Here is a 144,179-nt window from a genome sequence, read left to right on the forward strand (position 1 = left end):
GAGCAGACAGATCCAAAGGCCATGTGTGTAATTTAACATGAAGTTCAAATATGTTGCTAAAATTTGTTGATATTCATATTCTAGATATGTAATAATATTCATTGCATCTTAGCACTTTGTTCTGAGGGTAACAAGAAAATAAAATTAGAAACAGCAAATATTGCAGAGACTCATTAGAATAACTTAAAAGTTGATACTTTACAATTGGTGGTTGATAAATATATTACTGTCTAGAGTCACTAACTTGTTTATTCACTCTGTATGGAACTGCAATACCTCCACAATTTGATCATTAGATATGTCTGTGTTTTTAAGAAACATTTGTAAACCACTATTTTAGTCTTTAGGACTGAATATGTCTCATGTGTTACAGGACAGGACTACGAATTTGATGTTTGCCTGCCTCTGAACTAACTGGCAAGAATAGTCAATGTCTTTTCTACGGTTTATCATCCTATAGGTCATCACAGGTGGAAGTGTGTGTGTGTGTGTGTGTGTGTGCGTGCGTGCGTGCGTGCACGTGTGCATGTGTAAAGCTTAGAACTTTAAAAGTAGAACTTTAGAAGCCCTATATCTATATATATTTATCTTCAAAAAGAGACATAGAAATGGACCTAGGAATCAGTTTGGAGAGAGGAAATGCTCCTCTTAAAATGTTGCTGAATGTTCAGAAAAGGCATGCCAATAAACTTTTTACTGGAATTTCCTCCAGTGAAAGAAGAAGATTCAAAGTACCTTGAAGCTATTCGCTAATCTTATGACTTTAGTTTTAATCATTCTTTGGCCTATTTCGTGTTCTGCTTTACTGATTTGAGTGGCAGTTGGAAAGTCATGGTGGAGATATCAATGGGGACTGCAAGCAGTGCAAGCTGGAACAATTAGAGATTTCATTTGCTCTGCTTCCAACCGAATTTCCCAGGACCAAATTATTACTGGACCATTATCCCTCTATTGCTTTCCTTCCCTCCCTCTCTCCCTCCCTTCCTCCCTCCCTCCCTCCCTCCCTCCTTCCTTCCTTCCTTCCTTCCTTCCTTCCTTCTTTCCTTTCTCTCCTTTCTGTCCTTTCTCTCCTTTCTTTCCTTTCTTTCTCTTTTTCTTCCTTTCTTTCCTTTCTTTTTCTTTCTCTCTCTCTCTCATTTATTCTCTTTTTTCTCCTTCTTATGATTCAGAAAAGGCATGTCTATAGGTCTGAGACTTACACCATTCTAAAACAAATGACTGGTCTTACTGACCATATTTTCTCTGGACATACAGGTTGCCTCGATGTTTTTTGTTGTTTTTGTTTTGTTTTGTTTTTGTTTTTAGCATAAATTCTGAATCTTTGTCCCTCTTGGAGAGTACTGAAGAAGGAGTTCATGATCCTCCAAAGTCCAATATCGATTAGATTTATCCCACTCCTTGCACTTGAATCTAATCACTGTAGTACATACAATTTATTATAACTTTTTGCTTGTTTTGCCTGAAAGTCTATTTTATGTCCATTATATGAAAATACATCTATAGTAATCCCATTATTACAAGGATGGACATAACCACTTCCATTTAAGGATGAGGAAACTGATATGCTAAAAAATTAAATGACTTGATCAGAAACATTCACTCAGTTAATAATTTACAGACACAGTCCTATAATCAAAGTTTTTAGGCTCCTAATTCAGTGTTCTTTCTACTGCACAAAACTTCCTCAGTGAACTATCCTGCTGTGGGAAATCCCATACCTCAGTTTCTCAGTAAGCTTAGGGGCCATAGTTTTAAAAGTCTCAAAATGAATATACACACACACACACATATATGCAAATAATGCTTGGAAAAAAGTTGAAGGTGGAGATGAGATGGTAAGAATGCAGCAATTGTGTAAACCAGTTGTTCTTAATGTAGAAATTCAATTTTATGTTTTTAAATGAACTGACTTTCTAAGAGGTGACTGAGCTATAAGATACCCTATATAATGATTTCTGTTGTGGTCTCCAATGCCAAAGAAACAGCAGAATAGGGAACAGTGCAGGAACTTAAACTCATGGGTTTTGACCCTTTCCCATTCAAATAAATCTTTGGGAAACACAAAATTGAGTCATGGGTGCAGACATTTGCAATGAAGAGTTTCAGTGAGAAAAGCTGAGGCAATTTACTGAGACATTCCCAACTAAGATAATTTTGCTGAGACACAGAACATTGATTCTCCAAAATGAGGAAGTTATGATGGACAGCTCATATTCAACTTATCAGATATTCTTTTGGGGGAATTTGTGAAATAGAGAGATCTTCAATTTCCTAATGAATGGAGAGTTGTTTAATATTATTAAAATAGTAGTAATAAAAGCCAAAGTAAAAAACCTCAATCAAATTTTAATTTCCAAAAAATATCAAGTTGCAGCTTTTGGTATAGACCTGAGTGTCTATGGGAATGTATATTTTTTTGCCTATATCAGAGACTTTATAATTTTTTTTTTTGGTCACATTCTATTCATGGACTTCTGAATGTATAAAAAATATTTCATTGGTCGTTAAAGACAAACTTCCACTTCAAAATGGATGGCATTTATGTTCTTGAGACAATTTAATGTCTTCAAATATTTCATTTTCTTACATGTTTTCCATAACTAGAGCTTACCAATTTATTCTCATGTTTATTCAACTTTTTGCATCTATTTATAGTTTTTCCTGTTTCTTAAAATTGTGAACTCATGGAGGAGACTTTTTATATCATTTTCAACATAACCTAGAATGCCTGACACATCATAGAAACTCAATGTGTATTTTCTTGAATAAATGGGCATTTCAAAATACCAATCAAAGTACCAATCAGGAAGTTGGTATATCATTTAAGTAAGTTATTTTGGAATATATGAAAGCTATTGAATATGGTTTCACTCTTGGAAAAACATTTGTGTATAAATATATCCATTGAAATATTTGTGATTGAAAAAGAAAGTCTATGAATCTAAAATACAGAAAAATACGTAAGTATAGTAGACCCTTTAAAACTTCATTGTCTTCTATCATTGCAAGCAAGGTTCAAAAAATGGTGGCATAGAAAACAGCTTAAAATATAACACCTGGTGGGAAAAGACAGGTTGTGCAGATTTATATGTAGTAGGATTCAAAGACAAGAACTGATAAAGACCTTCTCAGGTTAAAAAGAACTGCACACCATATCACTCTCAATTTTCCAATCCTGTTTTTATAGCAGTTACCAGTATCTAACTTTATATCATATATTTATTTATATGTTTATTTCTGCACTAATAAAATATAAACTCCAAGAAGGCAGGAAATGTGTCTATTTTGTTATTATTTCTTTCCCCAGCTCTAGTAAAAATTCTGAAAAAATACACTTATTCAATGAATATTCATTAAATAATATATAAAGAGAAATTCAATTAAAAGGATAGGCACCAAATAAAGAAAACTGTTCCTTCAGTATTGAGCTTATATCTAATCTCTGCTTATTTTCGCATTCTTTTGGAGGTTTCTCCCAGTTTTTTTTTTTTTTTTAAGACGGAGTTTTGGTCTTGCTGCCCAGACTGGAGTGCAATGGTGCGATCTCAGCTCACTGCAGGTTCAAACGAATTACCTGCCTCTCAGCCTCCCGAGTAGCTGGGATTACAGGCATGCACCACCACACCCGGCTAACCCAATTTTTTAATAAACAATTTTTTATGGTAGACATTTAATCTAATTAAAATACTGGACCATGGACATAATATAGAATTGAACCTTTAGATTTATTTAATTTTGTAAAGAAAAAATAAGTGTCTAGTTTATAGAACCCACACAATCATATGGCAAGAAAAATAAGACTTAGAAGAGACCATTGTTTCCAGAAGTAGAGTGATTTCACTATGCATCAAATTATCAAATTATGTTATTTCATTTTGGTTTGTAAAATGTGCTTATTTTTATCATCCTCGATTTTTAAGGTGTATAATAATATATAATAATTTAACAATAAATCAGAGATTGTAACCAATACCAACTTACTTCATTCATTTATAAAATAGTTATGAATAAGAAATCATTAAAACTTGTCTTTTCTAAACAAACACATTTAGAAACTAAGAAAACAACACCAGTAGAAAAAAGAATCTACTAAGAAAAGGGCTCATAACCACTAAAATAACACCTGTTAAATAAGAGCTTAAGCAGGGGAGAACACAGAAAGAAAATTATTGTCTGAATTAAAGTAAGCAATAAAGACTTAAAGATAACTTAAAGGAAGCAGTATGTATTCTTCAGGAAATGTCATAGATTTCTATCATGTATTCTTTTTGCAATGTTTATAGAGGCAGAATTGTATTATACACAAGATTACATTATCGGAAAATAAAGTTTCTGGTATTCTTTCACAAGACAAGGCCCCGAGACTGTGAGTTCATGTACACCATCCATTTATTGCTACCTCTGAATGGCTATTTGAGGGGTATAAACATCCACAATGTCTTCTATTCTGCAGTGTCAAATTTTAACATATATGTTGGTGACTGGGAGCAGTGGCTCAGGCCTGTAATCCTAGCACTTTGGGAGGCCAAGGCGGGTGGCTTGCCTGAGGTCAGGAGTTCGAGACCAGTCTGACTAACATGGTGAAATCCCATCTCTATTAAAAATACAAAGAAAAAAAATAGTGTAGCTGGCGCCTGTAATCCCTGCTACTCGGGAGGCTGAGGCAGGAGAATCGCTTGAACCAGGGAGGCGGAGGTTGCAGTGAGCTAAGATTGTGCCACTGCACACTAGCCTGGGCAACAGAGCCAGACTCTGTCTCAAAAAAATAAAAAAATAAGGAAAAAGAAATGTGTTGGTAATTCCATGTTTCTACTTCCCTATCAGATTGGAAGACTAAATTCTTTACAACTATGTGGAAAGGAAAATAAAAGAATTATATATAAAGAAAAAAGAATTGGTTCACATTAACAAAACTCTAATCAGGAAATTTCCAGGACTTGTATGTAAATGCTCCAAAAGTAAAGTGTATTCCTGCACTTGAACTTGCAAACCTAACACACATCTTTCCAGGAATAACTTTCAGTGGCTGAAACACCTTATGTTTAGGCTGTTCTATTCATTTATGTAGCCCACTACCAACACCCCCAAACACACACACACACACACACACACACACACAGTGCATCTCTTCCCTATAGGACTGACAAAAATTCTAGCTTTTGGGGGGAAGAAATCCCTCCATAAATATGCCAGGATGCATTTTTTTGTTGATGTATTATTATTATTATTATTATTATTATCTTTTTTTGGGACAGAATCTCTCTGTCACCCAGGCTGGAGTGCAGTGGCGCCACCACAGCTCACTGTGGCATTGACCTCCAGGCTCAAGAGATCTCACCTCAGCCTCCTGGGTAGCTGGGACTACGGGACTACAAACATGTACCATCATGCCTGGTGAATTTTTTTTTTTTTCTGAGATTGTGTTCCACTATGTTCCCAGGCTTGAAGTTTTATTTTTTAAGCATCACAGCTCAACATTCTCAAATGAATCCTCTATGGTTATCTCCAACAGTTTCCTCCTTTTCTGCTCTCACTGGCCAAAGGTCAAGTGTTTCTTGCAGAAATTTTTGAAATATAAGAATTATTCAGGAAAGTTTCTTCAGAGATGCCCTGAAATACTTTGAAGTAAAATTTTAAAGATGAAAAAAATAACTACCATTGCTATTTTTTCCAATTTTTTGTTTCATTTTGCCATTTTATCAGCAAAATCATACACTACACAATTCCGCAAAAACGTCATACTGCAAGCAGTTTCTTCCTCTTCTTTAACAGTACTAGTTTTGAAAATCTAGGAGCCATTTATTTCCTTATACATTTTTTATTGAAAACAATTTGTTTCATCCTTTATTCTTTGTGTTTTCCTCCCTTTCCCAACCTACCATATTTTATGTATTTTTTAGAAATCTCTTTTGCAAAGAAACATGACATCCACTAGGTTAAAATAGTATATGGATTTGATCCACAATATAAAGTTACAAAAGCAAGTGTCATTATTATTTCTCATCCCTTTTTTATCCAGTGAGAAAATATTCTTGTAATGTTGATCAGATAATGGGATCAATACCCAAAATCAATTGATTCATGGTGAAGTAAAATAAAAAGTAAAGAATTACCTGCAGGCAAAGATTAGTAACCAAGATACACTGCAACACAGCCTCAAGTTCACAGGCTAATACAGACGCCCGGGACACACGACAAGTTGACAGGATTTGTCCGTGAGCTGCCACAGAGGTGATCGGGCCGTAGCAGGGAAAGCATAATGATCTTCCCTGCAGATGAAAGAGCAGAAATGCATGTCATCACATCCAATTGTCACTGACCTCTTGGTAGAGCAAATATTTATTTTGCTATCATCTGAGCACAAGTGGCGGTCAGAAGGGTAGAGATCTTAGGCATTGCTTTAGAAAAGCTCATAGAACCAGAGAGGACTGTCTCCATATCATTACACTTTAAAACTACATAGGACATCACACAGCAAAACTCTGGAAAGTGTTCCATATTTCCTTTTATGAATAATGTTATAGTGTCGCATGCCCATAATCATTTGTGGTGTAATATTTTGGGAAGAAGCAATGTTTATAATATTAATATTTGTAAATTATCTAGTTGAATTTTTTTAAAAAACATAATTTCAATGGGGCAGTGAGTTCAATTCAAGGCAAAAAAGAATAGCTAGAATATTAAAACTATTATTTTTTAATACAAGGAACGTCCAGAGAAACTTTGTAATTGTTATCTCAAGAAAAGAGCTTAAAAATGAATTGGATTCACATATCTATTTGTTACTCCCTTTCTGTAAAATAAGATACATTCCAGCTGTAGCTTAGAATATTTACTAAATTAATATTTTTAAAATTCCAATAATTTAATTATAATCTAGTTTTTAATGGTCATGATAAGTATATGCTTCATAGACAATGAAATTATTATCATAGTAACACTGTCCTTTGCACTAAAGCAACACAGGCTTATTCTTCCTATGTCTCTTTCCATTTGGTCAGTGCTTGATTGTTCAGAAAACCAGGTTTCACTGATGGCAGAACATGAGTGGCCTTCAGTGTATGACACCAAATTATCTTATCTGCTCCTAACACATAAAAGCAACTTTGTTTTCTTCCATTTCTTCACATTGCTATGCTTGTTGTTTCAGGGTGAAGACAAATGCCAGATGACAGATAAGACCTTCAGAGTTAGTTCAGATTCTAAGACCGAGATTAGTATTTGGAGCTTACCTATTTGGTACTGCAAATGTTCTCTAATAGGCAATTATGATGGATATAGTTGTGTTGATATATAGACCCATATGTACAAAGGACAGGAGGCATAGATGATTTTTACCCACGACTGTCCCACAAACAACTTAAAGCTGCAGCAGATGAAGGAAAAGTAAATGCCTTGATCATATACATTCCATTGTAACTATGTTGCCTCAAGTTCCCTAGCTTCAAATCTGGGAACCAGGAGAAAGTGTTCAGCTGTTCCATAGATGCTTAAGAAAACAGCTGAACTCAGCTGTCACGCACATGAATAGAAAAGCAAATTTTCAGGTAATCCATTCTCAATCATTCCATATTGAAAGGTTAAAACTCTACAGAAGCATGATTTCAAAACAGTGAAAAGCAACAGCAACTTTGATTTTATTTTTATAAAAGTGATAGAAATTAAATGCATACAGATATTATGAGCCTCTGAGTAATCTAATAGGATGAACATAACTCGACTGAAGTAAATTCAGCATTCATCCCAGCTGCTGCCACAGAGAAATGGCTCCAAATGATGCCATCATGATGGTTTCAACCATCTCCTCTATCATTATTTCCAATATAACTTTTTGATTCTAACATATTATTCATACTGAAAGAGAACTGAAAGAAATGGAGTCTATGTCATTTTTTTTTTTTTTTTTTACTTTTGTTTTGTTTGGTTTTCTCACGATACTCAGGTAATCCAACAAATTTGACTATGTAGTGTATTTCTGGAAAATCACTATTTTCCAGTTGACTTTGATTTTTAAATTAGAGATTTGAACTCATAAACATTTATCTCCAAAAGTAGGGTAAAACCACACCTAAGAATACAATGTCTCTGAAAAAGGAACGATGTCAGATTTTACTGTTCTTTAGTCCTTAGAAACTACCTATTATTTGCCATTTGAAATTGTTCCTAGGTGACAGAAGTGTTAAAAATTTATATGTGTTAGAACTCAGTTAGTTTTGAACAGCATCATGATGTAGACCAGTGTGTCAGAGAAAATATGGGGATGAATATATCACTGCTATAACTTGTCCAAATTCCCTGCCCAAGTAGCCACCTTTTTTTCTTTGAATCTGTTTAACACTTTCTCCATTAAGATTTTACACTATATGTCAGTTTGCTGTTGTTTAATTAATACAAGAAAATGTTGAGCAGACTTAACAGTAGTGTAGTCTTGGTTCAGCTCTCATTTTTATCATAAAGAAAAGAATCCATAAAATTACTAGTATTAAAATATCTAGCCTTGTTATAACATTTTTCTTGTCTGAGAAAAACAGAAACAGAGGGTGGGAGGATTTTTGTGATATAAAACTGTATATTTGAGAAGTGAATTAAGAGAGAGTGAGTGGATAATTTGAAGACACTTTGGCAGCCCATTATCCTGAATCACTTAATGAAGCCGTTTGTCAGAGAGTAGCAATGTAGCTCTCTATGATACACTGAAAAAAGCTTGTGGGGAAGAAGACGATGAGTTCCACCAGAAATCTCACCAGAAATTTCACCACTCACTGCTAAGGAAATTTCTTCTTCTATAAATGAAGGCTTCATAAAAATCATCATCAAAATTATTTCTATGTGAAAAGTCATGGGTCAAGCTAACCTCAAATTTAATTGTGGAGAAAACAATTAAAAAATTTCCAATATGTTTCAAACGCATTCTGTCATATGAAGACTCTAAGAGTAGGCACCCTGGAGGCAGAAACACTGAGACCCAAACCCAAGTCTTCCATGCATGTGTGGCGAGAACTGGCATGATAGCTCCGGGTCTCATTTTTAATCTGTTAAATGGAGATAGCAATATGTTCTCTCACACAAGTTGTAAAGGTTTACCACAGTGTCCATAAAGAGTTAACACATGTGTTCAAATACCCGGCGACTTTGTTAGGGGTGCTTATCATTATTGGTGCCGTAATTATTACGTTTTGCTCCTCCTTAAAATGCCTCTTTATTTATTGCATATACTTGTCTGCATTATTTAATCAACAGGAAGATAGCTGTTTCCTGAGAGCATATTACTTTGTTGATACAGAATCCACCTCACAGTATGCAATGGGGTAATGTAATTTAAACATAGCAACGAAAGAATGATGATACGTATCTATTATTGTCTGTAATAATAAGTGCATTTTGCCAACAGGTGGTTGGTAAAAGATTAGGGAATATATTTTTAATGGAATCAGAAATTATCTCCAAACTGAAAAAATCTAATTCAAATCGAATCACAAATCTATTATTTTTTCTAATTCTCACATAAATCATATGATACCATGATAAGTGCAGAGAAAATTACTTTGTATTTTGAGATTTATATTCTCAAAGCTTAATATAAAACACACTGAACACTAGCTTATATATCAAGTAATTGAAAAAATAAAAAAGAATCAAAATGCATTTAACAAATATAAATTAGTAAGCAGTTACCAATGTTACATAAGTGCACACACTGCTGTATATATAACCACAAAGTATTGTTTCTCTCAGAAAAGTAACTTGAAAGAACACTTAAACATCTCATGAATATCAGGATAAAATCTTGAAGAAACCTAGAGAAATTTCAGTGCTTTGTCTCTGCCAAGAGTTCACTTTATTTTCATTGTTATATAATATATTTTTAAGTATTAGAAAATTTTGAAGATGTTTTGGCTTTTATTGGCAGAGTACCGCTATTTATAATCCTTCCCTTTTTTCTGACATTCGTGATTAAGAAGCATAGCTAATACACTGACCTCCGCTTTATGATCGCTCTGCTTTGCATTTACAAATTTGTGTTTACAGATACGTATTGGATGTTCAGAAGTATTTAAAGGCATTTAAACTCTTTCAGAAACTTAATTAAAATGCTCCCAATTTAAGAAGCCCTATCACTTCCTCTTCATCATCGAAAATCATGTATGTGATATTAGCCATTCCCAAAGGACTTAATTTTCCTTCCTTTATTATTAAATATTCTTCATGAAAGGAAAAGCAGACCCAATTGACTTTTATAATGTCTACCCTCAGAATACTTTGAGTGCTTCAATCAGCAAAATGTGGAGGACCGAATACCAATTCTTACATATTTTGGCCTTTAAATTTTAGCTAACTGTAGCAGCTTCGTATTAAAACCCAAATTAGCCACACATCTTAGATACTGGTCCTTAATAAATAAATAATGAATTACCTAATGAATGACTGGAAAGATATTCCAAAAACAGCTTGGAGAAATTAGAGCTAATGTTTTTAAAAAATCAGTAATTCTTAGGAATAATTTACCTACTCTGGTTTACTGAATTAAAGGATAATAATTTCCAAATGGCCAACTTTTAACTAATAACCCAATTTGAATTTTCTTTATCTCAAATTTAAATATGAGTATACATATAGATATCAATATATAGATATATATTGATATTGCCTTGGTTTTTATATATGCTTTGCAAAGTCAATAAATATTCAGTAATTAGTAATTTTTGATGGTGCTCTTTCCTCTTCTTACATCAAATGAATTTCTAAAGTTAAAATTATTTATTCCAGATGAATGTGTCCAAAAATCCTAGAGAAATATAAGAAGGTATCTTATAATTGATTTTACCAAATTATTGACATATTTAATAAAACCTATCCATTTACACATATGTACATCAATTAGCCAATTAATCAAAATTCCAATACTGGTTTTTAAAAAGAACAAATAGAGCCTTATATCTCCTTCTAATATAATCCACTTATGAATTTAGAACATGTATTATTTAGAATGGACATTTTCCTCAATATGAAAATCTTTCTGTATAAATGACATGTCACATTCTATTACACAGACTTCAAATCAAACCATCATCCTTGACAACTAACTTATTATCAATATGTAAAGAGAAAAATTAAAAATTAGTCTTGTTATGAAAATTTGCATTTAGTTTTTTAAAGTGAAGTCTTCAAATTGGAAGTGCACAGATTTGCGTGATGGGGGGAAATGTGAAATGCTTTCATAGAGAAGAATCTGAAATGGGAGGGTAATTTTGGAAATCCATATGCAAAATTTGTCATGTATCTGCCAAAAATGATGCAATTAGAACATATGTTTCCCTTATATTAGCATTTGTTAAATGTGCAACTTGGTGTGCGTAAGTGTGTGTGCGCGTTGTGGGGGTTGTTACATATGTATCTTTTATGGAGTGACTCAGGAAATTGATAGAAAAACTTGGAAAAATATTTGAACACTCTAGTTTTTATGTCTAGGAAATAATGCAAACAGCTTTGAATTTATTTTAGCTGATTGCAGTGTTTTTCTAATTTAATAGTTTGGCTGAAAACTCACATTTACCATATTTTGAAGTAAATTTACATTTGGTGACGTAATTCGGAGGACTGATCAGAATACAGCAAGCTTTTCTGAATGAGTAATTAAATATAAAACCAGAGGTAAATGTGCACCCAATAAACCTAAGTACTGTGAGTTCTCTTTTGCTACACAAGGGTCTAGTGTGAGTGAATCAGCAATGTCAGTCTTTAGTGTCATTTTTGGATTATGTTTGGAAAACACCTATAAAAATTCTATCACAATTTTAAGAATTAAGAACAATCTCAGTGTATTTCATAGTTATATTTATATGCATATATATATAAATGTCTACAAGTGAGAAAATATGAAACACCTTTCATTTATGCTCAACGCAATGAGCCAATGCTCTTCTGTCAACCTGAAAGCATCAGGTTTTTTTTCCTATTAAAAACAATCTTGATGTTTTTAAGGAAATTTTATGGAGTGTGACATATGTGGTCATTTTTCAGTTTATGAGTAGTTTAAAATATTCTGGCAGATAAGTAAACATGTCTGTGCCGGAATGGCATGATCAGTTTTGATTTTTAAATACGGGCTTAATCAGTATATATTTATCCATTAAACAAATTAGCAAATCTGTAAGAAATGAGGGAGTAGTGATATGTCAGAGGAATCAGAGGAAAAGTGTTCCAAAGAGTGGGCACAGTAAATGCCAAGGGTTTGATATTAACCGTATACTTGGCGTGATTATGGGAGAGCGCCCAGAAGTCAGCTTGTTCAGAAGTCAGTGGGAGGTCGGGGGCAGCCGGTCATGTAGGGCCTTAGAGGCCAGTATATGGGATTGAGATTTTAATCTGGATGGAATGGGAAGTAACTTGGGGGAGTTTGAGCAGCTTTAGTGGATTAAACACTGAAATGATCTGACTATGACTCTTTAGAACTGCTCTTGTTTTGTGTCTACACAGACTTACGACTTCTCACATTTCTCTATTCACTGCTGTCTCAAGGGAGCTGCAACCATACACAGTAGGAGACTGGGGCATCTGCTACTGATCTGAAGCCCCCAGCCATGCATGCCGGACAGGACTCGGGCACTATGAGCTATTCTGTTTCTCAGCATAATCCTTGTTTCTCAATGGAGGCTGTCTAGTCCCCTTAAGACAGGCACTCACTGTCGTATGGGAAAGCTATGCCCTCAAGAGGAAGAACATTTGATCATGTGGGGTGAAAAACAACACATACATTTTAGGTATGAAGCACAGTGTGTCTGTGCCATTCACGTAACACTTGAGAGAGTGTGATTAACATAAGAATGTCTGAAAGTCTCCTTAGGGGCGGCACGAATAATAACTTTTTAAAAAATAAATTGAGAATCACTGTTCTTAGGGTTATTTTGGAAACCGGCAGGGTCATTTGGTTTTTGTAATCACCGGAGAGAGACTGCCGCCAACATTTAGTTGGTAGAGGCCAGGGAAGCTTGATGTGCTGCAGCACCTAGGGTTCTTCTAAATGTCCCGCTGAGAATTCATGCGAGGCAAAAATTGTGTCATTAACTGAACCTAGAAGCTAATTCCAGTTTTTTATAGTAATTCTTGCTATACAACTACCTTATGAAAAGAGAGATTATACTTTAGTTTGCACAGAAATCACATCACAGAGGAAAGTGTGGCTTTTGGTGTTGGACACAACAATACTACACACCTATATCGGTATCAGCCTCCATCTGTAGAGGTCATGTTCACAGTGATTTCACATGGAAGTCCAAACGTCTATTTCATTATGTCTTCAGTATAGAAAAGTCTAAGAATTATATGTTAAAATCGACATGATTTTAGTATAATTCACTTTCTTTTCATTTTTCAGTGAACATATTAGTATGTATATATTTCTGTATATTAAATTATGTGATAGTTTATTACATATGTATTTTATTTTGAGGGTAATAAAGAATGTAATATAAGGGTGTGCTGAGACCAAACCAGAAGAAGAATCACAGAACAGGGTAGACATCTCTTGATTCTTCAAATTGCAGAAATGATATGATTGAAGAAAAGTTTAAAATATCTTATTTTAGCACTATTAGGTGGCAATTTGACAATGAATAATTAATAATAATTAAAAACTAATAAAGAAGAATAAAAATATTTTCTAACTAACTGCTAGTAGCTAACTACATATGATTTTTAAAAATTTTCTTAAATGCTCATTCTGGACCAGGCTCTATTGCAAACAATTTATTTTTAATGTTTTTAGTTTTTCAGTAAACCCGGGAGTTTTTCTCATTTTATAGATGAATAATATGAGACACAGAGAGGTGAAGTAGCTTAGTGCAAAGGCACATTGTTAAAAGCAATAGGGCTGATATTTAACTAGCAAGTCTTCGGTCAAAGCTTTATTATTATTAATTGCCTGGCATGTGGCTTTTGTATTCTATAAATGTTTTTGGGGTTTTATTGCTTAGTTAGGTATACTATATCCCAGGCTTATCGGTTGCATAGCTTGTAGTTAATTGGTGTGATTGATGACCTGCTTATGTGCTTGGTTGCTTGTTTTGAATTTAAGGCGTAATTACTAATTTTTATTACTTGAATAAGTGAAGGTCTTTTATTTAATAGATTGTGTCTCATCCCTTCACTAAAGTTGTTCTTCTTGAACCTTGTTCCTCCAGTGTGCTGATTCTTTTTAGATGCTTTGCCAGAACTAGAGCATCCTGGAAAAGCTTTGTCCAATATGACAGATGCTGAAATGTTTACTGACTGGAAAAATGTATCGATCATTGCAGCAAGACAGTTAAGCCATGTGTCTGGCTTCTGAAGAGCAATTTTAGCTATAGTCTTAGATGTAGTCTACTTAATCATAGAAAACAGCATATATATGATTATTAAGTGTATATGAATATGCATATATATGTAAGACTTCCAAAATGCTTTTTAAAGTTTTATAAACTAGAAGTACTTTTACACACTAATTTGAATATATTGCTATTTCATTAGATAGCTATTTTAGTCTATTATTCAAAGAGTATATTTTTTACACTTTGGTATCCAGGGAATATTTTCAGTGAATGACAGATAGACTGAATATAGAGGGATTTTTAAATCTTAAATAAATTCCCTGGGCGCTTTGATTTGTTTTTCCTTAAGGAACAGTCTCGATAATTTTATTGTGAATGTATGCATGAGCTGTGTTTATGACAAATAATTTTAGAAGTTTTAAAAAGGCAAAGTTTTTAAATTTTAGAAAACCAAAGTCAACCTGTCAATCATCTATGTAACTCATTCTGTTTCCAGTAGTGGAATAAAACTAAATGGTTTACAATGGCCAAATATACACATAACTGCAAAGCAGATGAAACCTGTAGATTAAGTAAACTTTTGACTCATTTTACACTTGTACTCACTTAACATTTACAATGGATCTAAAATATGCCAGGCTCTGTATCCTTACTTTTCCTTCATATAATCTCATTTAAAATATGAAACAAGATAACTGTCATTACATAATGTAATTATGACTCCTTTTCCTAATAGAGCATCTGATACTGTTTTGAACTAGAAGATAACAATGGTGCTGAATTTTGACCAACACCTTTATTTTACAAATGGAGACTAAGGCACATACTTTTTTCTAAATGTTTTGCTAATTAAAATGTTTGTTTCATAATATAAAGAATTGTTCGCATGTAGTCCTTTTAGAGTAGTTTTCACTAATAACTCATACTTCCCAACATCACCCTAGTGTTAAAATTCAGGAAATTTTTCTTTGGAAATGAAAAAAGGTTAGTTATCATTAAGGCTTTCACTTACTATCGAAAACCTCAATATGTGTAACACAGGTGCCTTGTTTCTTTGTTCTCGCCATAGTACTCCAATTTTATTAAAAGTTGTTCTTTTAAACACCATACTGCTGTTCCTTGGTTTCACATTAAAGCCCCTGCATTCAGATCGAAATATTGTTTATTCCTCAAGTTAGTAACAAAAATACTTGAGAGCTTTTACATGAAATTATAGGGTTAATAAGATTGTTATGATTTTATATTCATTTTGCCAAAGAGGTATCTCAAAACAAACTTTGCAAATTCTTAGAGTTCATTCAGATGGTAATTCATCCCTTCTATGTCCTTAGAAACTGACACCAAAATATTATAGCATTTCCAATGCAAAGTTATGTGTAGACTTCAGCTTTAAATATGCTAATCATAGTATTATTTATAATATTGGAAAATCAGAAATAGACTATATAGCCATTGAGAGAGGTTTAGTTATATAAATTAGAACATAACACTAAGATAGTGTCTTAGCAGCAAATAAAGAGGTCTTTATGAAAGTTTTAAAAAATAATTTAGGTAACACTTATGCTGTCATGAAAAATGTAGGTGGAAAAAATTGTATTTAGTATAATATCCACTATAAAATGACAGAAATATATGTGTATCCATAGCATACAAATATTCAAAGTAAATACACATAGATATTGAGAGCAGTTAGAATTTTAAGAAATTTTTACTGTCTTCTTCATATCTTTCAACTTTCTACAATGGCCATAGTAAATGTTATACTTGAAAAACATTTAAATATTTTTCAGAAATTTCTACATATAAATTTCATTTCACTGGCACTCTCATTAGATGAGAAACTTGTCCTAAAATCTATTAAGACCTAGGATGCCAAGAATTCCGAGAGTACTGCTTTTAAAATCTAATAAAAGATACTGAAGTGTTCTTTCTTACTGTTTTAACTATCAAAAATTAAAAATGATAATCTACTAGACCCCATAAGTTCTTCTAGAAATAATTAATATAGGTAAAATTACAATTTGTGCCTCCATAAAGTTACATTCTGTGCATTTTATGTGTGTTACCCTAATGAAATACAATTTATGTATCAAAACATACATATTAGAAGATCATCAACTGAATGAACCGATTAGGATTATGATCCCAATTTTAAAACATTTTGTTTTGTTTTGACACTCACTGGTACCTGCCTATTTACATCCTTAAAGGCAATGACAGGTTGAATCTTCATCAAGAATAGGAAGTCCAATAATAGTTTAATTTACTCTATTAAGAAGAATCTATATTTAGATGATTAAATTATGTTCTCATCAACAATATAACAAATGCATATGGAATAAAATCACAATACTCATATATCTTCCTATACAGTCACTTCCATATTTTCAAAAATTGCTTATGTGAAAGAATACATGTATCTATATTTATATCTGTATCCATATCTCTGTATATACGTTATTGTTTTCCACTTGCCTATACATTGTTTATATATAAATATATATAATTCAGAATGCATATATAGTAATTATTGTACATTATTCTATTCGATTTTTTGAATTCAATTTACTTTATTCTTTTAAGGAGCCCTGTAGTAACAAGTAGATATTTTGAGGATGTTTAAGTGACTTACTAAAGTTTAGTTTATTTGTGCTTTCAGTCAAAATCGATTGATCTTACCACATTTTTAAGTGAATATGTGAGATCAAATGGTGAAAGCATTTGAACTGAACATCCATAGCTTCTTCTCACATACAAACTATTCTACTCTTTTCTGACCTGAAAATTTCTCTCATGTGCTGGTTTTTTTCAAAATCTGTTTTTTCTTTTATGCTAGATTCTATACCAAAGCAAGGGGCTTGTTGCCAACTAACTTCTTTTGATTTGCTTCATCAAATAGTCCTAGTCCTCTTCTTGTGATACTAAGTGAAAGCTAATTCTGCAGAGTCACCACTCATCGCCATGTTGTTTCTTTCCCCTGCAACATTCTGCAGCACTCAGTTTTGTACACACTGCAGGATTCAGTTTTTCTGTTCACTCAAGTTTCTATCATAAGCCTGGCCCCATCTTCACAGATGTTGTTCAGATGTTCAGGTTCCCTGCCTACCAAAATCGAAATCAAGTATCCATCCATCAAAGCTGACATGAGTATTTTTCCTTCTCTTTCTTATTGATTATAGAATATTTTATCACATACTTCTGTTACCTGTTATAAAGACATTCTCTTTATAATAATACTGCAGTGAAGCATAGCCCCCTTTATAGCAATCACTCCTTTCTTCTTAGCTCTCCTCCAGTTTCTGCCATTTGTGAAGAATGACTTAATAGGTCATTGGGACTGCCTCTTTCCTTACTGTGTCTGCTCCATAGAGATCTTCACCCATTCTCAAAAATGTTGATGATATTTCTCTTCTGAAGATTCCAGGATGTGTAATCAGAGGTAGAATCTGATGCACAAAGTTATTGAACAACTTTTCCAAGATCACTACCAGTAAAAAGTAAAATCTTGCTTCAAACTACACAGATTAATGTATAGTCTATTCTTTTAAGTACTGAATGTTGGCTATTTCTCAACCATGAAGAGTAGTAACCAGCATACAGTGGTGAAGAGCTTGGGCTCAAATTACCGAATACTCCTTTGAGTTATTGAAGAATGATATCCTCTTCAGTAGGTGATTGCTAAAATTAATATTCCCCCAACACTCATGTAACCCCCAAAGTACAAAAGCTATATTGTTCTACACCAGCATTTATCCATTTCTAATTTATTGCATCAAGTAGGCTCAGTGGCATTGAAAAGGCTTATTAGTTCTACGTATGACCAAATGATATACGGACAAGCATGGAAGGCAGGCCCAATGTGCCAGTGACTTGAGGATCCCTGGATAGAGAAGAAAGGTCTTGAATGATTTGTCATAGCTAGACACTGAAAGAGAAGAAAGAGACACAGTATATTTGCAAGAGTGGAGCGGATTATGTTTCAAAGGGAGACGAAGAGACTTCTCCAGCTTTGACTAAGTTAGGCCCAACGCTGACAGCTCTTCATGATTTGTGACCTTGGGCAATTCATTTAATTTCTTGAAGTCTCAATATTCTTGTTTGTAAAATGAGTAGTTTTGGCTAAGTGATTTCTAATGTTTCTTCCAGTTATTGCTTTTTAAATAATCCACAGTATTTTCTTAGGCTGTTCATTGTTTTATTTGATGATATACTATCCCTGCTTGTGAAAAAATGAAGTTTCTTTTATTGCCCCAGAAGAAAACCACAGGAAAATATTAGTTGGGTAATGTAATAGATCCCAGTGGCTGGGGTTTCACCTGAGACCTGTTACTTAGCCATGCTGCACAAGTGTATTTTTGCATTTGAAACCTAAAATATTGTTCATGCATTGTCTATTGTAGAATAATGCCACCCACATTTTGAATATTGATCTCCCTGAAGGTAAAAACCCATTCAAATAATCTAGTGTGTAAAGCCTATATGCAATTCGTATCATTCCTGCTTTAACATTTTTCTCCTTGGATGCTGTCAAGAGAATTTTATTACAGAAATAGATTCATCTGGCCTTGTAATTACTTGCCATACAACATTATCTTCAAAACTGGTACTTATTTCTTCCTAAAAGTAGCTTGTTCTGCAAGCTTTAATCTTCAAATAAAACACTAATACACAGCATGTTTTCTCGACTGAGAAGGTCTGGTTGTCCACCTTCTTTGGTGAAGCAATGAGGGACACATCAACGTTGTCCATTTCAGTTGCTGGCAGGCATGTGCCAGATGGTTTGAATGTCCATTCTGTGGTTGCTTCTCTGACACTTTCTCAGAGAATCCCTTCCTTGAATGAAAATGAGAGATGGACCATTTCCTTCAGCTCTACTTGATTCCCCCTTTCAAGAGGAATTCTGAACAAAAGAGATCTGGGCTTCTGGTCCACTGTTCTTGACTGCTTTACAATGATTTCTTCTTAAGCTAAGAGGTATCACATCCTTATATCTGGACATACCAATTGGGAAGTCTCAGTAATTTGGATACAGATTGAGGGAGAAATGATACTTGTAGATTTGTCTTTTGGGAGCTATAGTTTCATTTGACTATTGATTTCTTCTTATCATAACAACTTTGTTTGAACCCAGACTGAAGTACCAAAGTGAATATATTATAAAGTACACAAAAATAATTATGATAATTTTATAAAGTAATTTTTACTTGTGTCTAGTGGCTGTAACAATATATTTCAGTTTCTTTCATCTCCTAGTAACAAAATCAGCAATAAAATTCATACTATAAAAATGCATACCTTAAATTAGAGGGAATACTATATATGATTCACATAAATAAATATCTCTGCATGTTATACTGAAAATTTCAGATCTTTGAATTCCTAGGCTGAGCTATTGAGATAAAAGATAATGTTGGGATGGAGATGGGGAAGTGGGAGGTTTGTGGGAGTTGCTGACTGGCCAAAACACATATTATTTCTTACTTTATAATTGAATTAGGAGTCACCATCTGCTGAGCCTGGCATGCTTTGTACTATTTATTAGAGTACAAAATAAGTTCAACACTGATTTTTAAAAAATTGTAAAAATAATGTGTATAGAGTGGTTCAGTCTATGTTAGGACCCTAGGAATCTGTATTATGTTTTTGTTTGGGTTTTGTTTTTTGTTTTATTTGAGATGGAATCTCAGTCCATCACCCAGACTGGAGTGCAGTGGTATGATCCTAGCTCACTACAGCCTCCAGCTCTTGGGCTCATGGGATCCTCCTGCATCCGCCTCCTCGATAGCTGAGAGTACAGGCAGATGTCACCACACTTGGCTACATTTTAAAATACTTTTGGTAGAGACAGCGTCTTGCTATATTACCCAGACTGGGACTCAAGCAATCTTCTCATAGCCTCGCTTCCCAAAGTCCTGGGATGACAGGCATGAGCCACCATCCTCGGTCAGTATTTTTAACAACTCATTAAGAACTATGAGAACAGAAATTATAACAAACGGTCTCTCAGACCACAGTGCAATCAAACTAGAACTCAGGACTAAGAAACTCAATCAAAACCGCTCAACTACATGGAAACTGAACAACCTGCTCCTGAATGACTACTGGGTACATAACGAAATGAAGGCAGAAATAAAGATGTTCTTTGAAACCAATGAGAACAAAGATACAACATGCCAGAGTCTCTGGAACACATTTAAAGCAGTGTGTAGAGGGAAATTTATAGAACTAAATGCCCACAAGAGAAAGCTGGAAAGGTCTAAAATTGACACTCTAACATCACAATTAAAAGCACTGGAGAAGCAAGAGCAAACACATTCAAAAGCTAGCAGAAGGCAAGAAATAACTAAGATCAGAGCAGAACTGAAGGAGCTAGAGACACAAAAAACTCTCCAAAAAATCAATGAATCCAGGAGTTGGTTTTTTGAAAAAATCAACAAAATTGACAGCCGCTAGCAAGACTAATAAAGAAGAAAAGAGAGAAGAATCAAATAGATGCAATAAAAATGATAAAGGGGATATCACCACGGACCCCACAGAAATACAAACTACCATCAGAGAATACTATAAACACCTCTACGCAAATCAACTAGAAAATCTAGAAGAAATGGATAATTTCCTGGACACTTACACTCTCCCAAGACTAAACCAGGAAGAAGTTGAATCCTGAATAGACCAATAGCAGGCTCTGAAATTGAGGCAATAATTAATAGCCTACCCACCAAAAAAAGTCCAGGACCAGATGGATTCACAGCTGAATTCTACCAGAGGTACAAGGAGAAGCTGGTACCATTCCTTCTGAAACTATTCCAATCAATAGAAAAAGAGGGAATCCTCCCTAACTCATTTTATCAGGCCAACATCATCTTGATACCAAAGCTTGGCAGAGACACAACAAAAAAAGAGAATTTTAGACCAATATCCCTGATGAACATCCATGCAAAAATCCTCAATAAAATACTGGCAAACCGGATTCAGCAGCACATCAAAAGCTTATCCACCATGATCAAGTGGGCTTCATCCCTGGGATGCAAGGCTGGTTCAACATTCGCAAATCAATAAACGTAATCCAGCATATAACAGAACCAAAAGACAAGAACCACATGATTATCTCAATAGATGCAGAAAAGGCTTTTGACAAAATTCAACAGCCCTTCATGCTAAAAACTCTCAATAAATTCGGTATTGATGGAACGTACCTCAAAATAATAAGAGCTATTTATGACAAACCCACAGCCATGATATATACTGATGGGCAAAAACTGGAAAAATTCCCTTTGAAAACTGGCACAAGACAGGGATGCCTCTCTCACCACTCCTATTCAACATAGTGTTGGAAGTTCTGGCTAGGGCAATCAGGCAAGAAAGAAATCAAGGGTATCCAGTTAGGAAAAGAAGAAGTCAAATTGTCCCTGTTTGCAGATGACATGATTGTGTATTTAGAACCCCATTGGCTCAGACCAAAATCTCCTTAAGCTGATAAGCAACTTCAGCAAAGTCTCAGGATACAAAATTAATGTGCAAAAATCACAGACATTCTTATACACCAGTAACAGACAAGCAGAGAGCCAAATCATGAATGAACTTCCACTCACAATTGCTTCAAAGAGAATAAAATACTAGGAATCCACTTACAAGAGATGTAAGGACCTCTTCAAGGAGAACTACAAACCACTGCTCAGTGAAATCAAAGAGGACACTAACAAATGGAAGAACATACCATGCTCATGGATAGGAAGAATCAATATCGTGAAAATGGCCATACTGCCCAAGGTGATTTATAGATTCAATGCCATCCCCATCAAGCTACCAATGAGTTTCTTCACAGAATGGAAAAAACTGCTTTCAAGTTCATATGGAACCAAAAAAGAGCCCGCATTGCCAAGACAATCCTAAGTCATAAGAACAAAGCTGGAGGCATCACGCTACCTGACTTCAAACTATACTACAAGGCTACAGTGACCAAGACAGCATGGTACTGGTACCAAAACAGAGATATAGACCAATGGAACAGAACAGAGTCCTCAGAAATAATACCACACATCCACAGCCATCTGATCTTTGACAAACCTGAGAGAAACAAGAAATGGGGAAAGGATTCCCTATTTAATAAATGGTGCTGGGAAAAATGGCTAGCCATAAGTAGAAAGCTGAAACTGGATCCTTTCCTTACTCCTTATACGAAAATTAATTCAAGATGGATTAGAGACTTCAATGTTAGACCTAATACCATAAAAACCCTAGAAGAAAACCTGGGTAGTACCATTCAGGACATAGGCATGGGCAAGGACTTCATGTCTAAAACAGCAAAAGCAATGACAGCAAAAGCCAAAATTGACAAATGGGATCTAATTAAACTAAAGAGCTTTTGCACAGCAAAAGAAACTACCATCAGAGTGAACAGGCAACCTACAGAATGGGAGAAAATTTTTGCAATCTACTCATCTGACAAAGGGCTAATATCCAGAATCTACAAAGAACTCAAACAAATTTACAAGAAAAAAACAAACAACCCCATCAAAAAGTGGGCAAAGGATATGAACAGACATTTCTCAAAAGAAGACATGCATACAGCCAACAGACACATGAAAAAATGCTCATCATCACTCGCCATCAGAGAAATGCAAATCAAAACCACAATGAGATACCATCTCACACCAGTTAGAATGGCAATCATTAAAAAGTCAGGAAACAACAGGTGTGGAGAGGATGTGGAGAAATAGGAACACTTTTACACTGTTGGTAGGATTGTAAACTAGTTCAACCATTATGGAAAACAGTATGGCGATTCCTCAAGGATCTGGAACTAGATGTACCATATGACCCAGCCATCCCACTACTGGGTATATACCCAAAGGATTATAAATCATGCTGCTATAAAGACACATGCACACGCATGTTTATTGCGGCACTATTCACAATAGCAAAGACTTGGAATCAACCCAAATGTCCATCTGTGACAGACTGGATTAAGAAAATGTGGCACATATACACCATGGAATATTATGCAGCCATAAAAAAGGATGAGTTTGCATCCTTTTCAGGGACATGGATGCAGCTGGAAACCATCATTCTTAGCAAACTATCACAAGAACAGAAAACCAAACACCGCATGTTCTCACTCATAGGTGGGAACTGAACAATGAGATCACTTGGACTAGGGAAGGGGAACATCACACATCGGGGCCTATCATGGGGAAGGAGTAGGGGGGAGGGATTGCATTGGGAGTTATACCTGATATAAATGACGAATTGATGGGTGCTGATGGGTTGATGGGTGCAGCACACCAACATGGCACAAGTATATATATGTAACAAACCTTCACGTTATGCACATGTACCCTAGAACTTAAAGTATAATAAAAAAATAAAAATAAAAAGAACTATGCTAATTGTTAAAGCAGTGCTTTGGGGTATTCTTAAAACATTCTTCTTTCATCTCCATTCTTAAACATATCCTATTTTAGGTCTTCATAAGACAGCTGTTCAGTTACCATGCTCACATTCATTCCCTGTTCATGCCCAAACTAAAAATACTGCTTTGTGAGTAGGGTAAATATGTACTCAAAATTGGCTGCCAATTTTTACTACATTTTTCTCCTAAGTTTGATTTCCCACATTCCCAATCTCCTCTATCTCCTCAGGCCTCCACCACCTCCCTTCACCATTTTCCCTCTGCCTAGGTGTGTATCCATATAAGCCTCAGCCATCTACATATTGTTGAATGCAGATCACTTCTTTGTTTGCAACTTACTAAGACTGCTCAGCGTCGTTGGACACTGGTCCGTTCCCTAAAATGTGTTCATCTCTTGGCTTCCATGACATCACACCACACACACCTAGTTTTCTTCCTCCTTGTCAGCTATTCTTTAATATCTTTTTCATGTCTTCTTTTTTTTTTCCTGGTCTCTAAATGTTGGTGTGCCCCCTGAGCTGGAAGCTTGTTTTCTGTCCTCTGCAATCTTTCTGTAAATGAGCTCGTAGAATCACTTGCTAAGAAATGTCTTTGATATATATCCCTAACTCCCAATTTTATATTCCTAGTTCTGGATTTTTTTTTTTTTTTTTTTTTGCTTTTTGTTGTTGCTGTTGTTTCAGAGCCAGTATCCTATTTAATCTCAGTGGAATATAAAATAGGCATTTCAAGCACTACACAGACCATATAAAATATTTTATTTTCCCACTACTCCATCTCAATCTGTTCCTCCCCAACAGAGGAATGGAAGTATTCAGCACTTCCATTCCTCTGTTGGCTTAAGTTAAAAAAATATAGAATCTTTTTCTGGATATTTCTTATCTCTCCCATCAAACCTATCAGTAGATATTATTTGACTGTATGTCTAAAATAATTCTACATTAGTTCACCTCTTTACGTCATCATTATCATCATACTAACCCATACTTGTGCTCTTAGTATCATCCACTTCTCACACAGAAACCAAAATGATTCTTTAAAAACATAAATGAAATCACATCACTTCCCTACTTAAATTTGTCCCAAGCATCTTGTCTCACTCCGATGAAAATTCTGAACTCTTCCTTTGGCCATAGGACTCTTTCTAACCTGGACCACGCCTGTTTTCTTCAAACACAGCTTCCAGGACTGTTTCCAACAAACTAGTTACATATAAACTTATCTCAGGCTCTTTATATTTGATCTTTCCTCTATCCAGTGCATTATTCTCCAAAATTGGATCATGGATGGCTCCACTTAGATATTCAGAACTCACTGCCAAAGTTGCCTCTTCAAAGGGACCTATCCTAATGGCTGATACTGCCTCGTGTATTAGCAAAACTCTGTTTTGTTCTCTTTTTGAATCTTATTACAAATCATATTATTTATTTTATGTTTTCTTCTTGACGAATATTTTCTATTTCCCCTTTCCTCAATTCCATAATTGTAGGTCCCTTTCCCATAGTGAGAAGCTCGTTTCTCAACCATACTAACATATATTTATTTGTGCTACCCTGAAATGCATACAAAGAACCACTACTGACAACAAGAAACCCACCAAGTGAAGTTTAACATTTCTTTGCACTTCTTTTTGTTTATAGAAGCTACGCTGTGAAAGGTGTACAGTCAGAATTCTGTGCTCATATTACATAATTTTTTTCTTTATAGTTATATTATTCATTTTATGTGTAGTTAGGGTTGTTTGTTACTTAAATTCAATTTCAGAGTTATTTTTTATTCTATTTTATTGAGGGTTATTTTTAGTATGGAAAAGATTTACATCATACAAAAATCCAAAGTTATATTCAAAGAAATCTTGCTCCCATCCAAATTTTAGTGTACTTGAAATCATACTAAATATATAATTAATTTTATTATTAATTTAGCTAGTGACATACTTACATGTCATTCTATTGTTGGACCTTTATGAAGTTTCTTTTTTTCTCTCTCTTTAAAATTATGCTGGCATTAACAAATATGTTGTTTTTAATTTTTAAAAATGTATCTGGCCTTTGGTTCTAACTGTGGGACAAAATACATACCCATCATGCATGAGGTTTTTGGATTACCGTTGCTCTGTATCAGGCATCTGAAATTATAACTGCTATGTTGGGATTAGTCTAGATGGAGAAGAATCTTAATTATTCCACACAATATATTTTTTCTCTGTATATTCAGAGCATAAAACAGACTAGAAGCTTAAAACTCTGAACCTAGGTGCCTAGTTTTCTTTATATTACCTATGCATATGTATATCATTTAGCTCAGTCTAAAGTGGGCTTAATAGTGCCTGCCTCGTGGAGTTCACTGCAGGGCCAACTGTTCTTCTGACCAGAGTGATTTTTTTTTTCTGCAGTTCTAGTTCATTCATTATTTTTAAATTTTATTTGTTTTTACTTGAGAGATGATCGCTATTATACCATAGAATTATTTTATTGTGAGTGAAGATGTTCCAACAGACTGATTCTCCTCTCTCCCTGCCCCCCTCACACCCATCCCCAGAGGTGTTGATTATAGGAGGTGGGAGAGACAGAGAGATACTAAAACAATAGAATTCCCAGCTCTTTCTATGAGGATATCTCTATCCTTTTTTAATTACATGAAAAAACAAATTTTCTATTTGGGTGGTTGAATAAATGTTGACTGTTCCCTTTCATAGAACTTATATTCTAAGTTCACCTCAAGTATATGTCATGTGTTACATAGATAATTACAGCATAAGGAAGAAGGGTACAAGTATTATGGCAGTAATTATATTTTGTGAAAAGAGATAGAAGATCATAGTTTCACTATAAAAGATCAGTCAAAAGATGACATTGATGATAGTCTTTTAACAGCTTAACAAAGAAATTAGTTTGTGAGAATTCCATTCAGTTTAAGAACTATGCATCAGGCACCTCCAATGGGTCCGTTTCACATAGTGTATATAGCACTGTGAGAATTGCTGGGCATACAAATTTTAAAAGAACATAGCATTTATTTGCAAGGAGCTCAGGAGGCCATCCACATGAAAGGTCACATTGAATCGGATCTGGCAGCATCTCTCAAAGCCATTATCCTACTCTAATTTTTCCTGCACATGCAACCAGAATAATATTGCTATTGCAAAGTTTTAAACATTTGGTTCTTTTACTCTAATGGCTTTCCATTTTCTAGACAGAGTCTTTAACAACTATTTTTACTACCTTTCATTATACATTTTTTAAAATTTGAGTACTTATTATATATTGGTTTTCTATTTATTTACAAAATATATATATGTATCCTTGCACTGAAGAGTATGGTAATAGGTATAAAAAAGTAATTGGGAATTTAAAATCAATGATCAACATGAAATAAGCCCTTTTTAAAAAGATTTGCTAAATATGATGGCATTTTACTAACATTAGCTAATATTTCAAAAACATGCATATACAATATGTACTATATTTTAATATAGTATGTTATATATAAATATGCATATATGTTTATATATACACTAATTATGCATGCAAGTGAAGTCTTATTTTAAATATCAATCTTTACACAATCTTTTAAAAATTTTATGTAGCCATTTGTTTTTCATTTTTTAATGTTATTGACAAAGGGTTCAGTCTAGTACTAATAACAGTTACTGCTACAAATTTTTTGCTACTGTCATTTTCTGGTTTACTTATACTGGCATTATTTGTATTATCATGAATCTGTACTTTCTTTGTAAGAATCTTTTCATGCACATGTCCATTTTATGAGGTCTGATTTAGTTAAAACTAAATATGGTAATTCCAAATTCTCCTCCCTGGATGCCTCTAAACTATAATACTTCATAAAGTGCTGAAAGCAAATAGATGAAGGAGAAGCCCACTTGTCATCCCTTCTACATCTCAAAATTATGACGCTACCCCAGTGAGCTGTGCCTTCTCCCATATGACAAGTCACCATTCTGACATATGCCTGGCTAAGACGTAAATCAGTGTAATACATGAGAGTAAAGCTTAATTTTCTTATTTTTTTGATGCAAGATAGTAATAAGATAGGATTGTGTTTTCTTTTCAATGCCCCACTGCATCACCTTTCATATTCTGTAGAGTGTGGGTACTCCACTGCACTGAAGAATAAAGCCCACATCCTGCTTCTGGCTTCAGAATTCTCTGTGCCATAATTCTCATCCATTCATCTTAGTATAAGCAGCATTTATTTAGAAGTGTTGTTTCTTATCTCATAACCAGTGCACCAAGCTGCCCTGGGTATTTTGCCATCTGCTGGCTGGGCTGCCCTCTCTTGCATCTGCACTTTCATCCATGTTAGCCCTCTACTTGAATGCCCTGTCAGCTGCAATGTGAGAACAACAAGCATATCTCAGTAATCTTTCATTGCCTTGCATTTAGCACAATAACTGACCAAGAATACAAGTCTCATCGAAAATGAATTACATAGTGTTGCTTGACTTGACTTTATACGTTGATGGTAAAACCTCCATAATTTCAAATTTGCTATTCCTTCTTCCATTCATGAATAGAACAATCTCATTATTATTAGAATATCTATACATTGTATTTTCCTTCCTCTTCCCTGTTTTTAAATTCCCCAGGACATAGTCAGTGAGTGTGTACAAAAATAAAAATTATTTATATGAATACATTAGTAGGTGAATAAAACTCCCTAGAGTTCTATCTAACTGACGTTCTCAGTAAGGTGTTCTCCTCTCCTTTTTTTTTTAGTTTAAATCACATATTCTAATATACTATGTGTGTTTCTATTTAAAATGCACTCAGGTAGTTCATGTAAAAAACAATCTTGGATAAAATCTATTACTATAATATTGTGGCATCCAGGCATTTTGATACTGAGCTATTTTTCCTAGTATATTGAGGACTAATATAAAGAGGACTTTGTAATTTTACATTATTTTCCCAAAACTATCAAAAGCAAAATATTCACATTGGATTTAATATCTGGCCCTGTTCAGTGTTCTTTAAGAGAGAATAATTTAAATGTGTAGAGAGAATTTAAATTGTTCTTTGTAAATCTGTAATATAAAAGTTGACTTTTTATTATAGTCTATACCATTTGAAGATTTGTATTTCTTGAAACTATTGAGTTTTTCTGTTTCTTCCCAGATATGTTTTTTTTAATTAAATGTTTGTTTGCTACTTTATTTCCCCTGAGAGTGATTCTTCTAGTGAAGTCATTTTTGTTTATTCCATGTCTACCAGGTAGCAACTGATTCATGAAGACATAAAGAGCTTCTTTCTTTTGCAGAAGTCTAGCACTCAGCCTAGGGCTGTTAGCAAGAAGTTTTAAGGTCACAACTGATTATTGCATGAAAGTCTCAGGTTCCACATTTTTATCCAGCAAACTTTGTGTCGCCTTTAGGATTAGCTGGTCTTGTGGAAAGATAACACATAAAGGCATGAAGATATTTTGTGCAGTAGTGTAACATTACAATGATGATACTGAGTTATTTTTAAAAATCCTGTTTAGCAAGAGTTTATCTTCACCAACATACCACACTATACTCTTCAACTGCAGGCGCCATGGTCATAAACTTCTTGAATTTGCATTCCTAAAAAAAGCTATTTTCAAACATTTGTGATAACATTTGCACATAAGGAGACATAGGATTCAGGATTAGATATATACAGAAAGCTTCAAATAACTGGAGCCATCTAATATTGACATGGTGTGTATTAGTTTACAGTTTTTAAAATTCAACTTCATGTGTCAAAATTTAAGAAATACAAATAGTGAAATTCCTAAAGAATGAAAATTGTTCTCATTCATATTTGAGACAGATTTTTCTGAACATATGACCCCAGGCAAAAAAGCTTTTTCATGGTACCCTTAAATTCAGAAACTTTAAATTCAGCTAACTTTAACTTTCAGACATTATTGCAATTGGTGCAGTATCATCAAACTGAAAGTATTCTATCAGTGAAATTTCAGAGAACGGTTTTTTTCTGTCATCCTTCCTGTGTAAGAAAAGAAGAGAGGATGCATAACTTTCCTGTACGGGAGATTTCCTTAGTGATAACTGAGATTTATGTATTCTTTCCTTAAAGTAGAACTGTTTGAGATAAAGTATTCTTAGTTTAACAGATCCACAATGTTTACTCCCATGTAATTATGAGTATTACCAGAGATACTTTTAAAAACGTATGTGTGCTTATGTGTGTATATGTTTAACTTCCTATGACCTAAACATAGACAGGTTGTAATGCAACATCTAGGACTTATCATAATTTAACTTACTAAAAGGGATTAAACGAGTAAAAATTTAAAGGAAGCATTTGAAATTAAACTCAACTTTATTGTTTGAAAATAAAGCCTCGTCTACCTTATAATAAAATAATGTTAAAACATGTCTCTGTTCATTGCCTTACAGGAGTTTCTTGGGTTTATGTGCTTTCTTCCTTCTAATTTCTTAATTTTTCCAGTTCTTATGTAGTAACTCTTTACTCCATAATATATACATGTAGCAGGTAAATACCTATTTACATGTTGCTTTCATCAATGCTTATATTTGGTTTTATATATATCTTAGGTTTATTTTTACTATGTAATTTAAGACAAAAAATTGCAGAAAGCTATTTTGATCATTGTATTTTCTATTCAGATGGAGAATTCAAAAAGTAGAATTTTAAACTTACTAGATACAATGTGACAAAACTGAAGAATAACACATTCAAACTATTCATCAGTCATAGAATATAGTATCGACTTTAAGAAAAGCAAAATAATAAAAGTATAAGATATTTTCTTTAATTCTCAAATATTGTTAAACGTCAAGTTAACCCATCAATATTTTCTTCTGGGCATCAGATCATTGCTCAGAATACCTTGTTTTTAAATGGACAAGATATTTTGATACACTGCATATGTGATATACCCAGCCCATCTGTTAGGGAAAAAAAAAAAAAAGTGAAATTATCTCTAAACTAAACCAGTAGTTAAGTATCAAAATAAACAACTAACTAAATAAGTAAGGCATATGACACAAATTATTACTTTGGTGTATTATCTGATTTTTTTACAAAGGTTGATTACTGAGCATTTTTACTGTAAATCACCAAGAACTAAAGCTATTCACAGTTAAAAGGAAAGGTATCTGACCTGCCCAGACATCTAAGCTGGCAATTCATCTAATGAAACTTAACTAAAGAAAGAAAGGAAAATTACTGGTATGAAATTCAAGTGAGGCATGGGTTAACTGAATACACGAATTTTGCAAGGGATATGGAAACTGTCATGCTACTTTTTGGTAGATTAATAGTGAGTAAAAAATGTTACTTTCTGGGGAATGCTTAGCACAGGAAGTGAACAACAAAAAAATGTGCCTTCATTCCAGTTCCTAAAGAAAAGCAAAACTGAAAGGAACAAAGAGATGAGACTGACTGTCATGAGTGTGTTTGTAACATACCTTCCCTAAATTAAGAATCACAATAAAATTGTACCTCCAGGTCCATGTTTTACTTTGTTTTCAACTGTTCCAAGCCATTTATTATATCTCAATCAGAAAAAAATGTTGATCAAACAATTTATTTTGACAGTTTCAAACATGGTAAATCTTATGGAAAATTTTTTCTCACTTTACTATCAAACTTTCAGTATTAAAATAGTAATAATGATAATCAATAAAATAAAAGAATACTTACAGCTCCCTAGTGGAATAAAATCAGTACAAAATCTCTATGCAGCATTTCAGGTAGTCAAAAATAATGACATTTCATTGTATGGCATTGATCTTGCATACTTTAACTTTGATTTAAAAGGAAATCTTGGCAGGCAATTAACCTACATATAAAGATTTGTATAATAGGAAGCTCTCTTTGAATTGCTAATAGGTAACTCCATTTCTCCCCAGCAGCCCATTGAGAATGCCTCTTTTTCAATGGGAATCATATCTTCCGAAGTGTATTAGCATCAACTCTTTCAACTGTCCTTGGTGTCTACCTGAATCCTCCACAGAGCTGTTTCCCCTTTCTGTTTCTTAGGAGATGGATTCTGTGTAAGAGGAAAACAGCTAAGGTACCAAGGGCTTATGGAAAATACCCCCATCTGAATACGTGCCTCATACCTATGCTCCAAATCAACTAAAAGTTGATTACAAGGAATTGAGAATAGAGGATAAATACAGAAATCGGGTATTGCTTTCAGGAAATAGATAATATGTATGAAAAAACACGAGTTATTGGCCAAAAACTTCAGGATGTAAATTGAGACTGTAACAAGATTTAGTTCAATGCTCAAATGTCTAAGAGAAAATGTTACAAAAAGTACCATTATTAGGAATCATACCTTCAACTTAATTTTTAACAGCATCTAGCCTAGGGAACATTAGGTTCCGCGTTATAGCTAAAAGATTTATTCAATATTATCAGATTATTTCACCAGAAAAATATTTAAATTAATTAGCAGCATCTATTATAATGTAATAGTTGTCTTCAGCCCAGCATTCAAGACTCTTGAATATCTTGTCCTGTCACCTCTGTGAAAATTTATATTCCAAATGCTTTCCTACACAAATTCTATGTGTTAGCCAGATACACTCATTGATTTTTACTTCATTATAACTTTATCACTACTTCCACCTCTATTTCTTCTTGCTAGCTTTTAATTTTTTTATTTTTTATTTTTATTTATTTATTTATTTATTTTTATTATTATACTTTAAGTTCTAGGGTACATGTGCATAACGTGCAGGTTTGTTACATATGTATGCTTGTGCCATGTTAGTGTGCTGCACCCATCAACTCGTCAGCACCCATCAACTCATCATTTACATCAGGTATAACTCCCAATGTAATCCCTCCTTCCTCCTCCCTCCCCATGATAGTCCCCAGTGTGTGATGTTCCCCTTCCCGAGTCCAAGTGATGTCATTGTTCAGTTCCCACCTATGAGTGAGAACATGCGGTGTTTGGTTTTCTGTTCTTGCAATAGTTTGCTGAGAATGATAGTTTCCAGCTGCATCCATGTCCCTGAAAAGGACACGAACTCATCCTTTTTTATGGCTGCATAGGATTCCATGGTGTATGTGTGCCACATTTTCTTAATCCAGTCTGTCACAGATGGACATTTGGGTTGATTCCAAGTCTTTGCTATTGTGAATAGTGCCGCAATGAACATACATGTGCATGTGTCTTTATAGCAGCATGATTTATAATCCTTTGGGTATATACCCAGTAATGGGATGGCTGGGTCATATGGTACATCTAGTTCCAGATCCTTGAGGAATCGCCATACTGTTTTCCATAATGGTTGAACTAGTTTACAATCACACCAGCAGTGTAAAAGTGTTCCTATTTCTCCACATCCTCTCCAGCACCTGTTGTTTCCTGACTTTTTAATGATTGCCATTCTAACTGGTGTGAGATGGTATCTCATTGTGGTTTTGATTTGCATTTCTCTGATGGCCAGTGATGATGAGCATTTTTTCATGTGTCTGTTGGCTGTATGAATGTCTTCTTTTGAGAAATGTCTGTTCATATCCTTTGCCCACTTTTTGATGGGGTTGTTTATTTTTGTCTTGTAAATTTGTTTGAATTCTTTGTAGGTTCTGGATATTAGCCCTTTGTCAGATGAGTAGATTGCAAAAATTTTCTCCCATTCTGTAGGTTGCCTGTTCACTCTGATGGCAGTTTCTTTTGCTGTGGAGAAGCTCTTTAGTTTAACTAGATCCCATTTGTCAATTTTGGCTTTTGTTGCCGTTGCTTTTGGTGTTTTAGACATGAAGTCCTTGCCCATGCCTATGTCCTGAATGGTATTACCTAGGTTTTCTTCTAGGGTTTTTATGGTATTAGGTCTAATATTTCAGTCTCTAATCCATCTTGAATTAATTTTTGTATAAAGGATCCAGTTTCAGCTTTTTACTTATGGCTAGCCAATTTTCTCAGCACCATTTATTAAACAGGGAATCCTTTCCCCATTTCTCATTTTTCTCAGGTTAGTCAAAGATCAGATGGCTGTAGATGTGTGGTATTACTTCTGAGGACTCTGTTCTGTTCCGTTGGTCTATATCTCTGTTTTGGTACCAGTACCATGTTGTTTTGGTTACTGTAGCCTTGTAGTATAGTTTGAAGTCAGGTAGCGTGATGCCTCCAGCTTTGTTCTTTTGACTTAGGATTGTCTTGGCAATGCGGGCTCTTTTTTGGTTCCATATGAACTTTAAAGCAGTTTTTTTTCCAATTCTGTGAAGAAACTCATTGGTAGCTTGATGGGGATGGCATTGAATCTATAAATTACCTTGGGCAGTATGGCCATTTTCACGATATTGATTCTTCTTATCCATGAGCATGGTATGTTCTTCCATTTGTTAGTGTCCTCTTTTATTTCACTGAGCAGTGGTTTGTAGTTCTCCTTGAAGAGGTCCTTGACATCCCTTGTAAGTTGGATTCCTAGGTATTTTATTCTCTTTGAAGCAATTGTGAGTGGAAGTTCATTCATGATTTGGCTCTCTGTTTGTCTGTTACTGGTGTATAAGAATGCTTGTGATTTTTGCACATAAGATCAGAGCAGAACTGAAGGAGACAGAGACACAAGAAACCCTCCAAAAAATCATGAATCCAGGAGTTGATTTTTTGAAAAGATCAACAAAATTGATAGACTGCTAGCAAGAGTAATAAAGAAGAAAAGAGAGAAGAATCAAATAGATGCAATAAAAAATGATAAAGGGGATATCACCACCAACCCCACAGAAATACAAACTACCATCGGAGAATACTATAAACACCTCTACAGAAATAAACTAGAAAATCTAGAAGAAATGGATAATTTCCTGGACACTTACACTCTCCCAAGACTAAACCAGGAAGAAGTTGAATCCCTGAATAGACCAATAGCAGGCTCTGAAATTGAGGCAATAATTAATAGCCTACCCACCAAAAAAAGTCCAGGACCAGATGGATTCACAGCTGAATTCTACCAGAGGTACAAGGAGGAGCTGGTACCATTCCTTCTGAAACTATTCCAATCAATAGAAAAAGAGGGAATCCTCCCTAACTCATTTTATCAGGCCAACATCATCCTGATACCAAAGCCTGGCAGAGACACAACAAAAAAAAGAGAATTTTAGACCAATATCCCTGATGAACATTGATGCAAAAATCCTCAATAAAATACTGGCAAACTGAATCCAGCAGCACATCAAAAAGCTTATCCACCATAATCAAGTGGGCTTCATCCCTGGGATGCAAGGCTGGTTCAACATACGCAAATCAATAAACACAATCCAGCATAGAAACAGAACCAAAGACAAAAACCACATGATTATCTCAATAGATGCAGAAAAGGCCTTCGACAAAATTCAACAGCACTTCATGCTAAAAACTCTCAATAAATTCGGTATTGATGGAACGTATCTCAAAATAATAAGAGCTATTTATGACAAACCCACAGCCAATATCATACTGAATGGGCAAAACCTGGAAGCATTCCCTTTGAAAACTGGCACAAGACAGGGATGCCCTCTCTCACCACTCCTATTCAACATAGTGATGGAAGTTCTGGCTAGGGCAATCAGACAAGAGAAAGAAATCAAGGGTATTCAGTTAGGAAAAGAAGAAGTCAAATTGTCCCTGTTTGCAGATGACATGATTGTATATTTAGAAAACCCCATTGTCTCAGCCCAAAATATCCTTAAGCTGATAAGCAACTTCAGCAAAGTCTCAGGATACAAAATTAATGTGCTAGCTTTTTAAATTATAAGTTGTACAGTAGGTTTATAAAAATTAAGTGCACTTTTTAAAAATATATTCTTGATAAAGTTTATTTTTGAAAGTTTCAATTCATTGCTAACTTTTCAATGTTCAGGAAAAGAGAATGGAGTATAGCATCCTGATTGTGTCATTCAAAGTGCTACCTATTTCTCCAATGTAATATAAGATCTGTTTTGATGATCATGCTTTATCTTCATCCCTGATGAAAGATTCAATAATTTAGGTGTTAGGTGATAACCGTTAGACTAGACTGGTGGCAATAGAAATGGAGATTAAAGATATCTAAGTAAATATAAAAGACGGATTAAAGATTAGAAAATGATTGTGAAAAATTAGAAAATATGGTGGTAGGGATATAGGGAGCCAGAGTATTTGGAGAAAATATTAAGTTCCATTTCAAATATATTAAATTTGAAAAGATGTACCAAATTTTATCTGGGATATGTACTCTTGATAACATGCACATTGCTGTAATTATATATTTATACCTATATATATAGCATTTTACATATGAAACTATGAATTTTCTGTAGGAAAACTAATAAAGTTTCAAACATGATGTTGACTCTACAAATTTGCCTGAAGCCCTGTTATTGGACCCTGACCGTAATCTAAATGCAGTTCCAATACACTAGGCTAGAGTTTAGGTAAGACTTTAGGGCTAATAATGATGCTATAAAACAAAACTAACATAGGAAGTGGCAGCTCAATGCATGCGGAATAACTTGCCACAGTTTACAGGGATGGAAAAACAGTGATAGTGATAACTATTGCCAAGAATTATGCTACAGAAAACAGTTTTACTTTTAAATTAGGCAGCTATTTTTTGCATCATAAATTATACTAAAACTCATGGCTTATAATGAGCATTTCTCTTCTTTTTCTTTCTTTCTTTTTTTTTGAGGGGGGGGACAGAGTTTCACTCTGTCTCCAGGCTGGAGTGCAATGGCGTGGTCTCGGCTCACTGCAACCTCCAACTCCCGGATATAAGCGATTCTCCTGCTTCAGCCTCCCAAGTAGCTGGGATTACAGGCACCAGCCACCACGCCCAGATAATTTTAGTATTTTTAATAGAGACAGGGTTTCACCATGTTAGCCAGGATGATCTCGATCTCCTGACCTCGTAATCTGCCTGCCTCAGCCTCCCAAAGTGCTGGGATTACAGGGGTGAGCCACCGCGCCTGGCTGCATTTCTTACTTTATCAAAGTCTAGAGTCATCTTGCTCTCTCTACTGGTCTAGGCACATTTTGCCATGATTCAGCTGGGCTCACTCACATATCTGCAATCAAATGGAGTATGTGCTGAAAGCTGGCTAGTTTAGTAGCATCTCAGTCTCAGTTCCACATGATCTTGAGTGCTTCTCACTCAAGATAGCACAGTTCAATCTTGTTCTCATGGTAGAGGCAGGATTACAGGAGAGCAAGCATAAGGGTTCAAAGCTTCTTAAGGCTTTGACTCAGAACTGGCACAACGTCACTTCTGCCACCTTTTATTAGTCCCAGTGAGTCACAAGGCCAGCCTAGATTTAAGGGATGAGAAAATAGACTTCAGCTCTTGACGGAAGCAGTCACAGTCACATTGGATAGGACACAATGTAGGGAAGTCATTAATTTGGACCATCAATGGAATCAATCTACCATATTTTCAAATAATATAGTAGGTTACCATATTAATCTACCACATTAAATTAAAATTACCTGAGAAGAGGTTAGCAAAATGCAAACTAAAAGTGACCATAATCTTCATCAGGAATCTCAGCAGAGATTGTTCAAAATTGCAAGATTATAATAGGGATAGACATTATATAGCAAAGAATTTTGAGTTAATGGTAAAATATTAAAGCAATGGGTGCTGATGACTTGGTAGCTAGAAAGTTAGCAGGCTTGATCATTTTTCCCCATTTTATACATTTGCAAGTTGGGAGGAATAGACGAGGGAAAAAGAGGATATGCCAGCCACTTGGATAGAGAGATTAACCGTATAATCCTGGGAAATACAGAGTTCTATAAAGAAAAATGACAATCCTTTCCTATAATTGAAGGAAAAGAGTAAAGAGTAGGTGTAATAAAAGTAACATATTGAGTGACAAACCTGGAAGAGAAAGGAATTCCCTTTTATTCTCAATGAAAGTTGAAAGGAGATCCCATGATGTATGGAGTAATAGATGAGATTGAGAAATGGAGAAAATCAGAAAGGTTAGAATAATTATGTGAGGAATCTACAGGAGACAAATTAAAAGAAGCAGGAATACATTACAGTGCTAACCAGGATTTGTATTGGAACATATGGGCACAGTTTTTGTTGTAGTAAATGAATAATTAAATAAATAGTTACATAATACAGGGTTAAACATTAGCATGCATCAAAATCATCTTGAGGGCTTGCTAAAACCAAATTACAGAACTCACCCCTGGCACTCTGGTCTCAGTAGGTCTGCAATGGGGCTCAACATTTTATATTTCTATAAATATCCAAGTGAGGCTGAATTTTGTGGCCTAGTGGCAATACTTGAACAGCCACTGGCATAATATACAGTAAATGGCATTAATTCCTATGAAAGTATTAGATGTTTAATAAAAATGAATACAAACATAGCCTTATCTTACGATATTACCTTACAAGAAACACTATTATTTTCAGCCACATTATGAACAATTCTACAAGTGCGAATGACGATATAAGTCCAAAAGTGTAGCCTTAAGGTTTTTCAGATCACAAGGTAAATGGAAATTTTGTTTTAAGGGATATTAATGTGATACAATTGAAGTAGCTTTAGGTTTGGCACCTGTCATTAGGTATACTTATATCTTTTCATCCTGGTTCTGACCTGAAGGGACAATGTCTATCAGACATGATCAACTCATGGACATTATAAGAGCAATAGTGATCACACCCAAATTGAGAGTTACATTTAATCTTGTGCTGATGTTAAGTTTTCTAACATCCTCCTGGCTAAAGAAAGCCACATGACCAAGCCCAAAGAAGCAAGGAACTCCACTCTGCTGGCCATGGAAACGTGGCAAGAATGGAATACATGATTTCATCCCGAGAGCATGAAAATAACTACCGCAGTCAAGCCTTAATATCTTGTCTTGAAATACATTTTCACTCTTTTAAACCACACTTTCCTTATCTGTAAAGAGCTGACTTAGAGGTACATGTGTACTGTACATGTGTAATGTTCCACTAGCTAACCTTACCCTCCAAAAACTTAAATGATTTATGGAGAATCTATTATATTAATTCAGCTGATGTTGATCTGGTGTCTTCAGAGCACAGAGGGAAACATTTGTGACTCTCTGACCTCACCAACAGTTAGTGAAAGCACTATTAAACTCGCTTTGCAATGAGGAGTGTGAAGCTCCAGGGCGATTTGCTTGTTCAGGATTACACAGGAAGAGGCGAAGCTGAAACTGATGCTCAGCCTTTCCCTGTGCCATTGCTCTTTTGTTGTTTTATACACCAAAGTATCATGTTATATGATGTGAGAGATGCAAAAGTCTATTACCAATAGTTGTTTCTTGGAAAAGTTTACTTCTCTTCTAAGCATATAAGGTGTAAAGGCATGAAAATATAAAGCTTAATGTATGCAATTTAAAACTAGGAAAATAATAAAAGCGCTTCCCCAAAGGGGCCTATACTGAGTTTCAAGAAATAATATAATTCTACAGAGAAAAAGATTGGAAGAGCTAAATAAACTATTTTATTTATCCATGTTTGAGAATAAAATTTAGTAAACTCTTGCAAAAATACAAATCGTTTATCTATATGAAGCAGTCACGGATTCCACATCCTATCATATGAATTTATGGATAAGATGAACAAAGAATGACAGCCTGAGGGATTAAAGCACAGAAGCAGTAAGTTTTAACAGGGTGGGGGGAATGCTGAATAGAAAGTGCTGCCAGGAAGGCAAACGTGCTACAGGCACTGCAGCATGGGGCACAGGAAGACAGGCCCATGGAGGAGGCTGGTACCGTGGGAAAAGAGAGTTTCCCAGACTAGTTACTTCTGAATAGTTATTAGGCAAGCCCTGGTTAAGGCCTAAAGTGGACAGAGTAGAGAGAGAGAGAGAGAGAGAGGGTATGACAGTGAGAGATAGAGATTTAGTATGTGTTTTAAACAAATGCATAACTTAAAAGAACATCAAATATTTGCTTTCTCTGTAATAAAAATGCTGAGTATATATATTGGAGGATAAAAAGGGACAGTGGTGGGGGTAGAGGTTGGAGGGGTGTTGAGGGACTTGCATGAGCAAGAACATGAGGATTACCATTCCAATTAACCAGTGTTTTACCTTTGTCATGCCACTCTGCTCATCTGCTTAATTAAGATAGTCAAGTCCTTTGTGTACATATTTGAATTATCAAGTTGTAAACATTCAAAATATTCTTAAGTTTATCTTCTCTGATGTGCTAGCAAGACCATATCACCCATACATGAAATTAAGTGGACAATAAAGGGTGGCTGGAATGCACAGAACACAAGCAGTTAGGCTCTAGCTAGAGAGATATAGCAGGAGCAGTTCTTGGCGGTCCCTAATGACCACCTTTCTCCATTAGTGCAAACTCTGATGAATTACGAAGTGAAACTGCGGTCAAAATAACATATGACACTGTGTATAATGAAGAGGATAAACATAAATATTAGGCCAAAACTACATCGCATGAATTATTTAGAAAGAAAGTGGAAGGTAATATTTTAAAATAAAGAAGTTGCAATTCTACTAATGGAAAGTGGTTCTGAAATGGTTTTTCTGTTCGTTGCTCAGTTAGATCTCCAACTACTACTAAAAATCGTTTTGTATTCAAATAATTGTAGAAGTAGAACATTTAAATCCCCTTGCTGTTTCCTCAAAGATATTTGGCAGGATTGTATTATTTGTAAAATGTAATATTCTGTCAAGAAATTATTGGAGAAAAGCTGTTAAATTTTTAACTTATTCCAGAACACTTTAGGTGTCAGAATAATAAACTTTTTAATACTCTGGCAACAGATTAAATAACATCTTTAAATATGGCTTGACATGTATTTGAAAGAGTTGTGTGTCTTTTTTTCTTTTTTAATAAATTAGGGGGGCCACCATATAAAGATGAAAAGAATGTATTTTTAAAGGCCACAACTACAATAAACAGGTGTCACGTTTGTCAGTGGCTTGAAAACTTGCGTTCTTCACTTGGTTCACTTTTTAATTACTTTACTGTTTTAGAACTCTACTATATATTTGCTTAATTATCTAATTATGTATTTTTATTTTCCCCAAACAGTGCCGTGGTTGTGTGTATGCGTTTCTATTATTATATAAGTGAAAGTTGAAGTGGTAGGAGAAGAAACCTTACATCTCGTTCTTTTCTTGGTTTCCTTGGAGACCATCTCTTTATTCATTCCTTCCTATCATGTGCTCTCCTCAAAGATAAGTTTCAAAAGGACTATCAAACGCCTTTTTACTACCTTTAAAATACTACCTGTATTAGTCCGTCCTCATGCTGCTAATAAAGAGATACCCAAGACTGGGTAACTTATAAAGGAAAGAGGGTTACTTGACTACAGTTCTCCATGGCTGGGGAGGCCTCACCATCACGGTGGAGAGTGAATGAGGAGCAAAGGCACGTCTTACATGACGGCAGGCCCGAGAGTGCGTGAAGGGAAATAAAACCATAAAATATTCGGATACTTATTCACTATCACGAGAACAGCACAGGAAAGACCTGCTCCCATGATTCAATTACCTCACACCAGGTCCCTCCCACAACACATGGAAATTACGAGAGCTGCAATTCAAGACAAGATTTGGGTGGAGACACAGCCAAACCATGTCACTACCCATCATATATTTTCATTCTGACATGGAAGAGATGATTAAATTATGGAATTAGAATTATTCATAAAACATACAAGAAAGATCTTAAGGGACAAAGACTTGTGAAAACAAGCATTGTAGACGCCTAGTCCGAACGCTGGCCTCCGCCTGACCCTGCATTAGTAACTAGATGCGAGTAGATGCCTAGTCCGAACGCTGGCCTCCACCTGACCCTGCATTAGTAACTAGATGCGAGTAGTGTCATACAGTATGAAGAGGTTTGGGAAATAAGGCAATTTGTGTACTTTTTACATGATTTCCAGTGGATTGAATGGCTCAAAAATGAATTGTGTAAACTCAAAAATTAAGAGGTTTTAAAAATACTGTAAATAGTGCAGCAATATATTCAGATAGCACACTTTAGTTATTTAAACTTAGTCAGGTTACATGCATTGGAAATGATGTACAATGTAGATACTGACTATGACAGCAAGAAAAATCCTTCAGTCCTATAGATAACACCTGGCCTCTAACTTCTGGGCATGTCCATGGTACTCAGACCCAAACCTGGTCTAAGTTAATTGCTTAATGTCACGCAACTACGAAATGATAAAACTAGACTTTAAACTCAAGCCTTTTGTTGCCCAAAACAGGTTTAAGATCTAATTATATCATTTTCTGGTAGTGTGTATTAAGCAGTTAACTTCATTTCTCCCAGGTTTTGTTTCCTACTCTTCAAAATCTTAACATCGTTAATATAGTGAAGACTGAGTCCATCGCTATTCCATTGACCTGTCTGCAGATATTAGCTTTCTCATCTCCTCCAGGGATATTTCCAGTACACTTGACTAAGGTCCCCTTGGAAACTTCTTACCTGGCCATCATCTGAGATGCAATCTTGACTGGGGCCTTGAGAAGCATCGCATTTATCTGCAGGAAATAGAGTATGTAATTATCTTCAGGGCCACTGACTATTTCAACTCTGGGCATTAGAATTAACCAATAGATATTTTCCTTACTGGGCCCTTTGCTATTGCTCTGGAACTGGCATGGATGTCCACTCTTCTGTCTAATGAATAGTAAAAATTCCGTCATACATTAAGAATGATCAATTTCCATCCATCCCCTTGGGCTGCTGGTCATTTTTGGAGTCCATGCCAATGCAGACTCATTTTTCCTAGCACCGCTTGCTTGCTCTTCCTCCTCTTCCCAACTCGTCTATCTTTTCCTCATCTAACTATTGAGTTGCCAATCTGTATGTCTTCATAATGCACAGAACACTGTGAGGTTTCTTATGACTCCCCAAATAAGAGGCATATTTTCCGTATCTCTCTAGATTCAAATCCAGTTAAGCCGTTTGATTCACCCTCCTTTATAATGTGGGTGTTTGTTGACTACCTGATTTTCCATAGTAGACTTTAAGACACAAACTTTGTCTTCCCTGTGATTTTTTAGAACTATGTTTTGTACATAGCTGGCACTGAATAAATGTTGAATAAATAAGTAAAAGGATGGACAAATGCAAAATTTTATTGAGAAAACTTTATTTAGGTATATTCAGTAAGAATAAAAACATACATGCTAAAGTCCATTGCCTAAAGCTAAAGTCTGATTGTATTAATTTAGTTAATATGAATTAGAAAAAATGGAATACAAGTCCAACTATTATTCCAACTTAGAGTCAAGGAAAAATAACTTCTAGAATATAGAATTTTTTTGAATGGCGAAAATAAAACAATCTCGATATTGAAATGCAGCGTTTCTACAAAAGACTAAGTTCTGAAAGTAAATAGCATAACCATTAAAGTATTTTCTATGTGGTCAATGCTTGTGTAGCAAATGTCAGCTTATAAGACAACTAATCCCTTTTTAAGCATGGCTATTTAAAATATGCACATATCTTATGGTTCAAATATATTATCAAATTAAACCAAAGTTGTTTGCATTTTAATGACTGCCCTCTCCAAAGAAATGAAATAAAAAACAGATACCAGTGTTTCTTCTTTTTAATAATTAATCATTTATACTCGTTGGTCAATGTCATTAAGTAGCTTGAGGGGAGACTTCCTCTTTCTAAAGAAGGGAGAGCTAGAGTCGTATTTTAAACCATATACCTATCATTCTATTTTCAAATGTATTCATGTGAAAGAATGTCTGAGCGCTAATAATATTTATTATATTTTCTATCCAGGTGTCTGTGAAATTATTTTCAGAATTTTAACTAGATATTCATTTACATATTTCACAAGAGACTAATATATTTGAAACTGTTATAGGAATTGGGTGATAAATTCAGCTGAAACACCAGCCTCTATACACTAAAGGAAGGAACTCCACATTTCACTCTTAAGAGATTCCATGACTGGTACTTTATCTTTTGTTCCACTTTTTAAAATGCCCTTTTAATTCCCATCGCTTTTCTATGTAGTTCTTACACAGTTAACTGAAATTTGCCTTTAATAGAATCTTACGATATAATTACTAAATTAAAAAAGAACAATTATGGTCCTATCAAATGGTCAATACAAGATAAAAAGCCAATTAAAACCCCAGATGCATGAGGGAAAATAGCATAAATGGATAAGAGTCATCAGATGATTGCTTTCTAGATCTAAAGATCCTCAAGGGATGTTTTAAATCCACACAGTGACCCAGAATGCTGAACTTTGCATTTGGGAGCTTTTATTGAACTAAGATCCTTAAATGGCTATGTTTCCTTTTGGCTTCATATCCAAGAAAGGCTCAAAGGTAAGTTAATTCATTCATGGTCTAGAATAAATTACACACAATAAATTCACTTCAGAAGATCTTTGTCAAATAAGCTGAAGGCTATCCTATTACAAATACTAAAGATCAGATACAATGATACAAATACAATACAAATACAATCAGATACATAATTTTATGGAAATGGCAGAGTTTCAGTGACTCAGCATCCAAAAATTTGCTTATTGCTCTCTGTAGAATTTCAGTTTTTCTGTGTGTATCTGTAGAGCACAGCTTGTTGACTAGCTATGCTTGCTAGGTATGATAATAGAGAAACATTTGTGAAGTGTTATCCCCATTTTATTTAAGCTGTTTAGAATTAAAGCAGTCTTCAAAGTCTTGTAAAAGAGATTACTACATTAGTTCATCTACTGCATACATTCTAGGTCAGAAATAAGGCAAAATGAAGGAATAATGGGTAGACAAGGGACCCCCTCAAGAGACACATCGATCACACATAAGGAAAAACAAAAACGTGTTTTACGTATTAACAATGAAATAGATACTTTAAACATGAAACACATTTAAGTAGACATCATTAGCTTTGCCTCTTGGTAGTTACAAATATTGAACAGATTATTTAATAAAAATGTTAGAACTTGTATTTTAAGTAAACCTAAAGCTTAGTATTGAACACAACTGCAGCCTCTGTCTACTCTGGCTGCTGTAACAAAATACCACAGATTGGGTCTTTTCAACAATAAATAATTCATCAGTAAACAGAAATGTGTTTTCTGGTTCACTATTTGTGTGATGTGTTCAACAGAAGCCCAAACCCCAGTATTACCTGATAAGCCCATATAACAAACCTGCACATGTACCCCCAAAACTAAAATAAAAAAGGTAAAAGACGATAAAAGAAAAAAATACTATTTTTATAACATACTAATATACCATGTATATTTTAGTATATAATGCTTCTATATACATTTTACATGTTATATAATATGCTACAGCTAACACATTAATGTAATCAAATAATAAAAATATATGTATTTTCTCACAGTTCTGGAAACTGGAGAGTACAAGATCAAGATGCTGATAAATTCAGTTTCTGGTGAAAGCATTCTTCCTGGCTTGTGGATGGCCAACTTCTCACCTTCTGACTATGTGCTCACATGACTTCTTTTGTGCGTGTATGTGTTTGTCTAAGGGGTAGCGGGGAGGACAGAGAGCGAGAGAGAGAGAGAGAAAAAGAGAGAGAGAGAGAGCACGTGAACACATTCAAGCCAGCACTCCCATGTCTCGCCTTATAAGAATGGTAGAGTGGTAGAGGCCGGGTGCAGTGGCTCACTCCTGTGATCCCAGCACTTTCTAGGAAGTCAAGGCAGGCAGATCACGAGATCAAGAGATCGAGACCATCCTGGCCAACATGGTGAAACCCCATCTCTACTAAAAATACAAAAAAATTAGCTGGGTGTGGTGGAGTGTCTACCTGTAATCCCAGCTACTAGGGAGGCTGAGGCAGGAGAATCACTTGAACCCTGGAGGCGGAGGTTGCAGTGAACTTAGATTGTGCTCCTGCACTCCAGTCTTGCTATAGAGGCAGACTCTGTCTCAAAATAAATAAATAAATAAAAATAAAAGAATGCTAGAACAGGGGTCCCCAACCCCCTGGCTGTGAACTGATACCAATCCATGGATTGTTAAGAACCAGACTGCATAGCAGGAGGTAAGTGGCAGGTGACAGGTGAACTAGCATCACTCACTGAGCTCCACCTCCTGTCAGATCAGCTGTGGTACTAGATTCTCACAGGAGCACAAACCCTGCTGTGAACTGCACATGTGAGAGATCTAGGTTGCGTGCTCCTTTATGAGAATCTAATGCCTGATGATCTGAGGTGGAGCAGTTTCATCCCCAAACCATCCCCCACAAGTCAGTGGAAAAATTGTCTTCCAAGAAACTGGTCCCTGGTGCCAAAAAGGTTAGGGACCACTGCACTAGACCATAAATCCTATCAGATGAGGGCCCTACCCTTACAAATCCATTTAACTTTAACTGCTTCCCTAGAGGCCACATCTCCAAATTCTGCCTCCTTGGAGATTAGGGACTCACTGCACAAATTCAGAGGGGACACAAATATTCAGTCCGTAACAGTCTCAAAATACATTATTTTGTTCTCACGTACTTTCTTCATCCTCAATGTTTACATATTACCCTCTGCACTTCATATTCCTTCAAGAACCAATTTTTTTTTTGCATATTGGCATGCGCATTTGGGTATTCTGTGTCTTTGCATAAACTCAAAATTTCCTCAGCCAGTTTTATATTTTCTGTGAATAAACTGGCTTGCCTTATCTTCTGTTTCTCTTGTGCATCACTTTCCATCTTCTACGTACATGGAATATGACTACACATTACCTTCGTTTCTTTTACCTGTTTCTAAATTTTCTGAAGAGTCCATTAGCTTATATTTATTTGAAACTTTAAATTCTGTCTTCTGGAAATAGGTATTCAAATATGTTTCCAAAGCTATATCTTGCAGATTGATTAAATATTAATTTCTAGTTCAACCACTGTGGAAGACAGTGTGGTGATTCCTCAAGGATCTAGAACTAGAAATACCATTTGAGCCAGCCATCCCATTACTGGGTATATACCCAAAGGCTTATAAATCATTTTACTATGAAGACACATGCATACATATGTTTATTGCAGCACTATTTACTATAGCAAAGACTTGGAACCAACCCAAATGCCCATCAATAAGACACTAGATAAAGAAAATGTTGCACATATACACCATGGAATACTATGGAGCCATATAAAGAGAATGAGTTCATGTCCTTTGCAGGGACATGGATGAAGCTGGAAACCATCATTCTCAGCAAACTAATCCAGGAACAGAAAACCAAACACCACATGTTCTCACTCATAAGTAGGAGCTGGACAGTGACAACACATGGACACAGGGAGGGGAACATCACACACTGGAGCCAGTCGGGGGTTGGGGGGCAAGGGGAGAGATAGCATTAGGGCAAATACGTAATACTTGTGGGGCTTAAAATCTAGATGATGGGGTAATAGGTGTAGCAAACCACCATGACACATGTATATCTATGTAACAAACCTGCACATTCTGCACATTTAGCCCAGAACTTAAAGTAATATATATAAAGTTTTATATATACACACACACATATATATTACAAATATACATATATACACGTATATATTGCAAATATACGTATATATACAAGTGTATTGTGTGTGTGTGTATATATAACTTACATCATAACACCCTGTTGAAGAAGTAGAGAAGTTGAAAAGGAATCAGGGTAGTACAAGACATGAATATCAATCCCAGGATTCCCATGTTGTGGATGGATGACCATGGGCTGGTCATTGAGCCTACTGTGTTTCTATTTGCATATCAGAAACACACGGATGTTGTATAATTGTCTTACCCATGCATAGGGTTTTGTGACTATAAAGGGAGACTATATATGAAGAATAACATGAAAAAGTTAGTTGTGTTTTAAAGAAATTTCTTTTTCTTTTTTCCTGAGACATGTTCTCATTCTGTCGCCCAGGCTGGAGTACAGTGGGGCCACCTCAGTTCACTACATCGTCCACCTCCCAGGTTCAAGCCAGTCTCCCACCTCAGCCTCCCTAGTCACTAGGACTACAGGCACATGCCCACTTCTGGCTTTTCTTTTTTTTTCAATTTTTGGTAGAGACGAGTTTTCACCATGTTGCCCAGGCTGGTCTCGAACTCCTGGGCACAAGTGATCGACACTCCTCGGCTTCCCAAAGTGCTGGGATTACAGGCATGAGCCACCATGCCCTGCCCAAAGAAACTATTAAACATCGGGTTTTATACAGTTTTTTCTTTTTCTTCAAAAGAAATGTAAACATGGAAAATACAGAATACAAACTTCTATGTATTCAAAATATTAAGCATGGCAGAGTTATCTCTGACTTCTATCAGGTCTTAAAATGTTTCTCTTATATCTTTATGTTTTTGTCAGACTTTCAAGTTTGTAACTACTTACAAAGGTTTTAAAACTGCAAATTTATTAAATTATTATTTTTGAAGGAATCAGTTTTACTTGAACATACTTAAGGACAGTAAGTAGCAGCACACTTTCTTCTTATTGCAATAATCTTTCCTTTCCTCTCTGCAATGGCATAATGTTAGAATTAGACCAGAAATCTGCACATTCACTTGGGACTAAAGACCAAACAAAAAGAAAAAAGAAAGAAGGAAACCTCTTTAAAATTTGCAAGACATAAAGGGGTCATGAAACTGTGCACATGTTGGTTCAACAAAACCTAACCTTTCAATAAGAGACTCTCTGAGAAGTTTGCTCTCTTACCTACAGAGGGCAGAACTATGTAGCAAACAGAAAATGGATGTTTTCTCATTGTACTTGCTAAACTCAAAATGAAGGATGATTATTTAAGTCGCCTTCATGAGAATTACATAAGGTTAGAACAAGAGTAGTTAGGAAGGAGAAGAAGACAATTTTAAAGCTGACTTTTCCCAAAATGTGTAAGGGAAGTTGCTTGTGTAAATTAGCCAAAGGGATTTTACACATGGAACTTATTTGGGTTGTGCCCATGTTTATTTTTTCCACAGGAGGGATTTAGATTTCTATGTGATTAGCAGATTGGCTACAGCTTGCTGAATTTTAAAGCAGGAAGAAGGAAAAAGTATCTCTCTGGATTGAGTTTTGTGGCTCTCTCTGTCTTAAAATTCACCAGTCCTATTGGTTTAAGACTGTTCATTTTGATGATGTATACACAAAACAATATTTTCTCATTTGTTTTCCACTATTTAGTTTGCCTCATAAGCTGTAAAAGCCCACTTCTGTGAATACTATCATATGAATTCACAGGATCGTTGAAGGTACTGGTTATGCACAATAAATGTTTCTTTGCAAATTTGTGCATACCTTAAACATTTATTCATCAAATCAGATTTAAAATGCACGAATGAGCAGGTGTTACTTAAAGAATTGCTGCTGTAAATTTTATTGAAAAACTCTTTCATCATGTAAAAAAATTAATCAGGATTTTGATCTGTTGGGGATATCTAAGTACCTTAAAGCTGGTCCCACCTACATTTAATTTCTTTCTGAGAGACAGAAGACCAAAAAAGGTGCAAGTGGATTTAAGAAGCCACAGTCAGAGCAGGTAGTTTAAACTACACTCCAAAATGGAAGTAGAATGTGGGGGAGGAAGGAGCAGCAGCAGGGTGAGACAAGCTAAAGAAGGTGCCTGAGGGAAGAACGTGAAGTGGATGTTTGTAGCAACAGAACCAGTTCCTGTGGTTAGGGTAAGTCTGGTTCTCAGGCATAATAGTCTCACACCTGGCAGAATTTTAGGAGGTTGTTTTGTAGGAGCTCTGAGCTCCCAGGAAACTTCCTCACCACCCCTTGGGCTGGTCCCTGAGCCCGCTGAGTTTCTGTTTCTGTGGGTTGCAGGCAGTCTACTCTCTTTTTATGCACAGATGGTAGTAATAGCATCAATTAGTTACAGAGTAGTTTGCAGTTATTTTTAGAAAATTATTTTCCATGCAGTCTCTCTTGTGATCTAAACAAAGGGTCTCTAGGACTCCAGCATGAATGAATTTATCAGGCAACTGTAAAAAACTCTATCTGGTTGTGGCAAAAGAAAGGCAAAGGAGGTCGTGCACGATGGTTCACGCCTGTAATCCCAGCACTTTGGGAGGCCGAGGTGAGCGGATCATTTGAGGCCAGTTGTTTAAGACCAGCCTGGCCAACATAATGAAACCCTGTCTCTACTATAATTAGCTGGGTGTGGTGGCACGCACCTTTAGTCCCCACTGCTTGGGAGGCCAAGGCACCAGACTAGCTTGAAACCAGGAGGCGGAGGTTGGAGTGAGCAGAGATCATACCACTGCACTCCTTCCTGGGTGACAGAGTGAGACTCTGCTTCAAAACAAAAACAAACAAACAAAAAACCCACCTATTATTCATTCATCACTCATTCATTCACTCAGCGTTCTCTGTGGGTAAGCAGTATACTAGGCACAAAACAAGCATGATCCCTGTATATCTTCATGAAATGTGTGGCTTAATAAAGGAAAATGATATTAAGCTAAGAAACTCACCATACTTAATTACAAGTTGTGAGAAAAGTGAAAAATGCTGACCAGGGCCTCTGAATAAGCAATATTTAATCTGAGAACTCAGGAGTAATATGTACTTACTATGGTGCTCAAACTGATAGTAGGGAGGTACTATTATTATCCACATTTATTGTCTATTATAATCATCCACGTTTTATAGATGGAAAAATCAAGTGGTTGAAAGGTTGAATGACTGTCTGAAATCACACATTTTAACAAACGATGGGTAGACAGTAGTCTGGCAAACTGTATGGGGGATCTAAGCATAGAAATCTGAACATAATCTTCCAATTCAGTCTGGCATAGATCTGTTGGACCCTGAAGCAGTATCAAATATAAGAGTCAGCATCACTGCTGTTTATATTATTGGTGATAAGCTTCAGGAAACTCTAACTACAGAAATTGTCTGAAAATGAGATTAATATCAGAAAGGAATTGTAGGTAGCCCCTGAGCCAGTGGTCACTGGAAAGCTGGAAATTCCCTGATTCCATTCAAACTGAGTCAGTCTCTATCTCCTTATGTTAGAGACCAAGGACAGCAAGTCAAGAGAAAAAAAAAATTAACATACTATATATGACACTTCCTGCATGTAAGATGTTTTAATTGTGTTCAGCTATTTAGGATAATTACACCTAATCACATAATTCCTGTAATTGGTGAAGTGACATAATTTAGATGTTTAACAAGAAATGTAGATTAAATAATTATAATGTATAGCTGCAATTTACGGATAATGATGGGCAGATTTTAAGCTTTACAAAATAGTGTAATTTGAGCCTTCATGGAAATGTGCCTCACCATTTCTGTTTCCTATTTCTGACCAAGTGCAACAGCTCTGAAAGCTATATAATGTAAACTCAAGAGCTTCCCCCTGTTTCTAAGACATCCTTAATATAGAATATTCTTAAGAGACGAATGTGGTTTTAGCCTTTACGTGGACTGAACTACCTTAGAAGGAATTTAGGACTCCAGCTGTTTCTTCAGGGAAGTGAACGTCCAGAAGATTGAGAACTCTGCAAACATCATTGGCAGCTGTGACCCTGGAAATCTCGTTCCTGTGTTAATTAAGTCATTGAACAAATATTTATTGGTGGCTGTTATGTGCCCTGTGTTGTGCCAGCCAAGTGCTGGGCATTCTATTTGGAGTCGGGTCCAAGAGAGCCAAGAAAAGAGAGGCGATGAGTAAGGAGGGCATATACAACATTGCTCTCTTGCCAAGAGAGCAACTAAGATAAGGGACTCTTAACATGGAGTTGAAGTGAATTTTGTGAGGACTTGCAGTACAGTGGTGAATGTCAAAGTCAGAAAGAGGAGGCTGGAAACAGGGTTAGAGGTGAAGAGAACATTTCTTTTAAGTAGCTTCATGGTGAATTACAAGAATGAAATCAGACAAGAATACAACATTGAGGCATTAAGAAAAACTGCTGCTCTCCCATACTCTCAATGAATAGGCTTCCTTGAATCCTGTTAGAAAGTGTAATAAATAGCAAAACTTTATCAAATCTTTCATGCCAAAATTTTCCTCATCCATTATTTAATCACCCTAATCATGTGAGGTAGGTGCTATGATTAGTCCCATTGTACAGGTAAGAAAAGTGAGATTTAGAGGGCAGTATCTTGCCCCCACTTGCTAAGTCTTAATAGTAAGGCTAGTGAAGAACTCCAGGTCTGCCTGACTCTGGAGTCAGCATCTCTATAGGAAGCCTTTGTATAGGTAGAATTAAACATATAAGGATGAGAGTGCATAACCAAAAACTCCCAGTCCTAAGAAGTCTGAAAGAGATATAACCCAATGGAAAAGTGGAGGGAGAAGATTCAGTGACAAGTGGTACCTTTTTTTTTTTTTTTTTTTTGAGACGGAGTCTCGCCCTGTGGCCCAGGCTGGAGTGAGCGGCGCCATCTTGGCTCCCTACAAGCTCCGCCCCCCCGAGTTCCCGCCATTTTCCTGCCTCCGCCTCCCGAGGAGCTGGGACCACAGGCGCCGCCACCACGCCTGGCTCATTTTTTGTATTTTTAGTTGAGACGGGGTTTCACCGTGTTAGCCAGGACGGTCTCGATCTCCTGACCTCGCGATCCGCCCGTCTCGGCCTCCCAAAGTGCTGGGACTACAGGCTTGAGCCGCCGCGCCCGCCCCCGCAATGTAGCGCCATTTTAACACAGAGTTAAAACTAAAAGTGCAGCTGCAGGTTGACAGACTCAGTGGAGGGGGTTGGTAGCACTTTCATGTGAGGACTTTTGTTTATTCGTGAAGTTAGGGGATCCTGTGATGATAAAGCAGAGAGATGAAGGAGCCAAGATTTCTGACTAAGTAGCAACCGAGGCAGAGTTCCCGTGGAGCTGTGCTAGAAATGCATGTGTCTGTCCATGTTCAGGACCAAGGGCCATATTCAGGACCATATTCAGGTCTGCTGACATGACGTTAGTATACATGTGAGTTGGTGTGGATGTGCAGGTGGAAAGGCCAAAAAGTGAACTGATACACAGTTGTGGCTTTGCCAAGCAGGTGGGAAAGGAGCTCAAAGGCACATAGATATAAAGAATGCTGGTGAAGGGTGGCTGTGGCCATTAGAGGAAATTTGGATTCTAATCGTGAGAGGAAAGGAGAGAAGCATAGAGGAACCAATAAATAAACTACAAGTAGAAGATTCTGAGGACAGCACATTCTGATGCAATTCATATACAAATATGTTTGGAAATTGAGGGGAAGAACTGAATATAAAAAAGTTGTAGTTATAGAGGGAGGAATGATTAAATGTGCTCTTTTAGAACTCAGTCAGAGTGGAAGTTGCCCCAGGTATTCAGGAAGAAGGTATTCCCCAAACAGAACTACTTTTCGGAAAATGTAATCTTATGACTTTCAGGGTTGTGTTGATACCTCAGTGAATCCTCAGTTAATTCCTTAGAAAATATGTAAAAGAAATACATAGTTAGCAGGTATGCATGCTTATTTAAATGGTTAAACTAAAGTTAAGGTTTCTGACTTATGAATCGCTGTTTTCAGAGTAGTTGATGTCAATGCCTTTTTTGATAATAGAAGTACTTTATTATAAAAAGGTACCACAAAGGATGAAAAATATACAGAAACTGGATTGATTAGTCCTTGCAAATTGTAATCACAGCTGCTTCACATTGCCACCTAAATAAGAAAATAATGGATTAAGGCCTGATTTGTGATAAGTAGATTACAGAGAAGAAAAGATTAGTTAGTCAAGAGTAAGCAAAAGAAGTTGAAATTAGAGGAAAGGAGAAAAACCTAGAATATGGAAAAATATAAATGAGTGGCATGAAGAGAGGGTAATTAGTTGTTAAAACAAATGGAGATATTTCTGAAAAATAATGATTAATTTCAAATGATGAAATAAAAGTTATCATCAATCATTGAAACAGAATATATAGAATTATGACAAATACATAATTATCAGTGACTCGGAATTTGTTTCCTATAATTTAATAATTCACCTTATTTAAGTGAACATAAACTTTTTTAACCTTCATTATATTTTAATCCATCAGATTTGGACCATGGTATATATGGTGAAAATTGCTTCTTGACAAATGATTGATTGCAATAATACTATACATCATTATGTTTCCTATTATTATCACAAACTTGATATTGAGGCTTTCAAATTGCAAGTCACAATAAAGAAAGGATTATGAAAGCAAATGTGTCTGGACGTACACACGTGTGTTTATATATGCACAAGCCTGCATGCGTGTATGTGTCATACCATGTATGTGCTTCTGTGTGTGTGCATGTGTATGCCTGTGGATACATGTGCATGTGTCTGTGTGGAGGCCTAGAACTCAGTGAAACTGATATCTTTATTTGCAAAGAGTTAGTAGTCATGATTTAATAATACACACATTAATTATATGGTCTTCCAGGAAAAATATGTTGAGTAAACATGTAATTCACTTTTGTTCCTAAATTATGATGTGTAATACAAGGATAGTCTATGTAAAAAAGACTTCTTAACAATTATAAAACCCTTAGTATCATAAATGAGAAAATGAAAAATTATTTAAACCTATATGGATAAAATGGTCACAGTTCCATCCATTTCTTTCTTCGTGTTTTGTGATCATGTTGAATTAGAGATACAAAAGGATCAAAATGCTTAACTGGAGAGAACAGAGTGTTTTAAGTAATATACAGACAAGGAAAGAAATCACAGCTGTTTCTATGTTTCATAAGCAAACCAAGAAAACTCATCATGGCTAACATTGGGAGCAAGAGAAGCTTTGTGTCTGTTCTTATCCACAGCTCTGTGTTTCATAAAATCATATCGTTTCATTTTGCTCTTAGTGGCTGAGAAAAAAGAGTGGCTCTCTCTTTTTCTGATAGCTCATTTAGAACATATAAAAGCTTTCCTCATCAGATTGAGAAAATTACATCACTTAAAAACTCAGTCTTATGTACCCTTTCCAATCTGACTGGGAGAAAGTGTGGCATTTTTAGATATTAAGGCTATTTTGGATTCGTTTGAATTCCTCTAAGAGCAATTGGGTCTGATGCGGTGCGTTTTTTTCTTATCTCCTGGGCTATGAAGAACTCTTTTATCATCCCAGCATTTGAGTTGGCAGAATCCCTGGAATAGGTCAGAAAAAGCTCCTACAGAGATTTTTATACTACAGCATTGTTAGCTAAATTAATCCTTTTGCCTCGATTTTTTCCCTGAAGAGAAATTTCGTAAAGTTAATTGGAGTCTCAGGAAAAGGACTAACAAAAGGCAGAATTTCAGCTGGGTCAAACAGACATATTATCTCAAAACCAAAAAGATGAATTCTGGGGGAGTATACTTGGCTTTTAATACAATTAAAGCCTGAAAGGAAACTTAATTTTAATTTCATCAAGTCCACTCCATTTCCCTCAAGGAAAGACAGTTCACAAACATGTCTAGAGAGATACTTTTAAATCTTGTATTATTTAAGATCTACAGTGAGAGAAATTATAGGACCTTTTATAAAGTCTCATAGTTATTGAGTAGTTTTCTCAGTAACTTCCTCTTCTCTAGCTTAAATGTTCTGAATTTTATCCAAATATTACCTAGTTTCTCCCACAAGACAACAGAGAAGCAAATATTCCTTTTCATTCTAAATTGTTCTTCATAACCTTAAGCACATCCTGACACTGAAAATGCACTTTGATCTATTATTTTTAAAAACCTGTTTGGTTGTCACTTTCCCTTCTGAGGCTTAGTTTATCTTTTAAAGCTACTGTCTTGTATCTTTCATTTGTTGACTATGTCTTAGCTACACATAATTCCTCGTTAATAATAATAATTAAGTGTTAAACTTTAATTTTGGTGTAATTATCATAGGCTTGCCTCATTATACGACGTCAACATATATCCTAAAATTCATACCTACCGTGTGTGTGATGTAGATTTATGTCCGGCACTTCTGAACTTTATCAGGAGGAATAATCTGATAACTGACTTTGCCACTAGATGGCACTAAGCTGCCTTTGGAAACTACTACCTTGGAAAACTTGCTTGAGAAAAATTATTTTTTAATCAAGAAATATACTTTTTAAATATTAAAATTTTCTAATTTTGCATCTTTGTGGTATATAAAAATTAAGTTTCTGTCTAAAAAGGAGTTTGCATTGAATAAAAAAGTAAGGTAAATGCAATACCAGAAAATAATCACACTTGTAAGTGTGCAATGAGTTTTTAATATGTATAAGTATCTGTTACAGCCACAATAAAAAGTTAAGAACTCAAACAACAAATGAGTATTACTCTTTTCTGAACTGATACTTTTATCAGTCCATCACAACGTATGCAGGAAGAGTTCAACATTGAATTTGAAATTTTCATCCTTGCCAATCTTTAATAATGTCTTCTACAAAAACTGCTCACTGCTTTTGCTGGTATTAAATGGTTACTGATCATGGAGTTAAAATATTAAGTTATTTAATGGGCTCCGGTTATGCAAAATTTGGCTATTCACTTCTTTTGAGTGACAATATTTATTTGCTTTTCTCCTTTTGCTACCTATAACAAATCTCATAGTAAAGTCTGATTATTTTCCAGTATTGTATTTACCTTACTTCTTGATTCAATCTGACGTCCTTTATAAATAAAAGGTTAATTTTTATCTACTACAAAGATGCATAAGTAGAAAATTCTAATATTGAAAAAAGATACATTTTATACCCCATACATTAAGATTTAATCATAAAATATATCAAAAAAATTAAAAATATCTGTCTATGGTCATACAACTATAATGTATCTTTCTGTGGACTAATGATGGGTGGCAAATACAATATAGTAATTTTGTTTGTGATATGGCATGTCCATTAGATACCACACTACTTCAGACTAAACAAAGAACGTACATCAAAGTTCTTAAATCTGGAAGTCTTAAAAAGAATTAACTGTACAAATGTTTAAACTATAGAAACCAAGGCTGTACCATGGATCAATTTATTGAATCTGGAACTATTGAGGTAAGCATGGCCACCGTAGTGTTTAAAAGTTTTAAGAGTAGCTCTTATTTCATACTAGAGAAATAAGAACTTGTCCTCAAAGAGAAAGTTTGATTCAAGAGCATCATATTATTTAAATGTTCTGCACCTTGGCTTACCACTTTGGAATATGGAGTCAGCTTTGTGAGTTTGCTCTCAGCTCCTCCATGACCTAAGTCAGGTTTCTTATGGCATTATGCTTCAGGTTCCCTAAATACAATGATGACAATAAGAGCATCCATCTTATATGAGGTTGTTCTAAGAATCAAAGTGATTAATCCATGTAGTGTCCAAAACTTATTTAGCCCTAAATAATTGGTAACAGCTATCAACTTCATCATCATCACCATTATCAATGTCATTGTTATTATTAATATTCAAAACTATAGCTGTCCTCTATATAGATGAGCTATAAATTTGTACTATTTATTTTATTTTCATTTTTTATTAAAAAAGAAGGTGGAGAAAACAAAGAAAAAATTTAAAAGAACCAAAAAATTCTTCATAAATAATTTTATAAACTAATGTCAATAGAAAACTTAAAAAATACAGAAAATTTATTCACAGATGATTAAGAGTTGATTTTATGTCTTTTCCCCTTTTTAAAAATTATCATTTGAAATTTGTTCACTTCCATTTATGAAAGTTAAAAAATGTATTTTATGTAAATTTGATTTACATTCTGATGTCACTAAGACATTGAGACAATGTGATGCTATTAAGACTACAACTAGACTCTTCTTAGAAGCATCTAGTAATTAAACCTTGCTAAAGTTTGAAGTTAGGCATGTTTGAACTCCATCCAAAACATTTGCACAGAACATACACTATAATCGCTCATGCGATTGTCTTGAGTACCACTGCCAGAAATAGTCCAATGTATATTCCACAATTTCCTCTGCCTGCAATTATCTTTCTTCTTTTATCTGGTGATGGAAGTTTTCTTCTTCCTTCAAATTTAGCTCAAGTATCACCAACTCCAGAAATTCTCCCAACAGGGCCTCAGTCCACTTACTCTGAAGTCTAGCACTCCCATTGCCTTTTTGACCTCTTGGAGTATTTTATCTTATGCTTGGTATCTGTATTCCTGGCATCCTGGTGCCTATTAATCAGAAATCTATTATTTTGATACTTATGATTGCTTTCAGTTCTTAGGATATTTTGTAATCCCAGAGATGCTCAGATTAATAAAATGGACAGCTTCTAGAGATATGCTGAATGACTGAGGTTTCAATAATTGGTTTCAGAGTTTACTGGATAGATTAGACACAGAGTACGTCAAATCTGGCATTTAGAATGAAACAGAAATATAACCTATCATGACAACTCCATTATTAGAACCCTTGAAACAAGATCAACATCAACCACCAATTCAGTTGACAAGAAATGTTTTTAGAAGCAATTATGTACAGACAACATATGATATCAAGTATGGTGCCTCTTTGTTTGAAAGTTCTGTCAGTAATTGCATTAAGCAGCCTTTTAAGATTATTTTGACCATGTATGGAAAATGTATTTAATAATGTTTATTGTCCAGAATTTAGCCAGTTTTAAATGCTGACAGAAAGAAAGCAGAAGGACTTTTTTTTTTCACTTTATAAATTATAAGAGTGAAGTATGTTTGTGATGTTTATCAAGGAGTTAATTGACTGATTCATTTGCTGTTTCATCATTATATCGTTATAGCATGTTCATGTGTGATTTAGTTTCCATTAAATATTGCTAGAAAATTAATCTAGTTTAAGATACTGACTATGCAAGCAAAATGATCACTTGGTTCAAGCATTTTTATAATTAACTTAGCAGCAAAGATAAATAAAGAGGTAATCTTACAGTAGCACAGAGGACAGGATGTGACTGGTGTCTGAAGAAATACATTTTAAATAGCAGTCATTGATTTATCGATGGATATTTATAGGGAAAAAGTCCCCTCAATTGGTGTTAAACCATGATATGTTGTCCAACTTTGCAGTAATTTTAAAGTTACATGACCCAAAAATATTCAGGGCAGTGAAATACATCAATAGTGCAGTACATTAGTGACTTGTAGTGGCAAAATGTGTGAAAGTGTGTCATTTTATATAATTGTTTGTGTTTTTCCTTATGTAGGAAGAGTATCATTCCACTCTTAAAATTACAGATTAAATTTGAGAAAAGAGGTACTTAGTTTAAATTCTTACGTTTCTGGAGTTTGTTTCCTTTCATTAAAAGGGCAAATAGGTTTCAAACGTATAAGTACTGTTAAAAGTATCCAGACGTCCAGCATGGGAAAATATTTAATAAAATTAAAGCACACCCAGACACACCTTGGATTCCCATACATATGTTGAAATCTCAAGGCAGATTTACAAGAACAGAAAGTATTATCTGGGAGATCAACAAATAGAGGAGAGCTTCCCCAATCACAAATCACTATTACCTTCTAACTGCTTCTGGGCTGGAAAACCAGTTATGGTTTCTCAGGATATCAATGTCTTCCTAAACCGGATCCAAAGAGGAGACACAGACTGAATCAGACAAAATCTTTCCTCTGACCTTTGCTTATTCCTTTGGATCCCTGATGACTTAACACTTAAACCTGAATCATATTGCATTTCCCTGTGTCAATATTAATAGCTGTATCTATCTGTAATGATTATTTTATACCAAACACTATTCTTAATGTTTCATAGTTACTAAGATGTTTAATTATTGTAACATCCCTATAGGTAAATAGTATTATTTTCACAATTTCATTTTATAGATAAAGAAATTGAGGCAAAGAGAATAGTTTACATGACCAATGTCATGTAACTATGTAAATGAGGAAGCCAGAATTCAAACCAAGAAAGTCAGCTCCAGAAATCGTGCTCTTAACCGATATTCTAATCTGCCTAAAAAACACCATCAGACAAACTCCAATTTTGTATTTCTTTCTTGGAATAGAGACTAAAAGGTTGGTATGTAAAATGCTATCCCCCCTTTAATTTCATATTTTATTTCTTGTTTCCACTAATCCGTAAATGAAATTAGATTCCACTTATGAAGCTTAAGAAAGTCAGGAGCCAGATTTCAAATTTTATATGCACAGAAATATCTCTGGCTCCACAACTAGGGAAGGTTAGTGCTAGAGGTTAGCAATTAAACTTAAATGAGACTCACATAAAACAAAGTCAAAATTAAGGAATCCAATTTGGCAATATGTGGTGTTTTAGAAGTCTTATGTTCTCTCCAAACCACCTTGTCCTTAGGGAAATTCATTAACTTACAACCAGACTTGTGGTAGATCCAGTTCAATTTAAACATGTATATGTTCCCTTTCTGTAGTTGCAGTTTTCAGTTAGGTAAATGCTTCAGATAAACAGCATCATTATTTTTTTCTTGTGTAACTGAGGATAATTGTAGAAATTATAACTAAATTCTATATAAACCATGACCTCCTTGTAATTACTCCAATTAATGTTTTTAATTGACATAATGATTTGCTTTTTAGCTGACTACCTGAGGCATTTCCATTAACTCTCTGACATGAAACGCATACTGCAATTGCTCATGGGATGGACGTCTCACAGGTTTTTGCCCCTTAAATATATAGAGAAGCCTCTTAACTTACAAACAGGGTGGGCCCTCAAAGGTTGTGGTCACTGCCTTTGTAAATCCAAAGAAACTTGATTCTGGCACGTGCCCTCACTACTTGTTAGAGTCAGGAAAAGAAGAGAGCAGTAGAGCATGTTTCTAATAATTTGTTAGGTGGAAATTTCTCGGGTACTTTTTCTTACTGTTTTATGTAGCATGTGGGCCTTACACTAATGATTATGAAGACAAGCTCCTCCAGAAGCAGAAATAAAGATAACGTAAATGATTCTAGAAACTGGGCTGACTTACTATCATGAGTCGCTGAATTTCCCAACTCATATCAATATGCAACAAAAGAAATCAGTTCCCTTTGACTGGAATTTAAGTTCCCGGGAACAGAGAACATTGACATGATTTCAAATACTAAATGGCTTGAAACTATAGTGCAACTCAAGGAGACTTGAACAATTGTATTAACTCAGGGAAATTCTAGTTTCCTAGTTGGTCTGATGAACCTGCCCTGAGTGCCCTGCGAATGTCTTTCAGTCATTGATTTCCTTTACAAATGGAAATACAAACTACACACTAGCAGAATTGCTAGCAAATGTCAGGATTGCAGAAGTGGAAACAAATTCAGACACTGGTATCGTCAGTGATATAAATAAAAGGGAAAAAACAATGAAATGTCAACATTTTGTTACCTTATGAGTCTTATCTTCCTGTTAAGGGTTAGATCCCAAGAATACATTTACAGTTGAAAGACTCTATGCCAAAGACGAAGGGAATGGTAATGGGGGGATGTCAGTATTTTAATCAAAGCATCTTATATATTTGGAAAATGTGTTAGCTTTACATGTTGAGACTTACTCTGTTAATGAATTGTGCCTTACAATACTGTAAGTCTGCGGTCAAAGATTGATTTGATTAGCATTTCTTCTGAAACAATAAACAGTGTGTCATCTCTGTTAAAATACAAATTTTAATATTTTATTTTTATTTTTTGTTTAGACAGAGTCTCACTCTGACACACAGGCTGGAGGGTAGTGGCAGTATCTTAACCCATTGCAACCTCCACCTCCCAGGTTTGGATGATCCTTGTGCCTCAGCCTCCTGAGTAGCTGGGTAGCTGGGATTTCAGGTGTGTACCACCACACCTGGGCAATTTTTGCATTTTTATTAGAGACAGAGTTTTGCCATATTAGCCAGGCTGGTCTCGAACTCCTGGCCTCAAGTGATCCACCTGCCTCGGCCTCCCAAAATGCTGAGATTACAGGTGTGAGCCACCGTGCCTGGCCAAAAATGTTAATAATTTGGAATAGCATATGGAATAAAAGCTACATTTTTGAGTTTTTAAGCATAAAAATGAACTACTTTTCTCAAAAAATTATAAACAGAAATACTGTATGATCCAGCAGTTCTACTACTAGGTCTGTATCCAAAAAGGAAATAAAATCAGTATGTTGAAGATATTTCTGCACTCCTGTCTTTACTGTAGCTCTCTTAACCATACCCAAGATGCAGAATCAACCTACATGTCCATTAATGGGTGAATGGATAAAGAAAATGTGATGTATCTATACATAGTGGAATGCCACTGAGTCATAAAAATAAGAAAATCCTGTAATTTGCAGTGACATGGATGAACCTGGAGGGCATTATGTTCGGTGAAATAAGCCAGGCACAGAAAGACAAATAGGACACCATTTACAAATATATGGAATGTAAATGTTGTTCTCACAGAATTAGAGAGTAGAACAGTGGTTACCGGAGGATGGAGAAAGGAGGGAGGAGGCAGGAATAGTGACAGATTGGTCAACAGGTACAAAGCTACAGTTAGATAATAGGAATATGTTCTGGTTTTCTATTGCATAGTAAGATAAGTAGAGTTAACAATAATGTATATTTCCAAATAGCTAGAAGAGAGGTTTTTGAATATTCTGATAACAAAGAAATGACACATGGTTAGTGTGACGGAATGTTACTTGCCCGGATTTGATCATTCTACAATGTATACATGTATCCAAGTATCATGCTGTGCCCCATAAATATGAACTTACTATAGCTGCATTATTACCAAAACCACAATTTAACCTCTGATAATTAGTAGTTTTTAAAAAATAAAGCAATGATTTTATTCATTTGCATGTTTTTGTTTTGTTCGTTGTTGTTGTTTTGTTTTTTTTGAGACCGAGTCTTGCTCTGTTACCTAGGCTGGAATGCAGTGGCGCGATCTCGGCTCACTGAAATCTCTGCCTCCTGGCTTCAAGCAATTCTCCTGCCTCAGCCTCCCGAATAGCTGGGATTACAGGCGCCGCCACCACACCCAGCTAATTTTTGTATTTTTAGTAGAGATGGGGTTTCACCATCTTGGCCAGGCTGGTCTTGAACTCCTGACCTCGTGATCCACACACCTTGGCCTCCCAAAGTGCTGGGATTACAGGCGTGAGTCACCACGCTGTGCCCACTTGCATGGTTTCTAAGATTTATATGCTAATGACCCCCAAATCTACATCTCAAGACTTGATGTATTATTATTTTTTCTATTATTAAAAGCTTTACGTAGAGGAGGAAGATGATTAAATTTAGTAATCCCACTCTGTTGCAAAGGTGTCTTACTTGTTGGAGTATGTGACTTGTAGATTGTGGCAAATGTGTCACAATAGACCCAGGAGGAAATAAGAGGCAGAGCTCATGACGGATCTCTAAAAGGTTGGCCAGTGGTGCTGAGAGCCCTTCTCTGCCTCGATTGTTATCGTGCCACTCAACATACTGGAGTGATATAATCCAGAGGTACTCAGCTGGATACTTGCAGAGCGAAAAACGTGGACTAGTGCCCTGACACAGGGTTGGAATTCTGATTGGCAGTTCCAGTGGAATGATAGGGATACAGAGTAATCAAGGATACTGGTATGAGAGCAGTTGGCATGGTAACTTAGGCCTTTAGAAGGCAGAGAAGCAAAAGAATCAGGAGGAAGTTGATTGAGATAAGATGATGGAGGCAAAGGCCTAGACATTCTGATGAAATCACATGCCAAGTACAGGAGGTAGAAAATAGTGAAGAAAGTAAGTTCTGTTTCTTCTCATTCTCCTTGCCACATAGGGTTGTGGTGAGGGTTAAGTTCGACTGTAGATGAGACAAGTTTAAAAGAGTTCTTGGTCCTTGTCAAGTCCTCAATCATCTGGCCAGTTGTTATAGTAGTTGTAGAAGTAGTAGCAGTTTCAGTAATAGTGTTAGATACGGCAGCAGCAACAGTAGTAGCGTAGTGCCCTTCCTGAACTATTGCAATAACTGTTTTTTTTTTTGAGACAGAGTCTCGCTCTGTTGCCCAGGCTGGAATGCCATGGTGGGATCCTGGCTGACTGCAAGCTCCACCTCCCGGGTTCAAGTGATTCTCCTGCCTCAGCCTCCTGAGTAGCTGAGATTACAGGCACCCATCACCATGCCCAGCTAATGTCTGTATTTTTAGTAGAAACGGGATTTCACCATGTTGGCCAGGCTGGTCTCAAAATCCCGGCCTCAAGCAGTCTGCCCACCTTGGCCTCCCAAAGTGCTGGGATTCTAGGTGTGAGCCACCACGTCCAGCCTGCAATAACTTCTTATCCGTTCCTTCAGAAACTAGCTTCTTGTGCATCCTCCACACCACCACCATAGCCCTCTGCTTAAAACTTCTATTAATTTCCTATTGACTATAGAACAAATCAAAATTATTTAGCTGCGTAAAAAAGGGCCATGTGAGTTTGTTCCCAGCACCTCCAGGTCCACACACTTGGAAAGAGGGATTGAACAAGTAAAAACCATTGCATACAACCATACTGAACACCTCATCTTTTTATAATATAGCAGAGACTCTCTCATGACTGCTCCAAGTTTTGTTTCCCTAGTTGGAAATGTTTTGTGTGTACATGTGTGCTTCTGTGCATGTGTGTGTGTGTGTTTATGTTTGTTTGTATATTCTTTTTTGAAGTTAATTCTTTCTGATTCAATCAGAATGATTTTTTCCTCTTTATTTATACCTTAATCATATATCTATTATAACATTTCCCATATAAGAGCAATTTGTCCGTCACTCCCGTTAAATTCTTTATAATTCGTCTCAACAACTCAGGACAGTACATCATATCTAATAGTCACTAAGTAAACATTTGGAGATTGAATAAATGAATGAATACTGCGGTCTGAACATAAAAAAATATTATCTCACTGTGCTTTTACTATGGTCTTTCACTTTTAGATTACGGATAGACAGTTAAGAAAATAGTTTGTCAGTAATACGTTGTCTATTAACTAAAGAGTTGGTGTTATAAGACTGTATAATTTTTAAAAGTTGATATTGATTCTTAACTCTTTATAATCAGTACAATATTAATAGAGTCACAAATTTAAAAGTAGTTCCACTTCCCTTTAATATGTGCAACAGTTATATTCTGTTTGAGATTTTTGAAGGTGTATATATATGAAATTAATCTGTCACATTTGTAAGCAATAGACATCTACAAATCATTTTTAGTTAATGTAAACAATAGTAAGTAATCTTATTTGGCTGTCTTGCTCATATATATTCTATCTATATAACATGTTGGATTCAATCTATATAACTTCTTAAAATGACAAAATTATACAGTAGAAAAACAGATCACTGGCTTTCAGAAGTGAAAGAAGACTGCTGGGTGGAGGGAACAGAGTGTGACTAGAAAGGGGAAGGCACAAGGAAGTTCCTTCACAGTGACAGAGCACTTCTGTATCTTGATTATGACGGTGGTTACATGAAGCTATACATGTGATTACATTTCGTAGAATTATACACACACGCGTTAGTGTAGCTGAGTGCATGCAAAAACTTGTGAACTCTGATTAACGCCTGTAGTCCAGTTGACTCTATCGCACCAATATCATTTTCCTGGTTTTGATAATGCATTAGAGTTGTGTAAGACATTACCAATGGGGAAGCTGAGTGATGGGTACCTGGGACCTCTTGGTTATTTTTGTAAACTCTTGTGAGTCCACATACTTTTCCTGTGAGTCTATATGCATTTTCAAATAAAAAGTTAAAAAGAAAAAAAAAAAAAGGAATAGTAAGTAAAAGTGGGAGAACAGAAAAGTCAAATATATTTGCCAAGACATTGTTCAGAAATTTGTTTCTTCCTTCCTCCATGACTTTCCAGCAAGATTAGAGTATTAGAGTATTACAGAGGCCTAAGATCTAAGTTTGATCAGATACTTCAATTTCTGGTGAGTATTCCTGTAGTTCAAAAGAAAGAAACTTAGCAAAAGGAATATCTAGCATCAGGATGTTCTGTTCAAAATTACCTTTGTTGGGAGATTTGTATAATCGAATTAAGTCAGCAAGGCCAGAGGAATGCTTAGAATGGCAGTTAGCTCCTTTTTATTGCAGAGACATATGTCTTGATTTGTAATTACTGGAAAAACAGGTTGCACATACTGCACTTTAAATCATCTTCCCAGCCATGGGAACGCGTACAGACATGTGTATTAAGGACACACTGTGCCCTCCTTTTAATTTCCCAGAAGTTGGTTCTTAAAACAAGAAAAGAAAAGAAAAGAAAGAAACAAGAAAATCAGATCTTTTCATAAGAAATAGTCACTGGATAGTCAGCTTTTATATTGCTTTTTCTTTCATTAAAATAAAAAAAAGGCAAAACTTGTAACAACAAATAGCCATGCTATTCAAACAGTTTAATTGAACAGGGATGAAATGAACACTAATCACTAAAATTTCATAGGCAAAGAACTATGAGAAGTGTTATCATAAAATAATTAGGAACATAAACTAAAAAATTGATTTTGTAAAAATGAAATATCTTTTTTGTTTTTTTGTTCACCATTATTTAAAAATAAACAAACAAAACGACTTTGCTAATCTGAGGAACATAGCCAGAAACCTGTGGGCTACTTAATTATTGTCAACGATATATAGGCAAGTTAAATCTGAGCGTTTGACATTTAAAAGAATAACAATTGATATCATTGATCTTTTAAAATAAATTTCAGCATGAAGTTGAGCTATCAGTGGCAGCTGCCTAAACTACTTTATGCACTTTAACTAGTTTATTTTGCTCATGGTTGTCTCTGATCAAATCAGGTAATATGTTTGAAGTGCCTGAAGCAATATAAAACTGTAAAGCCAAATTTTTTATTTAGTCAAAATTTTTATATGCCTTATTGAGGTGTCAGATCTCATTTATATTAGCTTTTTTTGGATATGTAATTCATACACCTTGCAATTCACCGATTAGAAGTATATAATTCAATGGTTTTAATATACTCATACTCATTTGAAGACTTCACTGTAATCAATTTTAAAACATTTTCCACACTTCAAAAAGAAATCCCCCTGGGTGCAGCAGTGCATAACAGCTACTTCAGAAACTGAGGTGGGAGGATCAATTGAGGCCAGGATTTAGGGGCTGTAGTACACTGTGATGGTGCCTATGAATAGCCATTGCACTCTAGCTGCAGCAATATAGCGAGACCCCATCCATTAAGAAAAAGAAAGAATTCCTATAATTTTAGCTACTGCCCTTCTACTCTCCAATTCCCTCAGCCCTAAACATATACTAATCTACTTTCTGTCTATATAGATTTGCCGATTCTGAACACTTCATAGAAATGTAATCATGTATAGGTGTTTTGTGATCAGCCTCTTTAATTTAACATGATGTTTTCAAGGTTCATACATGTTGTAGCATGTATCCATACCTTGTTCCTTTGTTAGCCAAGTAATGTTCCATTGTATAGATATACCACATTTTATTTATCCACTCATCAGTTGATGGACATTTGGATTGTAGTTTCTACATTTTCTCTATTATGAATATAGCTACATTGAACATTTGTGTACAGTTTTTATATGGACATGTTTTCATTTCTCTTAGGAGTGGAATTCTCTTAGCTGGATCAAAATGATAACACTATGTTAATCTTCTTCTGACAGTGGTTTTCAAAGTGACTGTATCATATTACAATCCAACTAGCAATGTGTGAGGATCAAATTTCTCCGTATCTTCACTAACACATGCTATAGTCTGTATTTTGTATTACAGCCATCCTAGTGCATGTGAATTGCTACCTTATTGTAGTTTTGCTTTGCATTTGCTTGATCACCAATGATGTTAAGCATCTTTTTTTATGTATATAAAAAGATTGGCCATTTGTATATATCCTCTCTGGAGACATATCTGTTCAGATCCTTTGTCCATTTATTAATTGGACTATATATCTCTTTAGTATTCCGTTTTGTTATTTATGTATTCTAAACACAGATCCTTTATCAGAGATATCATTTTAAAATATTTTCTCCCATTCTGTGGGTTGTGTTTTCACTTTCTCAATAGTGTCTTTGAAAGGTTAGTTTTGATGAAGTCCTATTTATCTGTTTTTTCTATCATTGCCCATGCATTTGGTGCCATATCTAGGAATCTATGGTAAAAGCCAAGGTCACATAGATTCACCTGTCTGTTTTCTTTAAGAATTTTATAGTTTTCATTCTTACATTTGATTTATTTTGAGGTAATTTTTGTACAAGGTGTGAAATAAGAGCCCAGTTTTTGCTCTGGATATGTGGATATCCAGTTGTCCCTGAACCATTTGTTGAAAAGATTATTATTTCCCCATTGAAAAGTTTCGGCACCCTTGTTGAAAATCAGTTGAACATACACACATAGGTTTGTTTCTGGGCTCTCAATTTTATTCACTAATCTATCTAGCCTATGTCAGAATCACACTGTCTTGATTACCGTTGCTTTGGAGGTAAGCTTTGACAATGGATAATGTGAGTCTTCCAACTTTGTTTTTGCAAGAATGTTTTAATTAGTCTTAGTTTCTTATTATCTATCTGTCTGTCTATCTATCTATCTATCTATCTATTTTAAATGAGCTCATCAATTTCTTAAAAGAAGCCAGCTCATATTCTGATAGGGATTGGGTTGAATCTGTACATCAGTTAGGGGAATATTGCCATCTTAACAATATTAGGTCTTCAGATCAATGAATATAGTTATTATCCTATTTATTAAAAGCTTGCTTAATTTCTTTTAAATAGTGTTTTGGAAAATTCACCCTGGGTCTTTTTTTTTTTTTTTTTTTTTTTTTTGAGACAGAGTCTCGCTCTGTGGCCCAGGCTGGAGTGAGCGGCGCCATCTTGGCTCCCTGCAAGCTCCGCCCCCCGGGTTCCCGCCATTCTCCTGCCTCAGCCTCCCGAGGAGCTGGGACTACAGGCGCCGCCACCACGCCTGGCTAGTTTTTGTATTTTTTTAGTAGAGACGGGGTTTCACCGTGTTCGCCGGGTGGTCTCGATCTCCTGACCCCGTGATCCGCCCGCCTCGGCCTCCCACAGTGCTCTCTGGGTCTTAATCACAAGCCTAAGGAAGCATTTACGTCAAGTTGATCCTCATAGGCTAATTCTCACTTTATAATTCTGTCATCTTATTAGATGCTGGTTATAATTGAAATGAATCCAAAATTCATGAATGCTTATCCTAAAAGAACACAGATATTTTACTTCCGTTTGTAAAGATTTTTCGGGTTACCTTCTCTAGCATCCTCACAATAGAAAACCCCATGAACAAGGCATAAACAGAGATTTAACTAGATTGTTGGACAAGTATTGTTCTATACAATGTTGTTTGAATACTATTAAAGCAGTGGGTAGTTAATATTTTGATTCAATTGATATTACTTTTTCAGTTAAACTTTCGGGTTTTCATTGCACTATTATTTAGTCATAATCAGGCCTATTTGGGAGAGGAAACTTGAAATTCTGCTTCTAAGCCTCCTATGTTCTGTCCTTTTGAAATAGGAAGAAGTATATAATCATTACATTTGCCTATGCATAAAAGTTTTGAAAGTATCCATGTCTTTTTTCCACTCAAAAATACAAAATAAGTACCTCACTGGTAGTTGTCAGTGAAAAGTGTTCCATGCAGCATCAGCCATATGAATTCCTGAGATTGTTGTCACTGGGGGGGGAAATTATTTATTATTTAATGTGCAGCACAAACATTACCTCCAATAGGATGTCTTCTCCATATCCGAATTAGAATTTGTTTCTTTGTCCTCTACCTCTAAGTCACTTTATAAATACCTATCTTATGCCAATTTTTCCACTGTTGTATTTCCTTGCCTGCCCCCTCAAAAAATACTGTGAACATTTGGAGGAAGACTTTGCCTCACTTTTGCATGTAGCCATAAGATAAAACTTCATATGTAAGAGGAGCTAAACAAATGCATGCATTTTAATATTTGGCCATCAACTTCGGCCATGATCAAAGGTGCTTCTGTTATTTGTGTTACCTAGGTGTGTCTCAATGTAACAGAAATTATAGACCAGTACTCCATTTCACCTGAGTACATGTGTGTCTCTTCCACTTATAGCATCTTCACTTTTTTTTTTTTTTTTTTTTGAGATGGAGTCTCTTTCTGTCTCCCAGGGTGGAGTGCAGTGGCACAATCTCGGCTCTCTGCAAACTCTGCCTCCTGGGTTCAAGCAATCCACCTGTCTCAGTCTCCCAAGTAGCTGGGATTACAAATGTGCACCACCACACCTGGCTAATTTTTCTATTTTTGGTAGAGACGGGTTTCACCATGTTGCCTAAGCTCATCTGAAACTCTTGACCTCAGGGGATCTGCCCACCTTGGCCTCTTGAGGTGCTGGGATTACAGGCATGAGCCACTGCGCCACACCAACATCTTCACTTCTATTCATAACACGATACTACACTTGGTATTAAGGCTGGTGGTTCATTCAGTGACTTTGTTCCAAATGAACCTGTTCACTTCTGACTAGTGTGCTTGGCATGAGTGGGCACGTTATTCTTCTTTTAAATGTGAATGTTATATGCTGCATTTGTAGTTATATCTTGCAAGTCTTTACATAATGTTTCTGCTCCTGCTTATGGTGGATCACCATCAACTCACCTACTTGCCAAGTATTCTCTGATCCTGTCTCCTCTACAAGGATTCCAAGATACTATTGCCAATAATATTGCCTTGCCATTTATTGTCTGTAGTTGAAAATATTGAAATTCCTTAACATGTCAGATGTCACACTTTATCGTAATCCTGAGGCTTATAGTCAGGTTACAAGCTAAATCCATCAATTAATTTAGTGACAAATAGGCATGTATTCACTTATCGTGTCATCATTATTTGATACAATGCCTTGAGAGGATAATTTAAGACTGTGTTGCATGCTGGCTAATAAATGACCTCGACTGTTTTCAGAAATATTTTCAGTCCAACACACATGCTAAGATATTACAGAATTTGGGATTTTCTACAGAATCCTAATATCAAGCATATCAAATGTTCATGAGATTTTAAAGGCACACACACACATATTGAAAAGGAAAAAGCATTATAGCTTTTTTTCCTTCAATACTATTTAAGGCATGTTGCGGAAATATTTAGAAAATAAATGAAACACACAAAAAAATTACAACTCTCCATCCCTCCATTCGCTTTGTGTTATCAACCCCTAGGTATAAATACTGTTAAAATGGGGTTATATTTGTTTTCATGCTGTCTATTGACCTATCTATAAAGCTAAATATACACAGACAATTTTATTATAAGTGACTATATACTACTTTGTAAAACCTATTTTTTTACTTATCACTAGATTATGCATTCCAAAAAGGTTATCATTAAATTGAATATTTTGACTGTGGACAATTTAAATTGTCATAGCTATCATAGCACAGAAATAAAGTATCGATTTGAAAACTATTCCAACTCTAAATGTACAGTCTAGATTTTTTTAAAAATTATTTAAAATAATTTTTAATGTAATCTATATGCATATTATCCTAGAACATGTCTTATTTTACAACATGATCACTTTTAAAAATGATGTCCTTTGATGGTCTAAGATGGTGAACAAATTTGTGAAGCTCTCCTAAGGAAACAAGTCTTCTATTTAATTTAGGAAGTTTTTATTAGAAAATTCAAGCTTTAGTTGAAAAGTTGATTCTAATAGATCGTTGTAAAATTCTGAAAAGTAGATGGATCTCTACATAGAAAAAATTAATTCCTAGAAATATTCACTTAAATAATAAATATTCACTTAGATAGCTGTCCTAAAATTATATGTGTATGGACAAAAGAAAAAAAGTAATGTTTTTTCCTAAAGAGTTAATAGGTTCTGATAAAACCCATATAAAATGAAGGCAAGAGTCAGCCTGTATGTTTAAGGCAGACGTAATTCTACAATTATGATGATGTAGAAAATCCCAGCATATTTTCATTCATTCCACTTGGGTTTCAGACTCTACAAATTAAAAGTATGAGAAAATAGCATTTAGAAAGCCCCTTAATTCTGGTAAGAAAAATACAACATAGTCATAATATCTTGATCATCAAAACCATTTTGGTTAAGCCACCACCAGCCCTATTTTGTAGAAATGTATTTTGTTTTAATTTTAACTCAAAAATTGGATTACAGCATTTCTCTGTAAATGTAAAAAAGAGCAATATAGAGCAATCTACATCAAAGTCAAGAAACTAAATTCAGTGACAACATATCACTGCATCTATTTACTTACGATTTGATATATAAAACTGACTTTAATTAGAACCTCTCAGAAATTATTCTCGACCTATGAATTATCCTCCATATTAGACTCTCAGAAATATTTCAGTGTGTTTACCAGTTGCAGAAAATATCATATTTAAAATCTGTGCTGTATTAATTTATCAAGTATCTACAGAGCAGCCCAGTATGCAGGACACTATAAACGCTGAAAAGATATTTTTAAATATTTAGCAAGAGAGAGAAAGCCACCGGGTTTTAATAAAACTTGAGGACAGCTTATAAACTGTTCAAAGCTGAAAGGTATGCTTCAGCAAAATTGTTCATTACCCTGGAATGTATGGCAGGGTAAGGAGAGAGTACCAGAGATTACAGCTTTGCCTCTGTAGGCATTCAGTCACTCAAGCTGTATCATATCATGATTAGAAAGTGGTTGTGGTAGGTTTAGATAGTTCAAGGGAAAGCAAAAACGATGTGGGTTTTTATCTCTTTTCCTATTTTGTGTGCCTAAGAGACAGTTTTTGAAAGCCACTGGGTAGTTTCCCATTCACAGGTACCACACAGGTAATTAGACCCTGCAGTGAGAAGTGAACAAGAGCAAAACAGTCTTGAATCATTTGTCCCCAGAGAGCAAAAGCCATCTAGATAAAAGGAAGAAATAAAAAAGGGAGACTGGCCAAAGCTGTCAGATTCCTCACTGAGTCACGTGTCAATTGCCTACACTTCTGCTCCTGTCAGGAAAGGCATCTCAGGGTCTGTAAATGACTAAGAACAAGAAGTCCTAGGAGTAGCTGAAAGCACTATAAAAATGGAAATTAAAAACAATTTCAGAATCAAATCAAGCATAAGGAACCAATCTGTCCAAATCCAAAGCATATATTATTAAATGTTTTAGTGTACACATTTCAAATACACTGAAATGTACCAAAGTTGAAAGAATAATAAGTGAACATTTCTAGACCTCTTCCTATTTTCAAAGTTGTTAATATTTAATCACATATATGTTATCCCTCTGTGTAGTCCATTTTCACACTGCTATAAGGAAATACCTGAGATTGTGTATTTTCTAAAGGAAAGATGTTTAATTGACTCACAGTTCTGCATGACTGGGGAGGCCTCAGGAAACTTACAATCATGGTGGCAGGGGAAGTAGTCACCTTCTTCACATGGCAGCAGGAGAGAAAGGTGAAAGTGCAGGAAAAAAACTGCTATTTATGAAACCATCAGATCTCATGAGAACTCACTCACTATTATGAGACCAGCATGGGGGAACCACCCCCATAGTCCAAATGCTTCCCTTCCCTCCCTTGACACGTGGGGATTACTACTAGGGATGAATTTTAAGTGGGGACACAGAACCAAACCATATCACCCTTTCTCTCTCCCTCTTTCACACACACACACATACACACATATATGTGTGCATTTTTACAGACTTCATCATACCTATCCTAACAAAAGTATTCACTATCGTAACTCAATTAACATCACACCTTAGAAAAACAACAGCAATAATTCTATATTATACATTAGTAATCCCGTAAACTAATTCCCCACAAGTGTTCTGAGAATATACTTTATAGCTGCTGTTGCTGTTACTTTTAATTGTAAACAATAATCCAAATGTGATTCATTTACTGCGTTTAACTATTATTCCCTTTTATTGTATAGCTTCTAAGTCTTGGCATTATTGACATGCTGGCCAATCTTTCTTTGCTATGGAGAGAGGTGAAGGCTGTCTTTTGCATGATAGGACTGTTAGCATATCACTTGTCTGTATCTGCTAGATAACAGCAGCATTCTCCCCACCCCCAATTTGTGACCATCACACAATTGTCTCCAAATGTTATAGGATATAGAATATCCCCAAAATACCAAATCACCTTGGATTAAGAACCACCGCTCTATTTTAATCTGGAAGAGTACTTCCATCTTCACCTTATGTAATTTTAGTTAGCCGTGCCTGGATACAAGCCGATTTTTTTATACCCGAATTATGCCATCATATACCACCATCCCTCTATGAACAGTTTGGGAATTGCTAATCTCAATAAGAAACAATTAGCCTCTGAGCAGTCATAAAAACCAGCTGAGAAACTTGCCAAATTCCAGTTCCTGGTCTTGTTTCCTACATATTCTGACTGTAGTGCTGAAGGGGGACCTGGGAGTCTGAGTTTTTTATAAATACACCAAGTGATCCTTGTCCTAAGTCAAGTTTGGAAAACAAACAGCTAGGTCTTATGACATGAACCCCAGGGACCATAAAGAGTGTGTACAATTGATGAAATCCTCCTCTCCTTTTTAATTATTTTAAATGTTTTTTCTTCCCAGACTTTGCTCAAAGGACACTCAGATTCTTTTCTACATCTTTGTCTGCTCTTCTTCCTTCCTTGGCAAATTTTCTTCTTCTCCCACTTTAATTTGGGGAAACCTATGTATAGGACCCTATACAGCCTATAAAATAATAGACTGTATTTAATGGTTTCAGCTCATCAATAGTGCAGTGTATTCCACGTTTACGTTTACTGCAGACTTCTCACTAACTTTCTCAGTGTCTCAGGTGCATTTCTGTGAAGGCTTTTATTTTCATTCTAACCTGTTAACCACAAAATTCAGCATCATTTTTTTGCCATGATTGCTCAGTTTCTTTATTTCAAATTCCAATTAATTATCATTTGTTGCTAGTGCGACTGCAAACTTATGCAGTCACTTAGAGGACAATTTCTTACAAAACTAAACATACTCTTACTATGCGATCCAGCAATCACACTCCTTGGTATTTACTCAAAGAAGCAGAAAACTTTTATTACACAAAAATCTGTGCATCTATATTCATAGTTGTCAAACTTCGAAGCAAGCTAGAGATCATTCAGTAAGGGAAGGAATACATTTATTTTTCAATGGATAAATAAATCCAGACAATACAATATTATTCGATGCTGAAAATAAATGAGTTGTGAAAAGATGTGGAAGAAGCTTAAATTCATATTACTAAGTGAAAGAAGCCAACCTGAAAAGGCTACATACTCCATGATTCCAACAATACGACATTCCAAAAAAGGTACAACTAAAAACAGCGAGGAGAACAATTGTTAGGGGGTGAGAGGGGGAATGGATAAATAGGTGGAGTCCAGATGATTTTTAGGGCAGTGAAACTACTTCCCCTAATACTATAGTTGTAGTTACATATTATATACATTTATTCAAACCCATAGAATGTACGATATCAAGAGTTGAATTCTAAGCTATGGACTGGGTGGTAACGATGTGCGATGTAGGTCCAGCTATTGTAACAAATGTTTGACTCTGATAAGGGATGTTGATACTGGGGAAAGCTATGCATATACCTAAAGTGGTTCTAAAACATCAGCTCTATTTTAAAGATTTGATTCATCACTCCATTATTTTTCTGAGCACTATATTGACTGCCATGATCACTGTATCCTTTTTTCCCTCCTTTACTCTAAGATATAGTCATTATAGTCTCTTAATTCTTCCACTAGGCCAGAAGTTCTCAAACTTTTATGTTAAAACATATCACATAGGTAACTTCTTAAAATGCTCATTCCCAGTCATCACACTGAACGTATCACATTAAAAATTTTGATATGTAGTACAGAAATGTGAATGTTTAACAAGCATTCGAAGTAATTCTGAAATTTGCCATCTAGAAAGCAACCTTTAAAAGCCACTTTTCTTTATGATGTCTAATTTATCACTTTCTCCCTTTTTCTATAACTTTAGACTTATCCTATTCACACACAGGTTACAATAACTTCTTTGCTGGTTATCCTAATTCCAGTCTCTTTTTGCTACAATTATCCCTTTGTTGACTGCTAAAATAATCTTCTGCAAATGCCATTTTTATCACATCACTTTCCTGCTCAAGAATCAGCTACTCCTACCGTATCAAGTCTAAACTCTTGGCCTATAATTCAAGGTCCTCTGTCAGCTAGCACTTTTGTACCTCTCTAATTTTATCTTTTCCACTACAGACTGGCTCTCCCACCCAGCTAAGTCCAGCCAACTTTCCACTCTTCCTTGCTACTTCTTCCTACTTATTTCCATGGCTTTGAGTTTCCCTTCAGCTGGAAAGCCCCCTCTTTCATTTTCCCTCAACATATAATAAACAGTTATTCCTAACTCATCTGCCTCAGAAAAATTTTCTTGATTAAAATTTTCCACCTACTCATTGTACTGTTTAAATAAAAATTACCAACAGGACTATGATTCAGAAGCATAGAAAACACAAAAAACCCTCTAATATTAAAAAGTAGGAACAGCACATTATTTTCCCAATTAACTTTTGACAACAAAGATTTGCTCTAATAATTCTATTAATCTGAATATTAATGGGAAAATATATGGAACAAACTACTACAAATAGGTGGGCTAAATGTTTAATATAAGTATGGTACTTGGAGTAAACACTATAACGAGACAATAGAACACAAAAAACAGTAGAAGCCAGGCACAGTGGGTCCCACCTGTCATCCCAGCTAACTGGGAGGCTAACTTGGGAGGACTGCTTGAGGCCAGGAGTTCAAGACCAGCCTTGGCACATAGTGAGACACCTCCCACCCAAGCTGTAATTTTTTTTAATTAAGAAAAAAAAAAAAAAACAATGGTAAATTAGTGAATGGAAAAAAGATGTGAAATGAATCTGATGGCAAACTACAATATTGAGTTAAAATGAGATAAGAAAGTGAAGCCTCCGTGCCTATGCAATTGAAAATGGAATCTTCTAAATCCTTCCCAGAAGCAGTTTTGCTAATGTATGAATATTGTTTTTTTATTTTATAATCATATCTCATATGTCTAAGCAACTGTTTTTCTCTTCAAAATAACCCTTTCCTGAGCCTGTGAAGCAAAAACACTCTACCAGAAATTCCACTGGAATGACACGCTATAAGCATACTTAGTTCATTCAGTGCAATCAGATTTATTTTCAAATGGCATTGGGAATTCATGAGGGTTTCCGGTTTTCTATGACCTCGTCAATACCTGGACCTACCCACCTTCCAAATTCTATTAATTCAATGGGCGCTGTACAATATCACATTGTGATTTTGCTTGCGTTTATAAAATTACTGAAGAATTTGTACATTCTGTAGTACACTTAGGAGCCATTTTGGCTACCCTATGTGTGAATTTCCTAATCACATCTGCTTGACTCTTTTATAGTATGTAAAATCACTTCCCCATTTAATCTACATTGGGCATGTTGAATCCAGAAACACCAGGTTCAGGCTAGCCTCCTCACCTTTGCACATGCCAACCTTCAATATATTTCTTGTGTACATTTCTATTTTAGCGCTCTGCAGATTTTATGAAAATTGTTTATATCTGTTTTTTATAAGAGCTGGCTTTTTGAAAAACAAAACAAACAAAAATCTTTTTATTTATAACTCCTAAGAAATAGGAGAGACATAGTAAATGGTGGTACCAAGGTACATTCCCTAGTGACATTTTATTCTTACCATTCTAATAGGAAAAGTTAGTTTCTCTCTCTGTTAAGATGAGAAGAGCCCAAACAAGTCATCATGAGGGGTCCACTCGTGGGGGTCTGGCAGACTCTTAGAACAATCTGCAACCCACGGTCACATCCACTCTGACTCTAGACCTCACACTTCCTTTCTCCTGGTAACATGAATTTTTGGAGCTCCAGAAGTTCACTCTTCCCTTGTTCAAGTCATGATCCAAGTTTACCTGAAAAGGCTAATACCCAAGAAAGAGAAGAGTCACAAAAGTGGGAAGCAGACACTCTGAGGGCTTGTCCTGTCTTGTGACATAGCAGGGAAGATTGTGATAGTATGAAGCAGGCTGGAATGGGCAAAGAAATGGAATTAGATATGCCTTTTGGATTGAGGCAATTTAATCTTTTGGGTACATCCAGCTTCAAGAGAGATAAATTTATATAAGGTGATGGGAAAAAGGCCAGCAGACTGGCATAACTTGGTTTTGAGAAACGAGTGACAGACACTGGGTGTGCTGTGCTGGGTGAGGCCAGCAGAGCAAACAGGCTATCACACCTGCCAAGCGGGTGGGGTCAACATGCAGGGAACCTAGAAGCCAGAACATATAGAGTTGGAACTTGATGGGCCTGTCATTAAATTGTAAGATCAAAGTCATTGGAGTGAAGGTTAAAGTCAGCCAAGAACCAGAAATATTCCAGACCTAGAGAAACTGGAGTGGTAAAAACACTCAACAGTAATCAAGATAAATTGTTTTAAATAACCCCACAGTTTAAACTTTTACTTATTTATTCACTAATAACAAATGTATTTGGGGTGCCTTCTAAAGGTTGGTCACTGGTGTTGGTCAAAGAAATGGCAGTACGCAGACAAAATTGTGGCCTTCAAAAGAGCTTAATGCTTAGTGGGATAAGATGGAAAACACAAAACTACAAAAGCACCTTATATAGTATGTCAGACGTTGATGAGTGCCAAGGAAAGAAAGAAATCAGGAAAGAGAACTAGAAAGTGTCTTCAGGAAGGGTGCAATTCGATTGTAATTCAACACGGGCTAACTAGGGATGATGACGACTGAGGGAATGTATGCAGGTACAAAAAGGGAGTGAGCCATGTATGCTAGTCAGGCAGAAGAGTAAGTGCAGAGGCATAATGACATGCAAATGTGTTTATGATGTATTGTGGAAAAGCAATGGTACCACAGTAGCTGAGAAGAATGAACAAAGGGGAGAAAAGAGCTCATAAGGCCAGAGACGTAAGAGGGATAAGGAAGATCAAGCAGGCTCTGTGGTCCATTACAAAGATTTTGAGTTTTTAGCCGGACGTGGTGGCGGGCGCCTGTAGTCCCAGCTACTCGGGAGGCTGAGGCAGGAGAATGGTGTAAACCCGGGAGGAGGAGCTTGCAGTGAGCTGAGATCCGGCCACTGCACTCCAGCCTGGGCGACAGAGCGAGACTCCGTCTCAAAAAAAAAAAAGATTTTGAGTTTTATTTACAATGAAAATTTGAGACTATGGTGAGCCGATTTACATTTAAACCTGCTCACTTTGTCTACTATGCTGATAAGGAATTGAAGTCGAGCAAGGATGGAAGCAGAAGAAACAGGGCTATTACAATGAACCAATGGTGATATGGTGGCTCGGATCTGGGGTCTGACAATAGAAAGTGTGAAAACCGTTGAGAGTTGAGAGTCTGGACTTATTTTGAAGGTATCGGCAACAACATTTGCTGTTGAAATTAAGGATTGTATGTGGGGAGAAAGAAAGAGAAGAGTCCAGGCTGATTTCAAACATAAAGAGTGGAGTTGCCATTTATTGAAAAAGAGAAAGGCTGGCGAGGTGTAAAATCAAAGGTTGATTTTTTAATCTTCTCGTTGAGAATGCTTATGAGATATACAAATGGAAATAACAAATAAACAGTAGCATATGTGAGTGGAGTTCAGCTGAGAAGTAGGAATAGAGATATAAATTTGAGAACCATCAATATATACATAGTATTTAAATTCACAATAATAGAAGAAATAGTCAAGCTAGAGAGTATGGAGATAGAAAAAAGATCCAAAGGTTTTTATTTTTTAGAAATTGAGAAGCTGAGAAGTTACCAGCAAATGAGAATGCAAAAGAACAGAGATGTAGAAAGATAACTGAGAGACAAATGTCCTATCATTCAAGTGAGGAAAATACATCAAAGGGAGGGATAGTGATACCTCCCTTAATGCTTCATCTGACAAAACTCCTCAGCATGTCCACCGAGTTACATTGAACTAAAAACTAAGCCACAATTATGAACTATAGAAGTGACTCTGAATCTGGTAATCAGGTGATATAATATTCTGACAAAATAGGTTAGAAATGGGCAGTAAGGTGATCACACTGAGTGTGGTAAAGTAACATTCAGGAGGGAAGGATACAAGAACCAAAAATGGAACAGTGAATTTAGCAACATGGATGTTATTGGTGACCAAGGTGCTTTTTGGATCATGAATATTATTTTTGGCAAAATCCAAGATATATTCAATTGTGTAAATTAAAAGTAAGATGAGTAAATAGAACAGCCCCATTTGTTGGCAAATCAATGTTACTATGAAAATAAAACGGACTTTGTGTGTGTGTGTGTGCTTATCCTGGTGAAGGAAATAATTCCAGAAGAGTAACTGTTGGAATTATGTAAACAATCATGTAATTGAAATTTGTTTATAGCTTCCTAATACAACCAATTTAAGATTTAAATTTATTTAAATGTTGTTTCATTATTTTGTAGAATCTTCTAAAATGTTTAGTCTTGACCAGGATATCTTTCATTTCTTCTGAAGATCAGTAAAATGGCTCTTATTTACTGAATACCACCAAGAGCCAGGAAAATCATATTAATGTTGTCATTGTGTAGCTATACGTAGGTATTATCACCATCACCTTCAGGGTAAAACAATTCTAGAATATGACGGGTAGTAGCATTTTACATAAAGTCAGTGTCATGTAATTAGCACGACAGAGTAGGAGAGCAGGTTTCCTTGGCACAACAAAGACTTTGTTTTTCTTTTTGTTTGTTTGGTTTCATTTTTTGTTGTTGTTTGAGTTCCGGTCTCACTCCGTCACCCAGGCTGGAATGCAGTGGGGCAGTCATAGCTTACTGCAGCCTCAAACTCCTGGGTTCAAACGATCCTGCCATGTCAGCCCCCGAGTGGCTGGGCCTACAGGCACACCCACCATGCCTGGCTGAGTTTGTTTGTTTGTTTGTTTTTATTGTTCATAGAGAAGTGCTCTCACTATGTCGCCCAGGCTGGTTGCAAACTCCTGGACTCCAGTTATTGTTTCTCCTCGGCTTCCCAAACTGCTGGGATTACAGACACGAGTCACCACACCCAGCCTACACTTTGTTTTCTTAATTTTAATTCACACAATACCTGCCTTAATGCTTCACCTGACAAAAGTCCTCAGCACGTCCACTGAATTACACTGAACTAAGTCCTCAGCACGTCCACTGAATTACACTGAACTAAGTCCTCAGCACGTCCACTGAATTACACTGAACTAAGTCCTCAGCACGTCCACTGAATTACACTGAACTAAGTCCTCAGCACGTCCACTGAATTACACTGAACTAAGTCCTCAGCACGTCCACTGAATTACATTGAACTAAAAACTAAGCCACAATTACGAACTATAGGAGTGACTCTGAATCTGGTCATCAGGTGATATAAAACAGGTTAGAAATGGGTGGGCAATAAGGTGATCACACTGAGTGTGGTAAAGTAACATTCAGGAGGCAAACAGGCACTTACAAGAATAAAGGTGGCAATTTGTTGAGAATTGTTTTTGAGAGAAATGTAAATCTATTTTGAAAACATGATTAGTTCTGTTTAACAAAGGCAAAAGAAAATTAAATGCAATATTTAAAGATAGTCATCTCTATAATTTGTGCCTGGATTTCCTAAGTAAATGTACTGATATGTTTGTATAAGATTATGTAATCAAATTCCAAAGTTAACAAAAAGCACAGCAAGCAATTACTGCATTTTTAAATTAAATACAATTAGGATCTCAACAATTTTTAAATTTTAAAGATTGAAGGCAACCCAAAATAATAATCAGAATTGATTTTGACCTTTATATATAGTGTACAGTGAAATTTCTATTACAGGTTTTGCTGATTTGGCATAATAGCCCAATATTTTCTTGTATTTTATAAGCTGTTTATTCAAACTAATAACAAATGAAAGATAATATTTTGTTTTGCCTTTTAAAATGTTTAGAAAGAAAAGTTTTAGTGTTTCTTGGTTATACTTAAGGCTTTAAAATTATTATAATAGTCTGTGTATTATTTTATCTATGTTAACTTTCCTTTATTATTTTGAATAATAATTTCTAAACAAGTTGCAGCACATATTTTAGCATAGCATGAGGCTTTGTAAGACAATTGATTGGCTTATATTTAATTGGTTTAAATAAATATTTTCTATATATTTTGATAAACTATAGCTATACAATGTGATAGGGTATGAGAAAGTATGAGTAAGCCATTTGTATTAGTCCATTCTCCCACTGCTATAAATAACTGCCCAAGACTGGGTAATTTATAAAGGGAAGAAGTTTAATTGACTCACAGTTCGACATAGCTGGGGATGCTTCAGGAAACTTACAGTCATTACAGAAGAGGAAGCAAATGCATCCTTCTTCACATAGTGGTAGGAGAGAGAAGTGAGGGCCAAGTGAGGAGGGAAGCCCCTAATAAAACTATCAGATCTCCTGAGACTTCACTCACTACCATGAGAACAGTACAGGGAAACTGCCTCCACGATTCAGTTATCTCCACCTGGTCCCACCCTTACACATGGGGATTATTACAACTCAAAATGAGATGGTGGGTGGGAACACAGACAAACCATACCATTCCACCCCTGGCCCCTCCCAAATATCATGTCCTCACCTTTCAAAACCCAATCACGTAATTCCAACAGTTCCCCAAAGTCTTATTTCAGCATTAACTCAAAAGTCCACAGTCCAAAGTTTCATCCGAGACAAGGCAAGTCCCTTCCGCCTATGAGCCTGTAAAATCAAAAACAAGCTGGTTACTTCCTAAATACAATGGAGGTACAGGCATTGGGTAAAGACACCATTCCAAATGGGACAAATTGGACAAAACAAAGGGTCTACAGGCCCCATGAGAGTCCAAAATCCCATGGGGCAGTCATTAAACTCTAAAGTTCCAAAATGATCTCCTTTGACTCCATGTCTCCCAGGCAGGTCATACTGATGCAAAAGGTGGGCTCCCACAGCCTTAAGCAGTTCCACTCTGTGGCTTTGCAGGGCACAGCCCCCCTCCCAACTGCTTTCACAGGCTGGCTTTGAGTGTCTGCAGCTTTTACAGGTGCACAGTGCAAGCTGTCAATGGATCTACCATTCTGGGGTCTAGAGGACTGTGGCCCTCTTTTCACAGCTTTGCTAGGTAGTGGCCCAGTGGGGACTCTGTGGGGGTTCCAACTCCGCATTTCCCTTCTCCACAAGGGCTCTGCCCTTGCAGCATACCTCTGCCTGGATATCCAAGTGTTTCCATACATCCTCTGAAATCTAGGTGGAGGTTCCCAAAGCTCAATTCTTCACTCCTGTGTACAGGCAGGCCCAACACCACGTGTAAGCTGCCAAGGCTTGGGGTTTGCACTCTCTGAAGCAATTGCCTGAGCAGTACGTTGGCCTCTTTCAGTCACAGCCGGAAATGAAGCAGCTGGGATTCAGTGCATCACGTACCAAAGCTACATAGAGCAGGGGGGCCCTGGACCCCACCCACAAAACCCTTTTTCCCTCCTGGGCTTCAGGCCTGTGATGAGAGAGGTTGCCAGGAAGGTCTCTGACATGCCCTGGAGATATATCCCCATTGTCTTTGTGAGTAACATTCAACTCCTCATTGCTTATGCAAATTTCTGCAATGGGCTTGAATTTCTCCCCAGAAAATGGATTTTTCTTTTCTATTGCATCATCAGTCTGCAAATTTTTTGACCTGTTATACTCTGCTTCCTCTTGAATGCTTTGCCACTTGGAAATTTCTGCCAGAAACCCTAGATCATCTCTCTCAAGTTCAAAGTTCCATATACATGTAGGGCAGGGGAAAAATGTCACCAGTCTCTTTGCTAAAGCACGGCAAGGGTCACCTTTATTCCAGTTGCCAAGAAGTTCCTCAATTTCATCTGAGACCCCCTCAGCCTGGATTTCATCGTCCGTATCACTATCAGCACTTTGGTCAAAATCATTCAACAAGTCTCTGGGAAGTTCCAGAGTTTCCCACATCCTCCTGTCTTCTCCCAAGCTCTCCAAACTGTTCCAGCCTCTGCCTGTTACCCAGTTCCAAAGTCGCTTCCACATTTTCAGTTATCTTTACAGCAGCACCCCACTCTCTGCGGTACAAATTTACTGTATTAGCCCATTCTCCTGCCGTATAAAGAGCTGCTGGAGACTGGGTAATCTATAAAGGAAAGAGGGTTAGTAGACTCACAGTTCCATATGGTTTGGGAGGCCTTGGGAAACTTACAATCAGGGCAGAAGGCGAAGGAAATAAATCATTCTTCACATGATGGCAAGAGAGAGAAGTGAGAGCTGAGTGAAGGGGGTAGCCCCTTAGAAAACCATTCAGATCTCATGAGACCTGTTTTGCTATCATGAGCACAGCATGAAGGAAATTGCCCCCATGATTCAATTATCTCCACTTGGTCCCGCCCTTGATACTTCAAGATGAGATTTTGGGTGGGGACACAGCCGAGCCGTATCACCATCCCTAGATAATTTATTTATCAATATGATACTGTCACTCCCTGTATAAATTTCTTGAATATATATTAATTTCTCTGATATGCTATATAAATATAGAAGATGAGTAAAACTAATATATATAGTGTATGTAGTGAATTTGTACTACAGATAATATTTTTGAATTCTAATGCATCTAAAATATTTTCTTTTTTTCTTTTCTTTTCTTTTTTTTTTTTAAAGGAGTCTTGCTCTGTCACCCAGGCTGGAGTTCAGTGGCATGATCTTGGCTCATGGCAACCTCCACCTCCCAGGTTCAAGCAATTCTCCTGCCTCAGCCTCCTGAGTAGCTGGGATTACGGGCATGCACCACCATGACTGACTAATTTTTTTTTTTTTTTTTTGCACTTTTAGTAGAGACAGAGTTTCACCTCATTGGCCAGGCTGGTCTCAAACACTCCTGACCTCAGGTGAGCCGCCTGCCTCAGTCTCCTAAAGTGCTGGAATTACAGCATGAGCCACCACATCCAGCCTAAAATACATTTTTTTTAACTTATGAAAGCAAATCCAGAAATTTCAGTATGTTAGTGAAGAAAACTATTTGCCTTTTTTAAAAAATGTGGTATAAAATATGTGAATTAAAGATTTCTTTCAAATCTGAAACTATTATATATGCCACAAAATACCAACCTGCTAGTGCTTTCCAATATATAGTTGAATCAAAGATTTTTGGATCAGTGATGTCTATAAACATATTCATGTTTTCATTGTAGAGAGGGCTCCATCACGCATTCATTTATTTCTTCACTGAACACAAATTTATCGACCATCTACTATAACCAGGTACTGCACTAGGAATGCGATAATCACAGAAACAAAAACCCTGCCTTCATGGATCTAATATTTTAGTTGAGGAAGACGATTAAATAACAAAAACCAGATAATATATTAGATGGAAATGTATACATATATACACACACACATATATGCACACATATACACACACACACACATATATATGTTGCATATATATATTTTAGATGGATTCTCACTCTGTCACCAGGCTGGAGTTCAGTGGTGCAATGTTTGCTCACTGCAACCTCTGCCTCATAGGTTCAACCAATTCTCCTGCCTCAGCGTCACGAGTAGCTGGGATTATAGGTGCACCACCACGCCCGGCTAATTTTTGAATTTTTAGTAGAGATGGGATTCACCCTGTTAGCCAGGCTGGTCTGCAATTCCTAACCTCAGATGATCCACCCACCTTGGCCTCCCAAAGTGCTGGGATTACAGGCGTGAGCCACCACACACAGCCTAGAAGTGGTAATATTAAATGAGACGGTCCAGTAGGCCTCTCTGAGCAAAGATCTTAAGAATGTAAAAGAGAATTTCGCACCAATCTGGTAGCATTTACATGCGTTTTATCATGTGTTAGGCAGCCATTACTCATTTAATTCTCACAAGCAAATTGGGACCTAGGTAAAAACTCCCTTCTACAGATGAGGAAACTGAGGCACAGAGAGAAAGAGAAACTTGACCAACTTTGCATGCCATTAGTAATAGCTAAAATTCAGCCTAGTGTTTGTTTCCAGAGTCTGTAAGAGGGGCTTAACTGTAACCAAAACATACCTTGCATAAGAAACAGCAAAGGCAAATGTCTGAGATCTGTGAGGGTTTGGTGTGCTGGAGGAACAACTTCAGGACAGCGTGGGTGGATGGAATGAGCGAGGGAGAGGGTGCTAAGTGAGGTTAGAGTGGGGCGTGGGTGGGATTCAGATCTTGAGGAATCTTGTGGGCAAGCTTGAGACTGTGTGATGGGTAGGCATCATAGGCTTGATAATTAATAAGGATATGCGTGATTTACATGGTTATGCATGGTTGTGCTTTACATCAAAGACATTTCAAAGGGTGAGAGATAAAGGGTAAGAAACCGAAAATAATCAAGAAGAAAATCTTTGTGATCATAATTGATATTTTTTCTTTCTGTCTTTTCTCTTTTTTTTTAGACAGTCTCCCTCTGTCGCCCAGGTTGGTGTGCAGTGGTGCGATCTTGGCTCACTGCAACCTCCCCTTCTTGGGTTCAAGCAATTCTCCTGTCTAAGCCCTGCAAGCAGCTGGGACTACAGGCACATGCTACCACCCCCGGCTAATCTTTGTATGTTCAGTAGAGACGGGGTTTCACCATATTGGTCGGGCTGGTCTCGAACTCCTGACCTCAGGTGATCCACCCACCTCGGACTCCCAGTGTGCTGGTATTACAGGTGTGAGCCACTGCACCCGGAATATTACAGTGGTATTTTATTATTTATTTCCCGACTTCTCTCACTGGTATATAAGATCCATGAAGTCAGAGACTGTGTTTGATTTATTATTTATCTCCAGTGCCAAGAACAAGTTAGAAATGATGGATACTTAAAAATTGTTTAGGACTCAATTAATTCATGCAGTAATTTTCTTTATTATCAGGAAAGATCATTTTGAGTGATACAGTAAATATGGCCATTTCCAAAACACTGACAGTGTAGATTTTCCAGGCTATTTAATTTAATGTTGTAGCTGTCCCCATTGCACCCCTAGTTCATTCAACAACTGTTGACTGAGTGCCTACCAAATGCTCGCTGTGATTCTAGATGCCAGGGATGTAGAAATGGAAAAAAAAGTAAAGATGCATCCTCAGACTGTGTGTCAGTATCAGTGGAAGAGCTCTCACTCTAGAAGTCAGAGATGTCAGCCCTCGTCTCCTATTTCTCTTTTCTCTTGTTTGATGGCAAGCAATGAAATGTTCAACAGCAAGCCCTAGAATTTTTATGTTTGTGATATAAATTCATTTGTGCATTGGTGTGCTCTGTTTTTAGATTCACTTTTGAAATTTTCTACAAATGTTATAAACGCACGTCTTAGATTTTTCTGGGACAAGCCTGGCATTAACTCTCTGCCTTCTTCTGTTTTTAAATATGTTAGCACTTGTTAGTACCTGCATGGTATTTTTTTTTTTTTTCTGAAATTAGGTCATCCATAATGTTCTTCTTAAAGTCACATTCTTAATGTCTGAGAAAGTTATGCTTTTTTTTATTATTATCATCAGCATACTTTAGCAGACATTGACTATAAGACGAGAGAGAAACTGGTAACCTATTATCCTCAAAGAGTTTATGTAGAGTCCAAATGTTTTTCACATGAAGGGGGGATTTCCTAGGAATCTGGAAAATCTACCTCCGTTATTTGGCACAGTTTTTTCTGCAATAATTTACAAGCTGCAACTGCTTTGGGTGAAAAAATTTCTTAATTATCATTACCTGCTTTCTATCAGAAGGTCTAAAATCTTTATTACCACTGATAATAAACTGATCCAGAAAAATAATTCAGACTGCTGAAAGGAACATACTCACTTATTTTTTAAAAAAGCACTTTTTTATTTATTAACACAATCAGAAGTATCTTATAGATGGCTTGTTTTTAATATTACATTGTACTTTCATAACTGTTTTATCTTAATTATTTTTCAGAGTAAAAGTAAAATTGAATGGGTAAAATAAATCTACTTGGCAACCTAAGAGTTTAGAAAATGTTTCATAAGGCTTTCTAAAAGGTGAAATAAACTTTATAGTATTCAACATCAAATTGGATTTTTTAATGGTAAATTCAAGAGTATTTAATTCTTCATTAAATCCAGATTTACATTTTTATGGTCTTAGAGGTCATCACTTATTTATGCTGAAACATTCATTTTCTTAAATTACAGTTCTGCTCTTTCAAGCATAACACTTTGGAAATGCATTTCTTAGTATTACACTGAATGATGCCAACTGTATTACCAATGCAAAGATTTATTTTTATTTTTACTATAGTTAGTTATCCCATCAAGTCGAGAAAGACTCTGAGCCATACATGTCTGGTTCTTATTGTGGTGCGTATATATCAGATGGATTTGTATATGCACGGCACATTTCAGGAACATAAAATTGATGAACTTTCAAGCACAGAGGGCTCATATAGTCCAGTGTTATTTTACAAGTGCAGACCTGAAGGACCAGAAAGCGAAGATCATTTTTCCAAGGGATGTGCAACTAGCGAGAGAAAGAAATAGAAGTCTGAGTTTCAAATTATAAGGCCAGTCCCTTTAACTACAAAATGTCTCATTTCCAATGACTGTCATTATACTTCTACTAAAAATAAGATTTCACTGGTCTACAGTGTGATTGCAAGCTTTTTTTTTTTTTCCGTAAGTTCCAGAGAGCAAATATATTAGGCTTTGCAGGCCATACAAATTTTGTCACGAATACTCATGTCTGTAGTTATAGGATGAAAGTCGCCATAGACAGGGTGCAAAAAAGAAGCAGGTCTGTGTTCCAATAAAAATTTGTAATACAATTATATAATTTACATTTCATATAATTTTCACTTATCACAAAATAGTATTCTTCTTTTGTCTTCTGTCAACGATTTGTAAATATAAAAACCATTATGAGTTTATGGACTGTAGAAAAATATTCTATGGCCAGATTTGACCTTTGAGTCTTAGTTTGCCAAACTGTGGTGCAGAAGGATTGTTGGGATGTTTTAAAGCATGTTGTCTAAACATCCCCCTGCCACCACCACACATACACATTTTTAAGGATAGAAAGATATTCCACAGTGAGAAAATTTATAATTTCCATTTATTGTTAGATCACCTTTTTAAATTACTAATTTTATTAGTGTAGATATCAGGCTATTAGTACATATAATTTATAAACAAAATAGATAGGTTTATTGAAATTTGGCTCAATCATTTTTACCATCTTCGAGTTCCAATAAAAATATTTGGAGTTTACTGGTCCAGAGAACAGTGATCTGAATCCAACAGGGGAAGTTTAATAAGAATATGTATATAACCTTGGAAATTCTCTAATAGGTAAAATAGAATTATTTGTACTACCTGCACAAGGTTATGTCAATTAAATAAAATATTACAGGTAAAGTACTCATATGTTGCTTGAGATTCATTAGACAGTAATGAATTTGTATTATTCTATCTCACTTAACAATAGTTCCTGAATAAAGAGTGGAATTTCAACTGAATTTGATAAAGAAAACAACTGAATTAATCTTTAAGAGAATGCTAAAAATAATAATAGCATCTCTACCCCACACTTCTATAGTGCTTTACAATTTTTAAAGCACTATGTTGTATTTTGTTATTTGATACATACCACAATTCTGTGGGCTAGGCAGAGCTGACATATTTTGAAAACCAAGAAGACATTATTTCTATTTTATAAGAAAACAAATTAATTTCCAACTGAAAATGATGGCATCATTCCAGAACCAGGATTTTTAACTTCACTTGTTAAGGGAGATGGCAAACTGCAGTGAAACATTTGGCTTGTTGTGAGTCACACAGGATGAGGGGAATAGTGACAGCACTGATCAGTCCAAATGGCAGAGTGTTCTGTTACGTAGTAACTTGAGAAATGTTTCAGGGAACTAGGAACAATTGACCTAGGTAAGTAAAGCTTTACAGTAGGAAAGCTAACTCTCTAAACTTTTTTCAAGATTTGCCATGTGGAAGCGAGAATAGATAGATTATTTTATTACCCAAAGAGAGAACTGGAACCAATGAGAAAATAGCTTTTGACAAAATACAAGGAAGTGTTTCTAATAAGGAAATGTTGTGCAGTGGCCTACGACTTGTGAAACGGCCTAGCCATAAAAGAGGTAGTTCCTCCAAAATCTGTAAAATTACCCATTGAAGAGCAGATTCTCACAAATGTGGTAAAATTGTACCGGATTTCTTCTACGGCCCCTTCTATCCTTAAAAATCCATAATCTCAAACTCCATCCAGTCTGAAAACCATCATTCTAAGTTAAGCAATTCAGGAATGGAAACCAAATACCATATGTTATCGCTTAGTTGGAGCAAAGTTAGGAGGACACAGAGGCATTAGAATGATACAATGGGCCGGGCGTGTTGGCTCAAGCCTGTAGTCCCAGCACTTTGGGAGGCCGAGACGGGCGGATCACGAGGTCAGGAGATGGAGACCATCCTGGCTAACACGGTGAAACCCCGTCTCTACTAAAAATACAAAAACTAGCCGGGCGTGGTGGCGGCGCCTGTGGTCCCAGCTCCTCGGGAGGCGGAGGCAGGAGAATGGCGGGAACCCGGGGGGCGGAGCTTGCAGGGAGCCAAGATGGCGCCGCTCACTCCAGCCTGGGCCACAGAGCCAGACTCCGTCTCAAAACAAAACAAAACAAAACAAAAACAAAGAATGATACAATGGACTTTGGGGATTCCCGGGGAAAGGAGGGAGGGGGTGAGGGATAAAAGCCTACACGTTGGGTACAGTGTATTCTGCTCGTGTGATGGGTGCACCAAAATCTGAGAAATTACCACTAAAGAACTTACCCATATAGCCAAAAAAAAAAAAAAAAAAAACCGTGTTCCCCAAAACTATTGAAATTTTTTAAAAAATATAATCTGATATATTTTTAAGATCATGGATTATAGAACTCTATTATAGATTGTCATTATGTACATAAAATTATATTATGATTTTCAAGAGTTTTATTTAATATTCTGCCTCGATACAACTCCTAAGCATGACTTCAAATCAAATACCCTGCCAGTGTTTTGGAAAAATGGTGGTACATAAATTTAAAATGGATTTTATTTTAAATATTGAAATTGTCCCTGTATTTAAGATTGAGAACTAAGTAAAACAAGATTGATTTTTAACGGACGTTCTTACTCAAGCTTCCAACTGTCCTCTTCATATATTATTTTTTGAAAGATGGCAGTATAAATTAGAGCATATTACAGAGGGAGTCTATGTGTATTAATATGGGTGACACTATTTTAATGATTCATTTGCACTTAAAGTAAAAACTTTTGCTATATCTAACTCCTTTCATTGAAATAGTTTATAATGATATTGGTAACGTAACTTTCATGTTATTAAAAAAGAGATTGTCCTAATGAACCCATCAGATTTTTGTTGCCTAAAAGCTATACATATCTAATTAATGTTGTATTTTACATGTTTTGCAAAATTTTGAGAAAGTGTATTTGGTTAATGACTGTTATTTCTACATATCTATTTAAATGACAAAGCTTGAATTTACTCATTATGTCTGATTCATTATATAGGAAATTTAACTTGTTACAGTATACCAAAGCAAATGAAATATGGTCAGATCCTTAATACTCTGTTTCATGTAGTGGCATGCTATTTCCATTGTTGCGTTGTTGACAAGTATTGAAAAGAAGCAGGTTTTGTCTGTTGGTTTTTGGCTGTCATATGAATCATTCCTAAAGAATGAGCCCTTAGTTAAGGATTGGTGAGGACTAGAGAATGGATCATGGGGCGTCTACTTCCTTCATTACCGTTTTACTATGAAATTTATGCTTGAAATACACACACAAAAAATCAGCAAATGGTGATTTATTCATGCAGGATAAAGAACATCATTACCTATTTTCCTGTTCTTCATATATATATATATATATATATATATATATAGTTTATTTTCAGAAATCTATCTTCAGTTATAAAAACCTGATTAATGACCATGATACATACACATGTTTTAATGATTTGAATATGATGATAAAGCTGAGGAACTCGGGAAGTCTATTTAAGTTTAAAATAAAGTCAAACAGTCTGAATACATTAGCCACTTTGTAACAAAGGCTTTATATATTTTCTCCAACATGTATTCTCTAAAGTCTTTTTTAGTGGAAATAAATTTATATCAACCAGTGCATATTTTACTGAGTAAATATTCAATTGCCAAATACATTTTTATATGTATATATTATATGCATAAATATTTGATATTTAATAGTGACCCTGTCATTCTGTTGTATTTTATTTGAGCATACTCATACTATTTTTCTTCAAATGAAATATTGGACAATTTTTCAGTGAAAGCAAAGTTCCGAAATTCTAAAATACTTATTTTGAGTAAATTTTCTTTCTTAAATCTTCCTGTTTGTTTTTTGTGTGTGTGTAGTGTAAATAATAATCATTTATTTTTGTGATAAGTATATGTTAAGTATTTTGTATGAATGAACTCAACTGAGCATCATAACATCCCTTTTTACTGAGGAATAAAAGGAAGCTTAGAGAGGTGAGTGACTTAACTTCTCACAAATATAGTAAATTACAGAGCTTGGATTTGGACCCAAGAAACTCAGCCCTCCAGTCAGTACTCATCCACCTAAATCATTCTGCCCACATATAGTATTCAGTTAGTTGAATTCATCCTTGAGAGGTATGATCATATATAGTTTCCTAACGTCACAAAATTATGCAACAATCTTAAAAAAGACAAATGAAATTTACTTTTAGTTTTAAAGAATTTCAAATAAATAATCTTTCTTCATTGTGAAGTAGAAAAATTGTCCAGTGTCCTCGACAGAGAGGCCTCACTGTATTAATGGCAAAAATCACGATTACTTTTGCGCCAATCTAACACCTCACGATTCAGACTGGTTTTCCTATTTAGGTTCTCTCACATATCCCTTATTTCTTAATTTTCTTTTATGCCTACCTTTCAAATGTTTAAAACTCCTTCAAATTCCCTTTCATTATATCCATATTTGCATGATTTTTTTTTTCACAGAAGATAATCTTGACAATGAGAAAATATTGCTTTACCTTTTGCAGAAAAGATTTGATACATTTTCGGGATTTCATTGACATGGTTCATCATGCTTTCCTCCGAGTGTACTATCTGATTTCCTCCGAGTGTACTATCTGATTTCCTCCGAGTGTACTATCTGATTTCCTCCAAGTGTACTATCTGATTTCCTCCGAGTGTGCTATCTGATTTCCTCCGAGTGTACTGTCTGACACTTGGCCTTTCTGAGGGCTGAAGAATGAAATGAAACAATGTGTAGGAATACGGTGTGAGGCCATTTGAGGCTTCCTATTGGATTTACTAAACCAGGATAGTCAAGCAGTTTTCCAAGAAGTTCAATGTAGAGACCTGTTGGCCTGGAGAAAGTTTCAAATATTAAAATGCCCAAATTTGCGCATTCAAGTGAAAATTGCCTTTGTATAAATCAAAGTAATAATAATAACTTTATAACTATGATTGAGTGTTTAGAGTTTATAGAATTTACACTGATATATTCTCATTTAATTCACATATGTGCTCTGAGGGATAATCTAAGTAATCTGAGAATCAGTCTCAACAACTCTGTCTCTTAAATGGTTTTCAATCCTTCCACTACTGACTCTGTCCATGCTCTGCATGTCCGCTGCGCCTGGAAGTAACCATCAACTCTCAACTCGAAGACTATACTTTCCACTCTGGTCTCTTTGTATTCTTGTCTCCCTGAGAGCCATTCTCTGCATGGATGCCAAACACTATCTTTTCTCAAAGCATGCATGAGAATTTAAAACTCTTTGCTTTAAACCCTGTGGAGTCCTATTGAACAATGGTTGACATTCTCATGTTTTCACTTGGGCTACATTGTGTTGCATGCACATAATTCTAACGTCCATTCTGCCCTTAACCTGGCCTCTTCTCTCTTGAGTTCACTGTGCACTGGCTATAAGGCCACCTCTTTCTCTTTCCCTCTCTTTCCAGACCTCAAGATCCATTCCAAGCGTTTGTTGTCTGTTTGTTTTGTTTTGTTTTTGTTTCTCCTGATAAGTAATCTCTTCCAGAACTCTCTCTTGTCATTGAGGTTTCAAATTTAGTGTCACTCCCCAAAGACTTCATCTAAAGTAGCTACACTCCTCCTTCCTTTCCCACTTTGTCACATCTAATTTATAGACCTTACAGTGTTAATCACTTGCTGAAGTCATTTTATTTATATGTTGATGATTCCATTTCTGTACATCAACCTTGCAAGAGTGGTCTCTATATCTCTATGAGACCAGAAAACTTCTCTCTTATTTGGTGTTGGCTGCTCAGTGCCCCACAGTTAGTACGTGTGAAATAAATTTTTGTTGAACTATTGAATCTTTTCCGTTACCAAACTCTCCACATTAGTCTTCCTGAGATTGTACAACAGGCATTATTACAGTACAGACACATCAAAATTGTTCTTCACCTAAAGTCTTATGGCCAGTGTGAGGTCAATTTGAAAGGACGGCATGGGTGTCTGGATTTTTAGTTAAGATTTTTCATTAAACTACCCACTAGATTTTTTATTGATTTGATTATTTAGACAGCATCTGTTAAAATTTCACAGTTAAAAAAAAACACAACTTATTTTTGACCCCTGCACTTGGTACACATGTGCAGTCTTTGTAGGAACTTGTCTTCTCAAAAGAATTATGGTAGTTGAGCAAATGCTTAGGATTTACTAAAGCAATAAACAGATTAGCACTACTGAGGGGGCATACATCTATACTACTGGGTTGAGGAAAATGCATAATTTGCAACTTGAACTGCTACTACTGGGCAAAACTGACTGGCTACTGCAGTTACACCTGGGCTTTTCTAATGAAAGGAAAGCTTGCATTCCCTAAAAGTTAATTCTAAAAATGGTGATAAAGAATAAATTTATATTTGTATATGATATTGAAAGATATGGTCAGTTTATAAACTCAAGTAAATGATGATCAGTTCTATATTGATTAAGAGTGGCATAATTTTAAACTTATGTATGATACTATGTCCCTCTACAAATGATATTTAACAATCTCCATTTGTATTTGGCTTCAGAATTGATGATATTATTAGTAAATGCATGCATGAACACACACATGCATAGATAGTTTTCTGTGCAAATGAATGCTTAATAAGCTAATGATAAGTTTAATTCATCATTTTAATTGGAAATTAGTGCAGATATATCACCTCAAAAATGACATTATACTACCATTAAAATGTTACAATTTAGGCGAGGCACGGTGGCTCATGCCTGTAATCCCAGCACTTTGGGAGGCCGAGGCTGGTGGATCTTAAGCTCAAGAGTTCAAGACCATTCTGGCCAACATGATGAAACCCCGTCTCTACTAAAAATATGAAAATTAACTGGCATGGTGGCACATGCCTGTAGTCCCAGCTACTTGTGGGGCTAAGGCAGAAGAATAGCTTGAACCCAGGAGGCAGAGGTTTTGGTAAGCCGAGATTGCGCCACCGCACTCCAGCCTGGGTGACAGAGTGAGACTCTGTCTCAAAACAAAACAAAACAAAACAAAAAAACTACAATTTGAAGCATGTAAGCATTCTTTTTAATAATATTAAAAATATAACAAAATAGAATTCTAAAATTATAACTGAAGGACATCCTAAAGCAAAGCAACCAAAATTTTCTCTATACATTTCATTTGCCAGTTTGTATAGATTTGAAAGATTAACAAATCAATGCAAATTTGAAATGTATGCCTGTTTATTTGCATCCCTTCTTCCATTTCTTCATTCCTGAAAGATTTGTTGAATACCTATTAGATGTCAAACCCTGTCTGAAAGGATGTGAATAGAAAAAATACACAGTGCTCAGAAAAAGCTAACAGGCAGACTAACCAATATGGGGCCAAATGGTTACTATTACCAGCCTGCGGTCCACAAATAGGAAATAAACTTTTAGTTATATTTTCTAGTGAAGGGACTCCCATTTGAAGATCCCATTTGCATTCTCTCACCGAGTTTTCTTTCCTAGTAAGTAAGGCATTTGTCAGGAACAGTATTAGGGTCTATGGCCCTTTACCTAGTCTATGTGATGCCTCCTTATCTTACAGTCTCCAAGACTCATTTCGAGATCCTTTCATTCTTGACCTCCCAGAGTGGACGGCTTGCCTCTCATTTGTGCTCCCGTAATGCTCAGTATATTTATTGAATTTAAAACACTGACTTATACTTGTTGGTTTCCAATTATGGCATATGTTGACTCTCCATTTAAATCTGAAAATTAGATTTTGCCCTCCTTTAACCTGAATGCTTCTTCAGAAAGAAGACTGTGTATATACTATTTGTACTGCCATAGTACCTGATACCAAGGAGTTTGTGTGGTCTATACAAAAACCACCTGAGCACCTAGGTTAAGTTTGATTGATAGCATAATTTGTTTAAGTAAAGAAAAGCCACAGCAGCTATTAGTTCAAATTCTATGCAAATTATCTAAACCAGTGGGTTTGAGATTGTAATCCCTGGACTAGTAGAATTAGTAGCATTTTAGAATCTCTTAAAAATGTAAGTGCTTGTTTTCCAGAGCCAATCATGCTGAATCAGAAATTTTAGATGTAGAGCTCAAAATCTAGGTGATTCTGATGCCTACTAAAATTTGAAACTACTGGCCTCAGCTAATAAGTGTGAGCAATAATGTATATAGTTAATCTACCATATTATACCCAAGTTATGTGCTTGGTTTTGGTATATTTATGGACATGGACCCATGCATTTTAAAGAGAGCAATCCCAAATATCTAGCCCTTCTCCTTTCTCTGCTTTGATCTGCCTGTGACAAAGGAATCAGTCCTACTTGTAGAAACAAATTTGCAGTTTAAGCTAGAATAGAATTGTCCTTGTCGCCAAACTTGCTTTTTATAGGCTTCATATCATTCTAGGCTGTCACAATAGTGTTTTGCTTTCAAAGAAGGGAACCTCAGACTTCATCCTCTTGCAATTCTTGCTGGATTGCAGTCTGTAACTTTGAATACATGACTAAGAGGAAAAGGAACTACTGTGTATTGCGTTTGTATTGAGTGTGTACATATCTTGCTGGATTGCAGTCTGTAACTTTGAATACATGACTACGAGGAAAAGGAACTACTGTGTATTGCGTTTGTATTGAGTGTGTACATATATAGTATCCTATTGCACATCTCAACTACTAAGTTATCTAAGCCAAAGATGATACTATCACAAATAAAAGCAATCAGAGCACAACATATGGCAAGTATAAAATACTTGGAATATGCCTGCTACGAAGTGTCCAATGAATGTTGGCTATTATTGTTACAAATCACTTAGACATTTTAAGGATAATCTAAATTCATAGGAAAAGTTGTGCATAAAAATTTCCAAATGTAAATAACCCTCTAGCAAAAACACACTAGCAATACTTTACAATTTTTGACATGACTGAACTCAAGAAAAAAAAAAAAGCTGCATTTATTCAGTGCCCCCTTAAATTAACCTTACAAACTGACCTGCAACTGAAGCATTACAATGAGGATTATTTATTGTGCATCTGGCAGTGACAAAGGAAAAGATTCTAGATGTTCTTCCTTTAGATGCTAGAATTTAACCGGTACTTACATATTGTATTGGGGGAATAATACTTAAGTTTAGCTTAATCAACTCCTTCAACTACCTTTATTTTCATTATAGCTTTACATAGAGAATTTCAATCCTCAGCTTCAAAATTCCAAGTATATAGGAGGTGACAAATGTAACCAAATTCAACAGTCTAGCTTAAATTTTATAAAGATTAAATATAAAGTGTGCACAGCATCTAAAATTAAATACTTGTCTCTGATTCATTTAAGATTTGTTTACATCCACTCTGAGATAAGACAAACATTAAGCCTTAATAATTTAATGTAGGTTTGCCTAAAGTAGAACCTTCTGTTTAAAATATGATCAGTGTAGTCTTTAAAATATTTCTTATGGACTGAATGATTGTATTCTTCCAACATTCATATGTTGAAATCCTAACCCACAATGTGATGGTATTAAAGATGTGACACCCAGATCTTTGGGAAGCCAAAGGTAGAGTATCCTTTGAGCCCAGGAGTTCAAGGCCAGCCTGGGGAACATGGAAAAACTCCATCTCTGCAAAAAAACACACAAAAATTATCTGGACATGATGGTACACAACTGTAGCACCAGCTAGTCAGGGGCTGAGATGGGAGGATGACTTGAGCCCAGGAGGTCAAGGCTGCAGTAAGCTGTGGTTGTGCCACTGAACTCCAGCCTATGTGCGTGACAGAGCAAGACCCTGAAACACACAAAAAAATCATGGGGCCTTTTGGAAGTGATTAGGTCATGAAGGTGGATCCTCACTAATGGGATTCGCACCCGCATGAGAGAGACCCCACAGCTCTCTAGCCCCACTCCACCTGTAAGCATACAATGAGTAACTGACATTCTTTAACTCAGAAGAGGCTCTCAACAGAATCCAAACATGCTGGCACCATGACCTTGGATTTCCCACTATCTAGAACTGTGAGAAATAATCTTCTGTTGCTTATATGTCCATGGTCTATGGTACTTTGTTATAGATGCCTAAACTGATTAAGACATTACATATGTTTCTCCATGGAATTGATTGACTATTCCAAAGTTAGAAACTGTATTGAAGGTCTACCCTGGTTATATAGTTTACAACTTCTTGACTTGAAAAAAGTTATTTAATATTACCTTACAGCATTATTATAAGGATTAGAAAGAGTATATGGAGAACGCTTAGCATAAAGCCCATAAAACTTAATTATTCAATACATTATAACTTATTAAACTCTTTATTCAGGTACCTGTGGGTTATATTTTATGGCAGGCATTTTTTATTATATTCTGAGTTCTGTGTCCACTATAATTACAATAACAGAACAGGAAATCTCAAAGCTTAATATTAGGGCTTTAGTATTTTAATATATTTAAGTCATTTTAAATATTTGCGTATGAAAAAACACCTCCACTTCCATGGCTATTTTCATCCCACTTTTAGACACAGTTTGCATTTTATTTTTAAAGAGAAGTAAACATTAGGATAATGTTTCTTTTGAGCCCTTTAGGTTTTAATGCATTAATTATGCCTAAATATTTCTCAACAATAACATAAGAATCTTATTAAGTGGACTTACTTGATAAACAGGGAACCTGCTATTACACTCAGGTATTCTGTTAAACCGGTGTTTCCAATTGATCAATGAGAAATTTCAGAAGTATTTCAAGGCTATTTCAAGGCTATTTTTAGCTCAACTTTTAAAAATATTATAATATTGATCAACATATTGTCTTCAATATGTTGATTACATTAAACCACATGTTAGTTCAGACCTGTGCTCAGGTAGCCACCAGCTACATGAGCCTATTAAACCCTGAAATGTAGCTACTCCAAATTCAAAAGTTCCTGAAATGTAAAATACACACTGGTTTTCAAAGACTTATAAAATGTTTCAACAATATATGGAAGGATAGGAAAGGAGTGAGGGATGAGAAAGTAATTAGTGGGTACAATGTACATTGTTCAGGAGATAGTTACACCAAAAGCCCAGAATTCACTACTACAAAATTTAGCCATGTAACAAAACTACATTTGTACCTTTTAAATTTGTACAAATAAAAATTGTGTTGATTATATATTGAAATGATATGTTGTAAGTTTGCATATAATTCAAATTAATTTACCTATTTCTTTTTACTCTCTAAAATTTGGCTATTAGAAAATTTAAAAACAGATATGTGGTTCACATTTGTGGCTCTTTTTCTTAGACTTTCAGAAACAAAGAAAATCAATCAAAAATATTTCTTTAAGAAAGGGGCTTTACAACCATGTATGTGTGTGTATTTATGTGTGTCTAGATGTATATGATGACCCTAGAAAAAACAATTAAATGCATTGCTGTTGTGGTTGAAAAACATGTATTTATAAATCAGAATTGTGTTTCAACATTCACTGGTGTGTCAGAAGTTGTCTACTATTGTGGGATTTGTGATTTGATTAGATATGTCAATTCATCAAAGAATTAGCTGAATCTGTCTCCAGAATAAATCTAAATAATTTGGCTCCAGGGCCCAGGATGTTAATCTGAATGCTGTGCTTTTCTGAGGGACCTAAACTCTAGCTGTATAGCCAAAATGTACTCGGCGGAAAGTTACTCAGCTAGACTAGAGGATGGACATATTTCACGAGTGGCATAGTGGATGCAATGGGAATTCCAAGAAGGAAGTTATTCTACTGTGGTGAACTGGGAAGATTATATGTGATCTGGAGGTAGGATAGTACTAGTGATAGTAAACTTTATGTGTCAACTTTGCTGAACCATGGGGAGCCCAGATATTTGGTCAAATATTATTCTGGGTGTTTCTGTGAGAGTATTTGGATGAGATTCATGTGTAAACCATTACTTAATTAGTGGAGAGGGGAGTGAGTAAAGTAAATTTCCCTTTATTATGTGGGTGGCCCTCATCCAATCAGTTGAAGTCCTGGTTAGAGCAAAAGACTGACTGCCCGATGGCCTTTAAACTGGAACATCAGCTCTTCCTGTTTCTACAGCAATCTGCTGGCCTTTGGACTCAAACTAGGACGTCGCTCTGCAGATTTTGGACTTGCTAATTTACATAATCCCACGTGAGCCAATTTCTTCTAATAAATATCTTTACATATACACACACATAAAGTTGTTTATGTGTGTGTATATATATATATAATGCATTTCATTGCATGTATGTGTGTATAACACAGATCTGTAAGGAGATGTGTGTGTGTATATGTGTATAACCATATTTATCCAGAGAACCCTGACTAAAACTGTTCAAGAACACAAGTGCTTTGTAGGCCCAGAGGGAAGAACTATTTCAAAATGCGGACGTATGAGCAAAAAGACACATGGGGTGGGGATAGAAGAGTATTAGGAAGGATAGGATGTTATGATCTAGGTCAAGCTAACATTAGATGTTACAGTCAAGATACATGGTAACAAAGTATTTGTTTAGATTTGTTGATAACATGAGTAGAAGACTAGATTTGGCTGTACATGCCAAATAAATAAAAAGTATTTTTTTTCATTTTATCCTGTAGACAGTTGGGACAAAAGGTAGTAGATTATTATGATGTGATTGATGAGTTTTAGGTAAGTAATTTTGTAGTTAAGCAAAATTTAATAAAATATGGAGATATGGAAACTGGGGTGGTGAGCAAAGAGATTACTGCAAACTCTACACCTGAGGTAGTTACTAAAACAGGAAAATGAGGGTCAGATGGAAGAAGGCTGTGAAAATAGGAAGAGAATTGATGTGATATTGCTTGAGGAAAACTTTAAAAATAGGAGTGACTCTGCAAATAGAAATAATATGTTTTGGCTTAAACTGGAGATTGGTGGCATTCTTAACAAAAATAAATGAATACAAATACATACACATATACAGAAAGTGACCTTCTGGCCATTAGGAAATGGGAATTCTTATTTGTTCAATTCTCTATAAAGAGAGGAGTTAATCCATATGGGAAAATATTTCTAATTCAACTGTAGAGACAAAACACATTTTTAGAAACTTAGGTTCTAATTTGTTTTGTGTGTGAAAAAAATGTGTATGTTCAGATGCATTTGGTTTTGCAACATGCAATGACAGTGTATGACTATTATTCCCCTTGTTTGTTCTTTAATATTCTGAAGTGATAACTATGACAATGTTTAATATTCTAAAATAATGACAATATTCTATGATCTAGAGGACAGCTGATGCCTTGTTGATAATCTTTATGGCCATTGACATATTTGATTTCAAAGTGGCATAATCTTGCAAAAAATAATCAAAATACAAAAAAGCAAATAAGTAAAAGAGTAAAATACTTAATAACCCCAGCTAGGCACTTGGTACTATCTGACATTTATATTATATTTTTCTTAATCCATTTACTCTCCCCACCTTTCAGACAACTTAATAAGTTCTCACATCTAAGATTACATTGCTTTATACCACCCTCAGCCTTTATCTCTAAGAACATAGAAACAACCAGACAATAACTTCCAAAAGTTCCCCCCACCTCATCCACATGTCTACCTACCTATCATCCACCATAATGGAATGACTCTCCTATAATTAAAGATTAAATTTTGATGTTCCTCACTAAAGTTGCCCTTTATACCAGATCCCATTCTCTCTCTGGAAATACTCTGAAAATCATTCCCATTAAATGTATGCTTCAGTCATATTTTTCCTATATCTTAAACACAAATATTGCTTTGAGCCCACATCTCTCTAGTTACTGTCACTTTTAGCCAACCTCCTTAAAAGAGTGGTGCATTACTGCTTCTAAGTTATGTATTTCCATTCTTGAGCCTACTCCAATCAGAGTTTGCCCTACTATTCTAACACATTTGCTCCTTTCAAGAAAACCAAAGCTCTTATTGCTAGGCTGTCTCATCTTAGAGTTTCTCTAAAGACTTGTCTCAGTCATCATCTTACTTGAGATACTTAGATGACTATTCCTTTATACCTGGTTGCTTCTGAATCACTGTGGGGTCAAACATCCCTGTCCCTATTGAGGTTAGAGTTGTGTGTAAAGTGCAGTTATTACAGTGGATTTCAAGGGCAAGCTTGTTCCACTTGACTCTGGTTTTCTCCAACTCTCTCACAACTCTATCTCGGACTTCTTCGTTAGCTCATTCATTTACCCCAGACTGTAAAAGCTTTGAGTATTTCAGATTCATTCCATGGATCTCTGATGGCTGTATCATTACTCTCTGGAGTATCGAATCCAGACTCACAATTGGAAATGCAGTCTATGTGTATGCTGGCAGTTGCCAAAAGTCTATCTTTTTGCCTAAATCTCTCCTTAAAAATCCAGATTCTTATATCTAACTATCTACTTGACATCTGTACTTGCAGTCTGGTAGATACTTTGAATCTAATATATCAAAAAATGTTTCTGTTACCTGCCCTCCCTGTAATTTCTCATCTCAGAACTCAAAACTCATTTCTATCTGTTATTGGGGCAAATAAATAAATAAATAAATGAAGGAGTCACTCTTAATTTCTCATTCCCACTTTTATTGCTCTCCTTTATTTCCCATTCTCTCATACAGCACTTTCTGTCAGTAAGTTATGTCTGCTTAACTTTGAAAAGATATCCAGAGTTTGAATATTTTCACTACTGCTACTTCTTCTATTCTAATTTGTTTCACTATAATCTCTTGCCTGGTTTATTTCATCAGTCTCATACATAGTCTCCTGCTTTCGTTCTTACAGCTCAATATATCCTCAATACAGTAGTCTGGAACATCTAATGAAAACTTTCTTTTTATGCATTTATTTTTCTTATAAAGGTGAGATCACCCTTTGTGGCCCAGGCTGGTACTGAACTCCTGGCCTCAAGGGATCCTCCCACCTCAGCCTCCTAAAGTGCTGGGATTACAGGTGTGAGTCTCTGTACTTGGCCTAGAATATCTAGTTTAAATATGTGTCACTACATACCATCCTTCTGATCAAAACCACCCTGTAACTACCCATCATTCCCAGATTAGAAGTCAAAATTCTTACAGTGACCATAAGGGGCTTATATGACAGCTCCCCATTTCGTTTCTGTCCTCATTTTTATTCAAAGACATTTCAGTGAGAACTTTCTTTACTATCCACTCTAAAACTGCACTCTCCAACTCTATTATTTCCTATTCTTCTTTCCCATTTAATTTTACTTTGCTCCTTAACGGCTGTCATTATCTAACACACTGTATACTTACTTGCTTGCCTTGTATTATGACAGGCACCTCTACTAAAATGAATGCTTTATGAGAACAGAAATTTCGTGTTTTCTGGGCTGCTCTGCTATAGCACCTAGAAGAGTGTATGCTATAGAAGAGAGCGTAACAACTCATGCTGAACAGTGTTTGTTGAAAGAATAAACAGAATTTTTAGTCTTTGTATTAGTCCATTCTCACACTGCTAATAAAGACATACCCAAGACTGGATCATTTATAAAGAAAAGAGGCTTAATTGACTCACAGTTGAGCATGGCTGGGCAGGTCTCAGGAAACTTATAATCATGGCAGAAGGAGAAGCAAACATGTCCTTCACATGTGGTAGAAAGGAGAAGTGCTGAGCAAAAGGGGGAAAAGCCCCTTATGAAACCATCAGATCTCATGAGAACTCACTCACTGTCACAAGAACAGCATGAGGGTCACCTTCCCCATGATCCAATGACCTCCCATGGGGTCTCTCCCGTGACACACGGGGATTATGGGAACTGCAGTTCAAGATGTGATTTGGGTGGGGACACAGCCAAACAATATCAGTCTTACATCAGGTTTTTTATTGAAAATGTACACTTCTCTTTTGAAAATTAACAATAAAACATAAAATGTATGTTTGAGGTGGGAGAAGAACAAAATCCAAGTAAAGATGTTATGGCTTCCTTTTTCAACCTTTAAAGGAGGAGCATGAGACGTAGATAGAATCAAGAAATCACAGAAGGACAATCTCCATAGTGTCAGCTTAAAACCTGAACTTCAGGCTGTATCTCATCCTAATTTTAGGTCAAAAAAAGACAAATAAGAGGAATAACATCTTTATAAATAATACCTAAGCTGCTGAGTTTGGCACAACTCTATACCCTCATGGATTCCTTCATTTATCTTTATTGCTTGCCTCAAGTGTCTAGTTTTCTGAAGTACTTTTAAATAGCTACTATATGATTTATAAATGCATATTGCAGATGATATAGCATAAAAGCCTTTTTAAATCATTCTTATTCATCTCTTTCCCTTTAACTGTGTAGTAACTTAACAGGTGAAATGAGTTTTCTCAGGGGCCTATTTCCCACCTATATATGAATTGGGCTGTCAGAATTCAGCAAAATAGGGCTAAGGGAGAGGACTGTTTCATCTACACAATGACCGTAGGATTCTTTCTATCTCTTTGCACATGACTCATAATTGAAAGATCAATATAGAATCATTCTGTTTATGGTGAGATCAGATATTAAGCAATACTAGAATCTGACAGTCTTTTCTATTTGAACAACCTAAGGAAGGAATTTCTAAAGTTTTAGAGGAGAGCTTCTAAAAGCATTGAAGGAAATAATACAATTTTCTTGGCTTCATACAGTAAATCCCTTTCTGTAGACAATCCATCAGTCTTAATCGTGCAAGGGGTTTCACACTAAAAGTAGGGATAAAAGTTTGTGAAATAGGATGGGGCTTTTAAATCTGGGTTCTTGTCAAATTACCCAGGAAAAGGCATAAGCAGGATTGGGATCTTTTCTGCCAATATTTTTAAATCTCTCTCGAATGTTCTTTGCTCTTTATATGATTATTTTTTTCTACTACTACATTTGAAATACACCAGAATTTTTAGGATATATCATAATTTTTAAAAATTAAGCCAGAGTTTTGGGGGATGTAAATGGCAACATTGATCCAATAATGACTTTTGTCTCATCTCTATTATGTATGTATATAGGTGTACGTATGCATGTATACATTTATTTTAATATCTAATATGCTGAATTAGAGACTCAAAGAGGATAAAACGTAAGGACAAGTATTCTGTTATTTTTTTTTTATCCAAGTTAGCACAGTTACAAAAACATGTTAAATGTATAAATGAATGAATGAATGGATGTAATTTTACAAACACGTGTGTGGTGAACCTAAGAACTGGTTGAGCTGTCAGTGTATCAACATGAATCTAAATTACTCCTACTTCAAGTTCAGAGAGGCCCAAGGACATCTAAAGCATCGCTTCATGGTTAGGTCCAAATGCCACCGGGATAGGTCTATTTACAAGAAGAAACTTGGGGTAAGTATCGTACCTTATCTTGGAAGGAGAGTTATACTTTTCATTATAACATCTCTTTATTGATACATTTATTCAGCAAATCATGCTTAAGGAATTTTTATCTCTCAGTAGTTGCTCTGGGCTCTGGAATTGATCTCAAAATGTGATATTCCTTTGGGAAGATTGACAATGAACACCTATACTAGTACACAAATGACATAATCCCTGGTGGGAATTCTTTCTTTGAAGTCAGTAAAACAGACAAACAAATTGAAGAAGGTCATGTTGTGCTCTACGTCCAGATGTGGCAATCAGAAAACACCTCTTTTAGAAGGTCACAGTTGACTCGAGAGCAGAATGTTGAGAAGGGTATTGCATTAGTGCAAGTGGGCGATGAAGATTGTTTGAACCTTCATTGAATCAAAGAAAATAGTGAGAAGTAGTTGGATTTGAGAAATATTTTGTAAATAAATTTACAGAACATACTGGTAACATGTATATTTTCCAAATCAAGCTTGGAGGGACTGGAGTTTTGGGGGTGAGTGTTAGCAAAGAGTTAAGGTGCTAGAAATATGTTTGGAATTTGATTCAATTATGTGAGGGGAGTTCAGATTTGGATAAATGGATCTGGAGTGAAGGTAAAAGGTCTGGGATGGATATAGAGATCTGTAGACACTTTGGGTGGCTTTCTTTAAACCACAGGATTAAAAGAGAGGATCTCTTGAGATAGATAGTATGTACAAATAATAGTTGGCTAGCTATGTAGCCCTGGAGTGTGGCAATGTTTAAATACTGGGTAGGACCATACCTTGTAGATTTGCTATGCTGATTAAGTTAATGTATATAAAACACTTTAAAAGCTGAATCTAGCAAATACACAATATATGTTGCTAGTGTTATTGCTGGAGGCCACATCTCTTGGAGAAAAAAGCATACAAATGATAAAATCTTAGTGCTCTACTTCAGTTGTCTTCCTCAACCAGCTACTTAGATAATACATCTATAGGACCTAGATCTCTATCTGTGCTTATCTGCTTAATCAACCTGACAGCATGCTTACAGTACGATGGTGGAAAAAATAGCTTTATAAAAAGAAACAACATAACTTCATTTAGTGGAAATCACCAAACACACTTTATTTCTAAATTTGTAAGAATTTAAATTAGAAATTCAGAGTCACAGATATAAAATGGAATTTTAAATTTCACATTTTGTTTTCTTTACATATACAATGTATTGTATCCTTTTTAACATTATGATACAGAATATTGCTTCAAACCTTATGGAATAGTTTGAGCCCTTTCCGGAATACCTCCTCACACCTCCCCGTTTACTAGCTTAGAAGAGGGTAAAATATGAAGGCAGATCTTTTTGTTGATGCTAGTAAATCTGATATCCCTCAGCTACTGCTCACAACTAAAGAAGAAGTTCCATTAACTGTAGATAAAGATGTCAATGCCCAGTATTAATTCAACCATTGTCAAAATGCTGTCCAGATACTAAGCAAAGTAAATGAGGACGCTTATGAGCCATTAGTCATGAAGCAAGCTTGACGTATCAAATAAAGAAAAAAGAAAATCAATTCTGATATTTTCATCTGGAGGTTTTTGGAAACAAATGCAAATGGCAAAGAGAGAAAACCACAATGGATGTCACCATACACTTCTGGCAAGTGTTTCAAATTGTGTTCTTTCATGTTAATGAAATTGATGACACTTACTAGTGATATTTGAAAATGGATTTCAGAAAATGCATTACAACTATGGTTTCATGTAGCCTTCTTGAAATACAAACTTTACATTTTTTTAATTTTGAAAACATTTTAAATGTAAAATTATTGTATATATTTAAGGGGTACTTGTGATATTTTGATACATGCAATGTGTAATGATCAAATCGGTATTTTAGGATATACATCAACTCAAGCATTTATCATTTCTTTGGGGAACATCTCAAATATTTTCTAGCTATTTTGAGGTATACAATAAGTTGTTAACTATAACCACCCTACTTACAGAAAGTAAGGAATGGATAAATCACTTCTGAAAAACTTAAAATGGCCATGTAGAGTTATATTGGATGGTAGAACACAGCAAGCTCACAGCACTTCAAGAAGTAGCTCCTGAGCAGCTTAGACTTCCATTCGCAGCTTTATTCTACTGCCAGTGATAAGTGAGGTTCATTATTTGGCTCATCATATGGAGCTATGGGATATACAAAGGCCCCTAGTCCCAGGAGAGGAAGGTGAGGGTGCACACTTTCTTGCAGCATGATAAATAATCTTCCACACTAGCAGCTGCCAACCAGATGAGCAGCTTTTAACAGAGTCAGGGTGCACAATATGAGCTGGGCCCAGAACTAATCAGATCTAATTAAGACAGACATGCTATGGTCCAGTAGTGTTGACAGGGTTGGGAGTCCTGTAGCTTTAAATGAGGCATGTTATAATTAGGATCTAATTGAAAATCTGGAAGTGATGCAAAACCTTTACCCTTCAGGGCCTAAGACAAGGCCTGTTTGGGTCCTGGTGTGCACCATATTAGACTGTCAATTAGACAGTTATGTAAAAAAAATTAAGCAAGTTCAACAACAGTTAAATATGGTTCAAAGGAGCACTACTTAAATTCACAGCCGTTTAGACATGATTCAGAGTTGCATCTACATTTTAGATTTAGAATTTATCTTTATTTCTACTACTATGTTGTGGTCATTATTATATACAGCCATAATAAAAAGTTCAGGCAATTTTCTTGGCACAATCCGTGTCTTTAAATGCTTCTGCTATCAGAATTTGAAAGTGGTATACCCATTTAAATTGTTGTCTAATTAACTTGTAAAAAGAGACATATTTCTCAACTTCATACATTTTTAAATTATCTTTGTCTAATACAGACTTCCACGAACTTCACCATTAGACCTTCTTTATTCATGGTGCTTAATTTATTTTATTTATGTATTTATTTTTGTTTTTTGAGACCAGGTCTCACTCTGTAACCCAGGTTGGAGTGCAGTGGTGCTATCACGGCTCACTGCAGCCTCAACCTTCTGGGCTAAAAGCAATCCTCCCACTTTAGCCACCCGAGTAGCTGGAACTACAGACACATGCCACCATGCTTGGCTATTTATTTCTATTGGTATTGTTTGTAGAGACAGGGTTTCACCATGTTGCCCAGGCTGGTCTCCAACTCCTGAGCTCAAGCCAGCTTCCCACCTTAGCCTCCCAAAGTGCTTGGATTATAGGTGTGAGCCACTGCACCCAGCCTCACAGGGATTAGTTCTTAAAATTATTTACTATGTGTACAATATAACTCAGATTTTAAGTTTATTATAAGCATGTAGTTCTGAGATGTTCCCTTCATCCTTCCTGGCACACATACAGTCACATATCATATAACCCAGTAGGTACGAATTTTCCCCTCCACAAACCTTCGAGTGATTCTTAAAACCACTCTGCTTACTAATTAATAACAGTGACTTTTTTTTTTTTTTTCAATTTTCCATTGACTCTACCAACTTAAAGTTGGGACAATGTCCCTATGACAAGTTGTAGCTGCATATTCATCAGGAAGTATATCCTAGACATACCGCTTCAGATTTAAACATTGTTCTTCTCTAAAATGTAGTCCAAACAGAAAACTTTGAATATTGTTCAATTCTTTTCCCTAATGAGGATTGGGAATAGACCTGATTGTTATATAACAATTCTAGTGAAAAATGCAAGATAGCATGAAATAGCTATGGAATTTCATTGTTTTACCATCTTATCAATTTCCAGTTTAATATTGCAGAAGATAAGTCCCAGATGTTGAATATTGGTAGTAGATTCAGAGACAAATGTTAATAACATGCTTACTTTTCCACTGCATTTCAGTTTCCTTTCAAGCCTCATTTTATCAGAGAGGACCTCCCAGAACATTTCAATACCTTGCCTGACCCCACTTTCTTTTTTTAATAGAACTTTTCACCATCCATTTCTCTCCATGAGTAATATAACTTTGCTTTGCTTACTGCCATTTCCAGACTAATTTGCATAGTACTAAGTACATCATAGTTGTCCAGGAGAATTCGTTGAATGAATGAATGAGTAAAAGAAATGTAAGGTGAAAGTCTTCTGGTGGTTCATTCTGAAAATCAAAATTTAGTTTCATAGACTAAAATGCATGCATTTTTCACAAAAGTAAATGTGCATGTTTTTCCTGCGTGAATGATTTAGACTTTGTCCTCAAAGTCCCTACTTTTTTTCTTTTAAGGTGGAGTTACTTGATTTGTTAGTTTTTATTTATCCTTGGAATTGTTATTTTTCTTACTACGATGCTCTTTACATTGCAAACAAAAATTATACAATTTCCACTTTACCAATTAATGAGTACATACATTTTTAATAGGAAAAAACAACTCCTTACAAGTACTACAATATAATAACGTAACATGTTGAAGGAGACAAAACATTTGTTGCTCTTGTAACCTGATATAAAGATGGTTTATTCCATGTAACTGTCAGTTTGTGGGAATTTATAGGTGTGAAAATTGCCATAGATTCTAGAAATATTTTACCTATAAGCAGGACACTCAATGTTATGAAGATAATAAAAGAAAACAAATTTAAATCAGGCTCACTGATTCCAAATATAAAGTTTTTCCTTATATTTATGAACACATATTACATAATTTCTATTTTTTTTCTGTTTTGTTGTCACTGTGATGTTCTTTAATCATACCAAATAGGCATTACTTCCAAAGTGAATCAATTCTCTAAATGGATTTCTCCTAATTAAATTAACCCAAATCAACAAACAAATCTATTTTATTTCTACTGTGTGCTATCTTCCCAAGTATCTACTTGATATATTATCATGAGATTCCTATTCTTTCTAAATACATCATTGCAATAATTATCAAAAATTCTAATAAGAACCATAACATTTATATTTTAATATATTATAAATATTTCATAGCAATTTCATAATTTCATCTCACAAAAATAATTGTAACAAGCTTATTTATCAGAGACACAAATAAAAAGAAGTATTGAGGAATTAAACCATCCATTAAAATCCCAAAATGTGCAGTGTATTTCAGTTTATACTCCAGTGGTCTTTTAAAAGGCATCGCACTATTTTCTGAGCAGTACACTTTAGAGTTGTTTTTGCAGAATGGCAGCTTGAATTTCACCAGATGTGAAATCATTTGGTTGTGTAAACACATTTTTTTCTTTCTGAAATGCATAGGGTTTTTATTTCATTAAAAAAAAAAAAAGAAAGAAAAGCCTGTAAATGGATAATGTCTACAGTTTGAACTGGACATCTCAGAGGGGTCCACGGCTCAGATACACTGAGATGATTTACAATCTGATGTAAACAGATTGGCTCAGATAACACTGGCTGATCGATGCTCCCCATCTCTCCAGCAGGAAATGTCTTGAGAAGGCTGAGGAATGACTTCTGCAAACACTTCCTTGAATTCTGAGCTTCCCCAACCCCCCTCCCTTCTTTTCCTGAAGAACTAAGAGAATAAGCATTCTCTTTCATTTGCTTTAGGAAGTTCTTCCTAGTTTTTCTTTTCTGTACATTTCTACATCAGAGAAAAGAACAATCGACTGAAACATTTGACACACTTCCCCTTGAATAATCTGGCATCATAAATATTGAGCTGTCTGTCCCCCAAATCTAAGCAAATGTGGAAATATGCCTTTTACTTTTTTGTGGAGGAATTATAAATAATTCAAAATTTAAAATGCAAACAATAGCAGCTCTGCTTTACTCTTGAACTGGTTTTAGTAAGTGACAATTGCTTAATCATTTAACCAGCTTTTTCATCCCTTCTGGAAGCCTATTTTAAGAATTTCAAACTACCTTATTATATAGATGAAATATGTTTTTGAATGCTGTGATGGTCCTGGACATAAAAGAATACTATATATTGGTATCTTGAGAAGGAAAGAGCTCAAATAATCATTCTTGGAGATTGAAATCTGAGCTCCTGAATTCTAAGGTCAACTTGATTTGTTTTGTTTCTTTATCACCTATCTTCCTCTCCTTCCATCACCACACTCTGTTAACTGTATGTTGTAGAACTTTCACAACTGTTGTGAAAAACATTTGAAAATTGTGAACTTAAAAAGGCTGTATTAGTAAAATAAATTCAAAAAAGGCATTATAAATACACCCTATATTATTTTTGTATATTTTGCTGTTCAAAAGATTTATGAAGTAAGTATCAGCTTGCTTATTCCTCGGAGAAAAACTATCTCGGATTTATATCCTGTTACTAATTTTAAGCATCTGCATATCTGTTTCAGTTGCCTTTTGGAGATTAAATACTCTCCAAAATGGATTTTGATTTTAACACTCTCTTTCCATGGCTATCCTATAGTTTCTCCATTTTTTTTCAACCTTCACTTACATACATTCAAAATTTAGTATATATTAGATAAAGGAAATTATTTGTTTCTTATAATCCAATAGTGAACAATGTTCTTTCCACAAGTTTGAGTGTTATTCTCATACATCCACAGTAATAATAGAACAGTTTGGTTCGTAGTCTTCCATCCCTTACTACTGAAACTTTGGGCAAGTTTTTAATCCTTCTCAGCCACAATTTCCTTGTTATCTTCCAATAATAATATCACTCTTTTCATGAAATTTTACATATCAAAAAGACTGAAATGCATTGCAAGCCTTGAATTTTAAAACAATCGTGCAGCTGATTTTTATTTGTTGAATCGTACTTCTGAAAATATTTTCTCAAATGTATTGATTTTTTTTTTTAAAGTAAGACTCTTTCTTTTGTAATTTTTTTTTGAGATGGAATTTCGCTTAGAGTTGGGACATTGTCCCAACTAAGTAGGTAGAGTCAATGGAAAATTGGAAAAAAAAAAAAAAAGCCACTGTTATTTATTAGTAAGCAGACTGGTCTTAAGAATCACCTGAAGGTTTGTGGAGGGGAAAATTCATACCTCCTGGGTTATATGATATGTGTCTGTATGTGTGCCAGGAAGGATGAAGGGAACATCTCAGAACTACATGTTATATTTTTTTGAAATGGATTATAGGCGCATGCCACCATGCCTGGCTAATTTTTGTATTTTTAGTAGAGATGGGTTTTCTCCATATTGGCCAGTCTGATCTTGAACTCCTGACCTCAGGCGATCCACCCATCTCGGCCTCCTAAAGTGCTGGGATTACAGGCGTGAGCCACCACTCCAGCCACTTTTGTAATTCTTCAACATAAAGGAAGGATTAAATCTCAACCTGCCTCAAAGTGAGAGTTAGAATTTGTTGGTGAGTGATTGTTATCATTGAGACTTGTTAAAAATGTTGAAGAAAATTGATAATGTCAGAGGAAATTTAAGTAGGGACACACCTAATAAAATGCCTAAAACTAAAAACACTAACCATACCAGGTATTGGCTAAGATGAGAAAGAAATGGAACTCTCATACACTTCAGAAGAAAATGGAACTTTTTGAAAAAGTTTGGCAGTTGCATAAGTGAACTATTTGCTACCATATGAGCCAGTCATTCCATTTCTAGATATTCAAGAGAAATGAAAGCATATGTCCATATAAAGAATGTCTACAAATGTACACAAATGCTCATAGCAGCTTTAATTATAATAATGCAAATCTAAAAACTACTCAAATGTACATCAACTTAAGAATGGAGTAAACATGGTATATACAATGGAGTAATGCTCAACCGTTAAAAGAGATGACCTCGAAATACACATCTCATTATGAATGAAGCTTCCATAGCAAATAATAAATGTATGTTGTTTAATTGAATGTAGATGACATTCTAGGAAAGGAAGAATAATGTGTCATGACAGAAAGTAGACTGGTGGTTGCTTGGGGTGGAGAGAGTGAGAGATGAGAAAAATAAATACCAAGGGCCGTAGGAAAGATTTGCAGATGATGGATGTATTCATTATCTTGGTGATTGTGGGGATTTCACAGGCCTATAAACCTATCAAATTACACACTTTAAATAGTCGCAGTCTATTGTAGGTCAATTATACCTCAATCTAGTATTTTTTAACTGAAAGGTAGAATTTTTATGTGAATTCCTGACATTTTTCTGTGGTATGCACATACTTTTATTACTCATTCTAAATTGACTGTATTAGTCTCTAACCAAGTTCGTTACTCATTTGATAATACTCCACTGTATGGATAGAATAAAATTATACCAAAAAAAGGTTAACTTGGATTACTTATTTGAACTTCTTTTGTTTTTATTAACTAATGATTTCTTGCATATATTTAATGTTTGATAGTATCAAAAGGTTTTTCCATCTAAAATTACAGTTTATTGTTTAAGACAAATGGGACATTTTTAAAAAATGACAACTGCAGGCTATTAAGAAATATTTGTTCACTATTTTTTAGAAGCATTATGTGCTTTTCCTGAGAACATTTGACAGGTGTTTTCTTTTTTCTTACCTGTCCTATCCCTAACATTCAGAATTACATTAAACTATGCTTTGACCAACAGCTGACCAGTCACAGAAATACAAGGACTGCATGATCTCACTCTTACGTGGAATCTAAAGAAGTCGAGAATGGTGGTTCTCAGAGGCTGGGATGGTTGGCAGGTATTTGAGGAGCTGTTGGTCAAAGCATAGTTTAACGTAACTCTGAATGCTAACATTCTTTCAGGTTTATCCGTGTTGTTGCAAAGGACAGACTTTTACACTTTTTTAATGGCTGGGTAGTATTCTGTTATGTTTATATGCCACATGTTCTTTATTTATTGATCAAAGGCTACAAAACTTCAGTTAGACGGCAGGAATAAATTTGTGAGCTCGATTCTACAACACGGTAACCATAATTAATAATAATATATTGTATTCTTGAAAAATTCTAAGATAATGTATATTAAGTATTACTCTCAACACAGAAATGTATCTAGGCCAGGCACAGGGACTCACACCTGCAACTCCAGCACTTTGAGAGGCCGAGGTGGGTGGATCATTGAGGTCAGGAATTTGAGAGCAGCCTGGCCAACATGATAAAACCCTATCTCTACTGAAAAGACAAAAATTAGCAGGGCATGGTGGCGCATGCCTTAGTTCTAGCTACTCGGGAGGCTGAGGCAGGAGAATCACTTGAATCCAGGAGGCTCCAAGATGGTGCCACTGCACTCCAGCCTGGGCGACAGAGCAAGACTCCATCTCAAAAAAAAAAAAAAAAAAACTATATGAGGTAATTCATAAATTAATTAGCTAGAGTTCGTCAGTCCACAGTGTATATACACTTTAAAACATTATGTTATACATTATAAATACATACAATTATATCTATCAATTAAAAATAAACAAACTGATTAAATATTTAAAATTGAGCTATGTACTTTCTTGGTTAGTTTCGTTCACACTCAGCAGAATAGGAGAATATTCTTTGTAAATATGGGTGACACAAAGGCTATGCATGATTAGGTTTAAAATTTTTCTATAGTTAATATAAAAGGAGAATTTCAAATCAAATTGAATACTACACTTAATTAACCATACTAAATTTCCAAGTTTCTCTGTCATTTTTTAAAAGATGATGTCAATTTAGGAAATAATGAGTGATATACTCTCTTCTTTTTTTCTGGGAAGTTAATTTCCATTATACATAATTACACAATGTTGTAGATACAAATTAAAATTAAAAGAACATGGAAAAACTCTTTAGTTTCTCTCTTTCAATATTTCTAATTTTAAAACAATGATTTTTTAGTGTCTAAATATATAACACTTCATTTGTTTCATCAGTTAAGTCAAAATGAATTTAAAGGGGAGGAATGACCAAACTGACTCCTTTGAGCAGCTGGTCACAATTTGATTAAAAGGGCTAGCTCTACGCAGAAAGTATAAAATAACAGAGTTCCAAATCAGAGGATTATGGAGAGATTTCAGTTTAGTAAAATCATTTCGAAAAACAAATACACTGATGACATACCTATCCTAAAGTCATCGTGAGCCAAATAGAAAGAAATGTTATAGTCTGATATTTCCAAGAGTCTTGATTTATTTCAAAGATGTGCCCAAAAGCAGAGTATACATTGGAGAGAATATCATTCTCATCTCTCACCACGTTACTTTGACTTAAGGAACCATATCACGTGGCGAGCAGTAGAAATGTGCAAATACTCCTAAGAAGACAGAGTCGTGTATGCAAAAGAGAACAGAGGTTGATTAGATTACTCAGACACGTAGATAGCGTGTATAGTTCCTGTACTAACATTCAGTTCCTGGAATTTCGTCTGGTCCCTTCATTTTACTTTAGCCAAAAATAAACCGTATGTGGTGTATCTGTTCTCATTGAGCGTTTTACTTATCTTCTGACTGGAGTCTTGTGGAATGTAGCTTATACAAAGACAGTGTTGTGGCTGGTAGGTGAGCGGGTAGAACACATACCCGCTCCAGAGAGATGACACATTCCATGTATCTATTTTACAACACTATGATTGTATACTAGGATTTTATTATATTGGTTATATGAGGTTAGAAATATTTTATTTTCCAAAGCTGTTTCCAAGGCCAGCTCTCCAGCCCAATATTGCACAATTCCTAATGTCTTTAGGTATACTCTTATTTGGTATGTTTAAAGAATAACTACCAGCTTTTGAAGGGGAAAGGGAAAATACCTTTCATTTTTATTGTTGGTTTTGAGTATTTACTATATATTTCCTTCCATTTGAGTGATTATTTGTTTTTTTATTGTTATTCTGGAACATTTATTAGAAGTTTCCATCTATTGGAATGCATAAAATTGTTTTAAGTGAGCTAATTAAACATAGCAATGACAAATATCAGCTCACAGAATAAGACTTCTACAGAGGTTGAAACACTGGAAATAAGCATTCACTTTTAGGACTAGAATTTCAAATTGTTACAAATAAGGGGCATTCCTTGACATAAAGGGATTACTTAAAGAAAGGATAAGCATACGTCTTTTCACAGGAGGTTGTCTGTAATACACACAGTTTATAAGTTGAAAATCTATATACTCAGTCACATTTCACAGTACTACATATTCTTGGTAAGACATTTATCTCATTTCAAAATAAAATATTTACTTAATATTTCAGGTATTAAATAAATATTTCACAGATATTACTTTGATTCCATTTCCTTTTTTATATAGTTAATATTGTAAAAGTTTGAATATCTTTGAGAGAATTTAATAGACTTTCTGGAGACTTTTTTTTTTTTTTAGTGTTTCTTGAGTTGATATTTAAAACAACTTTTCATTTTCATTCCTTGGTTAACTAACTACACCTCATTATTTTTATTTTCAATTCTAAACTCTCCCTTCAACTTTTCGATGGATTTCATTGAACTGGAAAGATATCATGAACATATGCTTTAAAAAGTCTTGTTTTCTCATAAATTCTCTCAATTAACAATTATTATTTTACCTCAAGTAGAATATATCCTCCAAAATGAATATATTATTGGCAAACACTTTATATAATATGTTTATTTTCAAATTATATCAAGCAAGCCATGTTAATAGTATTAATTGTTAAAATTTATTTGTATATCTGCAAGAGCATATATTACAGCATGCATAGCTTATTTATATAATAAACGAAAATGTCACTAGCCACCTTCAATATGTGTCAGGAATTCAGTCAAGTTCCTGATTTGACTTTAAATATCTTCATAGTTCCCAATAAGCCACATGTTAATCCCTTTCCTGGTGAGGAATTTGGAGACCAGAGATTTAATTTACTAAACATTATACTCTAGTTAATGTTGCAGCCAGGATTTAAACTATGTCTGTGTAACTCCAAAGCTCATGCTCTTTTCTCTAAATTTTATTTTTAGAAATCATTTGAAATACTGGTTTATGCTAATGCGATGTAAACTTCAATACATCTGATGTTAGGCATTTTTCATAATAAAAAGAGTACAGCTATGTTACCTCAAATGACCTTCCATGTTGTCATCATGCACAGAAATAGAAGGTTCAATTGTGCCAAAAAAGTATTTAGCTTTTTTGGAAGTGTGTATTTATTATATCTGTTTGATTTAAACATAGAAGTATTCTCAATAAAATGATCTTGAAGGAACTGTTCATATCCTGTGGAACCATTAAATTTTCATTATATTAAATGTATTTGAAATCTTTGTAGTATGCAGACATCTTGGCAGTGACAGGATTTAACCTGTAATTTTCTTCTTCAAAAAAGTTGAAAAGGGAAAATAATAAACTCCTTCCTAGATTACTCAATAAGTAAAATTCCTTCAGTAACATAAATAAAATCCAAATTATTTTTCTAATTATTAACAATAACGGAGTATCTGTTTACATGAAGAAGGTGCATTTGTAATATTTTAATTTTAAATTATTTAAAACTTGGTTTTTCTACCTTGAACCCATTAAAATAAACCCAAAACAACTTTATGGACTGGTGAATTTGCAACTGTTTTAAAAGAAGTTCCAAGATAATCTGGCATTCTGTTTCAGAACATCCCAAAATCAGAGGAAGAAATCCTACCCCTATGGTAAAGTAATATCTCATTACTACTTGCTAAAAAGAATGGTTCAGTCTTTTCAAAGGGGCCATAAAATAGAGAAATAGACAGCAAGGACTACTGAAAAAATCTGACTTCTTAAACCCTGCCTCCTGAGGGGAGGCATATTATCATCTATAATGTATTTGATCCCTCACAAGCTCACCAGGGTCACAGACCATTTTTAAAAAGAAAAAAAAAATGCAATAAAGAGTATACAATGAGCTACGTGGAGGAGGAGAGAAACGTACCTTTAAATCCAAAGACTTTTTGTTCGTGTGCTGCCAATCAATCATGCTAGCTGGCCTGGTTATAGATTGCTCTTGATAATCTGTTTTCACAAGATCCTAGGAGAATTCTAACCATAAAATAACCTGCCTCTCTCTACCCAGAGGTATATAAAAGAAACTGATATTTTTTTAAAATCCATATCACAAAAACATATAATAAATACATTATCACTTTGAGAATAGTATTTCTCTATTTCACTAATTCCTACTCAAATTATTTCGCATACAGTGAAACAGTAAAGTCCCAGACATTGAACTTTCTCTTTAGAAAAGAGAAACTCCTTTGCTTGGGCTTTCAAAAGAGTATATCACTTTAATGATCTTCATTGCTAGTTGCATTCCATTACAACATGATGCTATATTACATAGATTTGAATTTCAGAGGTGAGATGGTAGAGTTGTACCACCAGAATAGTGTTTATTAAAAGAAAATCCTAGCAGTTGGCTTATTAGAATACTGTTAGACATCTTCCTGTCTAACAATATAGTAGTAACGTGATCTCACCATATTTCAATAAAAGAAATATGTCAGAATATTTAGAACAATTTCTTTTTACAGTTTAGAGAAATGGTATTTTGTTTACATGAAGCATCCATTTTTCATTTCTGTCTTCCCATGGGAGCTAACATACATCAAAACAACTCAAATGTTTTTAATTTTAGTGTGAGATCAGCAGCTGTTCCCCAGAACTCCAGTTGCTGCAAAAGAGGGAGTTTTTGTGTGAGTCACAAGTCAGATAGACAATGTAGCAAGATCTAGTTACATACCATGATACTTACTGTGCATATGCCCACTAGAGATCATAATAACAAAGAATTGTGTTTACTTAAACTCATAGTTTTGCAAAAGTCAAACAGTTATGTAATTGTCCCTATAGCACTGTGAATCATGGTGGTAGAGAAATGTAATCAATTAGTGGCAAGCCTTTTGATGTACTCTATAGTGGGTTGACATAACAAATGACCCATTGAAGAGCACTGGGCTAAACTAGACTACTTAAAAGGAAATTGAGTTCAAGTGAATATTTCCAACAGTTTATTCTGAATGTTTATACTTTATGCAGTTCCTAAAAAATGCATAATTAGGCTATCTGGCTAGCCTTGCAGAGAAAAGAGAATTAAATCCAAGAGCTTCTTCTGAATGCCAACTACATTTTGTATTTGAAAATAAAGTAATCAAAAACAAATATTACAACAAAAACAGAACTGAGAATTAGACTTCGGGATTTTATGAGTCTAAAGTATTAAACTTGCTTTCAAAAATTGTAACGTAACATTTTCAATTGCCCTAATGTAAATTCATCATTTTAAGACTTGTTTTCATAAGATTAAATGTACCAAAAAGAATGCGTTGTGTTTTACATTTTACAGTTTGAACACCTTTTGGAGTATCTACAAAAGATGAGGAATGACAAGCACAAAGATTATGGTGCATTTGGTTCTGAATAGAAGTCAATAATTCCACACTTATCGTTGGTTTCTGAGTTGTTTTAAAATTTAAGGTCTGTCTCAAAGGAGACCATTCTGACTCCCAGAGCCCATGATCTGTTTTAGTGAAACTGAAATTCCACGTTGAAATTTGGCCTGAAACTAAACTAGTCTCTAAATTCCTTTAAGATAAGGCAATTCCATTTCAACTGGAAATCTATGTAACTTCTGCTTCCTACACATCCCACAAAACCTGTCCATGATTGGGCACGTTAGATACAACATAAAAGGTTTGGGTTAGCACTTCATGGCCCTCAGGTCACCCCAGTGAATGGATTTTTAAATATGTCCTTCTAGAAATGAAATGACATCTTGAAGTTGTTATTCTAGGGCAGAGTCTACACCTAGAATATGACCATTAATTATTTAATTATTTAAGGTTGTGATGATTGCTCAACTATGCTGTTATAAATGTGAAATTATGGAAAAGATGGTTAATTTGTATATTTTCGTACTCTCTATGGAAATTTGAGTATTAATACATTATTGAGTTTCATTGTAACTCTTAAGGTAATAAATAAACGTAGCTGTGTTAGCATTCATGTGCCTTATGTAATGCTTCTCATAAGACATTTTTTGACAGTTTGATAAGAGGGAACTTTCCCCAGCCCTATAGAATGAGTTTGAAAATATTATAATTCCATTCTTCACCTGGATTGCCCAAAAGCAGATTAGATGTTTAGTTGTAGCTTCCAAATTTGCATATATGTATTTCATACTTGTTTGTGTCTTTTTCTGTGTCCTTCAATTTTTATTTCTGTATATTTATATGTAACCAAAATATTTTAATTAAAAAACTTAATATTTATACATATGCAATTTTAGTTTCACCTTTATCTAAATCCACCAAATCCATAATCCTCAGGGTTTAGTTATTTTGTTATTTTTTTATTATTGTTTTGGGAGAGTGGTATAGAAATGATTCCACTTTCATTAAAATAGTCAAACTGGCTGTTTTTCTTTTTTCTTCTGAAATATATTGACATGTTTGTTATCTTACTGGTTATAAATAATAACTATATAACACTGAAACAAAATACACACTAAAACTTCATGGAGATGATTTCTTTTTTTAAGCAAGGTATGCACTATTCATTGATTCATCCATTTTACCTTCTTTTTCAAGAAGTATTTGTGAGACAATAACGTTTCTTTTTATTATTATTATTATACTTTAAGTTCAGGGATACGTGTGCAGAACGTGCAGGTTTGTGACATAGGTATACACGTGCCATGGTGATTTGCTGCACCCATCAACCTGTCACCTACATTAGGTATTTCTCCTAATGCTATCCCTCCCCTAGCCCTCCACCCCCTGACAGGCCCCGGTGTGTGATGTTCTCCTCCCTGTGTCCATGTGTTCTCATTGTTCAACTCCCACTTATGAGTGAGAACATGTGGTGTTTGGTTTCCTGTGTTAGTTTGCTGGGAATGATGGCTTCCAACTTCATCCATATCCCTGCAAAGGACATGAACTCATCCCATTTTATGACTGCATAGTATTCCATGATGTTTATGTACCACATTTTCTTTATCCAGTCTATCATTGATGGGCATTTAGGTTGGTTGCAGGTATTTGCTATTGTGAATAGTGTTGCAATGAACATACATGTGCCTGTGTCTTCATAGTAGAATGATTTATATTCCTTTGAGAATATACCCAGTAATCGGATTGCTGGGTCAAATGGTATTTCTGGTTCTAGATCCTTGAGGAATCACCACACTGTTTTCCACAATGGTTGAACTAATTTACAGTCCCACCAACAGTGTAAAAGCCTTCCTATTTCTGCACGTCCTCTCCAGCATCTGCTGTTTACTGACATTTTAATGATCGCCATTCTAACTGGCGTCAGATGGTATCTCACTGTGGTTTTGATTTGCATTTCTCTAATGACTAGTGATGAGAAGCTTTTTTTCACGTTAGTTAGCTGCATAAATGTCTTCTTTTGAGAAGTGTCTGTTAATATCCTTCGCCCACTTTTCGATGGGGTTGTTTGTTTTTTTCTTGTACATTTGTTTATGTTCCTTGTAGATTCTGGATATTAGCCCTTTGTGAGATGGATAGATTGCAAAAATTTTCTCCCATTGTGTAGGTTTCCTGTTCACCCTTATGATTGTTTCTTTTGCTGTGAAGAAGCTCTTCGATTTAATTAGATCCTATTTGTCAATTTTGGCTTTTGTTACCATTGCTTTTGGTGTTTTAGTCATGAAATCTTTGCCCATGCCTATGTCCTGAATGGTACTGCCTAGATTTTCTTCTAGGGTTTTTATGGTTTTAGGTCTTACATTTAAGTCTTTAATCCATCTTGAGTTAATTTTTGTATAAGATGTAAGGAAGGGTTACAGTTTCAGTTTTCTGCATATGGCTAGCCAGTTTTCCCAACACCGTTTATTAAATAGGGAATCCTTTCCCCATTGCTTGTTTGTGTCAGGTTTGTCAAAGATCAGATGGTTGTAGATGTGTGGCATTATTCCTGAGGCCTCTGTTCTGTTCCACTGGACTATATATCTGTTTTGGTACCAGTACCATGATGTTTTGGTTACTGTAACCTTGTAATATAGTTTGAAACCAGGTAGCATGATGCCTCCGGCTTTGTTCTTTTTGCTTAGGATTGTCTTGGCTATATGGGCTCTTTTTTGGTTCCGCATGAAAGTTAAAGTAGTTTTTTTCTAATTATGTGAAGAAAGTCAAAGGCAGCTCTATGGGGATAGCATTGAACCTATAAATTAGTTTGGGCAGTATGGCCATTTTCACGATATTGATTCTTCCTAGCATGAAATGTTTTTTTCCATTTGTTTATGTCCTCTGTTATTTCCTTGAGCAGTGGTTTGTAATTTTCCTTGAAAAAAACAGGCACAATGTACCAGAATCTCTGGGACACAGCTAAGACAGTGTATAGAGGGAAAATTATAGCACTGAATGACCACAGGAGAAAATGGGAAAGATGTAAAATCGACACCCTTACATCACAATTAAAAGAAGTAGAGAAGCAAAACCAAACAAATTCAAAAGCTAGCAGAAGACAAGAAATAACTAAGAGCAGAGTAGAACTGAAAAAGATAGATACATAAAAAGTCCTTCAAAAAAATCAATGAATTCAGGAGCTGTTTTTTTTTTTAAACGATTAACAAAATATATAGACCACTAGCAAGACTAATAAGAAAAGAGAGAAGAATCAAATAGACACAATAAAAATGATGAATGGAATATCACCACTGATCTCACAGAAATACAAACGACCATCAGAGAATACTATAAACACCTCTAAGCAAATCAACTCGAAAATGTGGAAGAAATGGATAAATTCCTGGACACATACACCCTCCCAAGACTAAACGAGGAAGAAGTCGAATCCCTGAATAGACCAATAACAAGGTCTGAAATTGAGGTTGTAATTAATAGCCTACCAACCAAAAAAAAAAAAAAAAGCCAAGGACCAGAGGAGTTCACAGCTGAGTTCTACCAGAGGTACAAAGAGGAGCTGGTACCATTACTTCTGAAACCCTTCCAAATAATAGGAAAAGAAGGACTCCTCCCTAACTTATTTTATGAAGCCAGCATCATCCTGATACCAAAACCTGGCAGAGACACAACAAAAAGAAGAAAATTTCAGGCCAATATCCCGAATGAACATCAATGCAAAAATCCTCAATATAATACTGGCAAACTGAATCCAGCAGCACATCACAAAGCTTATCCACCATGATCAAATTGGCTTCATCCCTGGGAGGCAAGGCTGGTTCAACATATGCAAATCTGTAAACATCATCCATCCTGTAAACAGAACCAATGAGAAAAAACACATATTTATCTCAATAGATAAAGGAAAGGTCTTTGACAAAATTCAACACCCTTCATGCTAAAGACCCTCAATAAACTAGGTATTGATGAAACATATCTCTAAATAATAAGAGCTATTTATGACAAACCCACAGCCAATATCATACTGAATGGGCAAAAGCTGGAAGCATTCCCTTTGAAAACGGTCACAAGACGAGGATGCCCTCTTTCTCTGCTCTTCTTCAATATAGTATTGGAAGTTCTGGCCAGGGAAATCAGTCAAAAGAAAGAAATAAAGCGTATTCAAATAGGAAGAGAGGATGTCAAATTGTCTCTCTTTTCAGATGACATGATTGTATATTTAGAAAACCCCACCGTCTCAGCCCCAAATCTCCTTAAGCTGATAAGCAACTTCAGCAAAGTCTCAGGATACAAAATCAATGTGCAAAAAACACAAACTTTCCTATACACCAATAATAGACAAACAGAGAGCCAAATCATGAGTGAATTCCCATTCACAATTGCTACAAATAGAATAAAATACCTAGAAATACAACTTACAAGGGATGTGAGGCAATCACTTTCCAAGACACTAGGATATACAAGGGTATTCAGTTCAAAATTATCTGAACTCTTTTCTTATATTTCAATTTTGAATTTCAATTTAAAAGATTGTTATTGTTTCTACAATTCTGAATAAAAAATTAAGAACTTAGAATCAACTAGTCTTCATTTCTCAAATCAGCTTTGCAGAGTAGGTAAGTGTATTCTCCTCCTTCTAAATATTTGGCATAAGTAATTAAACTTTTTGATTCTATATTTTAAAAGACTTGGGGCCATTTATGGTGGGCTATCACAGGAATATGTATCCTTATGGAGAGTCTAGACAATTTCAAATTATAAGAATCTTTCTGAAAGTATGTGGTAGTGTGTCCAAAAGCAACCAGAATTCACAAGCATTTATATAACAATAATCTATTTACAACCTGCAATAAGCCTGATATTATGCAATGCATTGAAGATGTAAATGTGATTGAAATAACTCTTGTTGTTGAAATCTCATGCTCCACTGGGGCATTTTGGGAGCACAAGAAAGAAGCACATAATTGAAAAATTACCATATCTGGTAAGCGTTATAACACTTTGTTGAAGAAGTTCCAAATTTTTGGGAGAGCAATGAAAAACATAATAAAAGGTATGGGCTTAAGGTAGATTCTGAAAGATGATTTTTGAAATCACCAGGTGAAGAAAGGAAAGAGTGTTATTTCATAAATAACACGGGAGCTGGAAAATATCATTGAAAGATGTGGAGAGCGAAGGAGAAGATGAGACTGAATCTGTTACACTGTGAACTATCCAGCTTACTATGATTAGGTGCCAATTAGGGGCCAACATGATGAAAGTTTCAATGAATATCATGGGACATTCAGAAGGGGCAAAAGTTCAAAGCATTGCTAAGCAGTGTTGTGGTTCAGTCACATTTTGAGCCTAAGTGATTGGGAGAATAGAGATTTGAGCAGTCAGGGTCTCAATTTTCATTGTGGATAAAACTAGTTATCAATATGGAACAGCAAACTGATATATTAAGGACACTTAATTTAGTTAAGGTGAAGTTAAAGCTGATGTCAAGGTTCATATGTAGTGTTAGGCTTCCATTGAAATCCCTCAGGATAATGGCAAGACATAGTATAAGGAGAAAATATAGAATAGTTTAATGTGTTCTGGTAATGTGGGTAGTGACCTGGAGAGAATTAGATGACAGCATAGGGGAAAAGTGGTATAACTGAATGGGATATAGCTCAGAAAAGAAAAATAGCCTTGAATAAAGGTGGCAAGATAATGTTCTAGAGGTAGAAGCATGGAACAAAAAGAATGTGGACCATAGTTCTTAATCCCAAAGAACAAAGAATATGGACAAGTAAGCACTCTTTAAGAAGGTGGTGGGATTTGTTCTTTGAATAGAGGCAGGTTTTAGTAAATGATAAAAGAAAGACAGTGTTCTAGGGACAGTCTGAGCATATATGTAAGTAAGTGGGTTCACAGTAGAGAAAGGTGTCAAGAGTATAATATGGGAGAGCTTTAAGACTGGTTAGTAGGTCAGCTTCCAAAATAAACAAGTAACCAAGAAAATACTAGGTTGCATAGTAAAAGAATACTATTGAGATTAAATAGTCGTGATGTTGATTAAATGAAAGAGAGGGACTTAAGCATATTGGGGATCAGATTTGAAACATCTGTGTCCTTACAAGACCACCAGCATAAAGGAGGCAAATGGTTAGATATGAAAAGGAAGTAGGCCAGGCGCAGTAGCTCACGTCTGTAATCCCAGCACTTTGGGAGGCCGAGGCGGGTGAATCATGAGGTCAGGAGGTCGAGACCAGCCTGGCCAACATAGTGAAACCCCAACTCTACTAAAAATACAAAAATTAGCTGGGTGTGGTGCCAGATGCCTGTAATCCCAGCTACTCAGTAGGCTGAGATAGGAGAATCACTTGGATCTGGGAGGCAGAGGTTGCAGTGAGCCAAGATTGCACCATTGCACTCCAGCCTGGGTGGCAGAGCGAGACTCCATCTAAAAAAAAAGAAAATGGAGGAGGAACACAGGAGAAAATTGGATGGTTGGGTGTTCCATTAGGATTTCAGGGGCAATGTTTTTTGGGGTTTTTTTGTTCTTCTGTTAATGTGTGCCTTCAGAGAGACCATTTAACTATTGAAACTGCATCTCTTCCTGTTGATGGACATAGGTAGAAAATAAAATCTCAGCCTATGTGACACAGGCTGTAATAATCTGTTTATTACAATACCCTTTGAAAACAGGAAACGTTTTCACCCTAACGAAGTATGTTACTGGGTTAACACATCATAAAACAAAAGTTCAAGTTGTGGTTCTGGAAATGTTCTCCCTGCAGTCCCAATAGTTATTTCTTGCATATTATTTTTGTCTTCCATAAAATGTATATTATTTAACCGAAAGTTTTGAGAAAATGAAAGATAAATCAGGCAGCTCAGCTGTTGAAAATTATCTGTGGCACTATATAACACCCAGATCAAGCCCAAGCTTACATCTCTCTAGGTGGAAGGAGCTACAACTGTGCCTTACTGTCAAGAGGGAGACAGTAAAAGTGGTAAACATTTCACCTAAAGGAAAATAAAGAGACATTCATAGGTTTAAAAGTTTACTTTGCCTTCACTGATGAAATTCCCAAAGCAAGTCTGGTTTCAAACATCTCTCCCTCATTTCCTCCCTCTCTCTCACATATAAAACCCCCGCTTATTCTGGCTAGTTGTTTGCTATTTTATTGGTTTAATGCTAATTCCTATGTCCTTCATTAAATTCCAGACCAAAACACAAAATATATTAGTTTATCTGCTTGAGGATATAGTCTTGAAATTGAGACAAATGATACTATCACCAAATGGTGTGATTTTTTAATGTTTTTATCATTTTAGTAAGGAAGAATGTTTTTAATGTATCTTTGCACTTCTACCATCAAGGCACTTGAACATTCTAGGAAATTTTTGGTTATCTAAAAAAAAAAAATGATTTCACCTGGACTTAGATTAAATATTCTAGATAGTTCTACATTTTCCTTTCTTTTGAAATCTTCGTGGTCTCCTGCAATTCATTCAAAGACCCATGTTGTTTGCTACTTCCTTACAACAACATCAAATGGCCTTGTCAAAGTTTTATATTTCCTGATGTGAAAAAAAGACTACTAACGCATTTTGGGGGGTTAATAAGATGGTTCTACTACACAAAAGAGAAAAATAACACACATTGTTTTTATTTGGGTTCTACACACTTTTGAGTGCAATCTAAACTGAGTAGAAATTGGAAAAACAAAAGGTCTCAATATAAAAGGACAATAACAGGTGAGGAGAAATAAAATACTCAGTGTTAATAATAGCAATATATAGGCACAGAAGGGTGAAGGTCATTTTACTGGGCAGCTGTAGAATACTAAAGGAAGCGGGTCCAATAACAGAGGTTTTGCATGTAAGGAAAGATTGATTGTTCAACTGGGTTTCTGCATCTGGCCTCCTTGATTTGAAACATTTCCAGATTTTTATCCAAGACTGCAACTAGGTAAACTCTGTACTCAAGTTTGCAATTAGGAAAACACAAACACACAGCAACACACATACACACATATCTAAAGAAATCATAAGTTTAGAATGTACTGAAGCATGAATGCTGAATATCGAGTGGCAATGTTCTGATTTTTTTTCTTTCATCTCAATAACTGTGGCTTATGTTTTAAAGTTGGAAGTTCTGTCTTTAAACTTAACATTGGGAGTTGTGATAGACCATCAAAGCTGGTCATTCAGAAAAGAACAAAAACTGAGGTCATTCCAAAGGATTTCCTTAGTTTCAGAAGTGCAGTAATAATAGTAAATTACAAGTATCAGGGGAATGTAGTTTCAGGACGTTTAAAACCTTTCACTAGGAAAAGGAAATGGTGTTTTTTCCCCTATTATTATCAGGTGCAAAGTTTGAAAACTGAGGAAGATTGGCTGTTTTACTTTCAAGGGAAAATGCTTAGAAATCTTAAAAATAAGTTCGATTTATTTAATTTGTCATACAGAGTTAACTGAATCTTTAAGAAAATGATTATTTAAGATTAAGCTGTATTTTTGCACAAAACTACAAAAACATACAGTTAGGCATTCTTTTGTTTCATTTCAAAAGACTCGGATGTTCTCATTTATATCCATTTGAATTCAATTTACATCAGCAATATATAAAAAAATGACTACATAAAGAAGAAAAAACTATGTAACTGCAAAGAGACGCAAGTTACTACACTAGGAATTATGACCCATTCAACCACATGGAAACATTTGTATCAAAACCAAGTAGTAGTATATTTAAATTTTCCCCTTTCTTTTGAAATTCAGCAAGTACAATGCAGAAATAAAAAGTTGTATAGGAGGGATCTGGGGAAAACTGAAGCAGGTAAGGAAATAAAATGAGCAGGATTGTAGTTCATAAACTTTGGAATAATATACGTTAATATGGAATGTTGGTGGTGTCACCATCATATTCACAGAAGAGGAACCATCTGGAAGATGGGGATAACTAGTCATTGTGTTTCTCGTTTGTCTACCACCTGTAAAACACACTTGTGAAGGGAAATGCAGATGACTAAATAGTATATAATTTTAATATATTTGGGATAGCATTTTTAAATATCTCCATCAACATAGAATATAGGGTGATAGAAAGTAAAGGAGAATTACAGGGTTTGCATACATTCATCTCCTGTGCCATCTGTGACTCAAACCAGACTTGTTACTCAGGAAATACCAAAGCAGAGAGATTGATTGGTTATGCTATCAGATTAAATGGCAGCACTCTAGGCACAAGACAGAGGATAGATACATCCAAAATGAAGAGCAAAACTACATGAACCCAAAATATTTCCAAACTTAAGATTTTTATGTATATAATTTATTTTGGATGTTGAACTAGTCTACTATGAACCCTCCTCAACAAACTCAAGAATTTAGTGTTACCATTACATGGTGTCATAATCCTAAATTCTTTATAAGATCCAGTGACTCATTGTACTCTGGAAAACTTCCCAAAATGGACATGCAAAAGGACATATATGTACAATGATATCACCACTTCCATGCAAAGGATGATGCAGAGACATTTGGAAAAGTACCCTGTGTCTTGATTTTATTGTGACTGAATGTTACATATCAGAGTATAAAATGGTTTATACACATCTTTAAAAGTCATGTGGATTTGAAAAATAATATACCATGTAATTCAATCCTTACGTTTATCTGGAATTATAAAATGAAAATCAGTTGTAATTATTTTCTGTTGAAGTATGAGTTGTGATATTGTTATTATTCCAATTATTTTATATATACATATTCGTTCAAAATTCGTTATCGAGATATCTCACTTCATCCTTGGGCAGGCTTTAGGAAATGCCTCTCAGGAATTTAAATCTGTTCATTTCTCATACTTCCATCCCGTTTCTCCACAATATCAGAGTGAACAATGAGAGTTTCAATGCAGTTTAGTAATTAAGGTTTGTGGGCACAGGGGACCGAAGTGGTTTACTCCAGGTATAAATAAGCTTCCAGTCGTCCTTTGTTGTTGGACTGGGTTTCAGTTTACTTCTGTGTGGCATTTAATACAGGGGAAACATTGGCATCTTTTAGTCAAATAGAGTATGATTGCATTTCCACAGTCTGTCTCTGCAAAATGTGAACAAAGTAGAGAATGATTGAACTTTCGAAAGACGGTGTTATTGGGAGATATGGGACAAATATGCTTCTTGAATTTCAGTGTAGAATGCATACGAAGTGTAACATCCATTTTTGCAAAGGATTTTACAGGAAAGCTGAAATTAGCTGTTGAAATGTCCACAAAGAATGAAGTGTACACTTCTTTTAAGCTAGATGCCAGTTAGATTTTTCAGAAAAATATTAGTGAACGTCTGATACATTTATTAACTATAGTTGTTTATAGCACTTACTTTGGGACATGTTTATTGATTCAACTCTTTCATCTTTGACTGCCTTGCTTATATTTGGGGACACTGGCTTTATGCTATAGTATTAATGACTTACAAGTTTATACACAGCTCAGATTCAAATCATTTGCCAGAATAGACTTCAAATAATGCAAATAAAATTGGCATTTTTTCCACCCTCTTGTCATACTTTGTTATTGTGTCTCATTTTTCCTTCACCTTGTCTTTTTTTATTGCTTATTTCATGCAGCTGTATTTTAAAATGTTAACATTTTAAGTCTAAGCCATTATGAATAATAAAATAAATGTATTCATCTCTTTCTCTCAAAGATTCAATATGTTAAGTTTACATCATCTAATTTCTTGGAATTCTAGGCCTTATATGTGTAGAGTTATTGAGAGACACAAGGGTTTAATGGTCTTTGCAAAATATTACCCAATTTCCTGTATCCTCTCCCTTAGGATGAATTTCACAAAACTTCTGCAGAGTTAAGGAAAATTCCAGGGCTTTGATATGTCTCCTTGGCCCTGATTTCTGTTTTATTGCACAGCTTCCCTGAAGGGTCCCATGATCAAGATTTCTTTCGTGCCTCTGGATACCAGGCAAGACATAACCATGACGGGCCAGCTAACATTCTTTGCATTGCTAATTATAGGCACAGATTGAGTAGTGTATGGTTAAAATGAGACACTAGTATTCTGAATTTAAAGGGCTATTCTATGTTTATAACTTTATAACCTTTGACCTATTTAGTAATGCTTTGGGAACTTACAATTATATACAGGTGCAAGCAATACGTTCAGGAAAACATTGCAGAGGTTGGTTTGCTTTTTACAATTTGACGTTCTTCCGTGGGGGTTATAGACTTTAAGTCAAGTGAGTGTGAGATTTCATAACCCTTCCTTGCTGCTTTTTTTATAGCCAAACATTACCTCTGACTAGCTTTAATCAGTTAGCTGTATATAAACTCCTGAATAAATGCTTTGTAAGAACATGTTGATTAATAAATTACTGAGAATGTTAAAATATAATTATCAATATGTTAAGTTATTCAACAAAACCTAACATAATTATAAAAATCAACTCAATGACAGGAACTAGTTTATAGGTATGAGTAAGCATGGGAAATTTAAAAACCCAGAATAACCTGAAACAAACGGATGTGGTTAAAATGTTTGACTAAAGAGTCCTTTTTTTTTTCCAGGCTAATTTCTCACCTGTTCTAAATGTTTTGAGTAATAATTAAATTAATTTGAAGTGGCATTTTATCACCTTATTTCTATTATAAGTAAAGATTTATGAATTAAGATGACTAATCAATAGTTGTATTATTTCATTTGTTTTAGATACAATCTCACTTCAATCAAGTGTAGAAAATATTCTAAGTGTAACTAAGTGATATGTTAGACTTCGCCAATTTTCTATCTAGCTTGATATTCTTATGTCAGTTCCAGCTCAAGATTCTACTTTCAAAACTTGATTACTATTCTTTTCTCAATGCTCCTTTTCAGAATAACCATTTTACAACAATTACCAAAATTAAGACAGAAGTTAATATTGTATATTCCAAAGAAGTTTGATTATAAAGATATAGTTTTTTTAATAATAGAGAAGAGTTTCTTTTTTAAAAAAATTTACTTTAAGTTCAGGGATACATGTGAAGAATGTGCAGGTTTTTACATAGATATACGTGTGCCACGGTGGTTTGCTGCACCTATCAACTCCTCTTAAAACTGAGAATAGTGTTGTTATAATTAACCTATGTTTTCTGAAGGAAGCTTAGGAAATACATTATGTTATCATATAACCTTTGAGCAATGATATTTGTACCAAGAAGAAATGGGCATGTATATTGAATTTAACATCTCCCTCTTCCACTGTTCTCAACTCTCAGGCCCTCAATTCATCACAAATCAGAAAAGAAAGAACATCCACATTTCTAGGGCAGCAAATTGTGTAAGGGAAAGAGAAATATTTATTCCTGATATGACCATCGTATGTATTAGGTATACATACATGCATATAGATACATATGGGCCTATCATATGAGAAGAATCCACCAGTGACCCAGAACTTACAAAACAGAAAACATTCTTAATAATTCATGGATAAATGTGGACTCTTGTTGATACCCATTGATATACTTTGTTTGAAAGTGAATAGAATGCTGACACAGAGTTAACAGATTGAGTAAGAATATGGGAGAGATAAAATGAGCAATTCTGATGTTTTCTTTTTTTTTTTTTTTTTTTTTTTTTTTTTTTTTTTTTTTGAGACGGAGTCTCGCTCTGTCGCCCGGCTGGAGTGCAGTGGCCGGATCTCAGCTCACTGCAAGCTCCGCCTCCCGGGTTTACGCCATTCTCCTGCCTCAGCCTCCCGAGTAGCTGGGACTACAGGCGCCCGCCACCTCGCCCGGCTAGTTTTTTTTTTTTTTGTATTTTTTAGTAGAGACGGGGTTTCACCGTGTTAGCCAGGATGGTCTTGATCTCCTGACCTCGTGATCCGCCCGTCTCGGCCTCCCAAAGTGCTGGGATTACAGGCTTGAGCCACCGCGCCCGGCCTCTGATGTTTTCTTAAACTATAAAACCTAAATTTTTCTTATATTGCAATAGTAATTAGAACAAGCCCAAAACTATTTGATATACCAATCTGTATTGTTTTATTAATCAATAGTGTCAGGACTCTGAGAGGAAGATATGTGAGAAATACAGTACAAATTCGTGAGACCCATTGAAGGAAATAGAATTTCTGTAATAATTTCAACTTTTATTTTAGATTCAGGAGGTACATGTACAGATTTGTTACGTGGGTATACTGCATGATGCTGAGTTTTGGGCTGCTACTGATTCCACCACCCAGGTAGTGAGCATAGTACCCCACAGGCAGTTTTTCAGCCTACGCCTGCCTCCATCCCTCTCCCAGCTGGTAGTACGCAGTATTTAGTGTCCCCACCTATGGGAGAAATTTTAAAGTCTAAAAAGCAATTATGGATGGCATGATTGAGGAAGGTACTTGCTAATTAGGTATGAAGAATTATTTAGGGCCGGGCGCGGTGGCTCAAGCCTGTAATCCCAGCACTTTGGGAGGCCGAGACGGGCAGATCACGAGGTTAGGAGATCGAGACCATCCTGGCGAACACGGTGAAACCCCGTTTCTACTAAAAATTTTGGCCGGGCGCGGTGGCTCAAGCCTGTAATCCCAGCACTTTGGGAGGCCGAGACGGGCGGATCACGAGGTCAGGAGATCGAGACCATCCTGGCTAACACGGTGAAACCCCGTCTCTACTAAAAAATACAAAAAACTAGCCGGGCGAGGTGGCGGGCGCCTGCAGTCCCAGCTACTCGGGAGGCTGAGGCAGGAGAATGGCGTAACCCGGGAGGCGGAGCTTGCAGTGAGCTGAGATCCGGCCACTGCACTCCAGTCCGGGAGACAGAGCGAGACTCCGCCTCAAAAAAAAAAAAAAAAAAAAAAAGAATTATTTAGAATTACCTTGAAACTTATTTAAACATGACACTGAATTTACGTAGTTACAAATAAGCACATGTTCAAGATTTTCACTTTTCAGAAGATCATTTTTATTCTTTTCTGGGTTTGATGTGTAGCACCTTCCCTTTAGAAATAATATAAAAACACTCTAATCAACCTGAAGTGTGTTCGATGTGTATAGTATATTTTTGGCACTTTATTAGCTAAGTCTTATTTATTTAATAATATCATCCTTTGCTCAGGAGTACTATCTCTGGTTTTATGGCTTTAAATTATATAAAGGCCGCTGACTATTTCCAAAGATCCATATTTTAGCCATGGTTCTCCCCATTACTAGTTGAAATATATATTCCTTTCCTGCCAGCCATATCCTCTGAGGCACAGCCAGAACCCAACATGTGTAAAATGTTCTTATTTTTCCTATGCCACGTCTCAGCTAATGGTAAAACATCTACCTAATTCTCCAAGCCAAAAATATGGGTCTCTTCTTAGACTTCTTGCTTTCCCTTGTTCCACAGGTTCAATCATTCAAGAGGTCTACACATGTTTTACCTTCTCAGTGTTGTACAAATTCATTTGCTATCTTCCACTTCTCCTGTCACTTCTCTTGTTCACACCCTTGTCGAGTCTTGTTTCGGCATTGTTCTCATTGTTTCCCACCAAGAGAGCCCCACAATAGCAGGACCTTATCAGACTCATTCTCTTAGATCAGTCACTGGTATGTATTAGATGCTCAAAAAATGTTAGTTGAATAAACTGTTTGATGGATAAAGAAGAGGCTCTTTTTTTGGTGCTCATACACTTCTTGTTCATTCTGTATTCTATCTTGAATGTCCTTTACACTGTTCTTCACCTTTACAGTATCTTCAAAACTTAATTAAGTCTTCATCACCTACAGAAATTCCTCTCTAAGTAACTATGTTGGTCTAAATGTCTGTATTTACATAGCACATCTTAATTGTTTTTGTTTGGTTGGTTGGTTTTTTTTTGTAGCATGTGCCACATTTTACTGAAGTTTTTCACTTCATGTGCCTGTCCCTACCTGTAGACCACTACTAACTCCTTGAAGATATTCTTTCTTCTTCACCTTTGTATTTCCAGCACTAATTTAGGGTCAAACACATACTCAGTGCTCAATATATCTTGAATAAATAATGGATGAACAAGTGAATGAATGGTTGCAAACATATTTATTCATTTTGATACCTAGAACAGTGCCATACACATAGAAATCTGTCAAAAATATTAAATTCAATTTCCTTGAGCCATATTACTTTAAGCATCTTTTTTCATATTTCTAAGGCTTGGTTGCGTCTTTTGCAAAATAGAAAGTTTCTTTCCTCTGGTGATGGCACAAAGTTATGAAGATGAATGACTGCAATAACTTTCTTCTCAACTGTGGAAAGTTGAATAAATCCAGTTGTCATTAATTTAACTTGAATACACAGCAATGTAAGACATTCACTAACAATATTCCTGATTTACTGCCTAAATAAATAAAAACACAATCTAATTAATTTTAGAGTAAATGTAAACTAATATAGTACTGAGCACAGAATATTGCAATGCACACTTCTATAAACATTCTAGAGAATGTTTTTTTCCAAGCTTAACATTTTTCACAATCACCTCACTTATTGTGTTTTATAAATTTCCTCTAATTTGAAAAATATAAAAAGTATTCCCATCACCTGATACAGAATATGTGAAATGGAGAAAAACATTTTAGCAAAATAAATACATAAACATAAACTTTTATTTTCAAATGCATGCTTTGCTTTAAGTGGATTGTCTGAACTTTCATATTAGTCCTAATACAGATTTCTTCTATTTTAATTCAATCAAAGATTTACTACTCTAAAACAGGACACATTTTATCAAGTAGCATTGATTTAAGCTTTTTTAAACATAGAAACTCAATATCTAGCAATTGCCTTAATTAAGATCTATCTTAGGAAAGAGAAACGGACTACATTCTTTTTTGATTTATAACTTTTATTGTTTGTAATGTATTATTTATCACTTTTATTCTTTTACTATTTGTCTAACACGGGGTCCCCAACCCCCGGGTCATGGACCCGCACCGACCCCTGGCCTGTTAGGAACCAGGTCGCATAGCAGGCGGTGAGTGGCCAGCATTACCGACTGAGCTCCACCTCCTGTCAGATCTGTGGAGACAAGAGATTCTCACAGGAGTTCAAATCCTATTGTGAAATGCGCATGCAAGCAATATAGGTTGCACGCTCCTTATGAGACTCTAATGCTTGATGATCTGAGATGGAACAGTTTCATCACGAAACCGTTCTCCTGCCCCCTGTCAGTGGAGAAAATGTCTTCTACAAAAGTGGTCCCTGGTGCAAAAAAGGTTGGGGACCGCTGGTCTACGATACAGCAATCCAAAAGTCAGATTAAAATGCAAGGGAAGAGAATACAACGTTAAGGTACAAGAAACTCTTAACTTTCCATATCCACATTAATCCCAGTTTAAATTATTATCCCTGTTTCCAAACAGCTGTAGTTAGGTGTATTTTATCTGCTCTCTCTCTTTGTCCTTTGGGTCTGGAAAGTAGACAATAAGGGTTTTTCTACCAACTTGTGTATATACAACATAAACCTTCATACTTAGATTTTGATATTTAATTAAAAATAATAATTGCACATATTCTCAGAGTACATAGTGGTATTTCAAAACACATAACGTATAGTGATCAAATTGGGGTAATTAACATATCTGTCATCTCAAATATTTATCATTTATTTGATTTGGCGACATTCGATATCCTTCTAGCTATTTAAAACTACTAGAAGGGTATTGTAGTGTTAACTACAGTGCTGTAGAACAATAGGACGCATTCTTCCTGTCTAACTTTAGTTTTGTATCTTTGGACAAATTTGTCCCTATCCCTCTCTTCTGCCTACCCTTCCCAGCCTCTGGTATCCCCTCTTCTGCAGTCCTTCTATGAGATCAACATCTTTTAGCTTTCATACATGAGTGATAGTTTGCAGTGTTTAACGTTCTCTTTCTGGCTTACTTTGCTTAAAATAATGCCCTCCAGTTCCATCCATGTTGCCATGAATGACATTATTTCATTCTTTTCATGGCCAAATAATATTCCACTGTGATGTGATCTATAGATCACATTTTCATTATTCATTCATCCTTTGTTGGACACCTACAACAACCCATGTGATGCCTTCAGCTTTGTTGTTGGACACCTATGACACGTGAATGAAGAAAGAAAATGTGATACATAGATCACATCACGGAAGAATGAAGAGTCATCTGCATCTCCATGCTTATTGCAGCACTAATTACAGTAGCCACGATATGGAATTCCACATCTGCAGTAGATACGGAGGCACAGATGACTCTTCAATATAATGATTTCCTTTCCTTTGGATAAATTCCCAGTGATGTGATTGCTGGATCACATAGGACTTCTATTTGTAGGTTTTTGAGGAATCTTTATAGCAGCTGTACTAGTTTACTTTCCCACCAACAGTGCATAAATTTTCCCTTTTCTCCTCATCCTTGCCACCATTTGCTATTTTTAAAATCTTTTTTTTATAATAGTGATACTATTTGGGATGGTCATTGATTTGCATTTCGTTGATGATCTGTGATATTAATTAAGCATTTTTTGGCCATTTGTATGCCTTCTATCAAGAAATCTTTATTCAGATCATTTGCCTTTTTGTTTGTTTGTTTGTTTTTTAGACAGAGTCTCACTCTTGTTGCCCAGTCTAGACTGCAGTGGTACGATCTTGGTTCACTGCAACCTCCTCCTCCCGGGTTCAAGCTATTCTCCTGCCTCAGCCTCCTGAGTAGCTGGGATTACACCCACCACCACGCCTGGCTAATTTTTGTAGTTTTAGTAGAGATGGGGTTTCACAATGTTGGCCAGGCTGGTCTCAAACTCCTGACCTCAGGTGATCCATCCGTCTTGGCCTCCCAGGGTGCTGGGATTACAGGTGTGGCATTTGTCCATTTTTTTTTTTTTTAAAGCTGCTGAAATATTTGAGTTCTTTGGATACTTAGGATATTAATCCCCTTAAATGTGTCATTTGCAAATACATTCTCCCATTTGGTAGGTTGTTTTTGCACTATGTTGGTAATTTCCCATCCTGTACAGAAATTTTTAGTTTGATATAATCTCATTTGTTTATTTTTGCTTCAGTTGCCTCTGCTTTTGAGGTCTTATTCATAAAATATTTTCCCAGACCAATGTTCTGAAGTATTTCCTGTATGTTTTCTTCTGTGGTTTTATTGTTTTAGCCCTTACACTTAGGTCTTTGATCCACTTTCAGTTGATTTTTGCATAAGATGAAAAGTGAGAGTCTGGATTCCTTCTTCTACATATGAATGTTCAGTTTTCCCAGCAAAACTTACTGAAGAGACTACCCTTTCCCCAGTGAGTTGTCTTAACACCCTTTTCAAACATTAGTTCACTGTAGATTTTTGGATTAATTTCTGAACTCTCTAGTCTGTTACATTGGTCTGTATGTCTATGTCCATGTAGCATTATGCTGCTTTAGTTACTGCAGCACTGTAGTATTAAGGTCTGGTCTTGTGATACCTCCAGCTTTTATTTTGTTTTGTTTTCTTTTTGTTTTTTGTTTGTTTGTTTTTGTTTTTGTTTTTGCTCAGGGTTGCTTTTGACTATTCTGGGTCTTTTGTGGTTTCATACAAAGTTTAGGATTCCATTTCCATGTATGTGAAGAATGCCATTAGTATGTTGATGTGGATTACATGGAATCTGTAGATTCATATGGATAGTATGGACATTTTAACAATATTAATTCTTCTGATCCATGAACATGGAATGTCTTTTCATTTGTGTGTACATTATTCAATTAATTTCATCAGTGTTTTATAGTCTTCTCTGTAAGTCTTTCATCTCCTTGCTAAATTTGTTACTAGATATGTTATTTTGTAGCTGTTGTAAATGGGATTGTCTCACTGATTTCTTTTTCACCTAGTTTGTGTTAATGTATAGAGACACTACTGATTTTTTATTATTAATTTTGTATCCTGCATCTTTACTGAAATTATCAGTTCCAAGGGATTTTTGGTAGAGTCTTTAGGTTTTTCTATATATAAGATCATGTCATTTGCAAACAGGGATAACTTCACTTCCTCTTTTCCAGTTTGGAGGCCCTCTATAGTTTTCTCCTGGTTAATAACTCTGGGTATGACTTCCAAGTGTTTATTCCTTTTAATCTTTAATGTTATTTTTTATTTCTGTGCATACATAGTAGGTGTATAGTAGGTGTATATTTATTCCATTGTGGTCAGAGAAGATCTTTGACATAGCTTCAATTTAAAAAAAAATTAGGACTTGTTTTGTGGCCTAACATGTGTCTATCCTTGAGAATGATTTATGTGCTGAGGGAATCAATGTGTACTCTGTAGTTGTTGGATGAGATGTTCGATAAGTATCTATTAGGACCTTTTGATGTATCCTACAGATTAAGTCTGATATTTCTTTGTTGACATTCTGTCTATATAGCCTGTCCAAGACTAAAAGTAGGGTGTTTAATGTTCCAGCTATTATTATACTGGGGTCTATCTCTTTAGCTCTAGTAATGCTTGCTTTATATATCTGGGTGCCCTGGTGTTGGGCACATACGTATTTACAATTGCTGTATCCTCTTGCTAAATCAGCCCCTTTATTATTACATAATGATCTTCTTTGTCTCTTATAGTTTTTTGGACTATAGTATTATAGTTAGTATTATAGTTCTTTAAATTCTGTTTTGTCTGATACAAGTATAGCTATTCCTGCTCGTTTTTCATTTCCATACCTTTATTTTCAACCTATGTGTACTTTATAGATGAAATGTGCTTCTTGTTGGTAATAGATTGTCGATTTTTTTTTTCCCATCCAGTCACTCTCTTTGGATTGGAGAATTTAGCCCATTGACATTCAACGTTGTTATTGATAAGTAAGGACTTACTCCTGCCATTTTGTTATTTGTATTCTGTTTGTTTTGTTGTCTTCTCTTCTTTCATTCCTTTCTGTCTTCCTTTTTGTGAAGGTGATTTTCTCTTGTGGTATGTTTTAATTTTTTGCCTTTCATTTTTTGTGTATCTGTCATAGGATTTTTATTTGAGGTTACCATGAGGCTTGCAAATAACATCTTACAACCCATTATTTAAAACTGTTGACAACTTAACATTTATTGCATGAACAAAGTAACACAGAAACAGAGAGAAAACTAATAAAAATTCTATAGTCTAACATCATGCCCTTGCTTTTTAACTTTTTGTTATTTCTATTTTATTATATTATGTCTGGAAAAGTTGTTGTAGTTATTATTTTTGATATGTTCATCCTTTAGTCTTTCCACTCACGATATCAATATTTTACACACCACAACCACTGTTACAATATTAAGCGGTTTTCTATCTATTAACTACTACCAGTAAGTACTTTCAGATGATTTCTTAGTGCTCATTAATGTCCTTTTCTTTTCGATTGAAGAGCTTCCTTTAGCATTTCTTGTAGGATAGGTCTGGTGTTGATGAAATCACTCAGCTTTTGTTTGTCTGGAAAGACCTTTGTTTCTCCTTCATGCCTGAAGAATAGTTTCACCGGATATACTACTCAGGAGTTAAAGTTCTTTTCCTTCAGCACTTTAAACATGTCATTCCACTCTCCCCTGGCCTGTAAGATTTCCACTGATAAATCTGCCGCCAAATGCATTGATTTCTATTGCATGTTACTTGTTTGTTTTCTCTTGTTGCTTTTAGGATCCATTATTTTTGACATTTGGGAATTTGATTATTCAATGTCGAGGTAGTCTTCTTTGGGTTACACCAACCTGCCACCTAGGGCTAAAGTGGGGGATGAATGATTCACCTTCGGCTAGGACTGGTCTAAATGCTCCCTCCATAGGTACCAGCTGAATTCTGCCTGGTGTTGCTTTCCACTGTGATAGGACAGCACTGGGTTCCAATGCAAAGTTCCATAATAACTGCACTCTCCCTCCCACAAACACACCAGTTCTCTCTCTGTGCCATGCTCCTGCTGCTGGGAGATGGGGAAGCATAGTGTAGGCGATTCAAGACTATCTTTTCTACCCTCTTCAGTGCCTCTTACCTTCATATGATGTTAAAACCAGTTGCTGTGATTGCTTATCTGATTTTTGGTTTTTAGGAAAGTGATTTTTTCTGTGTGGATAGTTGTTCAATGTGGTGTTTCTGCAGGGAACATGATCAGCGGAGGCTTCTACTTGGCCATCTTGCTCCATCATCCCCCAACTGTGTTAGATTTAATATGCGTTTGTATATTTTGCCTAATCTTTAAGTAATAATAGAACCATACTCATTACTTTCAGTGTCTTTCTCATTAGCTAATTCTGTATATTCCTGGTGTTGTTTCTTTACCTTTATACATTATACATTTTTTTCTTCATGCTTTCAATACTTATATCCTCCTTTCCTCAATATATATTAAAGTGCCTGGCATATTACAGGTGCTCAGTAAATGTTTCTGAATGCTGAGACACTGACCTTTTAAAAATAGATTTAGCTCTATATTTCCTCTTACATTGTTAACATCTTGATAATGGTTACAAGGGCGTACAACCACCCCACACACTCATTTTTTTGCTTATATGTCAGTATCACATATTAGACAGATTTCCAAGTCAACAGTTTCATTCAATAATGTATTCCAGAATCCACATTTCAAAATAATTTAGAAAATAAATTGATTAATTTTTAAAGGTCAATAATGAAGGGCTTAAGCTGTAGTTATTAAATCAATCATTTATTCACTTACCAAACCTTAATTCAGTAACTCAAATGTGCCAGATGTTATTATAGACTCTGGGAATCTTATATAAACCTTAGATGAAAGTGAGAGAATAGTAAAGATAAACATATGTATATATACACACATATATACACATATACATATATATACACACACATATACATACATATACCCTTATCTCACTGAGGAGGAAGAGATTAATTTTTGCTGGGGTTCAAGACTGTATATAGGAGACCAGTCAGTAACAGGAAAGATCAATACCTGTACCTGCCAGAAAAAGAGCAGGAAGACAGCATATGGCTAAATTTCCCTCTGCCTAGAATGCTTTTTTCCTTTTTCCCCACCATGAGATTTTTTAATGAATAGTCTAATATTTTCCAGTATAAAAATGTATGTAAACCCCTTTATTATTAGATAATGACCTTCTTTGTCTCTTATAGTTTTTTGAACTATAGTGTTACAGTTAGTATTATAGTTATTTACATCTGTTTTGTCCGATACAAGTATAGCTATTCCTGGTATTGCTTTCCACTGTGATAGGACAGCACTGGGTTCCAATGCAAAGTTCCACAATAACTGCACTCTCAAAGAGCTTCAACCACTAATGGGCTATTGGTTTGGTCAATGCTGTGTCAAAGGCAGCTGCCGTGTAAGGAACAAGATAAGAAGGTTATTCCCGGTGTTGCATCACTTGAAGCTGGACCAGTGGTTATAATAAGACAGACACTGAGGGGACTTGAAAAATAAGAATAAATGATAGATTCAGTCACATATTTGCTTCCTAATAAAAATTTCTGGTAATGATTTGTTTATTCATGTTGATATGTCTTCAGAGATGAGAAGAAGTAAATATTGCATGCCACACAATAGTTGAGTCATTTGTTTTGAAAGCACATCTGTTTAGAGCTTACTTTTCTACCTCTGTTAAATAATAAAATTGATCAGTGAGTTGGCTATGATATGATAATAATATTTCTTTTGAATCTAAATCTCCATTATTTCCACAGCCGTTTTCAAGGTTAATATAAAGAATGAAGTTACGGTGGTAGTGATAAATACTTAAAAAGTTTTTTTAAAAAGTAGCAATTTGACATTATGAATATTATTTCTTTTATAGTAAATTAAAGGATAAATATTGATTTAAGATAAATATGATTACATTATTTGAGAGCTTGGAAAGCACAATTCAACTATTTGTCAAGCCAAAAAGCCATTCTCTTGAAACATTGTGGCCAGGGAAATACATAGAGAGAGATGCAATTACACAACATTTCAAATCGATCAAACTAACTAGCTTCAACATGGGTCATAAGTTGGCAGTGTCGGAGCTGAATATGACTGGCAGATTTTTTTTCTCTCTGCCTGAAACATTAATGAATGAAAGAAATAGCAAGAACTTAACAACTGGCAGATGTCAAGCTAAAATTTTCATTTTGGTATTTTCTTGCAATATGATAATGCTGGCCTTCCTTGCTTCATGGCGACAATCCAGGTGCAGCTTAGGAGAAAAAACTACCTTTAGATAGTGCATGCATACGTTTTGTGCAGTCCTTACTGAGCCACTCCACTAATTTATTTGTTTTTTTTTTTAAGTTGACATTTGTCTTAGTGTTAAAACTATAAATGTTGACTCATATTCTTCCCAAGGCATACCAATGGAAGATACCATTGTTATTAGTATTAAAGCAGTAAGATCGTGCCATAATTTAATATGTTAAAATCTTCTTATAAAATACAACAAAAGAGAAAAGCCTCTTTCATAACTTTCAAATTCCATGAAATCCACTGTGTATGTGTGTATGTGTGTGTGTGTGTATGTGTGAGAGAGACAGAGAGAGAGAGAGAACATTATGTATGTAAACTATCCAAATTCCCCAAGGAACATCAACAGCTCTCACTCATTTCTTTTCGTGTCCTAGTAGATGGTGGTTAACCTGTGGGAAAGCAAAATAGAAACTGAGCTACCATATGTTATATATGCCGCACCAGACACTTTGTATCATGATTAATTTGTTTCTTCAACAGTGATCTTTACTGCAAATGATTTTCAGATTTTCCTCTTTGGGGAAATAATTTGGATACATTTATATCAATATCACTTAAAACAACTCTGCAAACACTGATCCAGGATGGTGCACTGAAATGTTGGTAAAGCGACGTGAGACATGGAATGTAGGATTTTAGGGTGGAAATGCATCTTTCAGTCTGTGTTGATGGCAGTTGTTTCAATCTTGAATCTTTTGCCAGAGTAAACACATCTGCAGCTCATATTCCTCAGTATTTGAGGGAAGAACAGTCTCACATTTTGTTAAAATACAGTGCTAATTACATTTTTAGTTTCTGTATATTCCTTTGAGAATTTACAGACACATTATTAATTTTCAGTAAAACCTTGAAGCTCACTTTAAGTAAACTGGAGAGGTGCAAAAATTCTGCCCTAATAAATGTATGAGGAATCAATGTTCACAGTGTCATTATATTATTGACAATAATTTCTCATAAATGAAATCATTCTATCTAAGTTAGGCTGCTAGACATAAATAAGTCTCTTCCCTTTGTCCCCAACTAGTAAAAAAAACTACACTAGTTATTTTGTGTGACCATGTTACACAAGGGAAGTTAGAAGGGAAGTGACAAGTAGTTACATGGCATAAGTAAAACGCATAGCGTTCATTTGTTCATTGAGATATTATGCTTACTCTGAGAAAGTCACTGTGCCAAATACTTGAAATACTAAAAATAAGATGACACTCATCCTGTCTTTTAGGATAAACATTGTAATCTAGTTTAACTTCTCATGTTATTTCCCTCATATTTCATAATATCATATTCTCCTATGAGTCAATATGAGGCCAAGAAAATTTAAATACTACAAACACATGTATTCAGAGGTTAATTCTATATGTTAGTCTCTGGACCACATTTGTTCTATCTAGTTAGAAAAAATAATTCATCTCCCACTGACTGGCTAGAGTATTATTGAATAAATGCAACCCTCTGGAAAGTGAATTGCTCTTCCAGTAAATGGACTGGAGAAGATGTTGTGATTCATGCTATAATGATA

This window comes from Trachypithecus francoisi, unplaced genomic scaffold, assembly GCF_009764315.1.
Source record: "Trachypithecus francoisi isolate TF-2019V2 unplaced genomic scaffold, Tfra_2.0 Lachesis_group0, whole genome shotgun sequence".
NCBI lineage: Eukaryota > Metazoa > Chordata > Mammalia > Primates > Cercopithecidae > Trachypithecus > Trachypithecus francoisi.